The sequence below is a fragment of the Pseudorca crassidens genome, chromosome 3, assembly GCF_039906515.1.
Source record: "Pseudorca crassidens isolate mPseCra1 chromosome 3, mPseCra1.hap1, whole genome shotgun sequence".
Classification (NCBI taxonomy): Eukaryota; Metazoa; Chordata; class Mammalia; order Artiodactyla; family Delphinidae; genus Pseudorca; species Pseudorca crassidens.
Window position 1 is genome coordinate 106,757,563 of NC_090298.1, and position 144,179 is coordinate 106,901,741.

Here is a 144,179-nt window from a genome sequence, read left to right on the forward strand (position 1 = left end):
ACAAGATGCATTTCAAGAAATGAGAAATGGTCAGTATAGCAGCTGTATAAGTAGGGAGAGGGAGAATGGTTCAAAATTAGTAGACAGGGACCAAACCATTCAGAGCTTTGGGTCAAATTCAGAATTTTTTTCTTTCTCTTAGGAGAGATGATGATAAAATATTTTAAGCAGAAGTTTTAATAAAAACAATGTTTGCTGAAGTGTGTAGAATGGATCAAAGAGGAATAAAAGTGGCAGAGAGGAGATCAGTTAAGGATCTACTGCAGGAAGCAAAACAGAGATGATAGTAGCCTGGATTAGGATAGTAGTCATGGAGATGGAAAAATATGGATAATTTTGTTAACTATTTAGATAGTGAATGAAACAGTATTTGATGATAGATTTTATATTAGGACTTAATGGAAAGTGATGTGTCAATAATGGTTGTGTAATAGGATGATTGAAATGGCATTCTTGGGAAAAGGATTCCATGTAAAGAGAAATATATTTTGGTTTTAGATATGCTGAGTTTGAGGGCCCTTGAAATAGCAAAGACAGAATGTTAAGTGGCAGAAAGATATCTGGATTTGGAGGTAAATGATTATGTTTGGGATGACTGCAGCTGCTTAACACTTCTTGCCCCATCTGTAAGAAGAAAGAGATATGCTGAAGTTAGGAGCCCCCCTGAGCCAGGTCAACTTCACCTTCTGATTATGCAGAGACTTCAATCAATGTATCTATTGAATTCTATTTTGCAGATCCCCCACGTTAGCATCTGCAAGCCTTGTGTATCACATATAATAAGCTTCATAAATGACTTCTCTTTTAATTTTCTCTAAACACAGCATTTAAAACTCAGTTTCTGAAATTTTCATAGTGTTTTTGACTGAAAAGAAAATAACCAGCTTCCACTGACAGATTCATAGAAAAAGATGATCAGTTATTTTGACCATTCATTCAACAAAATATTTATTGGGCATCTACTATGGGCAAGCCTTATCTACTATGGGCAAGACTTTTCTAGGTGCTAGAGATACACCAGTGAATAAAACAGGGAAAAAAACCCTACCCTGACAGAGCTTATGATGTAATGCACTAAATTTGTTTCTATACAACATAATACATACATTAAGCAAAATGAATAAATTTAATATATAGTATTTTAGATAATGATAAGTACGGGAGAGAAAACATCAAACAGGAAATGAAGTTAGGAAATGTATGTGTTAGAAATGCTCTAATTTTAAACAGGCCAGCCAGGAATGACATAACTGAGAAGCTGATATTTGAGAAAAGACCATAAAGACTTGAGGGAGTGAAATTTGTGGATACCTGAGGGAAAAGCATTCCAGATATATAGAAAATAAATATAGTATCAAAATGGTAGACATAATGCCTACCTTATTAGTAAGTACATTAAATGCAAGTGGACCAAATTCTTCAGTTGAAGGGCAGATATTGGAAGAATTGTTATAAAAACATAATCCAACTATATGCTATCTCCAAAAGACAGCATTATTCAAATGGCCAAAAAGTGGAAACAATCCAAATTGTATCAGTGTATCCAACTGATGAATGGATAAACAAAATGTGGCATATCCATACAATGGATATGTTCAATGGATATTATTCAATCATAAAATATAAAGAAGCACTTATACATGCTATATAACATGGATGAACATTAAAAACATTATATTAACTGAAAGAAACCATACATAAAAAATGGATATTGTATGATTGTGTTCTATAAAACATGAGGAATAAGTAAATCCATAAAAAGAGAATGTAATTTAGGGTTTGGCGGGAATTGAGTGGAAATGTAATGGGGGTACTGTTTATGATATGGGGTTTCTTTTTGGAGTGATAAAAATGTTATGGAATTAGATAGTAGTGATGATTGCACAACCTTGTGAATATACTAAAAACACTGTATTGTATACTGTAAAATAGTGAATTTTGTGGTATGCAAAATAAATAATTACCACTGTTGAAGAGGACAAATGACATAGTAGATTAGAAAGAACAAAATAGAAATTCTGAAAAGAATAATAATTAAAATCAAAACTAATGGATGGTGGGAGGTGGGGGTGGCTCAAGATGGTGGAGTAGGAAGACCCTGAGCTCACCTCTCCCCATGATCACATCAAAACTACAACTACATATAGACAAACTCTCTCTGAAAGAGAACCAAAGGCTAGCAGAGCAGCTCTTCTACAAACAGGGCTGTAAAGAAAGAACCACATAGAGTCTGGTAGGAGGGGAGGAGAAGGTATCTGCACCCCTAGTGGTGACCCAGAAGAGGAGGGAGATGTCACAGGCTTGGGGATCCTCCCTGGAGAGGAAGGGGCTTGAACCACACATTAGGCACGCCAGTCCTGGGGTCTGGCACCAGGAATACAAGTCCTCTTGGCTGATTTGAAAATCACTGGGGCTTACCAGAGGGCTGTAAGAGATGGACAACAGTTTTATGTCATTTGCTCTATTTGCTTCTTAAATTTTGTTGTCAATATTTAAGCATACATAAAAGCTCCTGATAAACAAATTAAATCCAAACAATTTTCTATTGTTTGTATTATCAGCAGTTCTATCTTTTTTGACTAAACAAATTCTCATATCTTTCTTCAGTGAGTCATAATTAAAAGCATTTGACTAAAGATGGTTATATTTGTATATTCTGAGACATAGAAAATAAACTTATAGGTACTAAAGGGGAAAGGAGGGGGAGGGATAAATTAGGAGTTTAGGATTAACATATACACACTACTCTATATAGAATAGATAACCAACAAGGACCTACTGTATAGCACAGGGAACTATACTCAATATTTTGTAATAACCTATAAGGGAAAAGAATCTGAAAAAAAAAGATATATATGTATGTATAACTGAATCACTTTGTTGTACACCTAAAACTAACACAACATTGTAAATCAACTATTCTTCAATTTAAAAAATGAAAAAAAATTAAAGAAAAATAATTCAGATTGGAAATAAGCAAAGTGACCACATAATTTATCCTTCAAACTGGGATGCTTTTGAGAGCAAACATGGGCACTAAAATCATTAAAATATTATAACTTTTAGAAATATTTATGAGCCAGCAAATTAGTTTTATCTTTTTTATGGACCTATAAAATTGTTCTATTTAATATCCATTTTCAAAAATAGACTATGCCCGTATACATTAAAGTAAAATATTGATTAGCTGAAAATTAAAAATAGAAGCAAAATAATTGTTTTTGTTATATATATTCACATACTTTTATCAGTTTTATAGCTATTTCTGCTTTTAATACATTGTTGTTAATATTTTCTAGAGAATATATGTTCAATATAAATTATTATTTTTAATTTTTCATAAAATTGTCTGCTATCTTCTCGAAAATTGTCTTTTATGGTACTGAATTTGAAGTGAGCTTGACTGTAGACTATGATAATTTTACTTGATAAAGTGCTCTCACTACACATGCTGACATGCTTTCTAAATTCAGAACAAGTTCTGCTAAATAGAAGACTTTCTCAATTTTAAACTTTGTATTAAACTGTTAACTCTAACTCTAACCTTAACCCTAATTTTAGCTTAATATTTTGGGTCTTTTTTGCCTCCATTCAAGAAGCCGTCTCTGAGAAATATTACTCCAGGATAACATTTATCAAAAAATCCTCTCTATGTATGATTCTTTTCAATGTTTTGCAAGTTTAAATTTGGAAAACTGTAGGCCTTCTCAATTTTATTCCACTCCAGTACAAAATTTAAATTTATTAAAAAACGAGCTCCATTAAAGATTCTCCACACAAATAGAGACATTTCAAATTTCAATTATAGAACATCTATCTAAAATAATGTACATCCTTTGAGTTCATGTTATCTAATTTGTTCAGTTTCTCTTTAGCTTTGTAAGGGGGATTTTTCATTGTCTTCCATTTTGTAAGCAGTGCTTTCAGTCGGTGCAATATGCAAGTGTTTAAAAGATTTTTAATGCTCAACTCGTGCAACATTTTGATTAAAATTTTCCAACTAATTTTAAAGAAAATTCTCCTAAACGCTAAAGGACTAATTTACTGAAATGTTCAATGCCATTGTAGAACACTTAGGTTGATTTACAAGGCAGGCTCAAATCTAATTTTCAGTTAATATTCAAGTAGTGAAGTGCCTGCAGCTATGCTGAAGTGATTTTTAAAATATTAAATATCAGTTTCACCACCAAAAAATTTTAGACCCATTACTCAAACTATATATATGTAATAATATTTACAAATTGCAAATTTGGACAATTAACACATTCCATTTCAATTGGTAGAATCTTGAAGCTGGCTTGAACTCAGTTATGAGCTATGTGTGTACTACCACCAATTCCAAGTGAACGATTCTCTCTATTTTTTTTAAGACTATTGATTTTATCATAAACTTTGTTCTAAATTTGTCATCATATTTTTACTACAAATTATTCTATCTTCAGTGTTGAACTTTTAAACACATTTTACAATATAATCCACTCCATCAGCTGTTTTATTGTGCAAAATGAACTAAACACTTCTCTTTGATTCCAATAATTGAATGAAAGATATTTGAATGATTACTTATATGAATGAATTGATTTTCTATTTGAAGTACCCAATGACATTGATGACAAACAGAATTAATTATTTACCAAGTTTTTCTTTTGCCAATAATGGATGCATTAACAGATATTGCTTCACTTTTACATATGGACAAGAAATCTTGGAATTGAAAATGAACACATTTAACTTAGAAAAAAATGAAAGTGATACTTCACAGGTTGATATGTAAGCACATTTTCTGCAAATGCACGTACTAAATTGTTTTCTCCAGGCACCATCTTCTTAAAACAAATAATTTTTGAAGTAGCTACTAATGCTTCTTTAGGAGATTTATGTCTTCTGGTTTTCATGTGTTAGTGATACAGTACTACAGGTATCATGGTGTATGGGAAATGATGAACATTTTGTGCAAGTTACTTTTTATCACCTACTTTCTTAAGAAATGAAAATTCAATACTAATTTTCCTTAAATAGGCACTTTTATTTTAGCTCATTGCTTCTATTGCAAAATTTAAAAATTTGATAGACAATAAATATTATACATTGTATGATACAATAATGACAATACCACTACATCAAGAATTCAGACTACTCCCTCTTCACTCCATAAAAGGACAGCTTCAGATCTATTTCCTACACAGTAATCGCCTACAGGAAACCTATAATTTCTCATGTTTCCCCTGACCTCACTCCCATCTATCATGAACAGAGTCTTCATGCAGGACTGGTCGCCTGGCAGATTTATCTGTCTCATAGACTAAGGCAGGATGAAAGCACCACTGGATGGTTTGCCCAGTGGCTGGCTAGAGCAGAGTGTACAGTGTTCCTCCACCCCTATCCAAGACCAGGAGATGGCTGTCTCTTGCATTTTATGTCCTAGGAACATCACTTTGTCAGCAAGCATCCTGCATACTGACCTTGAAAGGAAAATGTTAGTTTTCTTCAATCTGAAGGTTTCTGGAAAAGAGAAGGAGTTATGTTGGTTGTCTTTCAGTTTAAATTAGGTAACAAGTCAAAACTATTCATTCCACATAATTCTCACACTCTTCTACATGAGACCATGAAAGAAACTACCAGACCTACCTTGGTGTATTTTAACACAAATATTAATAATACTTTGTGAAAAATGAAGAACCTTGAACAAATGTAGATCATGACAGAATGCCTGGACAACTGGCAGAAATTGAGACAGTCCTGGGCAAACCATAATGTGGAATGTTGTGGTTATTGATTGCAGTGTATGAAACTACCCCAAAAAGCAATGGCCTAAAACCATCCTTTCCTTACACCTCATGATTTTGTGAGTCAGGAATTCAGGAATTCAGGCAGAATTAAACTGGATAATTTTCCTGTTTTATGTGTCATCAGCTGAGGTCACTGGATGGTATTCAGCTGGTAGCTGGTCTGGTTTGGAGGCTCCAAGATGGATTCATTCACATGCGTGACACTTTGGCAAGAACAGCTGTCACTCCTTCTTCTTCTCCACTGTAATCTCAGGGCTTCTCCGTTAGTTCTGTCCCTCAGGCTAGCCAGACTTCTTACATGGTGGCCTGGGCCTCGTAGAAACCAAGATGAAAGTTGTCAATCATTTTTAGTCTAGACTTGGAACTAGTATATTGTCATTTCTGCAATACTCCATTGGCCACAGCGGTCAAAGTTTAACTTGCATTCAAAGGGAAGGGACCCAGTTCAAATGGATGAAGTGTCAAAGAGCTTGTGGCCATCTTTAATAAGCCACATACAGTCACAATGGGCTCAGGATAACATTGGAATATCTGTGCACACCCATTCACTTGCTGTTAAACCAAATAGTATCAACTGTTGTCCTTACTCAAAGCTAGCAACACAAATTTCTATAGTCAGTCTCATGATAATATTAACCTTTGCCTATCAGACAAATAACTATTAGCACCATCTGTACACAAGACAAGGGTACTTGTGCTAACTGCTATGGAGTAAAAACATGAACCCCAAATTCCAACCTTTAAAGAGCCAAGAATCTATTAAGAAGGTAACCATTCTCAAACAAGCATCAAAAAGAAAGGGGTGTGATTTCATAGGGAAGTTGATTCCGGTGCCCATTTAAGAGTCCATGCAGGCTTACTTATGATTGCAGAAAAACTGTTTATTAAAATTATATAATATTAATGCATAATTATCAAGCCCATTTAACATTTTATAGTCTTTATTCTTAATATTCCAAGGCATTTAGCTGTGGTAATATACTTTAATAATTGACCACACAATGTTAGGATAGGTAATAGTTTTATTTTAAAACATTTTAGCTACACTTAAAATTAAAGCCTTTAGAAGAAAAAAGATGTAATTTGTAAAATGTGGCATTAATATAGGTGGACTTACAAATCTGGATGTGTAAATGTGTTATCTTAAGAGATAGAGACACTTGTGTGTCAGGCCCATGAAGTCCTAGAGAGGTCTAGGAGTCAAACACACACACACACACACACACACACACACACACCGCAAATTGTGGGCATTTCAACTGTAACTTTGACTTATGATTATCACTATATGAAAAAAAAAATAGACCTCAAAAATAAGTGGTGTAAAAAGCCAATGTTATCTATACTGAGAAACAATTGCTCTAAGTCTGTAGCTAATAGCTCCAGAGAAAGAAATGCACCCTCTCCAAATAAACATTAGGTCTAACTCTGTAAAGGATCATGAGTTTTCCCCCATAAGAAGTGCAACAAAAATTGGAAAACTGGGGCTTCCCTGGTGGCGCAGTGGTTGAGAGTCCGCCTGCCGATGCTAGGGGACACAGGTTCGTGCCCCGGTCCGGGAAGATCCCACATGCCGCGGAGCGGCTGGGCCCGTGAGCCATGGCCGCTGAGCCTGCGCGTCCGGAACCTGTGCTCCGCAACGGGAGAGGCCACAACAGTGAGAGGCCCGCGTACCGCCAAAAAAAATTGGAAAACTGCATGGGATGGGACTAGAAGGAAAAAGAAAGGAAAGCCAACCACATACTTCAAGAGAGTTAAGGTTGTAAGCCAGGATCTCAAAAAGTCAGCAAAAAGTAACTATCCATTCTGAAATTTCTAATAATTTCTAATACCACCAGAAATCCCTCCTCTCCGATAAATCCTCAAACATCATCCATGTTGATTAACCTAGACAAATCTAAGCAAATGTGTTATAATGTTGGTCTCACTGCACACATTTATAATGCTTATCCTCTACTTGACTCAAAGCAGATTGCAGCAGAAACATCACTTGACAGAGACCGCAGAAATATCTCCTTGTTTTTTATTCTTTTCGAGTGTTGAAATATTCCTATTCAGAGCTACAAAGTTTATCTCTACTCAACTTGAAATGCAGAAAAAGGGATAGACTTGGGATAATTTCTGTGCCTATCAGTCACTACAAGCAGGGTTTGTATGATGAATTCCATCTGATTTATTTGGTATATTTGGTATTCCTGTTTGGTTGTTATTATTATTAGATGGGATGGTTTTTTACTTTATCTTAAAAAAATTTTGTTATAAAAATAATAAATTTTCTTTTTAGGAAAAATTCACTAAGAAATGATTAATAAAAGTTATCTGCAACCTAGAGATAATTCTATATACATTTTGTGACCTTTGTTCAGTATTTTAAAAATCTGCACATGTATGTATGTATAGGATCACGTTGTATATTGTGTATAACCGTATGTACTACACCTAAATGGATAAGAGGGGCTTCAAGTTCGGTGTTAAATACACTTAACATCAGACCCTATGTGGTTCAGAAGAATGTGTAAATCAGATAGGTCTGAGCGGAGATAGGGTAGACACTAGAAGGTGTCTTAGGTTGGGTTTCCTGGAAAAGCACTAAGAAAAAGGACTATGTGTGCAGGAGTTTAATTAAGGGGAGGTGGGGTGATACTCCTCTCTTGTCACATATAAGGAAGTGGGAAAATCAGGATTGGGTAGACAGGGAAATTGCAACAGAGGTCTCAGTCAATCTAACGGGGAGTTTAGAGCTTGGATGGTTCTTCACCAAGGGGGCCAGGCATTGAGAAGTGATCATTTGTCTTTTATTTTGGAGGGGATGTCTTGGCACACCCCATACTATTGGGCTCATAAAATCTTAACTGATGTGCTGCGTCCCTGAAATTTTGTGCGATTTATTTTCCATCTTATAGAATGTGTCTAAAGTCCCCCAACATACATACTTCTTCTTGAAATTGATTTTTTAAAAAATTAATGTATAGAACACTAGCTGCCTTTTAGAAAAGATTCCTGGAGTCACTCAGCACTTATGCTTCCTTCTCATGGGCTAGAACTTAGTCCAATAGCCCTGTCTAGGTTGGGAAATGGAGGTTTTCATTCTGGGCAACCAAGTGTGCAGGTAAAAATTGAGATTTCTGTTATAGACAATGGACAAGGAGGAGGGCCACTGACCATCTCTGCCATAAACGTCAAATACATTTAAACATGGAACATTTTAAACATGGTTATTATTATCATTTAAACATACATTTAAACAAGGTTAAACAACTGTAGGAGTTACTGCTATAGAACCAAATGTAAATGCCACACCTTTTGACAATATAAAAACACCAAGTGAAATAAGTGAATAACAAGTGAAATAAGTCACACAGAGAAAAACAAATACCATATGATATCACTTATATGTGGAATCTTAAAAAGTAAAACAAACCTCATAGATACAGAGAGAATAGGCAGGAGGGTGGTGGGGGGCAATGGATGAAAGGGGAAACAAGGTACAAACTTTCAGTTGTAAAATAAATAAGTCCTGGTGAGGTAATGTATGGCAGGGTGACTATAGTTAATAATATTTTATTGCATATTTGAAAGTTGCTAAGAGAATAGATCTAAAATTCTCACCACAAGAAAAAGTTTCTGTAACTATCTATGGTGATGGATGTTTACTAGACTTATTGTGGTGACCACTTCACAATACATACAAATATCAAATCGTTATATTGTATACCTGAAACCAATATACTGTTTTGTGTAAATTATACCTCAATGAAAAGTATAGTAGGGGAGGTGAAATAGGTCTGTGAGACCCACCAAGCAGCAATCCATTTTAAGGTAAAAGTGATGGATCTGGGATCAGGTGTGAGCAGGGCCACAGCACACTGTATGGACAAGTACTGTTTGGAGGCAACCGTCAAACCTGTGACTCGTTACGGTAGGGTGATCTCTCACACGTTTGCTCTCAAGGCAAATGAGGTTAGAATAACATTGGTGATGTCCCATGTTCTTTAACCTTCCAGGAGACAGGGAGTTACTCTCCATGACAGGTTAATTCACTTCCTCAGGCAGCTCCCCATCGGGAATCCTATTCCTTCCCACACAGTGCTCATAAATACTCAGGCAACTGATTTGTTCAGGTCACTTATAGCTAAAAAGTATGAAAGTCATGGACATGGGGGGAGAATGAAAGTTACCCCTGTATGTGTTATCTAGCATATGTAGAAAACAATTCATCAAAGATTGAATGACAAGATCTGCTTACGTTTAGAAAAAGGTTGACTTGGGGATTACAGAATAGTGAAATTAATCTTAAATGTATGTATTGTGTATTGAGAAGAAACTTTACGTGTGGTGAAGTAATTTAACAAAGCAATTAATTATTTTTAAGGGAAGTTGATAGTCTCAGTTTTTATAAGTTTTACTTTTTCAGTTGTTTTATTCAATGTTAATTTAACTCAAAGGTATTTAATTTCAAAGATCAGTTATAAAGCATACTTTTCTCTCTTGGGACATGTATTTGGTCAACTAAGTGATCCAGTAGTAGCATAAATGTAGTCATTAATGTAGTCATTTAGGAACACTTTTCTATTGTGCCACAAGATGGCAGCACATGCAAGGGTGCCTATTTACAGTAACGTATTAGTGTACAGTTAACGTATCTTTTGGTTTGGGGACATGTAAAGAATGATTCAAAGGTGAACTTCCACCTTCTATAATGTAACCAGTTTACGTTATTGCTTATTTTATTGTTCATATTCTTAAGTTCTAGAGCAATGTGTATTTATCACCCCATGATGCAGAATCTAAATTTGTTCTTTTATAAATTAAACTACTTGGTGAAAAATCTATTTACTTTTAGGCCAGAAGACGATATCCTTAATCACAAATCTTATTTGACCTCTCTTCTGACTTACTGACTTAGAGGGGGAAACATCTCAAACTGCTATTCCCTCTGAAAAGTTGTTCCGCCAGTTTCCACACGGCTCTCTAATTTCCGTTGGTCTATGCTCAATTTAGTTCAATGAGGTTTTCCATGACTCTCCTGTAAAAAATAATGACACCATAAAGCCCCTTCCTCCTGTAGTACGCCTTTCCCCCCATCCTGATTTATTGTTAAAATTTACATTTATCATCATCCAATTTATAATACATTTACTTGAGTATTTGCTTGTTTGTGTCCCCCCTAATAAGATGTAAGCTCCACACGGACAGATTTTGTTGCTTTGTTCATTGTTGTATCTGCAGTCCCAAGAATAGTTCCTGCACATGGTGGGTGTTCAGGAAATAGGCACTGAAGGGGTTTCCATGGAGGCTGGAACAAATAAGTATAGCAAGATGGTAGGTGTGTTTAAACAGGACAAGTGTTGTAAATGGAAGAGTCCTAATCTAAGACTACAGAGGTAGAAGTTTCATTTCTGTTCTGCCCCGCTGACAAGGCACCTTGTGCTGTTTTTCAAACTTTGTGGGTTTCTATTTAGTCAATACAGATGATAAAACCATTTTTATTCACATTTCAACATAGGTTTGGATCTTCAAACATGTGATGACTTCCAGATTTGTATCTCCAGCCAGGACTTCTCTCCACTCCAGACCTCAGTGCCCACTCCATGTCTCTATTTGAAGGTCTCATGGACTCCTCACATCTAAAAACTGAACTCTTGGCAATTCTGTCTTTCTGGTGACTCAGGTCCTAACCCTTGGGTTTGTTCTTGCCTCCTTCTTTCTCCCACATCCTAACTTCTAATTTATCTGTATACACTTTTAGCTTCATTGTTTTAAGAGATCCAAACTCTGACCACTTTTCTCCATCTTCACAATTGTCAGCCATGTCTAAGATACTCTCATTCCTGGAGTAGATGAGTGCAATAGCTTCCTAACTGGTCTCCTGGTTCTGCTCTGTCCCATCAGTTTATTTTTAACCCAACATCCACGGTGACTTTATTAAAATGTGTGATCATATTACTCTTCTGCTCCCAAACACCAATAGCTTCCCATCTCACTCAAGAATGGTTCAATCAGTGATACCGAGCATCGATGCCCTCTGACACATGCACCTCGTCCTTACTTCTCTGATCTCACCTCATATCAGTTCTCCACTCCCCGCCCCCGCCACTGCCCCCTCTCCTTGTTTGCACACTGGCTCCTCTTCTCTCACACAACAGGCTCTTTGCCCTTCCTTAAACGGTCCAACCAGACTTCTCCAGCAGGCTCTTTGCACCTGCCTGGAACATTCTTTCTCTAAATACCTGCTGTGACTATACCCTTACCTCCTTCAAGCTGATGCTCAACTTTTACATTTTCACAAAGGCCTCTCTGGTCACCCTATTACATTTTAATCTCCCCCGATACCACCATCCCCATTTCCTGCTTCATTTTTCTGTAATTCATGCTACTATTATCTAACGTGGTGTATTTGCTTGTTAGTTTTGATCATTGTCTTCCTTTCTCTACTAGAACGTAAGCTCCATAAAGGGAAATTGTCACTTGTGTTTTAACAGAGCACTTGTGATAACGGAAAAGGCTTACGTTCCTCGACTTCCCTCATCTGCCAAGAGTAACCACAAAACGAACATTTGAGATGCCCAGGTACAGTTACATATGATACTTTGTTATAATTAATCATATATGTATATGTCTTCCTCATTAGATATGAGCCACTTGAGGTATTTTATTTCTATTTCTATCCCCAGCAAGGTGCCTGGATGATGAAAGATAGTCAGTAAATGTATTAACTGAAAGGAACCATATAAAAACACATACACATTCATAGCGTATGGCTAGAATGTAACAGTATATTAACAAACACACCAGAACTTATACATATAATAGAATATTTCTTTTCTTATTTATCTTCAAAGAAGAACTATGTTGCCTGAGTTAGAATTCAGGCTTCTTTTATACTGAAAGGGGAGGGAGTAAAGTCAAACATTTTTGGGTTCTGGTCAGCCTCTGGAGGGAATGTGTTAATTTCTTCCTCCCAGCAGTCATTCACAGGTGGGTCTGGTCAGGATGTTCCTGGTGACCTAAACAAAGGTATTTTAGCTTACTGTTCATTACCTGGAAGGAAGGGTTCCCAGAGATGGGCCATTATGTGAAAATTAAGCTTATAGGCAACATTCCTTTAGTGATTAACTTGTAATAGAATACAAAGGTTCTTCCTTATTCCAACGTGGGAGTTAAAAAGATACTCAAAATTTGCCTTTTTGGGGGGAACATTTCCTTTGTAATTGCCTTCAATGTATGAACCAGTTTTTTAAAAATATTATCAATAATGTCAAATCATCATTTGAAGGTAGATATATTTTAGGGGCAACTCAATCTGGAGCTAAATTTAGTGAATACAGTGCATGTTGTCTGGGGTCCAAAACAAGTTGTGGTGATAATGTAAAATTTATCTTGTCTCATGTAACTTGTAAACTGTCTATGACTATAAATTTTAAAAATATATTTCAATGATGATGACTAGATAATCCTAGTCTTTCAAAGAAACCATGTGACAAACCAACCAACTAAACTTACTTGGAAGTATAATATCTATTTTTGCTTTTTTGAAAAGTTGGGAACAGAATTTCAGGCACATCTTGAAACAACCTTATTTTTTCTGAGAAGTGAAATATTTCCTGCCATATCAGTAAACAAATGATGTCACAGTCATCAGTGCTAGCAGCCCTCCAATGTGAGCTGGTGAGCCCTGGGGGAACTCAGGAAGGAAAGAATACCTGCCATCTAGCAGCCATCAGACTGCAGCCACTCCCTACAGTAAGCCCTGAGGAAACTCAGGATGTTGAAAATACAGGATACTGGCCCCAGAGAGCTGAGTTGCATAGCAAAGGAATGATTTCAGTGAGCCCAGACTCCTGCATCTTCCCATACATAGAAAAGCACTAAATTCCTTAACTTAGGATATCTGGTTTTCTTTAATTTACAATAATCTTTTGATAATCCCGACTACCTGCCCTTTGTTGCAAAACTTCTATATAACCTGGCTCCCCGCCTTGCCTTCTTGGAACAGTTCTCTCACGGTTACTTGAGATGCTGCCTCCCAGGCTTGGAGTCCTAAAAATTCCTGCCAAATAAAACATAACTCTCAACTTTTAGATTGTGAATAATTTTTTAAGTCCACATTTCCAAAGAGTCAAAGTGAGATGGTAGCAGGCACTATTAGATATTCTTCAATATCAGGGGAAGACATACTGAAAATAATACAGACTAGAAAAAAATAGTCTTGTCAGAATCTTTATTGAGATCTAGAAGATGTGTCTTGACCACATATCCAAGTCATTTCCTGCTGGTAGACCTTTCCTGATGTGGTCACAGATGAGAAATTAGTTGCTATTATATATTGCATATTTTTTGGACATATGTAACCAGGAGACCTCACATTACTTTTGGTTTTGCTAGATCACTATACTTGAACTTCCTCTCTCGACACTCATTCATTCAACAGGTAAAAAGGGTCTGATAGGAGCAAAACATTTTGTTAGCTGGAGAACAGTAAGGTCTCTCTCATATACAACAGTGATTATTATTTAAATACCTAATCATAGAAACCTGATTGAAGTGTAAAATAATAATTAACGAGATGCAGAAGTATATAATTAGACGCTAAAATAAGCAGTTGAGAAAATAAGTGCTACAGGAATTCAGATACATGAGTGTTAAAGATACTGAGATATTTTGAAAAGAAATTGGGCTTGAACTACATAGCTGACCGTTTGAGAAGGGGCAGGTGGCATGTAAAGCACAAGGTAAGACTTAAAGTTGGAACTGGACAATTTGGGGCAAAGAGCAGTACTAGGTATTCATGGAAGACATAGGTGAATAGTTGAGGGAAAGGTGTATTTAGAAAGCATGTTATAAGCAGGATAGGAGATTTGAGTGCTGTCTTACAAGATAGCTGAGCGTTTTTGCGAAAGAGAATGACCTAGAATTGGTGTTTTAAACATACTAATATGGTTGTTGAATGAGAAAAAGATTGGAGCAGAGAGAAATTATTTTAAAAAAATAAAAATTCCAAATAAGAGGCTGTTGCTGAAATCATCAAATGCCCTTGCCTGACTCAAGCAACCAAACCTCTATAGCTCTGACTATGCATGTTTAGGCTTTGTGTCATCATTAGTCAAAGCATACACATATGTCTCCTGGATCTATATGAAATGTTTCTAGCACAGTTTTTTAAAAAAGTGTGAATTCTGACCATCCTCTGAATCTTAGGTCTACACCATAACTAATTCTGTCTACTACTTGCCTATTAAAAATGTAAATTTTAAAAAGACTCATCTCTATTCATGAACATAATTTATTAAAAAGAGCCCATAGTTATACATATCCAAAGAAATTAATGTACTTATTTTTAGTAAGAATATTTTATAAAATTCTTAGACTTACCATTACCTTCTTGGTACAAAATGTATTCGTTAAACCTGATCATTATTTTTATAATTTGAGATTCATGATTCAGTTAAAAATGATACTTTTTGGTAAGCAATGAAAAAAAGAAAAAGATGGGAGGTACAGCAGTGCTCATTAGAAAAACTGTCAGACAATCATTCAATTTGTTACCAAGTCCCAGCTTGCTCTGTGCACCCACGACAGGCCAAGAAATCGGAGACGAGGTGTTGAGGCAAGGAATACGACTGCATTCGGAAAGCAGGCAGACCAAGAAGATGGCAGACTAATGCCTCAACATCTTATCGGGGTTTGGATGCCAGTTTCTTTTATAGCACAGAGTGGGGGGAGGAGATGAGGAAGTAAAGTAAAAAGACCATAAGTTTTGCAAATATCTCCTGGAATGACCCGCCTCTGGGAGGGGATGTGTTAATTTCTTCTTTCTTGCAGCCATCCACAGGTGGACAGGGTCTGGATGTTTCCCTGAACAATGGCACTTTGGTTTAACATTCAGGCAGAGGGGCAGGGCTCCCCGAGGCAGGCCATTATGTAGAGACAGTATCCTTTTAGTGAACAAGAGCAATGGGAAGCAAAGGTTAAAGTAAAAGAAACAGATCCAACATTTGGATTTGGCTCTTCCCTGTTACAAAATCAGGGATTTTTCTGATTCGCAGAATTATTCCCATGTTCTTTGAAAAATATCATGGTAACAATTATAATTGAACACATTTAGAATTGATTTTCTTGTAGGTTTCCTTTTGTTGAGGGAAGGTTGGATTTCCAAGTACTAGAGTGGTCCAGAGACATCTGGGTTAAATCCTTTTGTTGTTAGAGCTCCCTTCATACACTTGAAATTTGGTGTTGTCTTCACATGTTCTAAAAAGTCCAGTTAATAAAATTTAAAAATTATGCAGTATCTCCTTCAATACTGCTTTTCTAACCTAGTGAATATTTTTTTAGCCTCCTTTTATAGTCTTTACCAAACAAAATGCTGGAGAAATGTGTTATCTCCAGTCATCTAACATGGGCTGGACAGGTCTGGAGCCTGCCTGCCAACATGAGGTGCAAGAGTAATGGAGAATCTCCATCCGGAGACAGTGGGACTGAATTGTTAGACATTCTTTAGAAAACAGGAGACTGATTATGTTGTTAAAGCATCCAGGGTTCCATGTCTGCCTTTTAAAACCCTGGGCTTACCCAGTTCAGTTGGGAGATCAAGCACACCTTAGGGCAACCATATTGGGTTGCATGGCAAGTAAGCTAACTTTATAAGCACATTATTTTATATGAAGAAAGGCTGACAATCATAGGCCATGCTTGCAAGGATGGATTGTTGGAAGTGAGAATATGGGGAACAAGAGAAGTTTGAAATTACTGTTATTAATAATTGATATTAACATAATATATAATTTTCTGAAGGAGCATAACATAATTTTTTCTGTAAGTTATTTCTCATCATTTCTTTAGTGTCTGAGCCTCATCTCTGTACTTTTGCAGAAAATGAATTACCTGAGTTTATCCCCCCTGGATTCCTGAGTATAGAAACCTTCTTGGGCCATCAAGAGTGGGGCCCCAAATTACCACACTGATCTACTTTCATGAATACGTTGTGTAGGAGTTTGCTTTTAGTAGCCTTTTCACTTCTATCACAGCTTAGGAGGGGGTTGTTTGAAATCACTTGGGATATAAAAAAGCAACTTTTTCTAAAAGATAAGAGAAAGGAAAAATTATATTTGCCCTCATTCATCGGTGACATGTGCATCTATATATTGACAGTTTGAAAATGCATTTCTCACACTTTTCTTAAAGGATTCATTGTCAGTATTTATTGGTAGTAAATATCCCTTGTTTAAATTGCACAAAAATGTAGGATTATAAGTAATCTAAGGTTAATTAAGGAGATTGTCATAGACGGAAAACCAGATATTTCACACAGCTTCAGTGCAACTTCACGTGATCCATCAGGGATAGACTCATCACAGTGGAAGCATCTCCTTTAGAAAATGGGTCATATCTAAGCACTGTAACTTGAATAGGACATCTGACATGGAGGTGGAAAGCATTCTGAAAGCAAAAGACAGGATAATAGAATTCTCAAGGTCTTCTTACCGTATAATTTTTAACTCATGATAATATCCTCCAGGAAAAATTGCTGAACCAGGGCACTGTCTCAGTTTGGGCTGCTATAACAAAAATACCATAGACTAGGTTGCTTAAACAGCAAACATTTATTTCTTACAGTTCTGGAGGCTGGAAATCTGAGATCACAGTGCTAGTCTGGTTGGGTTCTTCCTGAAGGCGCTTTTCCTGGTTTACATTATGGCCATCATCTGATGGCAGGGGGAGAGAGAGAGGAAGCAAGCTCTCTCATGTCTTTTTTTATAAGGACACTAATCCCATTCATGAGGACTCTACCCTCATGACCTATACACCTCCTAAAAGCCCCACCTACTAATACCATCACACTGGAGGTTAGGATTTCAACATACAAGTTTTGGGGGGATACACACATTCAGACCATAACTGACACCGGGGGATATTTGCCAAATATGGCAGAACATTTCAAGTTTTTAAGAGTTGTTTAATGGAAGTTATATAATAAATATACTGATTATGAATATATACACATGAGCACACATATGTTTAATACATCCATATACACATAGTATTGTGTACACATGTGCATACATATAACACACATGTACCTGTGTGTATGCATAATCATGTGTATGTGTGTATGTATACACGTGTGTGTGTGTGTGTGTGTGTGTCTCTCTCTCTCTTTCTCTCTCTCTCTCTCTCTCTCTCTCTATATATATATATCACCAGAATCCAAAATTAAGGTGTTGGCAGAACCTTACTCCCTACAGAGTCTCGCTTAGAGACTCTGGCTAATCCAGCTTCTGGCTAATCATTACCTCACTTCAATCTCTGCCAGTGTCTTCACATTGCCTTCTCCCCTGCATGTCTGGCTTCTCTTCTGTGTGTTTTTTATAAAGACACTTGTCATTGGATTTAGGGCCCACCCAGATAATCTAGGATGATCTCCTCACCTCAAGTTCCTTAATTTAATTACATTGTAAAGACCATTTTTCCAAATAAGGTAACATTCACAGGTTCCAAGAACTAGGGCGTAGACATTTCTTTGGGGGGACACTGTTCAGCTCACTTCAGAAAGGAAGGTGTTGCACTTTTTTGGGCTTTTTTTTGTTTGTCTGGTATTAATCTTTTTACTGTATATTTTGGCTTTGTGTTTATGTCATCATTATCATCACAATGCTGTAGTATTATTTTTTTCATCTCAGGCTATCAACAATGGGGTACTGGAAACAAAGCCATCTTATAGCCAATTTGGCCTTGATATACCATCCATGATTTTCTCCAAATTGTTCATTCTTCTTTATATCCATATCAAGAGGGTGAAAGGACCGTCAAACCAAATGAAAAGCACCATTTGGCAAACTTATGGTTATTTTGGCAAACACTAAAGGAAGTCTGAATCAAGCTTGTAGTTCTCCAGAGGTAGGGCTTGGCAACCTTTCTACACAGAAGCAGGTAACATTTACCTCAGAGAAGACACTGTGATTCCCACAGCCCCAGGGCCGTTGGTGTAGGTGAAGACAAATATATTTCCCTCTGTGGATCTATGCACCTCAAACATTTAAATTAGACTAAACCATTCAGGAAATTCCTTTCAAGTCTCAGGCCTTATTCCATTTCCCACTGCCAGGCTGGCTCGGTGATCTCTCTTTTTTTTTTTTCCTAAAAATGTTACATATAACATTTTTACATTGGATATAATCAAACAACGTTAAAAAATAAAAAAAGGAATAGAAGGAACACAAGTAAGGCCAAAATACCGGAAGTACAGTCTGTGTTGAGGACTTTATAAAAACTATAAATTATTTCAATTATTAGGTTATGAATGAGACACAGACTTGTGCTGACTTCTACTGTCTTCCATGGTCTTAAAATTACATATTTAATGATTCTATTGCAGAAAATGTGAGTCTTTCTTGGGGTGAATTTTTACTTTAGCCTGTGTGTGGCTATGGTAAACAGAATACTTTGTTTCATATTTGTTACTTTCCTGTGGAGAACTCTGTCCCTTGGTGATAGTGGAGGACAAGTCAAGGACTGTCTCAGAACATCGTGACTTTGTATGTCTTATAGTTACTCTCAGACTTTGAAAAGAGGATCTTAAAGATGTGGTCAGATAGCCTCAAGACAGGATGTGCCATTCTTCAATACTCTTTGGCCCCTGGTGGCTCAGGGACCAAACTTACTCTTTCCCACTTAGCAAGGAGGCATGTATGAAGCCGTATGGGTTGATAATCATGATATTCAATTCATTTCGTAAAATCTTTTATTTAGAACAATTGTACAAACATCTAATTGATTGGTAAAAATGGGAATATAGCATGATTCTCATTTTATGGCCCACCTTTTTAACAAAATGCATGTTGTAAAGCAATATAACTTCAGTGTTTCTTAGCTTCAGATGTGCGTGGCTTGAGCTAGAAGGAGCCCTTCATTCTCAGCACCTCAGAAAATTTCCATCCATATTTCTTTCTCTAGGTTGGTTTTCTAACTTGAGCTTTCCTTTTAACAAACCACTAAAAATGTTCGCATATTTTCCTTGTCCTTCTCCTACTTTTACCTTTTCCCCTGCTTGTGATGGTTATTTGTTTCCCCAGAATTACTTAGATTTTGGTTCATGGTATAAATAAATATATTTATGGGTTCTTTAAACAAAAATGTCAATTTAAAACTTTTCACAGATGAAAAATAATTGTGGGAAATGGCACAGAATGGATGACACAAAACAAATTATTTTTGTGTATTTGCTGTTGTGTATAATTAGAAATTGTTTGGGGTACATAGAAATAGGCACTAGTCAGAAAGAAGGGCAATTAGGCAACCAGAAGAAATATCCATGTCCAACCTAAATAAAAAGCATTAAATATCACTTATTAGATGAATTTGAAATATCTTTGCTCACAGGAAAAGATTCATATTTTTTATTTGAAAATTATAGATGCTTAGGCAATAATTAAATATAAACAGAAGACTTTTCCTAAATGTTGGACTAAATTTCTATTTGCCTTACAGCAAAACCAAGGCTATTTGATGGAGTAAATTGAAGATGGTCTTGACATAGTGAGAGGTGGGAGGGCTTGAGGATAAAATTAATAATGAAGATTTCTAATTATTTTCATGGTTATTATTTTATTCCATATTAGTCAATTCCCTATTCTCTTCTTGATCTTATTTTTTTGTGTTGTTCATATTAGTTTTGCATATTAATGCATAAGAAGATAATCACAAGAAAGATGTCTCCTGAAACAGACCAACTGAGAGACCTCAATGACAGTCTTCCCACAAATAGATGCTGATGGGTTGAAGAGGAGGAATCACATGAAATTCAGGTTAGATGAAAATGTTCAAGTAGAGATTAAAAAGAGTGGTATATTTTCTTCTTATCCTTACAACTTAAGATAATAATTTACCATTAATATGTAGGTGATGTTTCATTAAAACATGGACCAAGATTGCTTGATTTTATTAGAGCAATGTTTCAAACATCGTGCATATTTGGATTCTTAATGAATTTGAATCACTTGTTAACGGTGTATTCTGGCCGTTATCCAATATTCTTCCTTCCTAACACCCTATTTTTATACCAAACTAACGAAAAATTAACCAAAAATTAACTTGCCTATGATGTGTCTCAGCTCCATGTCTCCTCCATTATGAGCTTGCTCATTTCAAGAGGTAGAATTCTAGAACCTTATTCCCCATCTATACCAACTTCTAAGAAAAGTGAAAGAAAACCACTTCTGGAATAACCTAGATCATGCTTAAAAGCAAATGGATATGTCCCTTTCATTCGCCACATCAACAAAGCAGTCACTAGCAATTTTTACTGTGTGGTCCACAGAGCAGGTGTATTTTCATTTTTATGGACATCTAAAATATGGTAAAGCCGTATACAACTACTGGGACTCATGAGGGGAAATGCTGTGTAGAGCATTATCACATCTGAATCTATAAACTTAGTAGGTAGCGTGAAATGGAAATCTGTGTTAGGTGATTAATCATACTATAAATAATTTCTTTAAATGTGTGAAAATTCTAAAAGCATATGTCAAATTGAACACCGTTTTATGACTCTAACAGTAGAGAAATTCATGAATCATTCAAGTCCATTTAGCAGAGAAAATTGGAGAGAAGTATTAGTCTTTCACATCTTAGTGTGTTCTCTTAAATTTCTAACTCAAAATGACAAACTTACAATGGCAATGGTTTGGTGAGTAAGGGCTGTTTTCTACATCCAATTAGATTACAATTGAATTCCTATGTTTCTTTCCAATTTTCTAAGTTGTGCTATCTAGAAACACGTGACTTAATTAGTTGAGCATTGTGGCCATAGGCCAGCAGAGAAGCCGTAGAATGTAATAAAACTAGCGGAAACTTTGGGAGTCAGTCTGGATTTGGGTCCATATCCAGGTTTGGTCTCTTTCTAGTTCTACAAACTTAGGAAAATTATTTAATTACCCTGAAAAACATCTACGTTGCATAAATAATGAAAGGGTGAGTCTAGGTGATAGATCCAGGGTTAAAAGAGAAAATGATTCAATGTCAAAGACCTAGGACGCTTCCTGGAATTCAATAGAAAATGACCTTTACTACTTAGAAGCAGAAGAAGCAGAATATTTGGATAGAGCAGTTTCTTTTCTGTCTGCATCAGAGTTTCTCAGCTCAGACACTGTTGACATTTTGGGCCAGATAATTGTTTGTTGTGGAGGATTGTTCTGTGCATTGTAGTGTGTTTAGTAACATGCCTGACAGCTAGGGGCTAGCAGTGCATCTCACTGTCAATTCTCCCCACCCGTCTCTGCCACCTGGAGCCACCTGGAGCCTTAGTTGTGACAATCAAAAATGTTGCGAAGACATTGCCAAATATGCCTCAGGGCAAAATTCCCCTGGTTAGAACCACCGGTGTTCATGAAGAGCAGGGTCAATTGCCCCATCACCTGGGCCCAGCCCTGGGACCCTGTCCTTCAACTTCACTCTTGGCTGGTTATACAATTCATGTAAGAACTCACTCAACATATAGGAACATGGTCACTATAATTTTGGTAATCATCCCAGAACTTACTGGAGGAAAATTTCTTTAGGAACAACACAAGTTGTTCCTAAATTAGAATAAAATGTCAGAAACAGAAATGAAACAAGATATAGTATTTAATTACTTAGTTAGTGCTAAGTAAATTCCATGTGAATTTGAAAAGAAAGGACCACTTCAGGCAAATAATTCATACTTAACAATTACCCTTGTTTAATACAGAATGTCTTAAGACAGTTGTTTGATTTCTAAGATTCAAGAATAATCAAAATGAAGTGAAATACGTACTTGAGGTAGCAAAATATTCTGCTTTGTCTATTAATAACTCTATTTTCTTAAGTGATCTTTAACAGACACCGTGTAGAAGAATTTTTAAAAAACTGTTGTTCTATAAAACACTTGTTTTCACAGACAAATAATTATTTTATTATATTATTTTTGTTTGTGGGGAAATAAAACTTTAAAAAATTAGTATAAACAAAAAGTTTACAGTTTTAAGTAATAAAAGCTATTCTGCCTGTTTTAGGGGACTGTAAAATGAAAATAAGATTTCAAAATGTGCCGTTTAGTGGTTTAGTGCATGTCAGATGCATATATTGGAGCAGATTACATTTGCAGTTACTTTGTCTTCATGAAAATGTAAGTGATATAAAAGTTGGGGGTGGCGAAGGAAAATTTGTGATGTGATCATGAGGAAGGTCAAAATATTCTCTATTCTATACAAACAACTTGTAAACTAGGTCAATACAGTTCTTGGCTTAATTATTTCTTTATTTATACTCAACTTTGACTCCAAATAAATTGAGTTAGCTAATATAAAATATAGAAAGATTACTCAAATGCTTTAAGTAGAAGCAGAAAGAAAAAACATGATCCTAGGCACATAAAGTTAAGTCAGTAAAAGCCTTTTTTAAAAAATAGAGCTGGGCTTCCCTGGTGGCTCAGTGGTTGAGAGTCCGCCTGCCGATGCTAGGGAACACAGGTTCGTGCCCCGGTCCGGGAAGATCCCACATGCCGAGGAGCGGCTGGGCCCGTGAGCCATGGCCGCTGAGCCTATGCGTCCGGAGCCTGTGCTCCGCAACGGGAGAGCCCACAACAGTGAGAGGCCCGCATACAGCAAAAAAAAAAAAAAAAAAAAAATAGAGCTATAAAATTAACTTGATTATGGTAATCATTTCACAGTGTATACATTTATCAAATCACCACATTTTACACTTTAAACATATGAAATTTCATTTGTTAATTATATCCCAAGAAGACTGGAAAAATAAATAATTAAAGCTGCAATACTTTATTGTATATACAAAAAATAAACAGGCAAAAGATCTAAATAGATATTTCTTCAAAGAAGATATACAAATACCAATAGCACATGTTCAATCTAATTACTCATCATGGGAATGTAAATCAAAACCACAAGGAGATACCACTTCACACCTATTAGGATGGCTATAATCAAAGACAATAATATTAACAAACTTTAGTGAGGATGTGGAGAAACTGGAACCCTCATACACTGAGGGTGAGAATATGAAATTTGGAAGATATTTTGGAGAACAATCTGGCATTTCCTCAAAATGTTAAACAGAGTTACCAAATGATCCAGGAATTCCAAGAAGACATTTGGAGAGTGAGGTGAAAATTATCATTAGTGTGTTCTTTTTTGAAGAAATGACTGGATCAGGCTTTCATAGAGTATTTGCTTCTCTCCCCATACTCTAAACAACATCACTCTTGTTAGCATGGATATTATCAGAAAGATAAGAAATGACAAGTGTTGGTAAGGATGTGGAAAAGAGAACCCTTGTGCACTGTTGGTGGGAATGTAAATTGGTACAGCCAATGGGAAACAGAATGGTGGTCCCTCAAAAAATTAAAATTACAACTACCATATGACCCGGCATTTCTACTTCTGGGTTTTTATCTGAAAGAAACAAAAACAAGAACTCAGAAAGATATCTGCAGCCCCATGTTAATTGCAGCATTATTTACAATAACCAAGGCATGGAAACAACCTAAGCACCCCCGATGGATGAATGGATAAAGAAAATATGGTATATAATACACAGTGGAATATTATTCAGCCATAAAAGAATGAAATCTTGCCATTTGTGACAATACAAATGAACCTTGAGGACATTATGCTAAGTAAAATAAGTCAGAGAAAGAGAAATATTGCATAATCTCACTTATATGTGAATCCAAAAAAAAAAAAAAAGGACCACAGACTCAGAGATACAAAGAACAGTTTGGTGATTGCCAGAGGTGGGGAGTGGCAGTGGGGTGAAATGGGCAAAGGTGGTCAAAAAGTACAAACTTAGAGTTATAAAATAAATAAGTACTGGGATGTAATGTACAGTATGGTGACTATAGGTAATAATATTGTATATGTGAAAGTTGCTAAGAGAGTAGATCTTAAAAGTTCTCATTACAAGAAAAATTATTATTCCCACATGTGGGAATGGACTTATCGTGGTGATCATTTTGCTATATATACATATATCAAATCATTATGTATTATATATAAAACTAACACAGTGTTGTACATCAATTACATCTCAGAGTTCCGAGTTCACACAGAACTCTCTAGCAGTTCACAGTCTTGTGCTCTTTGAGAGAAAATGTGTTTGCTTCCTTGGAAATGAATCTCTTTGTAGTTCCGTGTCCTGTACCTCACCACACCAAGCAAGGAGAGTTACAGAACAATGTTTAATCAGCAGATAGATTATGCAATTCAGTGCATCCTCCATTGCCAGGAATAGATGCCCTGGTGTCGTACACAGGGAGATCAACATGATAGTATCATAAGATTTCCCCTCCCGTCCCCAGAAAAAGAAAAAAAGTCTGGCTCTCAATACATTCAAGTTAATAACTCAGTTTTAGGGAGACCAGAAAATGAGTAATGACAGTATATGATATTAAAAATGTCTAGTATTACTGTAATTTACACAAATGCCAAATTATAAGCTTGTACCCTCTATGCTTTTGGAAAAGAATTTTTGCACTATGAAAAAAATAGCAAAGCAATTTCTACATGGCTTCTACCGCCTGTTCATGTGTTTAAACTGAGAGACACTTCCTCCACTATCTTAATGATTTTTCACCAGCCCCCATTTCTATTTAAAGCTATTAGAGGAAGTTACCAAATCATTAGAAAGTTGAGTCAGTTCTTTAGAAACCGAACTGATTTCCTGCAAAAACAATATACTTGTAGCCTACCTAACTCATGCCCAAATATAGCAGTAAAAACGCTGTAGACTCCAGCATCGTACTCCGAGCCCTCTCAGGGGACATTCAAAATGGATTCTAACTTGGGATGACAGGAACCATGTCCTACTGCTGTAACCCTTTCAATACTGTCTCCTCAACAGAATAATTATTAGGACCTGGATAAAGAGTTGCAGCCATCTGAGGCTTGGGTGAAGGACAATGGAGAGAGAGCACAGAGTCCTCTGAGGTCCTTTCTGCTACATCAGCTTCTAATTACATTTCTCATACGGCCCTGAGAGTTGCCCACATATTCCCAGTTCTCCTACCTTGACCTGTCCGTTCTGCCAACAGTTTGTCTCCTCTCCCAGGCCACTAACATGAAAAACTAGAGTTACTCTCTAGTCCCCAAGTCTGTGGAAAGTACAGTCCTTTGCAGCAGCGGTTTTCAATTTTTTGTGTGTGTGACTAAGACTCATAGTAATAAAAGTATTTTACACCATAATTAAATAAATATATACATAACTGAAACAAAAGTTTTATGGAACAAAACTCAACATACTATGTGATATGCTCAATGATAATTTCTGTTCCATTCTAGTGTATTAAAAGATGTTAGTCACAGCTCACTAAATTGATTTCATGACTGTTTTACAGGTTACATCCCATTGTTTGAAGAACTCAGTTTAAGGTTTTTAAAAAAGATTCCAATAATAAAATTAAAAAAAATTTTAAACTAACGAATAAAGGAAAATTCACAAAATTTCTAAAAGTCTCACTCTACTGGACATTTAGTTTGCTTTGCCTCTTTAGGTGTTGAAACTCATTCGTACATTTGGAAAATTCTCCACCTTATAATACCTGAGGAGGCAGGGCCCTTCTCCTATTGCAAAACACTCCCATTCCACTATCCAAACCCCCTCTTTCTCTGCCCCCTGGAAGTGAGGATTTAGTACAACCTTACAGGCCCTTGGTCTGGAGCAAGAGTTCATCTGGCAGCATAACTTACTCTTGACCGCAGACACCATGGTACAACGGTGTACACTGTCTAGTGCCAGAGGCTGCATCCAGTGTCATCTGCAAGGACAGCAGTGTCTGCACCCACATGGTGTTTGGTGGTGGGATTTTAGCCACGTCATTGTGCCCAGGTTCCTTCGATTCTTGCTTTGTCTGTGTCTTATTCTCCAGCTAAAAGCAATTCTCCTCCTGTTTAAATCTGCATAGTGTAAGTTGATTTCTCTTGTTTGCAATCAGTTGCAATCCATTTCCCTAAGGTTTAATTAAACATTAGGGATTTTAGCTCTGCTTTATGCAAAAAAAAATTTATCTTGGCAATTCTCTGAAAAATCTGCATTAGAAGTCCAGGGAAGAGAAGGTTGGGGAATTCTGAGAAGTGAAAGTTTAATTGGGAGATTGAGAATGTGGCTTGCTGGTGAGACATTAAGTTGAGGGAGAACCCATCTTGGAATTTCTCACTTTTCTTTTCCAACTAGCTTCCTCATTATTTCCCTTCTTATTGTCAAAAACTCGGGGGGTACTAAAATACCAAGATTCAGAGTGGAGGAAAGGAAAGGCAGTCATAGGCAAAGAAAGGAAAGGGAACCCAAGTTGCCCATTAGGGAATAAAAGCAAGCTGTTATGGTCACTCCTGGAGATAGACTTTCACATGCAAGAGGGCAGTCCTGGGTATGTATGAGTAGAGAACTATACAGGAAGCTAAAATACATTATTACCCATGAGCATTTATCTGAGTATAATTTATTATTATTAAATAACATAAATAATTAAAATTATTATTACAGTATTTTGTCAACACACTGTGATATCCAGTTTAATGCTTCCCAATCAAGAGCTAGATTAACAGTATAAATTCTCCTGGTTGATTCATCCAGATGGTACTCAATTTCTATACCCCAAGTACAAAGATGCAGGTTTGTTAGGGCAAACACTCATTAAATTCCATTGTTGCTTTCTTCTTTGAAACATTATGTTTTGACACTTCAACTGTCCTCGTTTCACAAGAGATTTCAGACTAAATGTTTTGTGTATAAATCTAGTGCAATATGTTGAAAACTTTAATTCACACCCCAAATATCACTGGGCTACCAAATCTGCACTGGATTAATGCACATGTGTAAATGTGATGACTCTTTATGCTTGCTTCTAAGCTAAATGAGCACAAATATGTTCTTGTAGCAAATAAGTGCTTTTGAAATATCTAATGAAACAAACATGAAATACCAATAAATTCACAAAAAAGCAGAAAAAAAAGATGCTGTAACAAATAATTTCATTTCAACTTTGACTAATTTATCTCAGGCAGTGGACATATAGGTACAATTAATATAAATATTGTTTTAATATCTAAATATCAATTTTAATATTTAAAAAATTTGGAAAGGTAATATTTACTGGCATTCATCTCATGAGTTTCTATTTAAGAAAAATACAGTCTTAGAAATACTTATTTTCTTAGAAAATTTTCTTTTCCTAAGACTTTTCTTCACCTGCATTGTTATAATGAGATATAGATGTAAGGCACAGATTTTGTTCATGTGGATTTTCATGCAGTAGAGATTTTGAACAGTATGAATAAATTATCAAAAAGTATCACCTGTCGTTTCGGACTTGAGTATAATTAAGGCTGTTCTGCCTATGTTTGCCGCTGTTCTGAGATGTGAAGAGACAGAATTCTTGGGGACATCATCTAGTTTATTCAGTAAAGTATTAAAGTTTGGAAAGAATAATTCTTGCTCATGAACCAAATGCTAAAGGTAGCTCCCAGAAACTGACAGATAAACTTATCTTCACAAATAGTCACATAATCAAAAACGAGAAGGAAAATACTTAAAAATTTTAAAGTAAGAACAAATAGTTTTAATCTTTGATCCAACTGATAAAAAATAATTAAGCATTTGTCACATTTAAAGATCTTCATAGGTTTTTGAGTGCTACCTGTTTTAGGAATGGTAAGCGCAGAATCTAAGCCTGTTTAGAGTTAAGAAAAATGAAAATGAAGTAAATTCTGTATCTAGAAGAGTCATAAATTAACTTTGGAAATTATTTCAGGAGATTAATTACCTGTGTGGCTATGGCTAACCAGCTTCTCTGGGTCTGCTTTTCCTCATTTGTGAGTCCTGAGCCAGTTGGTGTTACCCTAATACCTGATAAGACTAAACAATACCTGATAATATAATGCAAAGAAAGAAAGAATGGATCATATTTACTAGAAACTTAGGATGTGCTACACAGTGTTGTTCTTTATGTTGTCTCATTTAAGGTCCATAGTAGTCTTGGTGGTAGGTGTCTAATGTAAAACACAAAGAAGCCAAGTAACTTTGCCATGTGACACGAAGCCTAGGTGAAACCCAGGTTGTATCCCCTACGCTTTGGTATGAGAAAGTTCAGAAAAGCTCACTTCAAATATTACTTCCTTTAAAAAGATTCCTCTGACTCTCCCAAGCAGCTCAAGAAATCTTTCCTTTTGCCCCTCAATACACTTTATTATTTCATCCATTATATAAACCATCATACTAGTTGCTTCCTTCCTGTCCATCTCTCTTTCCTGAGAGGGGACTGTGATATTTCATGTTGTATCCCCAGAAACTATCAATATATGCTACACAGTAGGTACTAAATGTATATCCATTTAAATAAATGAATGGCATATTTAACATTTTTCTATGGAAATAAAAGGTAGTAGGCTGACCATCAATTTAAATAAAATAAGACAGTCACCCAATACCAATAACTTGGCTCTGCTTTGATGAGCAGAGCAGACAGGAGTTCGATTGAGCACTGGCATGAGGAGTGCTGCTACATAGTCCAACTTGGCCAGTCCAAACCATACATGAGTGAAATCAACAGCAGAGCAATGTGTTTCTCTTCTTAAGAGCTGCCTAGTATAGTAAGACATAGCTAACCTGAGTGCTCCTGTGTCTGCATCCTGACAGGCGTGGACTTCTTTCTCAAGATGAAAGGTTTGTTTGGAAATGTCTTCACTTGCTGAGCAAAATGGTCCACCAATGTCAAGTGTCCCTTATTAATTCTCTTAGAATTTATACTTTCTTGTAAATGCATCTTCTTCAAGAAGAGCCAATCTTCCCTCAGTAGATGAAATGCATTTGAGTGAAGCATGCAATTTTGCTGCTCCAGCTAAAGTTGCTTGTACTCACAGAATTACCATTAGGGTGGATAAAATAATAATGTTTAATTAAATTACTTTATAATGATAATATATTTATAATTATACATATTAAGAATAATCATATTTAGGTGAGAAGTTAAACAATACATAAGAAACAAATTGCTTAATAGCTTGGTAATTTATCTTACTTATTAATGTATTTGGAATATACAGGAAAGAAAAAAAGATAATATAATGGCAAACCTACAGCTTTCATTGACTCAAGGCTTTCATTGTTTCATATTGTCATATTTCAACAATATGAAAAAGATAATGGACTTTAGTTTCATTAATAACATTTCTGATCCTTCACTGAATAGTTTACATTTTACAAAGTAGGTTCTGATACATTAACTCCTTAAAACTTTACAGCTGCCTCCTATGGAAGTTTTATTCTTAGTTACAGGAAAAAAAAAAAAAAGAAAATCCATTGAATAATGGAGTCAGCATATATGATACAGCATTATGTTAATATTCTTAAAAGCTTTAAAAAAGTAAAGAGCAGGATTTTCATAAAATAGTTAGTTTTTCAAAGAAAGTGAAAAGAAAAATAAATTTTACCATAGATGCTAAATAATTATATAGCAAAAAGGAGCAGGACTAAGTGTAGGTAGTTATGAAAGTAATTTTGTTATATAACACTCAATAATAACATTTGCATTGGAATAGTTTTTAAATAGATTTCCTATTCATTCAAAGCTAATTCCTTTATATAATAGTCTCTTTATTCTGGAAAAAAGGAAAACTGACAATCTTTTGGAATTACAATATAATATAAGTACTAATCTCTCTGTACATCAAAAATTTAACAGCTAGTACACAGAGTTGTGGGTACTTCTTGAAAGCAATAAAAATGGTTTTGAGAGGGAAAAGTAAGAGTATATCTAATTTTTAGTGATAAGGAAATCCTGTGAAGAAGACTTCTGCTTCTGGTTAAGATAGACTAATATGATTGGATTAAATCTCACATCTGAAACAACTTAAAAACTGGACAAAGTATATCAAAAAATGATTTTCAAGACATTGGACATCCAGCAATGAAGAACAGTAATCCTTGAGTTATAAGGAGTAAATGAGATGAGCCCAATAGTTGTGCCAGCTTATTGACTGGAAAGAGTTCCAGGGCACAGAATGAGAAGGGAGAGCAAGGTGGAATCTGGCAGTCTCTCTGAGTTGAAGAGATGGAGCTCAGAATCCTGGGAGACCAACATGGTTAGAGGTTGCAAGGCATAGTATCAGGGAGGAGAAAGATGCCAAGAGTAACTCTGAATCTGTAGAGGGTAGTACTTAAAATTTCAGCTGAGTTCAGATCAGTGAATGCATGTGAATAAAGTATTGAGGTTGGGGAATGAGCCAATCAAAAGGATATGAGGGAGCAATATGCAAAGCTTACTCAGGGCCAGGAATACTTCCTATTTTGACTATCCAGAGTGGAAAATCTCATTATTCACAGGGCATTGGGTAGAGAAAGTGTTTTATCTCAGTAGTGGGGCAAACTTAGCACTAAAATAATCTTTGCTCTAGTTCTGCCTAACAAGGCTTAAAACAGGTTTCCAAAAAATCAAACTTTATTTGTGTTTCCTAACTGCATCCCAGAAAATAGGTTAATACTTAAAGAAATACAAAAATATTCAGCACTAAATAAGTTAAACTCACAATGTCTAGCATCCAATCAAAAATTACCAGGTATGCAAAGAAAAAGGAAAATATGACTGATTTTCAAGAGATAAATCAATCCATTGAAATTGATACAGAAATTACATAAGTGATGGAATTAATAAGGATGAGTTAAACAATAACTATAATTGCATTCCATATATTCAAGAAATTAAAAGACAGGCTGAGTATGTTAAGTAAAAACATAGACTATATAAACATTATTAATGTTTATATTAATATCAAAGTAGATTTAAGAGGAAAGAATATTATCAAGGTCATTTAATATGATAAAAGTATTGATGCATTGAGAGGACATAACAGTGCTCAATGTTTATTCATCTACTAACAGAGTTTTAAAACACATGAAGTGCAAATTGATAGAATCACAAGGAGATATAGATAAATGCACAAATATAAAGATTTCAACACCCATCTTCAATAAATTGTAGGACAATTAGTCAGAAGATCCGTTATGCCATAGAAGATGTGAATAACACTGTCAATCAACTTGACCTAATTGACATTTATAGAACTCTCCATCTACCAATAACAGAGGATACATTATTTTCAAGTGTCCTTGGAACATTCATAGATCATATTCTGGGTCATAAATCGAGTCTTAGTAAATTTAAAATCATACTAAGTGTGTTCTCTAACCACAATGGAATTAAATTTGAAATCAGTAAGAGAAAGGTATCTGGAAAATCTCCAAATATGTAGAAACTAAACAACAACTTTATAAAATACCCATGAGTCAAAGAATAAAAAGGGATCAGAAAGTATTTTAAATAGGAGGAAACTAAAAACACAACATTTCAAAATTTGTGAGATGCGCTAAAGCAGTACTTAGTAGAAAATCAAGGCCCTGAGTTCCACCTTAAGAAACTAATAAAGAAGACCAAATCAAACTTCAAAGAAACGGAATAAAGAAAATAATAAACATCAGATAGGAATTCATATATAGGCTCATCTGGATAATCCAGGATAATCTCCCCCATATCAAGATCCTTAACTTAATGACATCTGCAAAATCCCTTTACCATGTAAGGTAGCATAGTCACAGGTCCTGGGTATTGGGAACTTGGACATCTTTGGTGGGCCATAATTGTGTCTACCACAATATGTAATACTATGAACAACTTTATACCAACAAATTAGGCAATTTAGATGAAATGGACACATTCATTTAAAAAACAATCTACAAAGGCATAATGAATAAAAATAGATAATCTAAGTAAACCTATATCTACTAAAGACATTGAGTAGTTGTAGTTATGAAACTTCTCATAAAGAAACTTCCAGGGCAATATCACTTTACTGAAGAATTCTATCAAACATGTAAGAACAATAACCAGAAAACTGAAAAAAAAAAATACTTCCTAACTCATCCCATGAGGAAGGTATTACCCTGATACCAAAACTGATAAAGAAACTATAAGGAAAGAAAGGAAGGTAGAGACCACTATTGCTCATGGACAAAGGTGAAGAAATTTCTTACAAAACATTAGAAAATCAAATTCAGAAATACATACAAAGGAAAATATATCATGACTAAGTGAAGCTTATCCTAGGAATGCAGTGTTGGTTTTTACGTAAGAAAATCAATGAAAGTAGATTTAAAAACAAATGCCATAAGATCATCTCAATACATGCAAAAAAGCACTTGACAAAATCTTTTTTTTTTTACTGAATTACCATTTTATACCTATCATATTGGCAAAACAATTTTTCATATATAAATCAGGTTCTTATTAGTCATCAATTTTATACACATCAGTGTATACACGTCAATCCCAATCGTCCAATTCATCACACCACCACCCCCAGCTCCCTATCGCTTTCCCCTCTTGGTGTCCATACATTTCTTCTCTACATCTGTGTCTCAATTTCTGCCATGCAAACCGGTACATCTGTACCATTATTCTAGGTTCCACATACGCATTAATATATGATATTTGTTTTTCTCTTTTTGACTTACTTCACTCTGTATGACAGTCTCTAGATCCATCCACATCTCAACAAATAACCCAATTTCATTCCTATTTATAGCTGAGTAATATTCCATTGTATATATGTACCACAACTTCTTTATCCATTTGTCTGGCAATGGGCATTTAGGTTGCTTCCATGACCTGGCTATTGTAAATAGTGCTGCAATGAACACTGGGGTGCAAGTATCTTTTTTAATTATGGTGTTCTCTGGGTATATGCCCAGTAATGGGATTGCTGGATCATATGGTAATTCTATTTTTAGTTTTTTAAGGAACCTCCATACTGTTCTCCATAGTGGCTGTATCAATTTACATTCCCACCAACAGTGCAAGAGGGTTCCCTTTTCTCCACACCCTCTCCAGCATTTGTTGTTTGTAGATGTTCTGATGATGCCCATTCTAACTGGTGTGAGGTAATACCTCATTGTAGTTTTGATTTGCATTTCTCTAATAATTAGTGATGTTGAGCATCTTTTCATGTGCTTCTTGGCCATCTGTATGTCTTCTTTGGAAAAATGTCTATTTAGGTCTTCTGCCCATTTTTGGATTGGGTTGTTTGTATTTTTGATATTCAGCTGCACGAGCTGTTGATATATTTTGGAGATTAATCCTTTTTACGTTGATTCGTTTGCAAATATTTTCTCCCATTCTGAGGGTAGTCTTTTCATTTTGTTTATGGTTTCCTTTGCTGTGCAAAAGCTTTGAAGTTTCATTAGGTCCCATTTGTTTATTTTTGTTTTTATTTCCATTACACTAGGAGGTGGATAAAAAAAGATCTTGCTGTGATTTATGTCAAAGAGTGTTCTTCCTATGTTTTCCTCTAAGAATTTTATAATGCCTGGTCTTACATTTAGGTCTGTAATCCATTTTGAGTTTATTTTTGTGTATGGTGTTAAGGAGTGTTCTACTTTCATTCTTTTACATGTAGCTGTCCAGTTTTCCCAGCACCACCTATTGAGGAGACTGTCTTCATTACTGTAGCTTTGTAGTATAGTCTGAACTCAGGGATTCCTCCAGCTCCGTTTTTCCCCTCAAGACTGCTTTGGCTATTCGGGGTCCTTTGTGTCTCCATACAAATTTTAAGATTTTTTGTTCTAGTTCCGTAAAAAATGCCATTATGATTTCATAGGGATTGCATTGAATCTATAGATTGCTTTGGGTAGTATGGTCATTTTCACAATATTGATTGTTCCAATCCAAGAACATGATATATCTCTCCATCTGTTGGTATCATCTTTAATTTCTTTCATCAGTGTCTTATAGTTTTCTGCATACAGGTCTTTTGTCTCCCTAGGTAGGTTTATTCCTAGGTATTTTATTCTTTTTGTTGCAGTGGTAAATGGGAGTGTTTCCTTAATTTCTCTTTCACACTTTTCATCATTAGTGTATAGGAATGCAAGAGATTTTTATGCATTAATTTTGTATCCTGCAACTTTACCAAATTCATTGATTAGCTCTAGTAGTTTTCTGGTGGCTTCTTTAGGATTCTCTATGTATAATATCATGTCATCTGCAAACAGTGACAGTTTTACTTCTTCTTTTCCAATTTGTATTCCTTTTATTTCTTTTTCTTCTCTGATTGCCGTGGTTAGGACTTCCAAAACTATGTTGAATAATAGTGGTGAGAGTGGGCATCCTTGTCTTGTTCCTGACCTTAGAGGAAATGCTTCCGGTTTTTCACCATTGAGAATGATGTTTGCTGTGGGTTTGTTGTATATGGCCTTTATTATGTTGAGGTAGGTTCCCTCTATGCCCACTTTCTGGAGAGTTTTTATCATAAATTTGTGTTGAATTTTGTCAAAAGCTTTTTCTGCATCTATTGAGATGATCATATGCTTTTTATTCTTCAATTTGTTAATATGGTGTATCACATTGATTGATTTGCGTATATTGATGAATCCTTGCATCCCTGGGATAAGTCTCACTTGATCATGGTGTATGATCCTTTTAATGTGTTGTTGGATTCTGTTTGCTAGTATTTTGTTGAGGAGTTTTGCATCTATGTTCATCGATGATATTGGTCTGTAATTTTCTTTTTTTCTAGTATCTTTGTCTGGTTTTGTTATCAGGGTGATGGTGGCCTCTAGAATGAGTTTGGGAGTGTTGCTTCCTCTTCAATTTTTTGGAAGAGTTTGAGAAGGATGGGTGTTAGCTCTTGTCTAAATGTTTGATAGAATTCACCTGTGAAGCCATCTGATCCTGGACTTTTGTTTGTTGGAAGATTTTTAATCACATTTTCAATTTCATTACTTGTGATTGGTCTGTTCATATTTTTTATTTGTTCCTGGTTCAGTCTTGGAAGGTTATAACTTTCTAAGAATTTGTCCATTTCTTCCAGGTTGTCCATTTTGTTGGCCCAGAGTTGCTTGTAGTAGTCTCTTAGGATGCTTTGTATTTGTGTGGTGTCTGTTGTAACTTCTCCTTTTTCATTTCTAATTTTATTGATTTCAGTCCTCTCCCTCTCTTTCTTGATGAGTCTGGCTAGTGGTTTATCAATTTTGTTTATCTTCTCAAAGAACCAGCTGTTAGTTTTATTGATCTTTGCTACTGTTTTCTTTGTTTCTATTTCATTTATTTCTGCTCTGATCTTTATGATTTCTTTCGTCCTGCTATCTTTGGGTTTTCTTTGTTCTTCTTTCTTAGTTCCTTTAGGTGTAAGTTTAGATTGTTTATTTGAGATTTTCCTTGTTTCTTGAGGTAGGCTTGTATAGCTATAAACTTCCCTCTTAGAACTGCTTTTGCTGCACCTATAGGTTTTGGATCGTCATGTTTTCATTGTCATTTGTCTCTAGGTGTTTTTTGATTTCCTGTTTGATTTCTTCAGTGATCTCTTGGTTATTTAGTAACATATTGTTTAGCCTCCATGTATTTGTGTTTTTTATGTTTTTTTCCCTGTAATTCATTTCTAATCTCATAGCGTTGTGGTCAGAAAAGATACTTGATATGATTTCAGTTTTCTTAAATTTACTGAGGCTTGATTTGTGACCCAAAATGTGATCTATCCTGGGGAATGTTCCATGAGCACTTGAGAAGAAGATGTAATCTGCTGTTTTTGGATGGAATGTCCTATAAATATCAATTAAATCTATCTGTCTATTGCATCATTTAAAGCTTGTGTTTCCTTATTAATTTTCTGTTTGGATGATCTGTCCATTGGTGTAAGTGAGGTGTTAAAGTTCCCCACTATTATTGTGTTACTGTCGATTTCCTCTTTTATAGTTGTTCGCAGTTGCCTTATGTATTGAGGTGCTCCTATGTTGGGTGCATATATATTTACAATTGTTATATCTTCTTGTTGGATTGATCCCTTGATCATTGTGTAGTGTCCTTCCTTGTCTCTTGTAACATACTTTATTTTAAAGTCTATTTTATCTGATATGAGTATTGCTACTCCAGCTTTCTTTTGATTTCCATTTGCATGGAATATCTTTTTCCATCCCCTGACTTTCAGTCTGTATGTGTCCCTAGGTCTGAAGTGGGTCTCTTTTAGACAGCGTATATATGGGTCTTGTTTTTGTATCCATTCAGTAAGCCTGTGTCTTTTGGTTGGAACACTTAATTTATTCACGTTTAAGGTAATTATTGATATGTATGTTCCTATGACCATTTTCTTAATTGTTTTGTTTTTGTTTTTGTAGATCCTTTTCTTCTCTTGTGTTTCCCACTTAGAGAAGTTCCTTTAGCATTTGTTGTAGAGCTGCTTTGGTGGTGCTGAATTCTCTTAGCTTTTGCTTGTCTGTAAAGCTTTTGATTTCTCCATCGAATCTGAATGAGATCCTTGCTGGGTAGAGTAATCTTGGTTTTAGTTTCTTCCCTTTCATCACTTTAAGTATATCATGCCACTCCCTTCTGGCTTGTAGAGTTTCTGCTGAGAAATCAGCTGTTATCCTTATGGGAGTTCCCTTGTATGTTATATGTTTTTCCCTTGCTTCTTTGCCATTTAATTACTATGTGTCTCAGCATGTTTCTCCTTGGGTTTATCCTGTATGGGACTCTCTGCACTTCCTGGTCTTGGGTGGCTATTTCCTTTCCCATGTTAAGGAAGTTTTCAACTATAATCTCTTCAAATATTTTCTCGGGTCCTTTCTCTCTCTCTTCTCCTTCTGGGACCCCTATAATGTGAATGTTGGTGCATTTAATGTTGTCCCAGAGGTCTCTTAGGCTGTCTTCATTTCTTTTCATTCTTTTTTTCTTTATTCTGTTCCACAGCAGTGAATTCCACCATTCTGTCTTCCAGGTCACTTATCCGTTCTTCTGCCTCAGTTATTCTGCTATTGATTCCTTCTACTGTAGTTTTCATTTCAGTTATTGTATTGTTCATCTCTGTTTGTTTGCTCTTTAATTCTTTAGGTCTTTGTTAAACATTTCTTGCATCTTCTCGATCTTTGCCTCCATTCTTTTTCCGAGGTCCTGAATCACCTTCACTATCATTATTCTGAATTGTTTTTTTGGAAGGTTGCCTATCTGCACTTCATTTAGTTGTTTTCCTGGGGTTTTATCCTGTTCCTTCAGCTGGTACATAGCCCTCTGCCATTTCATCTAGTCTATCTTTCTGTGAATGTGGTTTTTGTTCCACAGGCTGCAGGATTGTAGTTCTTCTTGCTTCTGCTGTCTGCCCTCAGGTGTATGAGGCATCTAAGAGGCTTGAGCAAGTTTTCAGATAGGAGGGACTGGTAGTGGGTAGAGCTGACTGTTGCTCTGGTGGGCAGAGCTCAGTAAAACTTTAATCTGCTTGTCTGCTGATGTGTGGGGCTGGGTTCCCTCCCTGTTGGTTGTTTGGCCTGAGACAACCCAACACTGGAGCCTACCTGGGCTCTTTGGTGGAGCTAATGACAGACTCTGGGAGGGCTCATGCCAAGGAGTACTTCCAAGAACTTCTGCTGCCAGTGTCCTTGTCCCCATGGTGAGCCACAGCCACCCCCACCTCTGCAGGAGACCCTCCAACACTAGCAGGTAGGTCTGTTTCAGTTTCCCCTGGGGTCACTGCTCCTTCCCCTGGGTCCCGATGCACACGTTACTTTGTGTGTGTCCTCCAAGAGTGGAGTCTCTTTTCCCCCCAATCCTGTCGAAGTTGTGCAATCAAATCCCACTAGGCTTCAAAGTCTGATTCTCTAGGAGTTCCTCCTCCCATTGCCATGCCCCCAAGTTGGGAAGCCTGACGTGGGGCTCAGAATCTTTACTCCAGTGGGTGGACTTCTGTGGTGTAAGTGTTCTCCAGTTTGTGAGTCACCCACCCCGCTGTATGAGATTTGATTTTATTGTGATTGCACCCCTCCTACCACCTCATTGTGACTTCTCCCTTGTCTTTGGACGTTGGGTATCTTTTTTGGTGAGTTCCAGTGTCTTCCTGTTGATGATTGTTCAGCAGTTAGTTGTGATTCTGGTGTTCTTGCAAGAGGGAGTGAGAGCACGTCCTTCTACTCCACCATCTTGGTTCTCCTCCCACTTGACAAAATCTAACATCCCTCTGGATAAAAGCTTGCGCTGAACTAGATGTAGATGAGAATTTCCTCAACTTGGTGAAAGGTAGCAATCAAAAATCTACAGTTAACATCACACTTAATGGTGAAAGACTTAAATGTTATCTTCCTAATATCAGAAATGAGACAGAGTTGTCCTCTCACCACTTCTATCAAATATTGTACTTCAAATTCTTGGTAGCACAGCAAAGTAAAACCAAAGAAATAATAAAGGCATCCAAACTGGAAAAGAAGAAGTAAATCTATGTTTATTCATTGATGACATGATTATCTGTACGGAAAACCCAGTGGAATGTGCAAAAAAGTTATTGTAACTAATAAATGAGTTTAGCAACAGTTCCAGGGTATTAGATTAACATATGCAAATTGATGGTATTTCTTTATACCAGCAAAGAAAAGTCAGATATTGAAAAATTTTATAAATACTGTATATAGTAATATCAAGATTATCAAATGCTTATATAAATCTGACAAAAGCTGAGCTGTAACTGTGCAACAAAAACTACCAACATAATGTTGACAGATGTTAAAGAAGACTGAATAAATGGAGAGATATATTGTGTTACTGGATTCAAAGATCAGTATTGTTAAGATGTCTATTCTCTCCAAATTATTCTATAGATCCAGTGCATTTGAATAAAAATCTCACAGTCTTTATTTGTAGAAACTGACAGACTTATTCTAAATTTCAAATGGAAATGCAAATGATATAGAAAAGCCAAAGCAACTTTGAAAACGAAAATTAATGTTTGAGGATTAATGATGTATTTTAAGATTATAGCTAGAGTAATGAAGATACTGAAAAAATTCTGTACCGGTACACAAATAGATCAATGGAACATAATAGAGATTACAAAAATAGAACCATTCATATATAGACAACTGATTTTCAACAAAGTTGCAAAAGAAATTCAGTGTAGAAAGAAGTCTTTTTAACAAATGGTGCTGGAATAGATATCAGTATACCCAAAAAATGAAGTTAAATCCATACCCTGCACTGTATAAATTATTAACTCAAATGGATCATAAATATAAAACCTAAAATTCGTATTTGTCAAGTAGAAAGTATAGGAGGAAACTTTTTTTGTGAAACCTCAGGCAAAAGACTTTTAAATGGGGTGTAAAAGGCATGAACCATAAAAGAAAAAAATGGTAAATAAGACTTAAACAGAATAAAGTACTTTGAAAGACATTCTTAAGAAATCTGAGGGGGAAAAGCAGACAAACTGAAGCCCAGGAGAAAATATTTGCAAAGCACATATTGATAAGGACCTTTTGTCCAGAATATATATAAAAAGAGCTCTCAAAACTCTATAAGAAAACAAAAAAAATCCATGCAAAATAGGCAAATGATTTGGATAGACATTTAAGCTGTATGAAGGCAAATTAGCACTTGAAAAGTAGCTCATTATTACTCATTAGGGATATAAAGTCAAAACCACAGTGAGATATTTCTACACAGATATTAGAATGTCTAAAATGAAAATGTTTTAGCTTACTAAGTGTTGATCAGGCTGTAGAGCAACTGAAACTCTCATTCACTGTTAATGAGAATGAAAAGTTGTCCTAGCACTTTGGAAAACGTTTTGGGAGTTTCTTTGAAAGTTAGATAGATCCTTACCCTATGACTCAGCTATTCTACCCCCAGCTATTTATTCAAGAAAATTGAAAGAATATGTCCAGGCAAATATTTGTACAATAATGTTCATAGCAGCTTTACTTATAATGACCAAACACTGGGAAAACACTAAAATTTCATTAAAAGGTGTATGGATAAACAAGTTGTAGTATATCCATTCAATGTAGTACTACTTATCAATATAAAGAAATAAACCACTTCTTTTTGTTTTTAATTGGGGTATAGTTCTTTTACAATGTTGTGTTAGTTTCTACTGTACAGCGAAGTGGAGTTCCCTGTGCTATACACCAGGTTCTCATTAGTTATCTATTTTATACATATTAGTGTATATATGTCAATCCCAAGCCATTTCTACTTGTAGCAAAATAAGTTAATCTAAAAATAATTATGCTGAGTGAAAGAAAACAGACCAAACAAAAGTGCACATTATATGATTCATTTACATGGAATTCTAGAAAATGCAAATTAATATATAATGATAGAAGGAACTGTCAGGATTTGCTTGGGGACAGGGGTAGGGCAGGTGTGGTGGGGAGTGGCAGGAAGGAGGGATTCAAAGGAGGACACTTTGAGGGTTGATGATGTGTTCATTATCTTGACTGTGGTGATGATTTCTTAGGCATATACATATGTCAAGACATTAAATTTTACACTTTGAGTTTGTACTGTTTCTAATTATTATATATTATACTTCAGTAAAGTTGTTTGAAAAATAAGATATTCTCAAGAAACTCTCTGAGTCACCTAAAGAGCATTTAAATTTGAATAATAATAATATTTATTATTGATATTAGACAGTGAAAGAATATACATACATGCACACACATATATATGTATACACACATAAGCTAATTCTGAATTATTTACCTTGTCATGAAGTTAGAAGAAACAAAAAGAACCCATATATTACTTGTGAATGCCTCAGTTGTAGATACTTCTGTATATGCATGTTGATGAACCTCTATTTTTAGTCTAGTGAATAAGCATGCTTTTACTTATTTTTCCAAAATCTTTTGCAACCAAGTCTGAGCAGGTGTCAAACAGTTCATTAAAGCACATCAGAAAACAATCTACTGGCTTTGCTTAAAGCAGAAGAGGAGCTGCTGAAGCAAGTAGGATAGTAAATGGGTGGGTTAGCCTTCGACCGGTGGTTTAAATAAACCCTAGCAAGAAAATAATTTGTATTTTCTAGTCCTTTTATTCTATCTTCTAAAATCTGTTGAACCAGTCTTTTAACCCTCAAATGCATTTTTAAATAATTAAGTTGCTTTAAGAAAAAAATCCTCATTCATATTTCCTAATCCCTTCCTCATTCTGGCTCCATAATGAAGCTCCAGTAATCCCTATATTTACTCCACTCTTCTCCTAATCTAGTGTGAGGAAATATACCAAGCGTTGAGCCTGGGAAGAAAAATGTTGGACTCTTTGAAAAGTTTCCATTTTGCTAAATGAGGTCCCTGCCTCCTCCTGCACCTTCCCCTGCTCCACTTGACCCTGTGCTAATGCTCCTGTTTTATATTAAAAGGATAGATTGACCTTTAAATTCTATTTGCAGCTTAATGTTGCCCTGCTCCCACAATTGGGTCTGCCCCTTCCCTGCCTCTGGCAGCAATACTGCTGGATTAATTGTCTTACACACATTCTAGTATTTGTCTGACAGCCTCTGGAAGGTACAAGGGCAAGCTTGAGGTATTGGTAGCAATACAGGGAGACGCAAAAGGCAAAACAAAACAAAACAAAAACAAAAAGCTGAAACATTAAAGAACTTCTCAATAGCTCAGCAAATCATCTTTTAGTAAATTAAATATTGGTGAATGTGTCACTCATCAAATTGACCTTTAGCACAGTGGTAGTTTAAGGATCCATCAAATGTAAGAGTCAGTGGGGGATGGCCAGTTGCAGGAGTTGAAAGACCCACCTACCAACCTGCTGATGTTAGAGCCTGAGGACTTCTAGGGGAGAGGCCCAGCAGTGAGTGCCAGCAGTGACATTTCTGTCACATGTGGGCTGAGGGCCCCTCAGATATGAGGCAGAATCACTCATCAGTCTTCCAGTAGGTGCTCTCTGTTAAAGGAGGGCAGGCTGGTCCCCTTGGTGTTCTGCTGATTAAATGAAGCCAAGGAACTACTCAAGTTTCTTATATGCTTGAGGTGGGCCTACATCCCTCCCATTCCACCTGATACTACAATTGACCATTGTGGTTATGTGAATACAGGATTATCACATCATATATCCTAATCCTTTAGTCTTAATATTGAGGCTGGTGAAGGAGAGGTGCAACCAGTTAGGACTCTGTGGGGTAGTGATGGGAGGGAATGGTGCAGGCCAGGGTTCAGTCTTGGGAGAAAGGAAAAGAAGGCAGAAGTTTTCCTGGGGTATTAGCTTGGTCTCTAAACATCACCCAAGGAAACTCTTCTTTATTTAATGGAAGGTCCAGGTAGGATGGTTATGGAGATGTGAGAGCTATTGCTTATGCCTACCAAGACTCCTTGATGTGTATGGACCTGGAGAATGTATGCCTTATTGGCTATGGTTATCTATTTCTGATTTACCTACTTTGAGCCCTTTTATTTGCCATGCAGCTTCTCTAAATCTTGGCCTGCTATTAGAATAGCCTCAATGACATTGAAAAGGATAAAAAAATATTACGATGAAGAATATGTACTTAGTAAATGCCTGGAGAGAATTAGACTATGCTAACTTTGTCCCACTAGGTGATACAGCACTGAGGTACCCCTCAGTTTACAATTTTCTCTGCATTTGTTATTGGCATAGGAGGGGGTACCACTTAGAGCTGTATAAGTACATGGAATTTTTGAAAAGGGCCCACCAAGAGAAGAATATGAATTAGAATTCTTTAGTTTTATCATGTGATCTTGGAAGCCAGAGGACATAAAGACCTGAGTGTGACAATCTGAGGATTTTTCATATCAGGGGGCTGAATTGGGCAACCTTTGCTAATATGAGTGTAAAGACTTACATGTAAGACTGCTGAGACCAAATTCCAGTGTACTTGGCGTTGAAGAGCAGGTAAGAAAACTATTTAGTTCACCTGGTCTAGATGACAGGGTCAGGTGGGTATCACCAGGTGACCCTGAAGCCCAGATTGTATGCTTAATTTCACTGGTGATCTACCAGTATTATGCCAGGGCGCAGGGAGAGCGCCATTCATAAGCTTCCCTGGTGAGAAATGACTTAATTAACATTCCCTGTAGAGCCTTGTCAAAGATGGTCCTGAGTTGCATGAGGCACTCCTGTGCCTAAGCTTTGACAAATTATGTGGTCAGATGGCAGCAGCGAGAGCTAACCATGCTTCTGCCCTCCCCTGGGTAAATCCTCTAGCCAGAGGTTCTGTCAGCGTGTCATTGCCAGAACTCGTGTCTCTTGTATTCTGATCTTTAAACAAGGGTGTCAGTCACTGTGTTTATTCTGGTTCTCATTTTGTTGAACCTGAGCCACAGAAACTGGCATTGACTGTCTGTTGGAAACTCACAGCTGTGATGGAGTAGCAGGCTTTCTACATCTGTTATTGGGTATCTTTCATTAACAGTAAAATACATAATCAAATCTGTATTCTATTCATGAAATTTCCACATTGAGAAAGGTCCATATTAGGCCTTTTGTAATCTTTCTAAGGGTTCAAAAGCTGATTTAAAAAGTCGACAGGTTTTTCCTGTTGGCATGCATCAGAAATTCCTTGTCTGTAATCTTTAGGTTTTCATTTGGTATTATATTATGCAGTTCATGGATATCAACTATTAAACAAGGCAAAATTTGTATGTACCTCCTGTAGCAAATAAGAACACACATTCTTATAATAATTTGGAGAACAGTATCTCTTTGGAGTGTGGCCTGGATTTAGAGGCCACATTGCTGCCATATTTCTCAACTCTGAAAAGGTCTGTTAATTTAATTTAGCTTTTGTTTTAAATATGTTTTTCTAATTTACTGTATGATATAGGCTGGAAATTCAGTATCATCAAAATCATAAAACATATGAATTTTGAATTAAATAGTATCATGTAAAGTAAAAGAAAAGTTTACATTTGATAGGCATGAAACACTTCCATAATAGCGTTACAAGACAGAACAAAAACCTTTACAATATATAACATGAACTAGTACGTATTTGTGTAAATATCATATGTATTCCCTGATATTTCCAATTTAATGAAAGCCATTAGTAACTGCTTTTGTACTTCCCAGATAATTTCATACACTGATGGTGAACATGCCAATGATACAGCTGATATGGAGGGTAAATTGGCAATATCTAGAAAAATCACAGATATGTTTACTCTTTCACTCAGCAATCTCATTTCTAGGAAGCTATCCCAAAGTTACACTGGCAAAAGTATATACTATGTGCACATGCTCATTAACTGTAACAATATTTGTAATGGCAAAAGACTGAAAACAAACCCATCAGCAGAGAGTGAGTTGAGTAGGTTGTGATAATAGCACACAATGGAGTATATGCAACCACACACACAAAAAATGAGGATTTCTGCATAATGACAGACTGTAATCACAGGGACACATTAGGTGGAGGAAGCAAGGTGCCGATCAGTGTATACGGTAAGCTACATTTCATCATCAATAGTGATGTGCTATTTCAGGACAACTAGGTATTATGTTTATCTTGATGTACTACAACCTAAAGTACATAGAATCACCTATAGTCTCCCCCAGAATGTTTAACCTGAGCCTCATCAAGCCCTTAGGTCTAATTCCCAGTTTATTTGGAATACAGGGGACAAAGGAACATGTTAAAGGAGACATGGGGAAGCATCAGACCAGTGCAGAAGTTGGGACACTCTGCAAGACCACTGGCCTTTAACTAGAAAATGTCTTGGGAAAAGATACAGTGGTTGTGATAAGGTCTATTCAGATTAAAAGAGAAAGAGCTTGAGTTGATTCTGGTTTAGACCAACCAACTCTAAAAAACATTTTGGAAGGAATCAACTATGGACTAAGTATTAGATAGTACTAAAGAATTATTGTTAATTTTATCTGATGTAATTATTGTATAGCGAGTAGGTAGGGAAACATCCTTTTTTCAGAGGTACCCAGAGGTATTTAGGGTAGAAATACTCTGTGTTGTCTGTAATTTAAATACTTCAGGAAAAAAATAGTTGAAAAAATTGGGCAGAATGTTAACAATCATGAAACCTAGATGATGAGTATATTGGGGAGGATATTGTGAAACCAAGTCCCCTAAAACCAAGTTGCCTTGCCAAGTCTGTGATGAACCTTTCAATCAAAAACTTTATTTTCGGGCTCCCCTGGTGATGCAGTGGTTGAGAGTCCGCCTGCTGATGCAGGGGACACGGGTTCATGCCCCGGTCCGGGAAGATCCCACATGCCGAGGAGCGGCTGGGCCCGTGAGCCATGGCCGCTGAGCCTGTGCGTCCGGAGCCTGTGCTCCGCAACGGGAGAGGCCACAACAGTGAGAGGCCCGCGTACCACAAACAAAACAAAACAAAACTTTATTTTCTTTCTTGCCCTGCCCTTGTTCCTCTCAGGATTGAGGAGTAGCAAAGAAAAGGGAGGATTGAAACTAAGTAGAACCCTGCAGGGCCTTCCTGGGTACAAAAGCCCCTCCATGTCCCCTCTATATTTGTAGAAAAAGGCTTTGGTCTTCTAGGCCTTCCCCAAGTTCCAAAGAGCAGACTCAAGCAGTTACTAATTAGAGAAGTGGGGGAATGCAGAAACACAGGAAAAGCAGTTAAGCAAGAAAAGTATGATAGCTTGAAAAATAGTTCAGCAATGAAAGAGTCCTAGTTCCTCCTGAAGGGATATGTATAATAATCTGATACATATCTTTGAGTTGTTCTGTAGAACCTAAGACCCTCACCCAGGTAGAGGATGGGGACTACACACTCACCACGGGCAGTAGACGCCAGACTGATCGGAATCAGAAGGCTGATAATTGAGATTTGCAAAACATCACCCTGTTACCTCACCACCAGCCCATCAAAGAAAGTCCATGAGCTGATCAGGTACCCTACAACCCTTACCCCTAAGGTCGACATTAAAAACCCTTCCCTGAAAGTCATCAGGGAGTTTGGGTCTTTTGAGCATGTTCTCCTTGCTTGGCGTCCTGCAATAAATACTGAAATTTCTCTCACCTCAACCAGGTGTCAGTAGATTGGCTTTGCTGCATTTGGGCAAGTGGACCCGAGTTTGGTTTGGAAGCAATATTTGTATTATTTCTATCTTTATGTATGTTTGAAACTTTTCACTTAATAAAAAGCTAAAAAATGAAACCTAAACAAAGAAACACCAACTGAGGTGTTGCCTGGTCCCATCCTCTCTTGGTCGATGACTGGGTACAGGCAAGAGCTGCAGCAGCTGCCTTGCTTTTCTAAGTGGAAGGCACAGGTTGAAGTCTGCAGAGTCATGCCAACTCTGGACCACCTACCTGTCCAGGGAGAAATGATTATTATAATTAAGGCTTTGGTGGAAATTTTTAATTTTAAGTGTTATAAATTTGCAGGATGTGTCAAGAAATAAGATATACACTCTGAATCTCAGAAGTCCCACTCTCCCTGCCCATACCTTCTAGACTAAATCTTAGACCTTATCAGATATGCAAAAATAGGGGCCCATGGAACAACTCACTGCAATATTCAGTACATTGTTAATTCCTAATAAAAGCTGCCAAAGACTTTCTTCGATTTATCTCATTAATGATCAGATGACCTGCCTCCACATAGGTGGCTTATAAAATAGAAATGAGGCTTACGCTGAGGACTCAGAGTCAGTGATAAAACTTTATATAAACATCTTTTCCAAATAGTACATGTCACCAGCACTGAGGAAGGGGAAGTTATCATAAACAGAAGTATCCAGATGTATGCAAACTGTTTTTAAAAGCCATGAATAAAATATGAGTGTAAAATGTCTTGGCAGAATTCTGACTGGCATGACTTTCTAGGCATAGTTTGTATTCTGTGGCAAAAATGATAATTATATATTTAATTTGTTTGGGAATTGTTCCCCAGACCATTATTACTGAATCACTTATTTGGTGCTATAAAAATTTTCTATTTCAGGAAGTGTTTGGTGTATCTAAGACATATGGTAATGTTAATACCACCCAACTCTCTAACAGGAAGCTTCATCTTTAATGTTGAGTTCGCTTCATGAGTCCTTGTGAGGAATACTATCGTGGGCAATAATTGTTCATTAATACAAACAAACAGATTGTAGGATGAGTAAGCTTCCCATTAAAAACCGAACTCAGATCAGAGAGTAAAACAGTAATTAAAACCTGAACAAAACCCTGTTCTTGGACAGAATTTTAAAGTGGGTGAGTCTTACTTACAGTCAGCATTTCTCACTCTCATTTCACCATCTCTCTTCCTCATATACTCCACTCCACCCCAACCGTTTCCCCAAGTGCCAGCTGCAGTGTAGGAACTCAGTGCTTCTTGGCCCAGTGCAAACACCTGTTATGGTATTTTGGTGCCAATGTAGCATCATCTGGGGCCTTTCTAAACCTCTACCTTCTTCCCCAAACCTCCCATAATCCAAAATGTGACTGCGGTAGGATTTCATCAGAAAACATATGGACACAAGTAACTGATCTTCACAAAGTAAAAATTTTCAACTTACAGTGCTAAAATCCTATGGGCATAAGTCATGGCTCATCATATGATGCTTTGTTTCAGTTTTACTTTGATCTACTCGCTAAACAATTCATCCCCAATGTAACTGAGGGTCAAGAGTGGGGTGGGAGTGGGTTAGAGAGGAAAGTCAAATCGGAAATGGGAAAGGGGTAGAGTAGAGCATATTTGGACTGAAAATAAAGCAAGATTTTTCTTTTACATGGGGCTAATGTAGGAATACACACAATACTTCTAGCTGTCCCAAGATGATCATTGATTCCTTCTTTGTGGTGAGATTTCAGGCATGGAATTGGCCTTAGCCAATATAAATTTTGGCAACATATGTTTTTAGTTCTCCTAATAAATCAAACTGTCTCACATTTATGGTGCCAAATATTTTCTCAGCTCACTTATGTCAATAGTTGCTAAAAATTTTGTTCCATGACCTGGGATGATGTTAGGAGGTCCGTGATATGAAAAATCAGTGTAACACATGAGTTTTTCATGAAGTTAATTTTATTTATTCTCAAAGACTGTCTTTTATTTTAATGGTATTCCCTTCCTTCTTTAATGCTGAAATAAATTCTTCCCTTTATGAAATAGTGGTGACAGTAGATGGTAATTGTTTTAATGTGCTTAATGTTTTTAATTTTACACATTAAAAAGATGGCAAACCTATGTTTGTTACTCATTTTCCAGTAGAGGTGGACAGATTTTACTTGTATTGGAATTCAAAAGTCTGAGACCAACTGCTCCATATTATATTCTCTGCTTCAAATATTGTTTTCTTGGAGGTGACTGATTCAGACTAGATCTAGGAGAGAAAAGCACAGAATGTCAAAGATGCTTTTCAAGCTGTAAACTAACTTCTCAGTTGTAAACTACTGGGTACTAATACTTTTCTTTAAATGGAAAGGTGTTTCTGAATTGAAAAGTCCAGAGTTTCCAAATAAATTTAGAAAGCATTTTCTTGATCTACACAAAAGGGTTTTAAGGGCTTGTCTTTCTTTTGGGCTCTTCACTGTGACTTCAAAGTAATCATTTTCAGATTATTAAACCAGTCTGCCTTGGAGTTATCAGTTTTTTCTTTATGAGGAAATCTGAGGTTAGCTAGAACCCAGTTGCAGAACATAAGACTGAAGGAGGAAAAGCTGACAAAGTGAGGCAATGCTTAATCATTTCAATATGTGCAATTAACCATTTATACACTTCTTAAAAGCAGAGAGCTGGGATGGTGGTATGTGAAAGAAAAAAATGTGTAATTAAACACCCCTCAGTTTATCTTCAGTAAAATTTCACCATTGTCTAAAATTTATTGTTATTTGCAATTACCTGTTTCGGCTCCTCTTTGCCCTCCCCCCTTTTGGAATCCTTAGTTTGAAGTTCTGTTCATTTTTTAAATTATTTCAATGGAAAAAAATTATTTTATGCTTTTAAAAAATATATGGTTGTGGGTATGGACTTAAGCTCCCACATCAATCAGTACTGGAAAATTTTATAAAAAGCACTATCAGGGCTTCCCTGGTGGCGCAGTGGTTGCGAGTCCGCCTGCTGATGCAGGGGACACGGGTTCGTGCCCCGGTCCGGGAAGATCCCACAAGCCGCGGAGCGGCTGGGCCCGTGAGCCATGGCCGCTGAGCCGGCGCGTCCAGAGCCTGTGCTCCGCAACGGGAGAGGCCACAGCAGTGAGAGGCCCTCGTACCGGGAAAAAAAAAAAAGCACTATGAAGGCACTCTAAGGATAGAATTCTAGTATAAATGTCAATACCAACCTACTGATACAAGTTTTCACAAATACTTTTTGTAGAACGGCAAACCAACTTTGTGATGTTTCATGAACAAAGAGTTCAAATATTCCTTGATCTGTCCAATTCATAAATATCTTTTTTGTTGTTGCCTGTCTCCCTGTTCCCTGCCTCCCCCCTGACCCCTACGGCAGTTTTGGGGTTTTTTCTTTAATTCTTCCCCTCGCCTCTCTAGCCTAGTTTCCTTTATTGACTATTTATTGAATGAATGAACTCCCCGACCCTGTTCCAGCAGCCTGGTTCCCCTCGACCCCATGCCATGCGACTTTCCCTCCTGGGAGTCCGATCGCAGCACACTCGCCGGGGGGCTGGACATGACGTGCGCCAAGGGAGGAGCCGGCGAGGGGGCCAGAGTCGCTCAAGCGGCCGCGGTCTGAGCAGGGGTTGGCTGGGAGCCTGGAGGCGGGCGGGAGGCGGGCAACAGCTCCGCCGTGGCTCGGAGGAGAGCTACACCGGCTTCAGAACTCTCGGAGCGGAGCCGCGGCCGGCGTAGAAGGCAAGTCTTCCAGCGGGCGCGGCGGTCACCTGGGAGCCCCGCGGGGACCAAACGTGCCCGAGGGGAGCTCCCGGGCGCTGGGCTGCGGCTGCGGCGCGGGGCGGCGCTGCGGGGCCCGGATCCCACGAGACCTGGGACACCCGGGACGGAGGTGTGGCCGCGTCACCCTGCGCGGTTTGTGGTTGATCAAGCCGGGAAGCCGGTGCGTTTCTAAGCAGTCGCCACCCCAGCTTCTCTCAGCTCGAATTCAGCCTCCAAGTTGCAGGCACCGGAAAGACTACCTCGACGAGGAGGGCATCTGCCCCTGACTGTGGTGGGGTTTGCTCAGGGGCTTAGAAGGCACCGGGGACTGATCCAACCAGCCCGGGGAGGGCTGGCAGGCGCCTGAGAAAGCCGCAGGGCGTGGGCGGCCGTCGGGGTTCGGAGGCGAGGGGGCTGTGCTTGATTCATAGATCCCGAGGCCCTGAGCTTATCTCATGGGCTGTCTGCTCATCCACCAGGTGTCCCACGCCTGATCCCCGGCACTCCTTGGGGCGACTTCTGTGCAAACTTCTGATTCTGTTTCTCAAGATTCCCTTCTTCCCGGAAAGGTTGGGACGAGCTGCAGGTGCTAGCCTTGCACGTTGCGGACCAGGTGTCTCCGAGGAGAGGTGCACCTAGAAGAGGACAATGGCAGGGCCGGGATCAGAGCTGCCTTCTGGCCCTATGGCCCCCATGCTCTTGTCATGGCTAACAGGACTAGGGGCTGGAATGGTCTTCCTGAGCTTCATGCAGAAACTCCTGTACCCTTACTTCTGGGACGACTTCTGGTACTTGCTGAAGGTGGTACACTGTGGACTTCGGTTGGAGATGTACAGACTGAAAGGGGAGCTGGTCACTGTCCTGGATAAATTCCTGATGCATGTCAGGAAGCAGCCTCAGAAACCTTTCATCATCTATGAGGGAGACATCTACACCTATCAGGATGTGGACAAGAGGAGTAGTAGAGTGGCCCATGTCTTCCTGAACCATTCCACGCTGAAAAGGGGCGATACCGTGGCTCTGCTGATGAGCAATGAGCCCGATTTCATTCACGTGTGGTTCGGCCTGGCCAAGCTGGGCTGCGTGGTGGCCTTCCTCAACTCCAACATTCGCTACGTCTCCCTCCTGCATTGCATCCGCAGCTGTGAGCCCAGGGCCCTCGTGGTGGGTGCAGGTAGAGTATGGGGTGTGGTCGGCTTGTGCAGAATGGCAACCCTGCCTCCTACCCCTACCCCCTCATTTTTTTGTTAGAACCAATTCACAACTAATATTCTGGGTGTGTGATGAAGTGTGCATGTTAAGGGTACAAAATAGTTTCATAATTCTATGCGAATGGTTTAATTCCCCCTCTCCCACTTCAATCACTTACTCTGTTGTAAATTACTAATTATTAGCACAGCTTTTGAAGACTTCTGAAATCTCTGCTGCTTATTATTTTAGCGAAGGCGGGGGGGGCAGGGGGGAGGGGTAGGGGCGCGCATTTTACCTTTCTTGATACCTTCAGTGAGTGCAAGAACGCAGAGATATAGAGTTTGGTAAGTTCTAAATTTTGTCAGATCTGACAAGATTATTTGACGAGGAGGAAAGTGATCCTGATTTCATTGTGGAACACCTACTGCCTCGAATAGTAACATTATCCGGGTTGACTGCCTTTGCAGAAAAACATGTTTAATCGCAAGTGCATGAATGCCAGTCTTCATGTCTGCTCTTATTCTGCACTGCCTGCAAGCTAGGATTTGCCTGGCAAGGTTGGGCTCCCACCTCACAGCCAGTGGCGGGCTCTTGGCAGACTCTCAGCTTCTCTCTCTCCCTTCTCCCACCCCAACCTGTGCATCATTTTCTTTATTTCAGTAAGTGCTAACCTTCTTCCCGCTCCCCTTCGATTTAGGCTTTGCATAAATATACTGACAGTGAACTACAAAGAAAAGTCTTTGGTTGAGTGCCTAACTAATGAAGGACCTAGTAAGATGGGTTGCATAACAAAGTGGAAGTGCAGTATGAAAACTGATGCTTTGGTATAATCTAAGTCGTTTATGCTTATGCTTCTTGCATGGGGGTAGGAAGGTGGAGCATGAGGAGGATCATGGCAAGGACCTCAGTGAAAATAGTTTAAGTATTTTAGGTTAATAGATATATACTGACATCTCATATAGAAGTTTTAGATTCACAGAGAAGTATGGGGGGAAAAATCTACATTTCTACACCAGTGGTGTCTAAAGTACAGTACCTTCCGTGTAACCTTTATTATATAATAATTGCACATCACATGAAAATGAATTAGGCAGTATATAGTAGAAAGGTTAGTTATTCAAGGCTTTCGCTTTTGCTTGTTCCAGTTGTCCTTCCAGCTCAGTTTGTGACATGATGAAATAGCTAAAATGCTTACTCTTTTTATTTTATGATGATATTTTTTTCATAGAAAGGCATTTTATTTTAAATATAGCAGTGTGTACATGTCAATCCCAAACTCCCAATCTATCCCTTATTACTCTTAAGCACTGATTTTATCTTATGTTATAGGAGTGGAGAAGCCAGAAGGCCTCTATTGTGTATTTTTGTTCTTTTTCTTTTTTCCATTCAACAGTAATATCCTCCAAGATTGATACTCAGCTCCTCTTCACCTTGGAAGGAAGTTAACTAGTATGATAAAATTTCTCTGAACTGTAGCAATAAGTAGGATAAAGGAGTCACGCAGAATTTTGATAACATGGTGAAGCAATATTTACCTCTAGTGCAGGGGCAGTGATAATATGAATGCAGCAGGGAAAACTATCACAGTGCATCTCTGGATATATTCTGACATTTTAGTTGCTCATTCTAATTTAGATTGCAGTTTCTGGAGCAAATCTAAACTTTAAATTGTGCAAAAAATTAGTAAAGCCATAAAGTCCCTTTAGAAGAGCAAACTAGAAGGGCCACGATATCTCTGAAAAGATTTCTGTGGCCGTGATGTTGAGGCCAACCTGAGAAGCGTCCCATATCCTGTCTCCTGAGGGACTCGGCTTGAAGTGCATAGGGCTGGTTACCTCTCAAAACAGAGTTTTCAAACTTTTCTCTTGACCATGTTTTTGCCTAATTAGGACCAATTAATTTTGCAGTTTTACTTGCACCAGTTTTTGCTTTGCTTGCCAATAACTAATTGCATAGTTTCCTTGTTTTTACCACTACCAGTCAGGTTTTGTTGGAATTTTAAGCCAAAAACATTTAATTGCTCTGCTCAGTAAGTAGGTACCTGGAGAAATCAACCTTAAATCCTAGTAACAGTTCTTTTTAGCATGCCTCCAAAATACATAAACTGCTTATGTTTTTCAAAGGTAGGACAGTTCTATTTTTATTAATTACTAGTTTTGTTTTGTTTTGTAAAACAGCACGGCTTAGATCACGGTCACTTTTTTGTATTTGAAGCTCTTACCCTGAAAACTGTATTCTTGGCATCTTGCGTCTCATCCATGAACAATTTATATATATAGCTTTTAGAACTTTCCATTTCAGAGGTCTTAAATTCTCACTGGATGTTTCTAATGGAGATGTATTATGAAATCATTATATCCCCAGGGAGAGTGTATCAGGTGGAAAGACCAGTCAAGTGGTTTAGATCAAGATAAGCCAGACAGTCCCAGGTTTCACTTATGATCTGCCACTTCTTAGCTGTGTGATTGAAGATAAGTTTATCAGCTGCCCTGAGTCTCGCTTTTCTCAGCTGTAAAATGGTGATAATACCATCTCCTTCACAGTGTAATTCTGAGGATTAAATGACAACTTTTGTAAAGTGACTAGCTGAGTGCCTAGTATGTACAAAGTAAATCCTTGGTGAATTAACGTAATTGCTGTTATCATTATAGATTCATCGGGGGCTTTTACTAAGGGATCTCATTTGGATTTTGCTGCTACATTCTAATTTGGTGTTAGCTGTAAGAAAGACTAGTAAGTCGGCCTATCTGTTTGGGATAGGACCTTTAACGTTTCACTTTGCTGTGTTTTAGCAAAATGTTGTTTTTCATAAATTATATAAAAACAGTGTCAAACAGGTTTTATAGGCAGGCCAGATATTGTCCAAGGTGGTCCATGGTGATAGGTGACGTTTTAATCATGGCAGGTGTCTGATAGTTCTGTCTGTATCAACTAAGCCACCAGGGAAATAGATGTTATTCTTGCTCTAATTGTCATTAACAGAAATACGAATGTTGCCATTTACTCAAGGCTGACTGTGTAAAAGGTACTCCCAGTGATTCTGAGAGGCAGGCACAGAGCTATATTTTGGAAACTGAAAGGGAAAGAAATTCATCTAGGGTGTCTAGGATGACACAGCTTAGTAGGTACAGAGCAGACTCAAAACCTGGTATCTGATGTTAAGACTCTGCTGTATTATACACTATAGCCCAATGGTTTCTGGCTCTGTTAATCCCCTTTTGATATAACCATGAAAAAAATTGCATTCCAGTTATATAAAAATAGTAAAATTAAAGTTGCCAATATTAAGACATCAGGTTTTTCATGCACAGATAACTAGAAAAAATTTAAATGTTTATAAAACTATTATTCCTATTTCTCATTCTGAAGATTCAAAAATAGTTGCAAAAAAGCTTTATATCTGTATAGTTTCATTTAGAAGATGTATCAGGTGGCATCCCAACATTCCCTGGAAAATTTCAGCACTTACTGAAAATTAAATAGTCTTGTATTAAACCTAGTTCTTTACCCCCAATATTTCAACACTGATATTGCAAATAGTGCCTGCTGCCAAGATTATCATCCACCTAGATATGCTCTTCTCTTTACTTGGAACAAACAGAAAAATGTTGAGATGTTTGTGTATGGCTTTTAAAAGTGTTTGTAATTATATCCTTTGACATATTTAGCAATAATAAGAATAATGATAATAATAAATAATAATCTCTTCCATTTTTAAAGTACTGTGTAAATAACAAGCTGTTTTTAGACACATTATCTTATGTCATCCTCACCACAGCCATAGCCTGGTTTTAAAGATGAGGGAAGCATGGTTGGGAGTAGGCAAGTAATCTTGTTAAGCTCCTACTTCTAGGAGAGGCAGTATGGGAACTGGAGCCTGGATTTTCTGATGCTAAATCTCAAAACCTGTTGGGTATACCTTTGTCTTTGTCCTCATTTCTGCTCCTGCCCATTCCCTCATCTCCATCTTTTCCTTTCCTCTTCCCTTCACGTTCCACCCCTCCCTCTGCCCTGCTCCTTTTCCTTCTCTCTCTGTCATCTTCCATCCATTCGTTTACTTTGTTTCATCACTTTCCCACCAATCCTCTTGCCTCAGTCACTGTATGCTGTGGCTATCCCAGTGACTCAATGGAATGGTAAAGATCTGTTTGCCAATTCACGTATAGATATTTGTGTGGCTCTGAGGAATAGGCCAAGAACTCAGATGTAAGCTCTTAGAGAAGGAAGTTTGTTTTGTTTGCTGCTAAATTCTCAGAACTTAGTGTAAAGGAGATGCTCAATAAATATTTACTGCCTGGATGAATGAATAGGTGATTGAATGACCTAATGAAAAACTGTAAGGTACATCTGGGCATTCACTAACTGTTTACTTACTTGCCTATTTTTGCCCATGAATTGTCCCTCTGCTGTTCTTTTGATAGCTGATTTTGGCAGTAGATATATCAATGGAATTTCTGGTTGTGTTATTTTATATCAATGTCGCTAAATGTTAGAATCATGACTCCCCAAAAGTCAAAGCATTTTAGACTTTGTAGTCTTTAGTGTTTAGACTAAACATCCACAGAATCTCAGATTTACTTGCACGTGTGTATTTTGCACTCTCTCCTTTCTCAATATATCACATATTAAATCATTATAATTATAAGTGGATAACTAAAAAATATATATTGATATTATCCAGAACCTTTTTACTTTATATTCAGTAGTAGTTTGTGTCTCCACATTCTCAGAAGGGTTTTGTGTTTTTGTTCACAAGAAGTACAATCCTATGTCAGCTCTCTAAACTTACAGTAATGCATGCAGCATTGCCCTGTTCGTTTTTATGATCTGTTGCATTCAGACTGTGCAGGGCAAATATTCCAGTTAACAATCAAGCCATTGTAATTCTCCAAATGACTTTCAACCATAAAGGCATCTTCTTTTCAAAGACCAAAAGGAAGAGGTAGAGGAAAAATAAGACCCTTTAAATTCTGTAGAAAGTTCTATAGAAAGTAATACATATTCAGATAGATAAGACACGGCTCGTGTGAACCTGTAGTATTGTATCCATGTATTATGATAGCCTCACATATCTATTTTAATTTTTATGTGTAGTAGAATGAATGGCTGTTTTGCAATTTTTTTTCCCGTTTTAGACTCAGCTCTGTCAAGGATTACCTCCATTACAAAAGAAAATAACTGATTTTGATTGGAAGTTTAAGTGGCTTCCTGGTTTACTAGTTGGAAACGGTAGTGTTCTAAGCATGTGTTATTTTCTTCAGTGATCATGAGGATACCAACCCTGGGATTCTTATGTACAGTATATGTTGAACATGTGCTTGCTGTAAGGGAATGGTGCTTGAATACTGACAGGAGCAAAAACAATTTAAAGAGGGATTGTGCCTCCTCAGAGAAGTGGCAAGGCTGAATGGGAGAAACATACATCTGAGTAATAATTATTTACTGGCAATAGGAGATGTGTTGGAAATAATGTCAAATGAAGTATTCTACTTTTTATTTTCTTGCACAATTTTGCCAATAATAAATACACTGTCTACTCCCCAAAAGATGTGGGGACAGCTGAAAGTGAAAACCCATAAACCCATTTACAAACTTGTGTGCTCGTATTCAGGGCAGTTAATAAAGGTGCTTCAGGGAAGAATATGTTATCACAGTTGAAAGGCTTATGCCCCAGTGTACTTCCTAGGGTTATGATTATCAGTAAACTAATATTTGTAAAAATAGCTGGCACATTGGTGATGATGAAATTAGTTTCTGGCCTGATAAGAAGTATTGTTATCTACATCATGATATACGTTGCTTTAGGACATTGCTTACTTAAGCATCAGTTTTCTTAGACACCATAGCTTACCCATGTGTTCTTTGAGAAACCTGTTGAGCTGCTGTTAAGCAGTAGGATGGTAATTATGAGCATGTGATGAGACCTACAACTTCACTTTGGTTTCTGTGTGAATATTGCTTTGCATTATGGAAAGCTCAAGTTAACCCTGTGCAGATGAATTTCATATTAGTTGTATTAACACATAAAAGTTTAAAGTTAAATGTTTGCCAGTGTTTTAAGAGCTACAAGCAATACATTTGAGATGCCTATTAGTTTGTTTTATGTAGAATAAGATAATTTAAAAATAATTTTTGTAAGTCAGAAACACAAACATCATATGATATTACTTATATGTGGAATCTAACAAAATAATACAAATGGACTTATTTACAAAACAGAAACAGACTCACAGACATAGAAAACAAACTTATGGTTACCAAAGGGGAAAGGGGGGAGGGATATATTAGGAGTTTTGGATTAGCAGATACACACTACTATATATAAAATAGCTAAACAACAAGGTCACAGGAAACTACATTCAATGTCTTATAATAACCTATAATGAGAAAGGATATATAGGTATGTATAACTGAATCAGTTCTCTGTACACCAGAAACTAACACAACATTGTAAATCAACTATACCTGAATTTTTTTAAAAAGTTGGTGTTTTTTTTTTTTGCGGTACACGGGCCTCTCACTGTTGTGGCCTCTCCCGTTATGGAGCACAGGCTCCGGACGTGCAGGCTCAGTGGCCATGGCTCATGGGCGTAGCCACTCCGCGGCATGTGGGATCCTCCCGGACCGGGGCACGAACCCGTGTCCCCTGCATCGGCAGGTGGACTCTCAACCACTGTGCCACCAGGGAAGCCCAAAAAAAAGAGTTTTTAATGCAGAATGAATAACATAATTCACACTAATGGCATATTAGAGGAATATATTACATTTTTACTCATTGATTTCATAGTCTTAGAAATGTGAATAAGAGGCATAATAATGATGTAGAAACAAGAAATTAATTTGTACAAACAGTACTAAAGGATTGTAAGCAGAGATCATAATTTACCTCTTTTTATGCTTGCAACTCCTCCTAACACAGTACCTTGCATATGCATATTTCCTGGAAGAATCTGTTGCTTTGAAAAGAGAGATTCAGTCTTCTCCTGTAGTGCAGACTTTGTTAAATCTCGTAGAATTGTCGTCTGTCTCATTTTCTTATGGTAATTTACTGATAAGACCTGCACCTACAGTGGATCCCATGGACAGAGCTCCATTCCATATCCAGCACCTATGGTGTGTGTGCCAGGCACAGTCAGTGAAAGGATGGAGTAGGACAGGCATCATTTTGAGGTGCTTACAGTTCTATGGGTTTCAATGGTAGGACACTTCACTAAAGAGTAAATCTTCATGAAACACAAACAAGTTTCCATGAAGTATTTAAACACATGCTATGTTGTGGTGGGACTTAATATTTAAAATTTACTTGCAAAATGACACTAAAACTTTCCATTTGATTAAGAAAGATTGACAGTGATAAGTAAATAATGATTCTTTATCCCGTACAAGACTTTTCAAATTTTTATTTCAATTTTCACTATCCTCATCCACACTTCCTACCACTATTGAAGAAATAATTAGGTTAGATAAAATTCTATTTGATAATTCTAAATGTCTCAGCTAAGTCAATTTAATTGTAATGTATGAAGGAGATTAAATTGTATCTCCTCTGATTCCTAGGAAATCCACTCACTTCCTTTTTCTTGTAAAAGTCATCACTCTGTAAGTACTCTGATTTTTTGGACTCTACAATTCTAACAAAGATTTAGGACCACAGTTAATCATATTGTAACTTTCTTTGTACTTATTTTGCCAATTTAGACACACATATTATTAAGAACACATAAAGTTTGTGCTGTGAATTTACAATTTCAGGTGAGAAATTTGAAATTAAGGTAATGAAATGGGTCAAGTCAGAGACTTAACCTTATATGTTCAGAATGCCCAGGAGAATCATTTAAACAAAATCTAGTGCTAAAAATTAAAAGAAGATACAAAATGCAGATGATGTGCTTGTCCTGCTTTTTCATTTATTTATGACTCGTCCTTCCCCTGGCATTCCTTGTAATTTTTCACTTCTCCTTCTCACCAAAGCAATCTGTATACAGCAGCATGCTGTGTATGCTCAGTACAAGTAGATTTTTCTCTGGAATCTTACAGGTTATTTTATTTGGATTTGTTAAAGAAATAAAAATTAACTCAGAAAATTTCAAGCCCCAGTTTGCCTCCCCAACCCTGATATTTCAACTCCTTATCATTTTTCTGTGTTTTCGCAGTTTTCTTGCAGGTTTTATTGTGAATTTCCTAGTCCTATTTGATGTATTTCTCTTGCTGCTTCTTTGTGAACAATTTGGGTTATAGATTTTGAGGTGGTAAATCATGAGTTTTTTTCAAATGTTTTGTATTATAGTAGAACTAAGGGCTGACAGATGGCTTTTTGAAATAACGAGACAGTGATTTACATTTCGGGGAAGATGTTTAATGCATCACCCTGAATTCAGCTTCAAAATAGAATATATCTGGCGATTATTTTTTATTTTTTGTTTAAAAATTATTTAAAAATGTAATTATTTAGATGGACAGGTTTTATTTACATGGACCTTATCATTCTGACCAGGGTATGTTTTACATTTAATAATATTTTTTATCATTGATTTCTTTAATGAGGTAATATATAGATTTTAGAGTTAGGTTAGACTAACAGTTCTGTCCACCAACTTGTGACCTTGGTTGAATTAGTTTCCTAGGGCTGGTGTAATAAAATAACACAAACTGGGTAGCTTAAAATGACAGAAATTCATCCCCTCACAGATTTGGGGGCTAAAAGTACAAAATCAAAGTATCTGCAGGGCCATGCTCCCTCTGAAGGGTCTAAGAAAGTATCTTTCCTCACCTCTTCCTAGCTTCTGGTGGTTGCTGGTAATCTTTGGCATTCCTTACATTAACTCTAAAAGGCCACTGCTTAATATCCCCGTGGATGTTAATGTAGATTTTAAGATAAATAATATAGCACTCAGAAATCGCTTTTATCTTAGAAAAGTGTGATGTATTATAATACGAAAATAAAACTGGAGCACCCATGTAGAACATGAAAGTGGATCTTCACTGTTAAAGATCCATGTTGAAGGAAAGGAGTGTCACATTTTAAAAGAATTTAAAGAATATAAATACCTGTTTGTCTCTCTACTCTGGAAAAAAAAGTGATGCCTCGCTCGCTTCCACCTCATCCAAGGAATGCCGATGCTCTGCTTCTTTTGTACCCCATAGAGTGCTAGATACCTTCACGCTGAATATTTCCTTCTCCAGGACCTGCACCCACTCTCCATCTCCCTCCTTCTCTACCACTACCCTCCTCCTGGACAGATGACAGTTTCTCCTATATTAAAGATCAAATTAAGAAGGTCTAATTCAATCTCCCAGAGTGACTCAACACAGTCTCCCTTCCACAGTTGCTCGTTTGTTAATGTGTACAGTAGATGCTTCCCGAGAGAAGTATCCCTTTTCCTTTCTCCAGTCTGAATTTCAACCCAGACCCTTGACCTTGTGAGGACCCCTAAGCTCTTCAGGCCTGAAGACACCCGTGTTTCTGGCTTTTCTACTCCTCTGCCTTCTTTTTTGCTTGACGTGTGTTCTAGCCAGGCCTCGGATCCCACTGCTGCTGACACAGGCTCTGCTTTCAGCAGCCCGCTCTCACCTGCCATTGTCATAGCCTGCTGTGCACCGTGGATCCTACTGCCTTTTCTGGAAGGTGTTCTTTTTCTCCTTTTGCTTTCAAAGACCTTTTACCTTTAATTATTCTAATCCAGAGGAAAGAGCATCTCTGAATCTCCTCATTTAACTTTTCACTCTGAAATGGTCTCTAAGCCATAATCTTGTGAATCCAGTCAGGTGTTTCTCCTGGATCATTACATTATAGTAGAACTAAACAGTGACAGACAGATGGCTTTTTGGAATAATGAGCTACTGAGTTGTATTTCAAGGAGAATGTTTAGTGCAGTGTCCTGAATTTAAATGTAAAGCAAAGTACGAAAATAGAGTTTTATTTAAAAATTGGGAAAAAAACACAATCCGGATAATGGAATCTCCAAAGTTCAATTTGAATTGGGCTATTTGCATTGATTAAATCAGGTAATAACTAGATTTTCCTTTCTGCTGGTCATGTTGAAACATACTCATGAAATGGCTGGGATGTTACTTATCCAACATGAAAAGGAAGTAAGCGTTGTATTTACATATCATCCCTGTTCCAACATGCAAAAGAACACACAAGGTGAGTGCTTTGAGATTTATGTCTTATTTACTTACTCCTAACCCTTTGGCTTTCAGATTTGCTTGAAACTATAGAAGAGATCCTTCCGAGCCTCCCAGCAGATATCAGTGTTTGGGCAATGAAAGAGTCTGTTCCACAAGGCATAATTTCACTCAAAGAAAAACTGAGCACAGCATCTGACAGTCAGGTGCCACATAGCCACCATGCTGCCTCAAACCTCAAGACTCCTTATCTTTATATTTTCACTTCTGGAACAACAGGTAAGATCCATCTGTTCTTGAAACTTAAGAAGAATGCAGCGTATTTGCAAAGCAGCAGTTTCAGGCAAATCTCTGCCATTTGTAGTTGTAGCTGAGCAAAGAACTCATGTGCCCTTGACACAGAAAGCCAAACTCTGACAGTGGGAGTCTGCAGCCCAGTAAGGATTTATTGCAGGGTGCCCAGCCTCAGATCCACTCCAACTTGATCTTTGAGTTAGGGGTTTCTTAAAGGGGAAGAACAAAGAAGCTAGGGTTAATCATCAGCTTGTGACATTTCTGTGACAGTTTCCGGGGAGTCAGGCTGTCTCTGGTTTACAACTCTCTGACCAGGTGGTTCATGGCTTGAGGGTCTGTGAGCTCATCTCACCCTGGAGAAACAACACATTAATGATATCTATAATAGCTCCTTTAGTACATTAACAATGTTATCCGCAAGAGCAATTTTAGTCATCTGACTCTGGTTGATTATTGTTCAGTTAGCCCAGAATTGAGGTCAGAGGGGACAAGAAAGGGAATGAAGCTTTGGATGTAGAGAGATTAATCATAAAGTTGGTAAGAGAACTTGGTTTTAGGGGGGCTCGGTTTCATAGTCACCAGACATCTCAGCAAGCATGCATCCAAGAAGGCCTGGGGTTCTTGGATCTTTGAACTCCCAAACTTGGATGAAAAAGGTAATTGTTTTAACTTTAACTTGACAAGTCACCATGTTCACTTGGCCATTGTCTCATGTGGAAAGATTTTCTTCAAGTTTGGTAGTACAAATGGCACAGGAAGGTGTGAAGACTTGACCCAACCCGGTTGCTCAGAGTGTGGAATTTGGCCAGCTTCTTTGGCAGGATCTTTGCTAGCTTCCCTTAGTTGCCTAATATATAAAATGAAAAGATTAGTTTAAATAGTTTCTAATTATCCTGCTGCATTAAAAAATCCATTAGTCTACTTTAAAACCATTTTCTTAATTCTTGTATAAAATGTTAAATCCTAAGCACAGTCCAAGCGTAGCTGCAATTTAAGCACCTGTAGCTGGCTCTCCTCGTTTTGCATAAGTTGATTGGAACATGTGAGAAACAGGAAATCTTGAAGGCGTTGCAGGTTTGAGGAAGGATACAAAATAGAATCAAGTCACTAAACTTTCCCTTTTTTAGGTAAACAACAACACACACACACACAAAGAATGTGAAACTACCTGAGAATTCGAAAGAAATGTTAAACTTAATTGATTCTTAAGAAAAATTGAATGATATCTTTGGTAGTCTAAGTAAGCTTTTGTAATTAATTTGAAGATGACTGGGAGTTTGAATTAGAGGCATATTAAAAATATTGGTACTAATTTCTTATGCACAGGTAGTATTGTAAGCAAAACTACTGTTGCATTAGTAAAATTTTCTTACTTTTTTCTTTTCCTTTTTCCTATTTGGAGGCTAACAATGATCTCCTCTATACTGGAGAGTAGACTATGGTTTTCTTTTTGACTTTGTTTGCAGCAGCTTTGATAAATGAACTAGGAAATGCTAATATGTATCAAGTCGCCAGCATAAATTCAGACTGACTTTGGACTTTGAAAGAGACAATAAAATTTTGGAAATTATATGCTTTGAAAACTTCCAACGGAAGGTACTTGACAAATTTGTTTTTATTGTGTTTTCTTGTAAAAATAGAAAGTGACTCTGGTCTTCAAAACAATCTTTACCTCTCCCTGCTCCCTCCGACCCCCCTCCCCACCCCAAAAGAGAATAGTGTGGAGCAGACTATTAACATCTTTTGTTCTTGAAGATTAAAACCAGAGTGTTTGATACATTTGCACAACAGGCTGAAAGCAAAAGTGCTATTAATTTTTTCTGTTTGATATTTATTTGTATTAAAGTTATACAACACAGAGATGAAAAATTCTAATAGTTTTAAAAATTTTAGAGAAAAGTATCCTGCTTACCCCTCTATTTCTCCATCCTGAAACCAATTACATTCAGTATTTTTTAGATCTTTCCTTCTGTAATCACCTCCATTTATCTAAATAGATTTATGAATAGTATTTTACTGGATACTTAATAGGTACCTACTAAAAAGTATGTACTGCTTTTCCACAATGGAAGATGAGGATTTTATCTTCTTTCTTTACCACTCTCTCCCTCCACTCATTTCTTTCTCTCTGGTGCAGATACTTTCTCTCCCCAATATCACCCTAATATTGTTTCATCATAAATTTTTGTTTGATTGGTATCAGTATCATAACTTAGTAAGTACTATTTCTTGCTGAGCTCTATAGTATAACAAAATTATATTTATTTCCTTTCATGTAAAACTCTCCCCAACCTTGGATTAATCATTTGGTTTTGTTTGTTTGCTTGCTTAGTTTTCTATACACCTATAAATGGTTCGTACCCATCCCTTTATTAAAAAGTAACTCACCTTTAGATGTTGCAAAGCTAGTCTGTATTCTGTCAAGCCCACGTCTTGGCTGCAGCCTTCCCAGAGCTTTCCTCCCTATGATTCCAGTCTTGACATGTTGCTCTCTTACTGTCCTGGGTTCATTCCTCACCATCACCCTGAGAATTCCCTTCAACTCTTTTCTTTTTTTCTGATCCCCTGATTCTTAGATTCTAAATTCATTTCCTTAGTTTGCTTTTCATTTTATCACTGCACTGCTTTCATTAGCTGCTTGATAAAGAGTATTTAGCAGGTATGTTTTAAGTCCTTATATGCCTGAAAGTGTCTTTTTCTACCCTTACACTGGTTTGTATAGAATTCTAGATTAGAAATGATGTTGATGCAGGGGCTTGAAGGCATTGCTTTTTTATCTTCTGTCTTCCAGTACACATATTGAGAAGTCTTTTGCTTTCTGATTTCTAATCCTTTACTTGCAACCTGGTATTGTTTTTCTTTCTTTCTTTTTGGGGATTTTTAGAATCTTTTATTAGCCTTCAGTAGTCTATGATATCATGATTATTTGTACTGGAACCAGTCTTACTTATCCATTTTGCTGGTAAATTTGTAAGCCTTTTAAATCTAGAAACTCATGTCTTGCAAGTCTAGGTACTTGAAAATTTTTTTTTAAAGGTGTCTACATATTCTTCTTTTTCCTTCTTTATTTCTATTCTTTCTGCCCATTCCCTCCTTCTATTATATTTGTTTGCTTGTTTGTTCTTTTATCTTTGGAACTCTAACTTTTTAAAGATTGGCCTCCTTGCACTTAGTTATTAATTTTCTAATCTTTTATATCCTATTTTCCTTCTCTTACCTTTTGATTGACTTTTTTTTAAGTGCAAAACAATAAATTTTTATTTGTTCACAGTTAAACACAAGCAACTGCCTTGACATTTTAGAGCATTCTAGGAAGGACAGCAAACCCTTTTGATTCCAATTCCCATTCACTAAGATTGTACCATTTCCTCTTGCTGTTCACGTTTATGGCATCTGATGTGGATTGTTTGACATGCTTTTAAAATCAAGATGGGAAGGTGTAAACCTTTCGACAAGAGATGACTTTCTATAATTTAGCTTTTAGCAGTCAGCCAAAAAAAAAATCTGTTTTTCACTGATGGGACCCCTTGATTTACTTTTTGAGAGATTTATCTTTTAACCCTTGTGTTCTCTTACTATTTCTCATTTTGTAGCATGTTATTTTTGTATTATTGATACTTCATTGTCTCATATCTCTCAGAATATTAATATTTTTTGAAAATTTCTCCTCTCTACCTTGTCTCTATTTTCTCTGTCATCCTTTTATCTTTTGTTTTATGTTGCTCTCTGTCCTTTACCCTAGAGGATTTTCTCAAATATCTGGTGACCTTTGGCTGTGCATATTTAAAATGCAGCCACCAAAACACACACCCACAAAAACAAACCAAATCCTAACTAGAAGCTCTGTGTGATTGAGTGGGATTGTGGGCTGGTTAGTTTCATTGCTCACGACATTTTGTTGGGAGATTCGTGACTGTCAGTTTTTACTTCTGGGTGCCTTAGATTCCTCAGATAAAAATCTTGAAGGGAAAACTAGTCAAGTGTGAAAAGGGAGCTGAAGAAGGATGCAGACTTTCTTTTATTCTCCCTACTTGTTCAACCTCTCTTCTTCCTGGTGTTTCCAGAGGCTCATCTTTCTCCAGAGAATACACATCAGATCTTATAGCAGTGTGGAGGAAGCAGTCTGGGGCTGTAATTTTATTTTATTTTTTGCATTTTAAAATATCAAAAGCATTTATTGACATTCTTCCAAATTTGGATTGTGAATGATCTTATACAGGGAAAGTTATACAGATAGCATCTCCTGTTAGCTTGAAGTTCTGAGCAACATGGGGTCTTGTAGAGATCAGAGCAGAGCAACATACAGAATTAGGCATATAGTAGATGTCATGCTTTAGAAATACAAAGCTATCAAAGAATGTAACAAAATCATACTTTTTACTGACTAGGGCCCTTGGACTCTTTAATCAATAGAAATTAAGTTCTGCTCAATAGAAATTGATAAGAGGTCAGATGAGGGATTCATGCTAGGCTTTATCGGGACTTGTGCTGCACATGAGGAAGTGAAAACAAGTAACAGGTGCCCTTACTCCCTGAGGAGGGACTGGTTCCTTAAATGGGGTGAGGGTGGGGGTGGATTGGTGGGTTGGGCTGGAGGGTGGCTTAGGTGTTCTGCCCACCCCCTGGGTGGTACTTTGTGCAGGGATCACGTGCAGTGCCCTGCTTTTGCTCTGGGCACCTCGGAAATAGCAGTTGAGCTGTGGCCTTTTTGTATTTTATTGTTCATAATTGCCTCAACTGTGCATGCGTGCAGTTATTTTTAGTCCCTTATAGTTTCTTTGTATTCTGTTGCTCAAGGTGAAGCCACTCCAATAAAGGATCCCAGGCGCCAGCTCCCAGCCTGTCTCACGTTGAGCCTTGTTAGAGGCTTCATTGACATTTTTTATTAAAAGCATCTCTCTTGTTCTCTCTCTCTAATATAAGCTGATGTTTTGCAACTCAAAACCCAGAGCTGAATTAAGTGATGATAATTGTAATGAACATGAGAATTAATATTAGTATGTCACCTATTATCATAAAAATCACTTGATTCTCACATAAAAATCTTATAATGTTGATAACGATGAAGGTGTTGGTGCAAGTTACGAAGTGATGTAAAGAAATGAGACTTGGAAAAGTTAGATGACGGCAGTAGAGTTTGCTCATAGGCCCTTTCAGGCAGGTTATAAGGGAGCATTTTGGATTATATTGAATCTTTCCTAATCATTTTACTACTATGAAGTTCTGTTTGCCCAAGCTCACCAAAATATTATATCCATGGACCCAGGAACAGACTTAGAATGTCTCTGAGTAAGGAAAGGATTGAGGTCAGTTTTTATACCATTCACATGTCTTTGACCTGGGAGATTCTGTGAGATCTTGATGAACAAGGGGTGATTCCCTTATCTATGACTCTGATGGAATTGCTTCTTAAACATAACTCCCACTTAGCTCCCTCTTTATAGTTCCATATTGATATTCCACCTGGGGGGGTACCTGGTCATCAAGTTTCTGAGCCTCGCTGGGGTTCTGTGGGAGCAAACCAACTTTCTTCAAGGCTTCAGCTTCGGTTTCATCTTCTTGGGTCTGCTGTGTCAGTCACCAGTTGTCCATCTGCCTTTCTTTTTTTCCTTCCTTCCTTCCTTCCTTCCTTCCTTCCTCCCTCTCTCCCTCCCTCCCTCCCTCCCTCCCTCCCTGCGCCGGGTCTTCGTTGTGGCATGTGAATTCTTAGTTGCGGTATGCATGTGGGATCTAGTTCCCCGACGAACCTGGACCCCCTGCATTGGGAGTGCAGAGTCTTACCCACGGGACCACCAGGGAAGTCCCCATCTACCTTTCTAAAATTGTGTTGCTGTCATCTCCAATTCCATTCTTTTGGCCTATGTATGTGTTCAGTCTGCCAGCTTCTGGTTCTGTTGTTGCTCACTGAAATTGGTTAGGTGCCTGAAGATCTCTAGGAAAGGCTATTTAAGCCTGGTCAGAGCAGCCTTGCCTTCAGCCACTCCGGTAAGTAGTGGGAGGGGGAAAAAGACAGAACTGCCTTCCACGCTGCGCCTGGGGCCAGTTGCTATCACCATCTATGTCTCTATTTACTTTTGTCCCTCCTTCTCCTTAATCCTATGGATTCTTTCCTTTTTCCAAAATTATCCCCGAATTCCCCAGATTTTTTCATCCCTGCCCCTAAATTGGTTTTCTCTTGATAGCATCTGTTCCTCCTTCTTCCTGCTAATCCCCAATTCACTGGACACAGCCTCACTCCCACCTTTATGCCTGGACCTTATCCCAGTGGTCTCCTCACATCTGCGGACATGTGGGGAGTTTCAATGCTAGGGATTCATAGAAGGTTAGAAGAACAAAGGACTTCAGAGACCATCTAAGGTAGCATTTCTCCAAGCATGTGGCACAGCATGTCCCTTCATGTCTACAAAGAAGGGAAATAAAAGTTGTAAAGGGGCTTTATGACCACATGAGCTTGAGGAACATCATTGAAAAAATAGTAACATTTCTGTACTGTTGGGCTTGTCGAAAGCTTTAATATGTTAATATGCTTTCTAACTCTTCCAAGAAGGGACTCTAACTTGCAGTTTTAACACACTTCATTTATTCTGTTGGTTCTTCTTTCCGTCTTTAAAACTTTAAACTCCATGAACCTTTGATCACTTTCATTTGTTGGATAAGCTCCTATCTGTTGTCTCATTTATCAAAAAGTCTGAGTACCTTGAATCGTTTAATAATAAATTAATGAGATCATTATTCACTTAAAGCTAACCAAATTAGGAACGAAAACATGACTAATTCGCTCACTAAAGTGCTTTACAGGAGTGACATTAAGCACACAGGTGGAAAATAACTAGATAAAGCATCCTTCTTTTTTCGACATACCTCCAACTGAAAAGTTATTTTTAAGGCTGGGTTGCCATGAGGTCAGGAACAATATGGAAAGTAGGGAATATGGTGACTGAAGAACAGTAGGTGGGAACTTCTCGGAAGCAGAAAATGCATAAATATTTGATTCTCTCAATGAAGAAGAGAAAGGCATTGCATTATCAAGAATCAAGGATGCTAGTCTCACTCAAAATCTTTATACATGGCTTTGAGAAGAAATTTTGGAGGGATTCCCAGTACATGTGGATGACAATAAACTCTTTTAGGGTGTGAGATGCCAACCTATCAGGAAAAGCCACAGAAACTTCTTTTGAAAAAATGTAATAAATGAATTTTGGTTAGGATGGTAGGCAAGATCATGCCAATTTTGTGTATGAGATCTTCCAGTTAATGGAAATGGAGCACAAAGCCTGTCAGAAAATATCAAAGCAGGTGCAGCAGCAAGGCGGACTTGAGGCTCACCCTGGTGAGTGTCTGGAAGTCACCGTAGACTGGGGTTCATAGCTACATGTGCTGTCACCAAAAACCCATGACAACTTGGGCTTTATTCGGTAAATATGTTGAACCAGAGAAAGAATGATATATTTTTGGCATCTTTATAGCAGATATGGCTCTTTGAACCTTACAAGATCTCAGACTCTATGTAATTTTATAGTTTTAATCCTTCTGGGTAGATCTAAGATTCTAGAGATTAATTACAGTTGTAGCTGACATTTGTATGGCCCCTTTTACCAAGGATATAGACCATTTTGATGTATTTTTGTCTCAACTGCTGTTGTAGTTGATACCAGCATAGTATCTATTCTATTCTTTCTTTCTTTCTTTCTTTTCTTCTAGGTCTCCCAAAAGCAGCTGTGATTTGTCAGCTGCAGGCTATGAAGAGTTCTGCTGGATTATGGGCTTTTGGTTGTACTTCCAATGACATCATTTATATATCCCTTCCTCTGTATCATAGCGCAGGATCTCTCCTGGGAATTGGTGGATGTATTGAGTTAGGTAAGCTTTTATTTTCTGTTTCATAAGTTCTCAAAATGCCTAATGATTGGAACTTGCCTTCATTAAAGTGCAAAACTCTATCAGTAGAATTCAGAGTGATCGTGTGCATGTTATACAATTATAAAAAAAAATTTATTAAAAGGACACAATTTCATCACATACTTCAGCATATGCCTGAAGTGGCAAGAGCAGTAATTTGGCCTTGTGGTTGGATCTGGCTGTAGACAGGGCTTCCCTCTCCATGTGGTTGCTCACCCTTGAGTGGTTGCCGCCCCTGCCCTTAAATGGTGGTAGGAGCCTTCCCAGAGGGTGAACTCAGAAGCTGTGTAGCTCTTAAGTCTTAGCCTCCTCGGAAGTAACATGGATCATTTCACCTGCACTTTGTTGATCAAAGCAAGTCAAAAGCCAGTTTAAATTCAAGATTTGAAGAATTGGGAAAGAGACCCCACTTCTTGAAGGGAAGGGTGGCAAATTCACACTGCAAAGGTAAGGGCGTAGGAGAAATTGTTGAGGCTATCTTTGCAAACAGTGTACCCCAGATACCCAAGAGTCAGTTGGTAGAGCTGGTGACTCAGTAGATTCCATTCATAACCATGCTGAGATTATGTGTCTGTTACTAGTTAGCCCAGAAATAATATACAGAGATAATTCACCATTATTTATGTTTGTCTAAAATACTATAAAGTAATCTTATAGAATAGTATATTTCAAATATGATCAATGTCCACAATAAATAAAGACGAGAGTCAAGACATTAGTATTTTCCTTGGAACATATTCATATGACTTACATTGTTATTAAAATTAGGATGTTACAATTAGCAGTCATCAATGAACCTTTTTTGTTGGTGCTTTCATACTAACTCTACCTTACCAGCTCTCAATCTCAAACTATATTGAGACTGCTTAAAAGTTTTTAAAAATGAATACTATGTATATATTCAACGTTGAAAGCAAGTGAATATTCTTGGTTTCTGTGAAGAAGGATGACCTTATCTATATTCATGCTCTAATACTTGTAATTCTCCTACATATTTTGACTGCTTCTTTCATCCCATATATTGCAAAAAGTGTATCTACAGTCAGAATATAAAATTACAAGATGAATATTTTTTAAAGACTTATTGGACTGTAAGATTAATGTTTTCAAATGAGCTTGATATAAATGGCCACTGATGGATTATAAAAGCCTTGAAAGTGAGCAAAAGTGTTCTAGACAGAGCAACATCATTTGTGTTTTACGTTAATTCTGCCCTTGAATTTTTTTCCCTTTTGCCTTTTTATACCTTTTCTTGTAGGTGCTACTTGTGTGTTAAAGAAGAAATTTTCAGCAAGCCAATTTTGGAACGACTGCAAAAAGTATAATGTGACTGTGTTTCAGTACATTGGAGAACTTTGTCGCTACCTTTGCAAACAACCTAAGGTAAGAGTAATCGTTGTCAGAGAGAAAATGTAACTTCAGAAAGAAAAAGAAAATAATTGAGAGAAAATAGTTTTTGTTTGCTTATACTCCATTTTCTTCCAGAACATAGTTTAAGTGACTTACAAAGATGTATGCAAAACCCCAAGATAAAATGAGTATAAAACAAGTCAGAGAAAATAAAAGGAGGATATCAGGAATGTACTAATGTGTTTTATATTGAGGCAGGAGAAGACAGACTCGCAATCCAGTCCACTTCATGTTTAGACAGATTAAAATTTCTGTAAACATAGCATGCATCTGATTATGAAATTTTTTTGTGTTTACAGAAAGCAGTTATTCCAAGGGTTGAATTAGATCATCTTTTAAAATGTTGGTCTTTAAATAACACACAAAAACTAATAACAATGATTATACTTGTTTTTCTATTTGTTTTCTTTTGAATAAGTGATTACATCAGAATATCTTTTTGTTTGGTTTTGCTGTAAACTTAAAAAGAAACTTTGCTTTGATTTGCACTTGTCTCCCCGCCACCTCAAGCAATCATTTCCATGAACTTTTGATAAATTGCCCCCTTCTGAAAATAGACCCGCAGAGACAGTTGCATTAGCCTAAAGCTTGTCTTTATTAGTTCGTTTGCTTTTTTGCCCTCAGAAGTTGTTGTCCTTTTCCTGGTCTCATTTGTATTTTGAGATGCTTATTTTTTCACTGTCTGATTGTCTAAGCATTCTTGAGGCTACAAGGAAGTTTCTCAGCCTGTAATCAAATCAAAACCAGCCGCCCTTGAAGGATGGTGACAGAGGTTGCCTTTCTTTACCCACAGCACAACTGAGACAAGGCTGGAGGCATTTAAATAAGACTTTATTAAAGATATGGAATTACACAGGAGAGATAACACAGAGAAGAATCTGAAACTGGATAATCTTATTTACAAAATGCCTGTAAATTTAAGCTTGGAGTTTGCCATGGAGAGACCTTCCATCTAACTCCTGACCTGCCTCCTTGTGGGAGAAGCCATCCTTCCTCTTTCTTTGGTCAGGAGTACTTCAAATAGCTAAAGATTCCCCACATCCTTAGCTAAGACAAGGAGTCCCAGAAAAGTGTTTTAGCTTTTTGACCTTTATTTTCCTCCAGGAGATTTTGCCAATATCAGAGTTGTGGTCTTACCTGAGGATTCCCAGTAGAATAATTATAATACCACAAGCTACATATTTTCTCTTATAGTTTTCATTGTATTCTTTGATGATATGATATCTGGACTATGTAATTTAAGGAATTAATGCCCTCCAGTAAAATGAAAGCCTCCTTCAGTATAGGACATAGTAAGCACTACCTAATGAACTTCTTCATGGCTTTTCTAGACCATGCCCCCAGCCATTCTTATTTCCTCTCATCCTTTATTAGCAACATTAACTTTTGCAAGATCATTTGCTCTGTAAGTATCTATTGAGTGGTTGGATTCATGCATTAATTTTTTTCTGAAGTTTTACCACCTTAAACGATGCTGTACTTAGTAGCTTCATGTAGGGCCTCAGAAGTGAAGGTAGTCAAAGGGCATGGGTATTTTGGTGATTTTTTTATGGCATATTTCCAGACTGCTGTTCAGAGTGGTGGATGTGATTTAGAATCTCATCAACAATGTGGGAGTATGCTCACTGCACAGTCTCTTATCGATACTGAGTGGTATTAAAAATAGTGGTCTTCCAGTGTCCTTCATGGAAAACTAGACACTAGTTGTTTTTGTTTGTTTGTTTGTTTGTTTTGCCGTACGCGGGCCTTTCACTGTTGTGGCATCTCCCGTTGCGGAGCACAGGCTCCGGACGCGCAGGCTCAGCGGCCATGGCTCACGGGCCCAGACGCTCCGCGGCGTGTGGGATCTTCCCGGACCAGGGCACGAACCCGTGTCCCCTGCATCGGCAGGCGGACTCTCAACCACTGCGCCACCAGGGAAGCCCGACACTAGTTGTTTTTGTTGTTGTTGTTGTCAGTCAATAACGCTTACATTTTACTTACGTGGGTAACACCTAAAACACGTTATGCTTTTTAAGCTTCCTCAAAAGTCCCTGTAGGATGGAGAACAGGGAGAATAGGCCAGTTTCCATGGCCCACCCTGTCAAATACGGTTGATGAAACCCAACTTGCTTGGGCTTCGTAGTGATATTCTGTTTGAACAAAGAATGTCCTATTTAAAAAAAAAAAAAACGAGGAAAAGATTTCTAATTTTATTTATAATTTTATAGACTAGAAACAAACATTTTTAATTTCTTTGTTAAGATTACTGGCAAGGTGGGATAGTTTTCTAGCTGTATTTCCCTTTTAAAATACCTCTTCTGAGTCTTTTACTCATTTATCTCTTTGGCACATAATGTTTTATCTTATTCATTTGAGCTCTCATTTCATATAAAAAAGGAATTAACAGTTTGTCATATTTGCTACAAGTCTTTTTTCAAGGTGTTTTCCTTTGACATTTTTAAATGAAATGAAATAGTCTTTTCACCTCTCTGAATTTGTAATGCACTGATTTGGGGGAAATACTATAGCTGCAGAGAATTTGAGAGAACTGAGAATTGAAAGCAGAACTCCTGGTTGCTTTTAGTTATTAAGTATTCTAACTCTTAATTAAAGTTCTTTGAGGAAAGACTAGTGTTTGTGTAATAATCTCTAACCACTTACCTGAAGACAAGTTGAGGAGGAGAGAGAGAAATAAATATAGATTTGCCAAAGGAAAACTGAATGATTTTTTTTAGCAGAGATACGTTGTATTACCTAATCGTCCTTGTTGATTTCTCACAGAAAGAGTACAAACAGTTCTTGGCATTAAAGATTGGGAAAGGGAGAAAGTCATTTTGTTATGACATCTTATCCCTTCAAGGAGATCTTGCTTTCTTGCTGTCCAGTGTTCATTCCTTTCAGTGAACTTCCCCTGAAAGGAAGTGTCAGTGTCTGCTGTGCAGCCAACATAGCAGGGGGTTCAAGTAGGGCCACAGAGTGAACAAGTGACATGGTCCACATCCTCAGAGAAATTAAATTGCGTGTCTCATGAGTCGTGGTTTGAAGCCCCATAGATATTTAATATAAATCTTTAAAAGAAAGCGAAACCACATATTCCCTAAGTATATCCAGAGTTGTTGTCAATCTCAGGTAAGTAATATATTCCAAAGGACATTTACCTGCAGGAAGAAGCCACAGTCTGAGTTGAGTGTTTGTATATAGCTGTATAAAAACATCCTAGGGTTGGTTTTCCCTGGCTGGAAGCACTTAGCACCCCCACCCAACCCCATCTTTTTTCTCTTTTTAAAAACTCCAGTTACAAAATTTCCTTTCGCATAAACACTGGATGTGCCTCAAACTGCTGGCAGCCACACTGTCCTTAAAAAAAAAAAAGCTGAGGTACTGGCTTCTCTTAGTCATGGAGTGTTGGGGTAATTATCCTCTTCCCCTGAGACTAGGAAGGCAGCTCTTTCCCCACTTTCCAATCTTCTATATTTTCTACATTACTGAAGACCATCCTACATTTTATGATTGGGTCTAGCTCTATATTTTCTTAATATTAATGCTGCATTTAATATCAATCGGTGAGGAATGTGGTGGAACTCTAGACATCAGTGATCCTCTGGGGGACTCTTGCTGCACAGTTTATCTTATTTAAATAGCTCTGCCGTACCTAGGGATTTACCTAGGAATAGGATCATGTCACTCATTCATTCATGCAAGTAATGTAGGTTTGAGTTGAAAGGGGCACAGAAGACAATCAAGACCCCTTTTCTCATGTAACTTACACTCTGGTTTGAGGAGAGAGAAAATAAGCCAGCAAACACATGAAGAAAAGTGATTACAGATAATGATAAATATTATGAAGAAACAAAACCAGCTGAGGTGATGGAGACCAATGAGTGGCGAGAGTGGGGCATTGCTAATTATAATAGATTGAATGGTCAGGGAAGACTTCATTGACATGGTGACCTGTGAGCTGAGGAATCGTTATGACAGGTGGGATCCAGCCGTGGAAAAGCTGGGGGACTGCAGTCTGGATGGAATAAACTGAAAACGGAGCAGCCCACAGAGGACATAGCCTGAGTGTTTAAAGAGAAGGAGCTGGGTCATCCATAGACCAGATCTTATGGGGCTCAGTAGACCCTGGAGGAGAAATTTGATTTTGTTCCCATCAGAATATTTGGAAAAAGATGAAGGCAAACTGGAAAATACTATACCAATTTGGGATCTATTTTGAAGGAAAGATAACAAGACTTGTTAGTTCAAGAATAGGGAGTGAAGAGTGAAGAAATGGATAGAATCAAGGATGCATCCCAGGTTTCTGGTTCAAATGTCTAGGCAAATTGCAAACCATTTGCTGAGATAAGGAAAACTGAGATTTGGGGAATGAAAATTAAATTTCTTTTGGACCTGTTAAGTTTGGTGTGTTAATTAGACATCCAGGGTAAGAAGTAAAATAGGCAGTTGGATGCAAGAATCTGGAGCCCAAAGAGTGCAAGGGATGGGACCTAATTAGCAAAGACCTATGTTATAATGCATAAGTATGATGCCTGTTTTTCAAGTTAACATTATAGTTTATCATTTACACTATATAGTTTGTCTATAGCTCTCAATGTGGAACACCCACGTTTTGACACTCAAGGCATAGCTTATATTCTTTAGTATATATTTGTATATATGTTTTCTATTAATTATATCCTGTTTCTTTATTCTATTTTCTTAAAATCTAAGATATTTATTGGGAGCCGGAAAGTATACTTATGATTCTGTATACTGTAGTGAAAATATATTAAAACTTCGACAAAACGGATTATGCTCAACTCCCATCATGAAAAGAGACATTTTTAAACACCTGAATGTTTGATGAATATTTATTAAATATTTTTCATTAAATATTATTCATTAAATTCCATATGGATTGTACTAAATTTGTCACTAGTAATGTTTAGACAGTCCTGCAGTGAACCCCTAAGTGTTTTTTGAGGGTAAAAAAATGAAAATGTTGAAATTGGTGACGTGAGATTTTTTTCAGACTTCAACATGAAAGGACACCTACTTTATTTTCTCCAAAGAAAGTCTATCATTTCTTTCAAGCTTTAAGAGGTTTCCTTGTTATATTTAGATAAGATGTAAGGATAAAGACAATGCAACAGTACCAGAGAATAAAATTCCAGTAGGGGAGACTAAATGATGCTGACTTAACCTAAATCTCTTGAATTTGTTGTTTATTTGTTTTACCAGTTATATTTTGAATGGGTCTGAAGACAGGTAAAGGCTAAGTGCATTGGCATTACCTTGTCCCTGATTCAGGGCATTACCATTTATTCTTTTCTTTTCTAATTGAAAATGGATATTTTTAAAGCATTTGTTCTTTTTATCGTGTTTTCATTTGCTTAGTTTCTATATAACTTCAAGTGTTTTACCATTATGTTTTCCCCATTTCACATCTTGCGAAAGATGTAGTTTCTCAAAGCATTAAGCTGTGGAAACTTTTTCATCACACATAGTAACCTCTAAGGAATGCCGTTTTAAAACTATTGTGAATTTTAGTTGTTATTAAGATGTTCTGATTTAGTTTCATTACCATTGTTTTCTCGACAACACTCAAAACAATTGATTTTACCTCCAAGACCTAGTCGTTTAAAGATATTTTAAAATTTTTTCTTTTCCCCAAATATTTAAAGCATATTATTACATGGTTGAGAAAATCAACTCTCTTTTAAAACCCAGTTTTTCTTAAATAAATCAAAGATGTGTTTACTATTCTCACACTAAATATGAAAGCATTTAGAAAAGTCAGCAAGGCACCAGAACTTTCTTTTCTGCTTAGAAACTACAAATATAGAAATATGAGGGATGACAGAGGAGAAGGCCATGTGAAGACAGAGGCAGAGGTTGGAGTGATGCAGCCACAAGCCAAGGTCGCCTGGAGCTACCAGAAGCTGGAAGAGGCAAGCAAGGATTCTCCACTAGGACCTTCAGAGGGAAGATGGCCCTGCCAACAACCTTGACTTAAGATTCTGGCCTTCAGAACTTTGCTGATCATCTGAGCTGTGATCCTCAAACATGGTTCTTTGTCCCTCCTAACATCAAACAGTGAATTTCCTTGCTGCAGAGGGGAAATTGCACCTTTAAAGAGAAAATATCACAGGCTGCTTTCCACAATGCAGTTGCTGTGGTTATCTACAATAATAAATCCAAAGAGGAGCCAGTCACCATGACTCATCCAGGCACTTGACATATTATTGCTGTCATGATTACAGAATTGAGGGGTAAGGATATTTTGAGTTACCTGGAGAAAAACATCTCTACAAATGACAATAGCGGTTGGAACTCGAACGCTGCCAAAGAACTTCAGCTGTGGCTCTCTAGTCTTCATGTCAATATCCTTCATTATTTTGATGATTATTTCTTCAGCATGGCTTATATTCTACTTCATTCAGAATATCAGGTACACAAATGACCGGGACAGGAACCAGAAGAATTCCAACTAATAAATGATGAAGGGGACTTCCCTGGTGGTGCAGTGGTTAAGGATCAGCCTGCCAATGCAGGGGACACAGGTTCATTCCCTGGTCCAGTAAGATCCCACATGCCATGGAACAGCTAAGGCTGTGTACCACAACTAGTGAGCCTGTGCTCTAGAGCCCGTGAGCCACAACTACTGAGCCTCCTCACCACAACTCCTGAAACCTGTGCGCTCTAGGGCCGGTGTGCCACAACTACTGAGCCTGCGTGCTGCAACTACTGAAGCCTGTGTGCCTAGAGCCCGTCTTCCTCCACCACAAGAGAATCCACTGCAACGAGAAGCCCACGCACTGCACCCACTCGCTGCAGCTAGAGAAAGCCTGAGCGCAGCAACAAAGACCCAACGCAGCCAAATAAATAAATAAAGACAGAAGGAAAAAACAAAAAGAAATATGAGGGAGTAAGATAAAAAAAAAAAAGCTATTAGCAACCTAAATGTCAGTAGAATTAGGAGGGAATTAATGTTTTGGAAAGTTTTAGAACTGCGTATATATTAAAGACTTTTTATAAGTGCCGATTTTAATACTTAATGATTCGTAGTTCGTGGGTAGTGGTACATATAAAGTATACATATCTTTTTCTGTCTATCTGCTTATACCTTTCCTGCTGTCATTTCCATTAAGAATACATATATCCTTTATTTATTAAATTTCCCTACAAATTTAGCTTTATGTGGAAAGCCATCAGATAGTGTGTTGGCTGTGGAATCAAAAGACAGGCTCAGTTTCAAGCTCTTGTTGTATGACTGCTGATCTTTTCTCTTTGAGCCATAGTTCCTGTCTTTATATAAATACCTACCTCTCCTAATTCGGCCTTTGATTCTCACCATCTGGTTATGAGATATATGTGAAAAAATGTAAACTGGTAAGCCAATACAAATGGAAGGATTTTATTTTTATGCAGAACATGGTAATGTTTTCCATGAATGTCATTATAAAATTAGAGTAATTTTTGTGGCGTTAAAAAATAATTGGCCTTTGACTAACAAAAATCATATAACGTTGATTGTAAAAGTCAATTTAGATCATGATTATTTTAAAATAAAACTTTTTAATAATGTTAAAATATTAACAATTTTATATTATACTTGTCACACAAAAACATTAGAAATAAGAATAAAATAAGAAACCCTGAAAACATTATACCTGTTTCCCCTTGGGGTATATCCTGCTGTTACTGTAAATGTGGTATGTTAGTAAGGTTTTCCTACATTGCAGACTGATTTAACATTTTAAAATATACCTTCAAGATTATTTATTTTACTGTTTATTTGCTGTTTTTCACATTGCCTATTCCTTTAATTGTGTGTTCCTGATACTCATGCTACAGACATAGGAAGTCAAGGTCAGAAATGGTTGATCTTTGCCCTTCCAGTAAGGCTTACCAGCAAATACAAGAATCTTTAGCAAATTATTACCAACTAGAATTTTCCAAAAGATGATTTTATTCCCAATGAAAAAAAGTAACAATGAATTTAAAGATGAGGGTTTTTTTTTCCAGTACCCGGGCCTCTCACTGTTGCAGCCTCTCCTGTTGCGGAGCACAGGCTCCGGATGTGCAGGCCCAGTGGCCATGGCTCACGGGCCCAGCCACTCCGCAGCATGTGGGATCTTCCTGGACTGGGGCACGAACCAGTGTCCCCTGCATCGGCAGGCAGACTCTCAACCACTGCGCCACCAGGGAAGCCCAAGATGAGGGTTTTAATTCCATCTTTTCCATTAATTCATCATGTGACATCAGGCAAAGCATTTAATTTCTTTGCCCCCTAGAGTTGGGGAGCTTGAAGTTCAAGCCTGTCTTTCCTGTCTTACAAGCTCTCTGATCTTGGACAAATTTTTGCTTTTCTTAGCAGCCTCCACCCCAGTTTTCTCATCTATAAAATGAGTGTAATAACAATTACATCCAGAGCTGACATAAGGATGAATGAGTTAAGTACTGAAGTACAAATGAAAACAGATTGACCGTAATGCTGGGGGCTCTCTGGAAGAGGAGACAGCCTTCTCCCAAGAGGCCTTGCAAAACAGTTTTGTTATCATAGCAGATGTGCCAAAATTGTTCTAGCCTCCAGCCTGAAAGGTTCAGAACTGCATTTATCAGTACCTGTCTTTACATTAGACTCATATAAACCAGGTTCAGGAATGCCAGTTTATAGCTTTAAGTTGTCTCCATTGCTGGATCTTCCTCAATCTTCCTGACCTCTAATTGTTAGTGTGTCCAGGACTCTCAATCACGCTTTTCCCTTTTCTCTCTGGACATGTTCCCAGCTGCAAATACCATCTACAACTTAACTCTCAAATTTATATCTGTAGCCCTGTCTTCTCCCTTGATGTCAACTTTTATGTGTCTAGATTCCTACTTGGCATCTCCACTTAGAAATCTGATTGACATCTCGTCTCAAAAGTGGCGAACTTTGGGCTTCCCTGGTGGTGCAGTGGTTGAGAGTCTGCCTGCCGATGCAGGGGACACAGGTTCGTGCCCCGGTCCAGGAAGATCCCACGTGCCGCGGAGCAGCTGGGCCCGTGAGCCATGGCTGCTGAGCCTGCTCGTCCGGAGCCTGTGCTCCGCAACGGGAGATGCCACAACAGTGAGAGGCCCGCGTACCGCAAAAAAAAAAAAAAAAAAGTGGCGAACTTTGTCAGCACCTCCCGCCTCAGCATGTACTCCTTGCTTCCATCTTGACTGTCTCAGTTAATGACAACTCCATTCTTCCAGGTACGCAGTCACAAACACTCTAGAATGTCCCTTGCAGCTTCTCTTTTTCTCACACCTCCTGTCCAGTCCATGAGCACATCCTGCAGTTTCAACCTTTAAATATATCCAGACTCAAACCTCCTCTTACCACCTGACCTGCTGCTGTCATCTCCATCAGCACTACTTCTCCCCTGAAATTCCAGCAATGGCCTCTTCTTAACTCCATTTTGCCCCCCTAACTTCAATTCTTACGTAGCAATTGGAATGATTCTGTTAAAATGTAAGTCAGATTTTGTTACTTCACTACTCAAATCCTTCTGATAGTTTACTTGGAGGAAAAGTCCAGATTCCCTTGGCATGGGTCACATAGCTCTATGTGATCTGCTTCCCCTGCTGGGACCTCCTCCCCTATCCGCTCCCTCACCCCACCAGACTACTTGTTTACTCCACCCCAGCCTCACTGACCTCCTCTCTTTTTCTTCAATGCGCCAGGGTTCTCAGTTTCCTCGCACTGAGTGTTCCCCCGTATATTTGTATGCCTCACTCCCTGATCCATTGAAATCCCCTCCTCCTCCTGTTTGGAGAGCATTTCTCTGGCGACAACCCCTATAAACGTCTGGTATGGTCACCTTCCCAACTCCAGTGGACCCCGTACCCAAAATCTAGTTCAAATGTGGAGACTGATGACGATGCCACACATGCAGTAAGAGAATATGAACATGTTTATCACTCCTATGATGGGGCTTTCTGGGGAGAGTAGGACAGGGGCCCAAGCAGGCCAAAAACTGGCTTGAGAAAGCAGGGGAAAGAGACAGGTTCAGCTTTTATTGTGGTAAGAGGCAAGCACTAGGCTGAGGGACCTTGTGCATGCAGGATTGCTCATGCGCTTTGAATTTCCTGTTGCTGCCAAAGGAAGGAGCCCTGGGCTTTCTCAAGAGCTTGCCCAGATATAGGGCAGAAGAGGAAAGGGGATTGGGGGTGGTTTGAAAGCTCTCAGCAGTCAAACATCAAGAATGGAGTCAGCTCTTTATTACGGTGTTTGTCTCTGAGTCCTCTTTCCCTGCTCTATTTTCCTCATAGAACTTATTACCCCATTACATATTTTATAGATAATTTTTATTTGTTGTCACTTAATCTCCCCACCCTATTATATAAGTTCCAGGAAAGCAGGGAGTTTATCATTTTTATCTCTAGTTATATCCTCAGTACTCAGAATGGTGCCTGCCATATTAGTGCTCAATAAAAATTTGTTGAATTATTTAAAAAAATAAAGTAACAAATGTAATGAGACGAGTTGCTGGGACACCTATGTGTTCATGATGGGCACAATCTTTGCCTAGTCCAGACCTGAAAGGAAAGCTCAATTGTAATGAGAAAGTCAGAGTTCCTGGGGAGGACAGAGTTCAGGGAGAGACTTTGGAAAAATCAAAGTCAGCATCATTGCGGGAAGGGTGTCAGGCCATTGCTGCTTCCAGCTCACAGCAGAAATTATCCTGCACTTTTAATGGGCCCCTGAACTTTTCAGAACATTCATTGGTGACTTGTGGTAGCTGTGGCTCAGGTGACCTCTTTCTGGGTTTCCCGGGAAGATCATCCTCCCTTTACATCTGCACAGCCTTTTTCTAGGTGAGTGAAAACAGTCATTTGGGTCAGAGGTGAGTCCTGCAGACTCCTGGAGCTGGTCTTTCTCTACAAGGCAACTGTGCAATGCCTCTGGTCTGAAGCATTGATTTCCTCCCATTTTCAGTTCTCACCAGTGCTGCCAGGATAGAAAGCACCTGTGCAGAGTGAGTGCTCTGCAAATGGTAATCTCAATTACTTATTATTTCTAGAAAATGAATTGGAAATAAGCCCACTATGTGGTACATCTTTCTGCTGTAACATTTGCAATCACAGAGGTCTTTTCTAGCTGTTATTTGTGACTTAAAATGGTTTGTTGAACTGATGATTGTTATCTCTGAAACCGTGGCCTGCCCGTAACCAGACTGGAAAGGCAGCTACACCAAGACTCGGGCAGCTGAGCCCACGCTATCTTAGCCTTGGGGGCCTCTCCTTTTAAATCCTCTTATGTCCTTTCTCAAAAGAGTCCCCTGCCCTCTCCCCTCCACCATGCCTTTCCTGCTTCAGTATAAGAAACTGCTGTTTTGTGCCTATTTTCTTGTTAACAGGATTCTCTCATATCCTGTTTGCATTTAAGGTTTCTTTGTCCCTGCTCTGTGATACCCACTGGGCTTGCTGCCTTTATTTTTCCAGTGTGTAGTAGTAGAGTGTCCATGAAAGAAGCAAACTGTTGGAATGTATAGTTATTCTTCTTATTACAGAGTTGTGTGGTTGTGATACATGTGCGTATGTGATTATCAGTGGGTGTTAGGGAAAAGAGGTCTTCTGTTAAATAGAATCATGATGGAAGAATCATAATCCCTAACACATGTTGTTAATATGTTTTAGTAAAGGAATTAGACCATACTTTTGTTTTGTGCATTAAGCTGCTAATTATCCAGGGCTGAAGGCAGAAATGATTTGTCCCTTTTTTTCCACTTTGAGTTTATGTTTCTCTTCTGTCTCTCCATGAGTTTATGTTTCTTTTCTGTCTCTCCATCTATCAGCCATCTTTGTTTCCTGAGAAATCAGGGTTGATACACAAAATTACCTGTATTGAAACAGAGCCTCCAGAGTTTCACTTTTCACAGGCATACAAAGAGCCTCTTCAGCCTGGGTGTGTTATAGATTCACTGAGTAGGATTAAGCACATGGTCTGGAAGAAAGAGGTTTTGTTTCTAAGAGGTGTTGTTAGAGACCTGCATATTTGGCTAGTGAATAAATCTGTGACTGGGTAGGAGGTAACTGTAGTTCAACCACTGCCTCAAATATAGCAGCTCAACAGACACTCCTGGAAAACAGCTCTCAAAGGATGTTTTGAAGAAACAAGAGCCTTGGTACAAAATAACGTGACTCCTTCACTGCTATCCGCACACCATTGTGATGCGTGGTACTGAAAGCCAGAGGGACTGTCTACTGAAATCTATAACCCTGGGGTCACTACATTAAAAGCTCTGACCCATTCAGCAAATTCTCTCTTAAATTTCAAATGGGATTTTAAAGGGCTGACAATAAAATGAGTCCTTTCTGTGTACTGTAAAATGGCTTACTGTGTGTGTGTGCCAGTGTATAAACATTTAAGCACTTACTGCTGAATTAGAAACCCAGGTTTCAATTGCTTCCTATTACTGAAATCACACGGAAAGGCTTGGAAAAATAGAGCAGGGGCTGTTAAGGGTTTTTGAGCTGGTTTTCTCCCTCCGCCCCTTTTTCCTTCTTTCCTTCTTTCCTCTCATCCCTCGTTCCTTCCCACCCTCTCTGCCCACAGAGCACTTACACTTTGATGAGTTCAAATTCTATCTTTGTTTATCTGGTGTATGACTTTGGACCTGAACTTCATTATCCCCATGTGCAAAACGGGGATAATGCTTCTTATTTCATGAGGTTGTCATGGTGATTAAAATGAGATAATATAATAACCTGGTCATGGAGGTACAGACATATTTCACTCCCTTGCTTCTTCTGATACGGCTGCAGACGTGTCTTTTGTTCCCGTCCCACTCTCTCTGGATTTCTGCTTTTCCCCCTTTCTTGGACTCTGTTTGCCTTGATTTCTGTTTGTAAGTCTCTTTATTTGCATGTATCCCTTTCCGTGTGTCTCAATACTGATGTCTCTGTGAGCAGCTGTGTGTCTTTATGTGTGTGCCTCTCTGCCTTCTGGTATATGTGTCTAGTTTATTTATTTATTTATTTTTTTTTGCTGTGTGTGTTTGTGTATGTGTGTGTTTGTGTGTGTGTGAGAGAGAGAGTGACAGAGAATATCCCTCTGTGTGCATGCTTCTTTGTCACTGTCTTTCACTTTGTGTGTGTTGTGGATCTCTGTGCTGTGTGAATGTGTCTCACTTTGCATCTCTGTGTGTGTGTGTGTCCAGCTCTCTGAGTGTCTCTGTGTTTCTCTCACATGCGGTGGGTCTCTCTCTGCCTCTGCATATGTCACTCTGTTTCTATGTTTCTGTGTATCTCTATTTCACTCTGTCCCTTTCTGTTTTGTTCATATTCTCTCTCTCTCTCTTTCACTTTCACTCTCTGCCTTTCCTGCTTTCTATCTGTCTTTTTGTCTCTCATGCACTCTCTCAGACTCTCCATCTCTGTCTCTCTGTGTCTTAGTCTCTGCCACTCTTGTGTTTCACTTTTCACAGGCATACAAAGAGCCTGTGACTTTCTCTTGTGTGTGTACATATGAAGGTGCTATGTGTTCATTAGTTCATTTAATCGTACATGTATTTATGCATGCTCTTCTCATTCTGTCCCCAACACAGCTTAGATATCCAGTGGCAGTTAGGTAGTAACTTCATAACTCAGGAAGAAGTGAAAGGAATAGGAATTTGTTCTAAAGAAGCCTTCAGGGACTTTCCTCGTGGCACAGTGGTTAAGAATCCACCTGCCAATGCAGGGGACATGGGTTCGAGCCCTGGTCCGGGAAGATCCCACATGCCGCGGAGCAACTAAGCCCATGCGCCACAACTACTGAGCCCATGCACCACAACTACTGAAGCCTGTATGCCTAGAGCCTGTGCTCCACAACAAGAGGAGACAACGCAGTGAGAAACCCACACACTGCAACAAAGGATAGCCCCCGGTCGCCGCAACTAGAGAAAGCCCGCATGCAGTAACGAAGACCCAACACAGCCAAAAATAAATAAATAAATTTATTTAAAAAATTAAATTAAAGAAGCCTTCAGGAGACTTATGGACAGAGAGGAGATTCTTTAAATTATAGATGGGCATTAGGAAGATTTGGTTGTATTTTAGATGATTTACCACTAATTTCACAAATCACCTTCAAAATGGACGCATATAAGACCAAATATAATTAGCAACCTCAGACCCTCCTCTTAATTTCCATAAACTCCAGGGTGACGTTTGAAGGCTCCCTTTGCCAATCTTGATGATTTTTTTCTTCCATACATTTGTCGTTCTGCTGACCCTCCTTTTCCATTTCCCTGACCATAATCTGGGTTCCTCCTCTAATCATCTTTTATCTGGACCACTTTAGCTGCTATCTCTGACTCCTGCCAACCTCCCAGTCCATCGTGCCAGTTGATGCTGGGTTAATGTTGCTATTACTTCAGGCTCTGCTTGATCCCTTCCCTTGGCTTCCAGTCATCTTCCAGGGTTACCAAGAGAGCTTCACAACATCACTACCTGGGTAGGATTTTTTAAAAGGCTCATCTGAACAATATTTTACCCTCCTACCAATATGCTCAATGAGTATAAGAAACTCTACACCTGCTTTACAAATAAAACCAACTCGCATTTATTTCCAATGAGATAAAGCATTTCTTAAGAAGACATAGAATGAACTTAAATGGGAATCTGGATGAGGAAGCTTCACCAATTTGTAGCACCAGTGTGTTGTCCAGTTTACCTGGTGGTGCTTAACGCATGTAAATATTAAGTTGATTTTTTTTTTTTACTTTTTTTTTTTTTATAATTTAGGGCAGAGGTCAGCAAGCTTTTTCTGTAAAGCACTAGATTAGTAAATATTTTAGGCTTTGTGGATCATGCTGTCTCTGTTACAACTACTTAATTCTACCTCTGTATTGCAAAAGCAGGGTAGACAATCCATATAAATGGGTGTGACTGTGTCCTAATAAAACTTTATTTACAAAAACAGGAAGTAGGGACTTCCCTGGTGGCGCAATGAGTAAGACTCTGCACTCCCAATGCAGGGGGCCTGGGTTCGATCCCCGGTCAGGGAACTGGATCCCACATGCATGCTGCAACTAAGAGTTCACATGCCACAGCTAAGAAGCCAGTGAGCTGCAACTAAGAAGCCCGTGAGCCGCAGCTAAGGAGCCCACCTGCCACAACTAAGACCCAGTGCAACCAAAAAAAAAAAAAAAAAAAAAAAACAGGAAGTAGGCTGGATTTAGCCCCTGCTAACCCTTGATAACATTTATGATAACACCTTATTGTGTATTATATATCTTTTAGGTAAAGTTTCCATTCCTGGGCAAACTAGTTTTTTTAAAACTTCTGTTTATCTCTCTCTCTGTCCATTATGTATATACATGTGATTGTGTGTGTGCCAAAAATAACTATAGGCATGTACTGTATGTGGAGCAGTGTACAGTGAAGCGGAGGCAGAGCGGCTCCGCGAGCTCCTCTCTCTCCACTTTGCCATAGAGAACCCCTGACTGGCCGCTGAGGGCGAGCCACACATACGCCATCACGCCCGGCAAACCCGTGAGGTCACTATCATATGACAAAGGCTTTGCTGCAGTTCATCTTCCTCCCTGTGTACTTTCCTTTTGCCTTCCTGGAATTCTGCTGCATCACAGAAGCTGGAAGTTCTGATGTTCCATTGAAATCACAATGGAAAGTCTTGACTTGACCGGCTCTTCGTACTGCAGCCAGGAGTCAGTGTTGTGCCTCTGAGGTGGGAGAGCCAACTTCAGGACATGCTCCACAAGAGACCTCCCAGTTCCATGTAATATCAAATGGTGAAAATCTCCCAGAGATCTCCATCTCAACACCAGCACCCAGGTTCACTCAATGACCAGCAAGCTACAGTGCTGGACACCCTGTGCCAAGCAACTAGCAAGACAGGAACATAACCCCACCCATTAGCAGAGAGGCTGCCTAAAATCATAATAAGTCCACAGACACCCCAAAACACACCACCAGACATGGACCTGCCCACCAGAAAGACAAGATCCAGCCTCATCCACCAGAACACAGGCACTAGTCCCCTCCACCAGGAAGCCTACACAACCCACTGAACCAACCTCAGCCACTGGGGACAGACACCAAAAACAATGGGAATTACGAACCTGCAGCCTATAAAAAGGAGACCCCAAACACAGTACGATAAGCAAAATGAGAAGACAGAAAAACAGAAGAAGAAGGAGCAAGATAAAAACCCACCAGACCTAACAAATGAAGAGGAAATAGGCAGTCTACCTGAAAAAGAATTCAGAATAATGGTAGTAAAGATGATCCAAAATCTTGGAAATAGAATAGACAAAATGCAAGAAACATTTAACAAGGACCTAGAAGAACTACAGATGAAACAAGCAATGATGAACAACACAATAAATGAAATTAAAAATACTCTAAAAGGGATCAATAGCAGAATAACTGTGGCAGAAGAACGGATAAGTGACCTGGAAGATAAAATAGTGGAAATAACTACTGCAGAGCAGAATAAAGAAAAAAGAATGAAAAGAACTGAGGACAGTCTCAGAGACCTCTGGGACAACATTAAACGCACCAACATTCGAATTATAGGGGTTCCAGAAAAAGAAGAGGAAAAGAAAGGGACTGAGAAAATACTTGAAGAGATTATAGTTGAAAACTTCCCTAATATGGGAAAGGAAATAGTTAATCAAGTCCAGGAAGCACAGAGACTCCCATACAGGATAAAACCAAGGAGAAACATGCCAAGACACATATGAATCAAACTGTCAAAAATTAAATACAAAGAAAACATATTAAAAGCAGCAAGGGAAAAACAACAAATAACACACAAGGGAATCCCCATAAGGTTAACAGCTGATCTTTCAGCAGAAACTCTGCAAGCCAGAGTGATGAAGGAGAAAAAGCTGCAACCAAGATTACTCTACCCAGCAAGGATCTCATTTAGATTTCATGGAGAAATTAAAACCTTTACAGACAAGCAAAAACTAACAGAGTTCAGCACCACCAAACCAGCTTTACAACAAATGCTAAAGGAACTTCTCTAGGCAAGACACACAAGAGAAGGAAAGACCTACAATAACGAAGCCAAAACAATTAAGAAAATGGAAATAGGAACATACATATCGATAATTACCTTAAATGTAAATGGACTAAATGCTCCCACCAAAAGACACAGGTTGGCTGAATGGATACAAAAACAAGACCCATATATATGCTATCTACAGGATACCCACTTCAGACCTAGAGACACATACAGACTGAAAGTAAAGGGATGGAAAAAGATATTCCATGCAAATGGAAACCAAAAGAAAGCTGGAGTACCAATTCTCATGTCAGACAAAATAGACTTTAAAATAAAGACTATTAGAAGAAACAAAGAAGGACACTACATAATGATCAAGGGATCGATCCAAGGAGAAGATATAACAATTGTAAATATTTATGCACCCAACATAGGAGCACCTCAATACATAAGGCAAATACTAACAGCCATAAAAGGGGAAATCGACAGTAACACATTCATAGTAGGGGACTTTAACACCCCACTTTTACCAATGGACAGATCATCCAAAATGAAAATAAATAAGGAAACACAAGCTTTAAATGATACATTAAACAAGATGGACTTAATTGATATTTATAGGACATTCCATCCAAAAACAACAGAATACACATTCTTCTCAAGTGCTCATGGAACATTCTCCAGGATAGATCATATCTTGGGTCACAAATCAAGCCTTGGTAAATTTAAGAAAATTGAAATTGTATCAAGTATCTTTTCCAACCACAATGCCATGAGACTAGATATCAATTACAGGAAAAGATCTGTAAAAAATACAAACACATGGAGGTTAAACAATACACTACTTAATAACGAAGTGATCACTGAAGAAAGCAAAGAGGAAATCAAAAAATACCTAGAAAGAAATAACAATGGAGACACGATGACCCAAAACCCATTGGATGCAGCAAAAGCAGTTCTAAGAGGGAAGTTTATAGCAATACAATCCTACCTTAAGAAACAGGAAACATCTCGAATAAACAACCTAACCGTGCACCTAAAGCAATTAGAGAAAGAAGAACAAAAAAACCCTAAAGTTAGCAGAAGGAAAGAAGTCATAAAAATCAGATCAGAAATAAATGAAAAAGAAATGAAGGAAACAATAGCAAAGATCAATAAAACTAAAAGCTGGTTCTTTGAGAAGATAAACAAAATTGATAAACCATTAGCCAGACTCAACAAGAAAAAAAGGGAGAAGGCTCAAATCAATAGAATTAGAAATGAAAAAGGAGAAGTAACAACTGACACTGCAGAAATACAAAAGATCATGAGAGATTACTACAAGCAAATCTATGCCCATAAAATGAACAGCCTGGAAGAAATGGACAAATTCTTAGATATGCACAATCTGCCAAGACTGAATCAGGAAGAAATAGAAAATATGAACAGACCAATCACAAGCACTGAAATTGAAACTGTGATTAAAAATCTTCTAAAAAACAAAAGCCCAGGACCAGATGGCTTCACAGGCGAATTCTTTCAAACATTTAGAGAAGAGCTAACATCTCTCCTTCTCAAACTCTTCCAAAATATAGCAGAGGGAGGAACACTCCCAAACTCATTCTACGAGGCCACCATCACCCTGATACCAAAACCAGACAAGGATGTCACAAAGAAAGAAAACTACAGGCCAATATCACTGATGAACATAGATGCAAAAATCCTCAACAGAATACTAGCAAACAGAATCCAACAGCACATTAAAAGGATCATACACCATGATGAAGTGGGGTTTATTCCAGGAATGCAAGGATTCTTCAATATATACAAATCAATCAACGTGATACAACATATTAACAAATTGAAAAAGAAAAACCATATGATCATCTCAATAGATGCAGGGAAAGCTTTCGACAAAATTCAACACACATTTATGATAAAAAGCCTGCAGAAAGTAGGCATAGAGGGAACTTTCCTCAACATAATAAAGGCCATATATGACAAACCCACAGCCAACATCGTCCTCAATGGTGAAAAACTGAAAGCATTTTCACTAAGTCAGGAACAAGACAAGGTTGCCCACTCTCACCACTGTTGTTCTACATAGTTTGGAAGTTTTAGCCACAGCAATCAGAGAAGAAAAGGAAATAAAAGGAATCCAAATCGGAAAAGAAGAAGTAAAGCTGTCACTGTTTGCAGATGACATGATACTATACATAGAGAACCCTAAAGATGCTACCAGAAAACTACTAGAGCTAATCAGTGAATTTGGTAAAGTAGCAGGATACAAAATTAATGCACAGAAATCTCTGGCATTCCTACACACTAATGATGAAAAATCTGAAAGTGAAATCAAGAAAACATTCCCATTTACCATTGCAACAAAAAGAATAAAATATCTAGGAATAAACATACATAAGGAGACAAAAGACCTGTATGCAGGAAATTATAAGACACTGATGAGAGAAATTAAAAATGATACAAATAGATGGAGAGATATACCATGTTCTTTGATTGGAAGAATCAACATTGTGAAAATGACTGTACTACCCATAGCAATCTACAGATTCAGTGCAATCCCTATCAAACTACCACTGGCATTTTTCACAGAACTAGAACAAAAAATTTCACAATTTGTATGGAAACACAAAAGATCCCGAATAGCCAAAGCAATCTCAAGAAAGAAAAACGGAGCTGGAGGATCAGGTTCCCTCACTTCAAACTATACTACAAAGCTACAGTAATCAAGACAGTATGGTACTGTCACAAAAACAGAAAGATAGATCAATGGAACAGGATAGAAAGCCCAGATATAAACCCATGCACATATGGTCACCTTATCTTTGATAAAGGAGGCAGAGATGTACAGTGGAGAAAGGACAGCCTCTTCAATATGTGGTGCTGGGAAAGCTGGACAGGTACATGTAAAAGTATGAGATTAGATCACTCCCTGACACCATACACAAAAATAAGCTCAGAATGGATTAAAGACCTAAATGTAAGGCCAGACACTATCAGTCTCTTAGAGGAAAACATGGGCAGAACACTGTATGACATAAATCATAGCAGGATCCTTTTTGACCCACCTCCTAGAGAAATGGAAATAAAAACGAAAATAAACAAATGGGACCCAATGAAACTTCAAAGCTTTTGCACAGCAAAGGAAACCATAAACAAGACCAAAAGACAACCTCAGAATGGGAGAAAATATTTGCAAATGAAGCAACTGACAAATGATTAATCTCCAACATTTATAAGCAGCTCATGCAGCTCAATAACAAAAAAACAAACAACCCAATCCAAAAATGGGCAGAAGACCTAAATAGACATTTCTCCAAGAAAGATATACAGACTTCCAACAAATACATGAAAGAATGCTCAGCATTATTAATCATTAGAGAAATGCAAATCAAAACTATAGTGAGATATTATCTCACACCAGTCAGAATGGCCATCATCAAAAAATCTAGAAACAATAAATGCTGGAGAGGGTGTGGAGAAAAGGGAATACTCTTGCACTGCTGGTGGGAATGTGAATTGGTACAACCACTATGGAGAACAATATGCAGGTTCCTTAAAAAATTACACATAGAACTACCATACGACCCAGCAATCCCACTACTGGGCATATACCCTGAGGAAACCATAATTCAAAAAGAGTCATGTACCAAAATATTCATTGCAGCTCTATTTACAATAGCCTGGAGATGGAAACAACCTAAGTGTCCATCATCAGATGAATGGATAAAGAAGATGTGGCACATATATACAATGGAATATTACTCAGCCATAAAAAGAAACAAAATTGAGCTATTTGTAATGAGGTGGATGGACCTAGAGTCTGTCATACAGAGTGAAGTAAGTCCGAAAGAGAAAGACAAATACTGTATGCTAACACATATATATGGAATTTAAGAAAAAAAATATGTCATGAAGAACCTAGGGGTAAGACAGGAATAAAGACACAGACCTAGTAGAGAATGGACTTGAGGATATGGGCAGGGGGAAGAGTAAGCTGTGACAAAGCGAGAGAGTGGCATGGACATATATACACTACCAAACATAAAATAGATAGCTAGTGGGAAGCAGCTGCATAGCACAGGGAGATCAGCTCGTTGCTTTGTGACCACTTAGAGCGGTGGGATAGGGAGGGTGGGAGGGAGGGAGATGCAAGACGGATGAGATATGGGAACATATGTATATGTTTAACTGATTCACTTTGTTATAAAGCAGAAACTAACACACCATTGTAAAGCAATTATACTCCTTAAAAATGTAAAAAAAAATAAAAAATAACTATATCTGTATATTTTGATCTTGCTACAGAGCTTCATATAATTTTTATATCATTATTATAGATAAAGGAATCATTATTTTCATATATATATATGTATATATATATTTCCATGCTCATGATTTTAATCTGGTAAACAAAAATCTGAATAATGTCACTGAAACTAGATTATATCTCAATAAACTGAAAATAACTAATTTATATCCCTTATATCAATTGTCATTTGTATTTTACTGTTTTAGGAGTGCATGCATATCAACAACAGAAGAAATATGCATTTTCTTTTTTCCCACAACACTAAGTAATGAATCTGTTGATCTTTCTTCATACTCCTCAAAGCATGATATTCTGGGCTTTCTTTTAAATGAAAGGAAAATAGAATAAATATTTAAATACTGTAAATAAATACATATCTTGAGAGTTAAATACATGACTTTGAAATTTCTAGACAAAAGCCTTATCCTAGTTTTGATGATTTTATTTTCTATATCAGTTGAATGACTTTGGATGAATATTATTATTTAGTAAGCTTGTATAGCTATATATCCCACACAGGTTAAAGTCTATGGAATTTGGTGTGTCAACCACCTTCTTATTGGTTTTCCAGAGTGTGCCAATTCAGTTTATAAATAATACTTGCTAAAACTCATCTCTAACCTGAAAAGCATCCAAGAATCATGCCATATAAAAGATTGTTCTTTGGACTTCCCTGGTGGTGCAGTGGTTAAGAATCTTCCTGCCAATGCAGGGTTTGATCCCTGGTCCAGGTAGATCCCACATGCTGCGGAGCAACTAAGCCTGTGCACCACAACTACTGAGTCTGTGCTCTAGAGCCAATGAGCCACAACTACTGAGCCCATGTGCTGCAACTACTGAAGCCAACACTCCTAGAGCCCATGCTCAGCAACAAGAGGAGCCACCACAATGAGAAATGAGAAGCCGCAACAAAGAGTAGCCCCCGCTTGCCACAGCTAGAGAAAGTCCACGTGCAGCATTGAAGACCCAACGCAGCCAAAAAAAATTAATTAAAAAAATAATAAATAAAAATAAAAGATTGTTCTCTGTTAAAGCAGAATAAATCCTTAGATTTTCAACACTATTGTTTTATATATGAAAATGGCAGTGAAAAATCCAAGAGCTAGTTCCATGCCAGGTCAGCAATACTGGGCATGCCCGTGGGAGTTGGAACCAGGACAGAACTGCTCCTGGTAGTATTTAGTGGTAGAAAATAATCCTCTGTTTTAGAAGTAGCTACTTTGATTGAGTGAGGTTTTTTGTTTGTTTGTTTTGTTTGTTTGTTTTTTTCTATCAATGGAATATTTACCTTAAACCCTTAAGGGTTTAAGGGCCTAATGAAATCCACAAGTCAGATTCTGATGTATCCACACCTCGGCTCTTATTTTATTTTTTTAATTTAATTTTTATTTTATTAAATTAGTACTTTTACAATTCTGAAAAATCAAATAGTACTCTCAAGAAAACAATACCCCCTCCTATCAATACTTGACCTCTAGAGGTAAACATATTTAATTATTTTAAGATATTTTGGGTTTTATTTACTTCCATATTTCTTAATAAAACATGTATGTTACTGTTTCTTGATTTTTCAGTCTTAACTATCCTCTACCTGGCTTCTTACTCACATATTCACACACATATGTTTCTTCTCCCTCTATGGCACCAATCTAATTATGATAATTTTAAAATACTTTGATAATAAGTTTTTTCATTATAAAAATTATATATATATTATTCATAGCTGACACATAATGTATTTAAAATATAATAACAATTTTAACTTTTTATTACTGAAAATAATTGACTTTTTAAATTTTGCCTTCTAAATGCCTGTTACTAATTCATCTCTCCATCGTAGCCCAAATTTCTGAATATGATTTAACAACACTTCAAGTATTTTTAATCAATTTTATTTATTTTCTTCTTGAAGATATTCCCCCTGGTTGTCATAAAAAAAAATCAGTCATTGTCCTACCAAATGTGAACAATATTCTGATTTCTACCTCTGTAGATTAGTTTGGCTCTGAGATCTCACCATTTAGTATTCAGGCTTGCATTGAACTTACTGTTTTCAGTAGATTCCTGCATCTGAAATGGTATCTGGTTGGGCTTCTCCAGAGAGTGTCTCCAGTGTTTGACCAGTGTGCAGAGGTCAGACTCCCAGATGTATTATCTGAATCAGGGTGTCTAGGGGTGCAGATGCTTCTTAAACAAATTTCCAACCAAGTCTTCTGCCTTCCTCATTTTTTTGTTGTTTCCTTGACACTCTTAGGAGCATGTGTTGCGTTCCCAACTGTGGGCTTAGATTTCAGAATTAACTACTCTGCTTAATCTCATACCTTTTATCTATTCACCTTTCAGTTTGTGAAATTACCTTTCTTTCACATTCTCTTTTTTCTTGAGAGTTAATAGATTAAAATCTCCTTTAAGACGGAGAAGGAACTAAGGTAAAGAATGTGTTCATTGGACCATTTTTAACTGTGTCAGGGACAATTGATTTCTCTATTATTGTTGTCTATTTATTGTTATTTCTTGTTATTTTGTATTACTTTTGTAAGGTTGGAGGTACTTCAGAAGGAATCATGGATTTACCATGACTAAGCTGATATTATATTCTTACTCTAATTTTTTAATTGAGGTATAACTGACATAAAACATATAGTTTCAGGTGTAAAATGTAATGATTCAATATACTGTATATATTGCAAATTGATCACCAGTATAAGTCTAATTAACATTCAACACCATACATAGTTGCAAATTTTCTTTTTCTTGTGATGAGAACTTTAAGATTTACAGTTGACCCTTGAATAGCATGGGTTTGAGCTGTGCATGTCCACTTAATATGCAGATTTTTTTTCAGTAGTAAATATCACAGTACTGCATGATCTGCAGTTGGTTGCATCTGTGGATGTGAAACCAGTGATACTGAGAACCAACTAGAAATTACATTTGGATTTTCTACTTCATCTCCATGTCCCTAATCCCTGGTTGTTCAAGGGTCAACTCTACTCTCTTAGCAACTTTCAGATATGCAATTCAGTATTGTTAATTATAGTCACCACGCTGTACAGTACATCCCCAGGACTTATTTATTTTATAACTAGAAATTTGTACCTTTTGACCCCCTTTACCCATTTTTGCCCACTCCTCACCCTGCCCCTGGCAACCACCAATCTGTTCTCTGCTCAGGGTTTTGGGTTTTTGTTTTGGCTGTTGTTTGTTTTATTTAGATGCCACATATATGTGAGATCATACAGAATTTGTCTTTCTTTGTCTGACTTATTTCACTTAGCATAATGCCCTTAAGGTCCATCCATGTTGTCACAAATGGTAAGATTTCATTCTTCTTTATGACTGAATAATATTCCATTGTGTATATACCACATTTTCTTCATTCATCTATTGATGGGCATTTAGGTTGCTTCCATGTCTTGGCTATTGTAAATAATGCTGCAATGAACATGGGGTGCAGTATCTTTTTGAATTAGAGATTTTGTTTTCTTCAGATAAATACCCAGGAGTGGAATTGTTGGATCATATGGTAGTTCTACTTTTAATTTTTTGAGGAGCCTCCATTCTGGTAAGGAAGAAAGCATATTTCAGGAAAAATAAGACTTCAGCATCTCAAATTTAGGAAGCGATTTTGCCAGATATAGGGAAATAAAGCTCTATTACTCTGGACCAGTGTTAGTTTCATTAGCTATTGGACTTAGTTCTGCCATGGACTTACATGATACTTTTTTTACTCCTTTGCATTATTGCACACATGCAACTTACTTCTGGATGGTTGCTATTTAAGTAATAGCAATGAAAGAAAAAATTGGGAACTGGAAATAATAAATTACTAGTAAAATCTTTTCTTCTAACAGAGAGAAGGAGAAAAGGATCATCGGGTACGTTTGGCAGTTGGAAATGGCATACGGAGTGACGTATGGAGAGAATTTTTAGACAGATTTGGAAATATTAAGATGTGTGAGCTTTATGGAGCTACTGAAGGAAACATTTTTTTCATGAATCACACTGGGAAAATTGGATCAGTTGGGAGAGCGAATTTCCTTCACAAAGTAAGTAAAATATTTTCTTTACAAAAGAAATATATTGAGATCTGCTAACCTCTCCTCTAGACTTTGTGCTTGTAAATTATGCTAAATGTTATCACCTTTTTTTTAATTTGAGAACTTCTATAAATAACATAGTGGCCTCTAGATGAACTGTGGTGCCATAGACTGTGAAAACCTCAATTATCTCCCATCTTTTCCCACTGTCATATGGGAATAATGATAGTTCTTTTGTTCAGTTTTCAAATTTAATGATATAATGTATAAACAAGCATAGGTCCCAATATATATTAATTTGACTCCATTTTCTGTTTTTAATCCACTATTTCTACTTTCCATTCATTTTTATATCACTCAAAAATTATATGTAGGCTTCTAATATATGGTTTCCTTAAAAACTATGTCAAGATATCACTAAAATTTTTAAACTAGCCAAAAAATTACCTTCTTAGGAGTAAAAGACAGCTAATTTCTCAATAGCAACCATGGAAGACAAAATATAGTGGACAGATATCTTCAACTTGTTTGGAGGAAATAATTATCAAAATAGAATTTATATTCAACAATAATATTTTTAAATAATAAAAATGAAAATTTTAAAAAAGTATCAAAATTTATATAACCTCAAGGGGAGATAAACAAATCCAGAATCATAGTAGAATATTTTATTTTAGCTCTTTACTATTTGATAGAACATGCAAAAAGTTTTTTCAATGACATAGTGTATTAGAATAATAAATAACTAAACTATTTGAACTAATGAACATATATAGGACACTGCATTTAAAAACTGCAGAATATCCATTATTTTTAAGCGTTTATCACACATTCACAAATATTACAGGACTGCATAGGGAATTCCAGCAAATTTCATAGGCTTGAGTATATATGGATTATGTTCTCTGACCACAGTTTAATTAAGATAGAAATGTTTAAAATAACAGCTAGATCATCTCCTATATATTTGGAAATGAAACATCTCTAAATTTCTGAGTCAAAGAAAAAAATCATAATAGAAAAATAGAAATAGAAAATAATTTAAGCTGAATCATAATGAAAATGTTACATTTCAAAGCTCAGATAAGAATAGCTGAAAATTAGTGAGCTAAATATCCATTTCTGTAAGTTAATTTTAAAAAACAACTAAAATAAACTCAAAGAGTATAAAAGGAAGGAAGTAATAAAAAGCATAATTTAAAAAAGTAAAAAGAAACATTTAGTGAGGATTATCAAAAGTGATAAAAGTATAATTTTTAAAGAGTAAAGAAATAGATTCAAAGCTGGTATAAATTGCCCTAATGTTTGAAACTTAGAGAAGGTACAAACTATTTTTATAATGCGTTTTATGGGACTGTGAGGGTCTTGTTGACATTTCAGAAATACATGTGTGTTGCGAACAAAAATAATTGGGGGAAAGTAAGTGCTGATATTACCGAGTATTATTACAGTCTTTACAGTTAATTTTCTCAATGGATTGCACTGGTTCCGTTAAAAATTTGGTATTCATAATTAAAGCTTTTTGGTAAAGCTGAGTCATTCCTAAGTAATCATGTAATAGGAATACAATGAAGATTTATATTTTGTATTACTGGCTTGACCTCATTATAATTTTCTAATATCTTAAAGTCCCTGTCAGACTGTTATAATGTTCATAATGCAGGAAGTTATGATTGTCTCCAGTTTATTTGGGCAACTTCTGATTTTTTTTTCTGGTTTTTTTTTTTTCAGTTTGAAAATGAAAAAATAGTACGCAATGTCATATGAATTCTAGTCTTTTATCATTTCATTTGCATGTTGTTTCATCACATAGCAGGTAATCAGAAAAAGATTGGACCAATAACTGTTTCATAACTATGTGAGGAGATTTAAGTGCGTCTCTCAAAAATTTAAACTTATTGGAGGCTTACACTTACCATCTGAGAGAGGAATCAGCCTCTAAATGGAGATAGGATGTTAAAACTGAAAGAAAAAGATGAAGCAGCAACAGAGTTCCTCTAACCCAAATGTCCTTCTTCTGTGCTATGCTTACTATTTATATGCATGAAACTGAAGGGAGGTGTGTCCCATATACGCCCCCAAAGCAAAAAATATAAAAAATTTAGTGACGGTGCATTTGAGAGACAAATCCAAGTAAAAATTGGGGACTGCCGTCTCCTTTTCTATGCCCAGTAATAATAATTGGGAAGGAACAAACATGAAATCCATAGAGGAAATAAAACTTGAAAGAAAGGGAGAAAATGAATCTAAATAAAAAACAGCTAAAAATATATGGATGAATATCAAAATAATAAGTCCCCCCAAATGGCCAGAAAATGTTTAGAAAAACAATTTCCCATAGGTTCAAAAAATTGTAATAATATTCTCTTTAAACATAAGAGCTCAAAGGAAAATGCAAGGAAATCATAGATCAACAAATGGAGTTGGAAAGTAGGCATGCTCAACCCAAAGGAAAAAGAATAAAAGGGAAAAATGAAAATATTACAGAGTTGAACACCACACTGAAGGACTTAAAAATAAACAGGACTGAAAACATTGTTAGCAAGATGGATGGGATTAAGGAGTCACACAGATGTAAAGAATAAGCAAATAATAATATAAAATAAATGAGAAAGGTAAATTTTGAAAGCATAGACAATGATCTGACATGTGCTTCATTCATGTTCTGGTAGAAGAAAACAAATCAAAGTGAAAAAAACTATTTGAAACCTAATAGAAGAAAACTTCCTGAAAATAAAGATTTGAATCTTTAGCAAAAGAGCACATTATGTTCCAGGGGGAAAAAATATGGTACAGAATGATCATCAGGAAATATATATATTCTGGCGAAATTACTGAACGTAAATTAAAGAACCATAAGAAAATGCTAAGGCAGAAAAAGCAAAAGATGTACAAAGTATATGGTGAAGATGGGAAATGTCTCAGGCATCTTTCAAAACAAAAACATTACACTCGGTGCCCCCCCAAAAAGAGCATAATGTTTTCACCTAAGAATTTTAGTTCTAACAAACTTGTCCTACAAGTCCAAAGGCAACAAAGTAGTGTTCTCAAACTTTTAAGAAATCAGAGAATATAATTCCCATGTACTTACAGGAATATACTACTTCTTTATATTCACTGAATGAAAAATTCTAGTGAACCTGAAGATAAAGCAGTTTAGAAATTGAAGGAACCACCTTCAGTTGAAAGGTTTGCTTGAATCCACTTAAATATAGAGGATTGAAAAGCTCTGAATTATGTTTATAGATCGAATGGAAGTATAAATCCTGACTATAAAAATACTTATAACTAAAAAAAATGAGAATTGTGTGGGAGGAGAGAAGAAGGTATAAGTATTGATTATCTCATCTTTTATGGTGGTAAATCCATAGATACAAAGTAAAGATAAAGTATGAGACTTATTAAAAAGGTTCCTTTTGCTCACATTTGTATAAACTTTTTTTATTGTCTTAAAGTAGGCATCTTTTAGAGACTAAGAAATTTAGCCAACTGTGAAGTTAGAAAACAGTTCACGTGGGACCACCTTCACATCTAACATCAGTTGCAGCTTGGGAGTCCCTAAGACCACCTTTAAGTTTGATAATTCACTGGAAGGAACACAAAACTCACCAAAAGCCATATAATAGTTACAGTTTATTACACCTAAAGGATATAGATTAACATCAGTCAAGGGAAGGAACATCAGTCAAGGGAAGGCCAGGGTAGAATCCAGGAGGGTACCAAATACAAGGCTTCCAGTCGTCCTCTCCTGTGAAGTCAGGAGGATATTGCTCTCCTGGAATTGATGTGTGACAATACATGGAGTATTGCCAACTCAGGAAGCTCACCCAGGCTTGATGTCCAGAGTCTTTTGCGGGGGCTCAATCTTTTAAATCTAGTTGGCTGCCTCTGTGGTCAACCTCCACCTCCAGTCCCTCAGGAGGTCAAGCTGGGTGACGCAAAGCCCCAACCCTGCATAACATTATTGGCACGGCTCAGAGACCCACTCTCAATCATAGAGTTACTATCTGGTTGCCCAAGGTCCTTAGGCAAATAAAAAGTCCTGTCCCTCATGACATTGTGAGAAATTATCTCCCAGAAGCTGAGAGCAAAGGCCAGGCCTCTAATTAAATTTGTGGTTAAAGTTAAATTCTTTGACCCCATAGGGACTGGTATCTGTTATGCTAAACACACATTTTAGTTTAACTTTGGTTCCATTTTCTTTTGTTAAATTCAAGAAAATTTAAATTGATTGCATTTACTAGAATGGTGTGGTTTCATTTTTCATAAATTATTTTACTAATCAGTTTCATACCTTTCCCTCTATTGATTTAAATGCATTTGTAATGATTGTTCATCAAATGACTTTCTTTATATATATTTATAATGTTTCCAGTATGCCTGACACAAGTGAGCACAGTGAACAAAACGCACATAAATTCCTGCCCACGTGCAGGTCATGCTCTATTGAGGAAGACAGAAAACAGACGAGATCAATAAATAAAATACAATCTATAGCACATACTCATTAGTGCAAAAGAGGAAAATTAAACAGGGAAAGGAGATTGTGTGTATGTGCATGTGTATTGGGAGGCGTTTTTTGAAATTTTAGATAGAATGGCCAGGGATCACTTTGTATTGAGAATATATTACACCATGTTAAGAATGGTTTACTTTTGGTTAAAATTTGGGGAAATTTAACTTTTTCTTCTTATTTTTCTGTTTTACTTGATTTTTAAAAAATGATTATTTTTTAAATACAAGTCTGCAAACCATTCAGAAAACTATTCTGTTGCATAATAGTGCATCCTAGAAATGAGTATTCATAATGTCCCAAGTCTATATAATATTACATGTTACTATAGGTATATAAATGTATATTTATGATAGAGAGAGAGATGATAAGTTTATGAGTGTGTGTGTTTATATATTTTAAGGGTCTTCTGTTTAAGGAAACAGAGAAACCACCCTTTACCTATGGTGAGGGATAAATGAGCCTGTACTGTATAGGTCAAAGCAATGTAGTATAACGCTGAGGCAAAAAAATCCTGAATTCGAATCACTGTACCTAGGGCTCTAGTTCCAGCTCTGCCACTACTTGACTTTTTGACTTTGACAAGTCACTTTCTTCTGGATTCAAAGTCTACTCATTTATTTATAGAGGAAATAATTTTTGTGTTCCCTTTCTAACTTCTAAATTTACAAATCTGAATATGCAAAAGCATACAGGTATGTGTGGGAACTCCAAGGGCCAGTGTGCACAGTCACATAGATGTATGCTGTACAGTTCTGGGGACCCATTTGTCTAGACTGTTACAAATGAGAACCCCTGCAGCTGTTTTCTGGCCATGTATACCTCTTCCTATACCTATACCTGTACGTGTATGTATACTATACATTTAGGAGATATTGAAGTGTGGCATCTGTTTCTTTATTTGTGTTATTATAACATAACCGTTTTTGTAACCTCATGGGTCCTCTTGAAGGCAGGAAAAAAAACAGAAATTCTTCTAGCTGAGACTTAATGCTCTGATCCAGGCTACTTCTAGAAGGTGCTGTGATATATTTAAATTTCATTTGTACTATAAAATTACTCAATTTCTGACCATGAAGTCCCCTGTATCTGATAACAGGCGCACTGAACAGTGATTTGGTGTGGAATGAATCTTATCCATGCGTGTGGTTGCCAAATTAATGTAAAAGAAATAATGTTAAAGATGATATTACCAGTTGCTGGGCAAATTTTTCAAAATATAAAGCATGTTAAAACACGAGAGAGTAATAAACAGGACTCTGTTCTAGTTTGGCTGAAATGATAAATGCAGTTCTGGAACCTCTGGAATCTTTCTTTTGACCAGTCATTAGGCAAGTAGCCAATATCCTATTAGCCCAATTACAGACAAAGACCAACAAGATGCAAGCTTGCATTTTAATAAGAATCTTTATGTCAAGAGTAACAATTTTTTTGTTTTGCTGTCTCTTTCATTGGCCCTCATCTTAAAATAGGATAATATTAATTTCTACCTTATAGGGTTTTTGATGATTAAATTAAAAGCTCTTAGCACAGTGACTGAGACAAAGTAAGTACTCAATCAATATTAGTTGCTCTCAGACTTCCCTGGTGGCACAGTGGTTAAGAATCTGCCCGTGAATGCAGGGGATACGGGTTCAATCCCTGATCCGGGAAGATCCCACATGCTGCAGAGCAACTAAGCCCGTGTGCCACAACTACTGAGCCTGTGCTCTAGAGCCCACGAGCCACAACTACTGAAGCCTGAGCGCCTAGAGCCTGTGCTCCACGGCAAGAGAAGCCATCTCAATGAGAAGCCCGCACACCGCAACAAAGAGTAGCCCCCATTGCCCCAACTAGAGAAAGCCTACACGCAGCAATGAAGACCCAATACAGCCAAAAGTAATAAATAAATAAGTAAATAAATAAATTTATAATATATATATATATAAGTTGCTCTCATTTGTATTTTAATTCAAACAATGAATTGTGATTGTGGTTACATGTTGACTTTCCTGAGATGTTTGTTTAGTCTTTGATAATAAATTATACTATTACATTTATCTCATTAATTTTATTCATATTTTCCCATTTGTTCTTTATTTGTTTCTCTCCTCCTCATGCTCCTCCTTCTCTCTTTCTCTCTTTTGTTTGTCCTTCCTAATTATTTTTTCTCACTTCATTTTATCACCTCCATTTTAGTTTAGTACGTGCTGGTTCAGCTTAATAAGATTGCTTGTTTAATTGATTGGGAAAACCTCAATTTTCTTATGCATGAAATGAGGGAGTTGGATTGAACCAATCTGCAGTTCTCTCCCAGGGTCAGATTTTGAGGATCTGTGAATCTGCATGACATGGTAATACGAACGTTACAAGAGCAGAGGAGCTGGAAATATTGGGGGTCAAGGAGAGATGTCCAATTAGCTTGTTTCCTGATGTGATGAGGATGTTCCAACAAATTTCCATCTTACACCACAACTGTGTACAGAAGTACTGAGGGTTAGTTTAAGGACATTAAATTGAAAGGCCTGGGGAAAAGGTCTAAGTAAGTGACAAAAACAAGTACTTTTGAGGCATCTAGTCCCTTTACAAGGGATGGTAAGTTAAAATACACAACACAATCCTTGCATTCACATAGTTGACATTTTAGTTCTATTAAAACTTTCCATTTCAAGGGATGTTTGAAAGATTGCAAAAAAGAGAAGGCAAGAAAGTGTCCTCTTAACTATAGTTAGCAGAGTATGTGATTTCGTGCAGGGATTGCTTCCTGGTACTCAAATTAGGGGAGTTCCCTGGCTGTCCAGTGGTTAAGATTTTGATCCCTGGTCGGGGAGCTAAGATCCCACATGCCTCGGGGCCAGAAAACCAAAACATAAAACAGAAGCAATATTGTAACAGATTCAATAAAGACTTTAAAAAATGGTCCACATCAAAAAAAAGAAAAAACTTAAAAAGAAAAGATTAGAATTAGTAAGGCTTTTCTAAGGTAAGGTGCAACATAAAAGAAGTGAAAGTAAATGCCAGTACATGAGCGCTGGTTACTAACACCTTCAGTTTTGATTTTTAAACATTTATTTAACTTTTTACCAGGAAAGCTCACTTGTTTTAATAAATCCACATTCTAATTCTGTATTTCAATTGACTGAGATTTAAATCTACTACCAGGAGATGTCATTGCACAAATAAATAACTAAATCTTGTTTTTGTTTCATTCTGTTTTTTGCAGCTTTTTTTCGCTTTTGACTTGATAAAGTATGATTTTCAGAAAGATGAACCCATTAGAAATGAACACAGCTGGTGTAGTCGTGTGAAAAAAGGTAAGATTCTTGTATTTGAAGATGTCTCCTCAGGCAAAGTTCTTGAATTTCTCTTTAATTACTGAATTTAGAAGAGAAAGAGTGGTTATTTCTAATATGTGACTTATTTGGAATTTTAATGCAGGTAGAATGGTTTAATTATTAGAAGTTAGAGGCCCCACGTGGGTCACTCAGATGGTAATTACGAAAATTTAAAAGTGATTACTGTGGGCTTATAGTTCTCTTAATCCACCACTCTTACAGTGGCATATGTCTGATGTCCTGTACCACCAAGATATAATATAAAAATGCATGGTAATTTATGATGCTACGTATAGTGGAAAGTGAGACAGACTTTGATTCAAATCTGGGCTCTCACACTTAGAAACTGTCCAACTTTGTCAACCTGTCTGAGTCTCATTTTCTTCATATGCAGAGTAGAGGTAGCAGTGTTTCTTTCGGGCGGTGATTGTTGATACTTTAATGAGATGATGTATGCAGAGCCCTCTGGAGGGCCTGTCATGTGGCCAGTTACCTCCCTCCCTTTCTCTTCTTGCTCCCACTCCCCCTCCACCAGGCTAGTCTTTCTCATAGTTTTGGGTTAGAAATTTTAAGGAAAGCGAGTGCCCCAGTTAACATGCGGCTGCGTATAATCAATCTAGAAAATTAAATGTAGAGATGTGCCCTTAGAATTGGTTTGAGATCCAGTCTGAAAGAATCAGGCCCAAGTTACTGTTTACTGCCTCAGAATATGTTTAAACTACATTTCAGAGATGACTTCAAATATGGAGATAAAGGTCACAGACCCGGGTTTCTTTGTTTTGGTTTTGGGGTTTTGGTTGTTTTCCTGGTAGCTGAAAGATTGGACAAAAATATAAGCCATGTCTTTTAAAAAGCAAATTTCCCAATCCTCTGAATTTCAAGAGCATTTATCAAATATCTTTCTCTAATTCAACTCTATAGACAGCATCTAAGAAAAAAGTCACTTCTAAGGAGATTGCAAAGAACTTTATTTAAGCACTCTTTTCTAGTGTGTTTTATTTATTACAATTACAATAATATCTGATATTGGAACTTGAATCCCAGAACTGCTTATGCAACCTCAGGGTTTTTCAAAAACAGATTGTCCCCAAATACCTGCTTTACAATTTTGTAATTCTCATTATGGATTGCTCAATTTTATTTTACATTAAAGCATTGTGTCTTTCATAAAGTATGCCTGGGAGGGAAAGATCAGTATACACTCTGACCTTTTTAAGCATTTGCAATAATTAATTTGTCAGTGAAGAAACTATCACCTGTGTCCTGAAGAAGAAAAATAAAGAACATAAATTTTAAGGGAAATATAAGAGGCTTAGAAAATTCTGAAATGTATATAGGGGATGTAGATGGATGGGATATGCGAGGCAGGACAGCCTTTGGAGTCAGATGGACCTGGTTAAAAACATTCCAACTTCAACATTTGGCAGCTGTGTAATATTGGGCAAATTACTTTTTCTTCCCAATTTCACTTGTAAAATGAATACAGTATGAGGCCCTGTCTTACAGGTGTGTGATGAGGATGAGATGGGATACATATGTAAAGTGCTCAGAATAGTGACGGGTACCCAGAGAGTGCTCAATAAGTGTAACAATGGCAGTGATTATGCTAATGATGGTGTCCCTGACGACAGTGACAGTGAGGGGTCCCTGCTGAGTCAGGGCAGGCTAGTTTTGGCCAGTGGTATGTGGGCCCTTGGAACCCATAGTGTCCAGAGGAGTGGGAGCAATAAGAATTGAAAAGAGAGTGTTAAAATGACATAAATCGCTTTAGAGTTTGCGGGAATACAGCCTCATCTAACCCATCACATAGATGTTAGTTTTCTTCACAGTGGCCAAAACAAGTCAGCAATGGCCTTGAAATCTTCTGGGGAAGTGATTGCTGGTCCCCTTTGTCTTCTACTCTTAGTAGTTTTTTACCTTGTTGATGGCTGGGCAGTATCTTGATTAACTTGAATAAGTCCGATTAAAAATTATTTTAAATAATGTGTCTAAATGTAATTAAAACTAATAAATTTCGTGGCTTATCTCCTGTCCATTGAGGATTTCCAGAGTAACATTCTAGAGGAATAAAACTTATTCTTAAGCTTCTAATAACATATGTATTAAATCAGAGATAATATTGTACAGAAAAATCATAGGGACTTGAATTTGAGTTCTAGGTCCATTCCTTTTTATCTGTTGGACTTTGCTAACATACTTCCTTCTTCTGGACCCTAGTGCCTTCCCTGTGAAATAGGGATTATAATGATCAATTTCAAAGGATTTCTTTGAAAAATTAATAAGGTGACAGTTGCATTTCTCTTGGGGCTTGCTCCATAGTAAGTGCCCAATAAATAAATATTGCTACCATCATAATCTTATTTAAAATTATTATTGTAGTTGTTATTTATATAATTGTCATTATTATCAGTGTTAGAATCTACATGATCAAAAAAAGTAGCCATTGCTGTATCCACCCAGGATGTAAAATAAATTTAATATTCCTTTCTTTATATTCAAGTTCCTTTTTGTTAGTTTTTCCAAAGTGATTTGTGCTTTGGCAGTCCGTGAAACGGTGTTAGATTTAGGCACCCAGAGTAATTGATGTCAAATATAATAAAAATAAGTTCAGAGGAAAGTAATATAAGCTACACTGGATGTGTTGGTCATATGTAACTTAGGTACATGCATGGTGTGTGTAATAATAGTTTTAATCAAATCACTGAAAATACCTCTCTCCCAGGGGAACCTGGACTTCTCATTTCTCCAGTGAATGCAAAGAATCCCTTCTTTGGCTATGCTGGAAATAGGAAGCAAACAGAAAAGAAATTGCTTTGTGATGTTTTTAAGAAGGGAGATGTTTACTTTAACACTGGAGATTTAATGGTCCAAGACCAGGAGAATTTCCTTTATTTTTGGGACCGTATTGGAGACACTTTCAGGTATGAAATAGCGTCGGTTGCAAAGCTTGCTCCATGATAGTGAACCCTGCTCTGAGTGAGGCTCTGTGGAAACATTATACACTACCTGCTGCCTACCTTCAGGGAACGGAGAGCTTTTATCTCAATAATGTCTCCCAGTTTAAAAATTCACTGCCCATCTGTTTCTAGATTGAAATATAAGTTACATTTTGATGTCATTTTTGTAATTATCTTAACGAATCTTTTGGGTCCAAATCAGTGAGCTCCTTTTTTTTTAGCATATGATACAGGCAGGCTGATGTGAAGTCTAAATGGTAGGGTAAAAACAGAAAACCAATTTAGTCAAATATGGTCTAATTCTTGACCTAATGGCAAAAATAGTGAAACAGCAAAATTTCCCTTTCTTATATTTGCTTTTTTAATTCCTTAGGGTTATTTTAGGCTTATGAATTTATTTTGCTTTACTAATCAATGACCATAGAACAGTAGAGGACAGACAGTAGACAGTCCAAAAACGTTGAATGAATAAATGAATTATATTTCCTCACCTTCTTTGTGTCATGTTAGGAGGTCACCTTATGTAAAATCTTTTTTTTTTTTTTTATGGTACGCGGGCCTTTCACTGTTGTGGCCTCTCCCGTTGCGGAGCACAGGCTCTGGACGCGCAGGCTCAGCGGCCATGGCTCACGGGCCCAGCCGCTCCGCGGCATGTGGGATCTTCCCGGACCGGGGCATGAACCCGTGTCCCCTGCATAGGCAGGCAGACTCTCAACCACTGCGCCACGAGGGAAGCCCGTCAATTCATTTTAATTAAAACATTCATATGCATTAAAAGAGCCAAAGGGGTTAATTCCTAGAAATTAAAGGGGGTCAGTACACCAAAAGACAACTATAGCTTTCCTTTCAGTTTTTTCTATCATTAGAGATAGAGAATGCTTTCTTTGTACTTCACTGTTGTTATATTACAAAACAAAGAGGGATTTATTGTTATCTTATTTTTTATGACATATTAAAAAAAAACCTTTTACAGTAGCAGTTGGTACCAATGAGACACAGATAATGTAATTTTAAATAAAAAACAGATACTGATGTAATTTTAAATAAAAAATAGATACCGACTTTGTTGACTTCTCAAAAAAGTTCTTCCTTAGAAATGTTTTTCATTTTGAAAACTGCCATTATTTTTTATTATTAGGTGCTTGCACAGAGCCAAATGCAAGACACTAAAACTTAAAGCTGGGCACCTCATTCTTCAAGTATAGGTAACTAACTGGAACTTGTTTTTTTGTTTAGATGGAAAGGGGAAAATATTGCAACCACAGAGGTTGCCGATATTGTTGGAATGTTGGATTTCATACAGGACACAAATGTCTATGGTGTGTCTGTACCAGGTATGAATATGTTTCAGGTTTGGAAATGGTTCTCAGAATGTGCCACTTTCCTTTCACTTTGCAACAATTTTATTAACTCAGCATTTCATTTTTCACATATTAAAATAAATATCTTAGTTTTGGGTTGGCAAGTAATGTCCTAGACCAAGCTAGCAAACTTCATGGTCACACCAGGGGAAAGGTACCCACTGCATTTTAATGTATGTGTGTATTTCTAAGCAGATCTTGAAAACTCTGATCAGTGACTCACTGCTAGAATATTTACAGCTTTTCAATGGTCTATTATTTTTCTCTTGAAGACTAGAGTTTATACATACCACTAAATAGGAACATGTTCTAATTTAAATGTTTAATAACACTGACTTGTAGTTAAGTTGAATCTTTTTCAGAAATTATTTTAAAATGTGGTTGGCCTCATTTATCGTTATAAATATGCCTATGAGGATTGTCTCCCGTTGGTGAAAATGGCAAAGAAAAGTGACCAACTTGAAATCACAGGACAGCTATTCCCCTTTACTACCTTTTTTTTTTTTTTAAACAAATGACAGTATTTTCCAATTAATGTTTGTAGGTGCAGGGGACACTGAGTGTGGGAATGTTTGGATAGGGGGGCAAAGAAAGAGGATATTAACTCTAATAGACAGGCACTGGGTGCTGGCAAAATGCTACAAGAGATTCCAAAGCCCTGGAAAAAAGGTGGCATGATAAACAGTAAGCAATCTGTGGAATTAGTTGTGGAAATACCTGCCTCTAGTTTCTTAACTTGAATAATACCCTTTATTTTTTGCATTGATGCTTAACATGGACATTTCTCTAAAATATATTTGCCTTTAAAAAAATGTTTCCTCTTAATATTTTATAATAGTGGCAGGATGCATATTATGGGTCACTTATGGTGTTTTCTATTCCATCTATTTTGTTTCTGTAGTTTAAACAATTAAACATAGACTCTGTACTTCCTTTCTCCTAATTCATTTCTAGGGAGTAAATCATATGCCCGGAAAGACCCACTCATTTATGCTACTGTTGCATTGTTATTGCTGCAATAGATGTAATGTCTATATTTGTAACAATTAGTGTGTAATTAACTGGATTTTTTAAAAAGTTCACCTACCACTTGTAAAACTGATGCTATTACAAACTTTTTTTTTCAGATTATGAAGGAAAAGCAGGAATGGCTTCTATAACTTTAAAACCAAATATGTCTTTAGACTTGGAAAAAGTTTATGAACAAGTTGTAACATTTTTACCGGCTTATGCCTGCCCACAATTTTTAAGAATTCAGGTAATTTTACCTACCCATAAAATTTAAGACCAGGAATCTGGAGATGGTTTAGTTATAAAATAATACTTACCGCTTAGATAATAGGTGCATTTTATTTTTATTAGAAAATTTCAAGAACAATGAAAAACATTGGGATGCTAAAATATGCTATATTTGAAGCCTAATTATAGAAGGGAGGACAATAAAATGCTAGGAAGTCTTTGTCGTTGTCCTACTTGTTGCTCTCCTCCTCTTCAATCAGATAGATGAGGGTCCCAGTGATGGTGGCAAGCCAAACCCAAATCTTACACATGCCTTCATGCTTTGTGAAGACATTTGGTGCTGTGTACCTAAAATTAGGTTCCACCAAGCTGACATCAAAGTGTCTGCAGGATGTGTTTAGACCCTCAGGGCAATTGGCTTTAAGCAATTTTGCCTTTAATTTTTTGTTTGTTTGTTTTTGTGGTACGCAGGCCTCTCACTGTTGTGGCCTTTCCCGTTGCGGAGCACAGGCTCCGGACATGCAGGCTCAGCAGCCATGGCTCACGGGCCCAGCCGCTCCGTGGCATGTGGGATCTTCCCAGACCGGAGCACGAACCCCGTGTCCCCTGCATCAGCAGGCGGACTCTCAACCACTGCACCACCAGGGAAGCCCCTGCCTTTAATTTTTTAGCTTCATTCTGTCCAGTCTCCTTCGGGGACCTTATATTTTGCAGGAATTCTGAACTCACTGGTTTTGAGAGGTGGGCTTTCTCTTGTTAGGCTGCTGGAGTAAAGTCCAATAAAAAGGAAACAAAATTTCTCAGCTCCTGGGTAACTCTGCCTGCTCATTTATCCAGCCAGTTATTCATTTAATATTGTGCTCAAATATAATTTCCCAAAGCCAGTCCTCATCATCTCTTAACATCCAATCACATAGAACTTTTCTGGATATGTTTGTCATATCACTGTTACATCCCTGATAGAGCAATAGCTGACTTAATATACTTTTTTAAAGCATTTGCTGGGTAATCCTTGTGGCCAAGTCACTGCTTGGCCAATGAGACACATCATCTAAACTGTCATAAATACATATTCCATTTACATAATATTTTAAGAGCTTTTACATATATTGTCTCATTATTTTCATAGCAGTCCTCTGAAATAATAAAGGTAGCTAAATATGAAAAAGAAGTAACATGGTTTTAATTGAAATTTTTGAAATAATTGTAGATTCACATGCATTTGTAAGAAATAATACAGAGAGATCCTGTGTAAATGATTACAAACAGGATATTGACACTGATACAATCCACTCCATCTTATTAAAATTTCCTCTGTTTTACTTGTACTCATTTGTGTGTATGTGTGTATTAAGCTCTATACATTTTTATTACGTGTGTAGCTTCATGTATCAATGACCATAGTCAAGATATGGACAATTCCACCACCACAAGGCTCCCTCACGTTACCCTTTTATAACCACACCCAGCTCCCTCCTGCCCCTCCCATCTTGCCCCAGAAAGAATGGATTTTAATTCTTAGTAGAGTAGAAAGTTGATGGATCAAATAATATTTTAAACATTTTCCTCCAAGGGCAACTTAAAATTCACTGTCGTTAAGCAGAAGAAATATTTTGTCACAGGACTCCTCTGTAAGATTAAATCAGTCTTGTACAAATTTAGAAAATATTTTAGGATCATTAAACACCTAAAAGAACTTGGCCCATGAGTGTTACGTTTACTACAGTATTTACTATAGTTAGCACTATGAATGACACTTAGTTGGCACTAAAAGTATTATTATTATTATTATTATTTTTTAGAAGATGTTGGGGGTAGGAGTTTATTAATTAATTTATTTTTGCTGTGTTGGGTCTTCATTTCTGTGCGAGGGCTTTCTCTAGTTGTGGCAAGTGGGGGCCACTCTTCATCGCAGTGCGCGGGCCTCTCACTATCGCGGCCTCTCTTGTTGTAGACCACAGGCTCCAGATGCGCAGGCTCAGCAGTTGTGGCTCATGGGCCTAGCTGCTCCACAGCATGTGGGATCCTCCCAGACCAGGGCTCGAACCCGTGTCCCCTGCATTAGCAGGCAGATTCTCAACCACTGCGCCACCAGGGAAGCCCCGGCACTAAAATTATTTAATGAATTATAATAAATGATCTGATATAAGCAATGCAAACATATAAGTTACTTCTGACAAAATGAATAAGACAACTATCTTATTAAAGATCTGTTTAGCACAAATTTAAAAAGGATTCTTTTTAGCAATAAATTTACAAAAAATTTTTAAATGTGATATTACTCAGTATGGCTGAGATGAAATTAAACTGGTCCTTTCATTTTGCTTCTGGGAACACAAATTGTTATCATCTCTCTTGAAAATAAGTTGGTAAATATGTGATCGTGCTCTTAGAATTTGCGTATATTTTGATTTAGTAATTTCATTTCCAGAAATTTACCCTTAGGACATAATTAAAGATGTACAAGTGTTATATATAAAATGTTATTATTTATGTAGTAAAATTTTTTAATATTCTCTATATAAGTTCAAGAATAAGAGTAAGGTTAATTAACATATATAATTAGATGAGATCCTATGAAACCATTAAAAAGTGCCATTTTGATGAAAATTACCTAACCTGGAGAAACATACCAGGTTAATTTTTTTTTTTTAAAGAAGGCAGACTGTCAAATTGTATAATGTGAACTAATTTTTTTAAAAAGAGAAAAGAATATGTGATTTTACACAGTTACATCTCATTCTGTGATGACAGTGTTGGGTAGAGGATGAGAGCAGGGAAGAAGGTTCAAAGAGAGGTTGACTTAGTTGCATTCGTTCAGAAGGATGCATATAAATGGCCAAACTATTCATAGAACCTTGTATGGACCCTGCATGTCATCTGACTTAAAACAAGGTTGCTTCCCTATGCCTGAAACTACCACAGAGATAATATCCTTGTCTCCTTTAAATTTCTTAAAGCAAAAATTCTTAAACTTTCTTGATTCATAACGTCTTTAGTGTCTTAGTAATTAATTCATGGCACTCTTGGGCCAAAACAAATACCTAAACATTCATTTATTCAGTACTTAGGGCAAAGCAAAATAACTATTTAGGTCTAATAAATTAGTTGCTGTTTGAAAAAATAATGCATATAAATGGAAAGAAAAATGCTTTTATTTCATATTTAAATAACCACATGTATTAAGGAGATGTAAGTTGGGCATTGCACAGCTCCTCAAATGTTGGAATGAGATTGTGCTGAACAGGGCCAGACTAATTCCATAGTCCACCTTGACTTTTGGTTATACTTGCTTTTTATCATAGCAACCACCAAAAACCCTGTTTCTCAAAGATATGACATCATTGAAAACAATGTATCATAAACTAATATTGAAACTGAACTACCTTGACCAAGTAGTTGGTAGTGTGACAACAGATGTCACTGGGTTTACCTTGAAAAATTTAAATATCCTATGGGGACTCTGGCAATTCACTGAGGTACTATGAGGCACCTCAGTGCATAGTTTGGGAACCCAAGTTTTAGATCATTCCTTACCCCCTCTGGTTCTTGCAGTATTCTGCCTTATGGAATAGATTGCTGTCTTTTATAGCTTTTATCTTCTTGCCGTCTAGTAGCATTCTTAGTACATAATATTGCCTTGACATTGGATTGAAGAGATAAACCTATATGTTTTAGACATATTTGTAATCAGTTATTAACTATGTTCATAATTCTTATATGTTGAATGAAGCTCACAGGAGAATCAAGGTAAAGATTTAAATGTTCTAAAGAGCATTTTAAAATTTCTAATATTAAATTATTAGTAGTGAAAATAGAGATGGTCACTGGATATAAAAATGCTTTCATTAAATATTACAGTCTATATTGTTGAATATTTTATTTGTATATTATACATAATATTGAGTGACTCCACTAATCCTGGTCACTGTTTTATAGGAAAAGATGGAAACAACAGGAACATTCAAACTACAGAAGTTTCGGTTGGTGGAGGAAGGATTTAGTCCATTGAAAATTTCTGATCCACTTTACTTCATGGATAAGTTGAAAAAATCATACATTCCATTGACCAAAGAAATTTATGATCAGATAGTATTAGGGGAGATTAAACTTTAAGCTTTTTTATATATGGGATTTTCCTATGCTGCTTAGGAGAAGTGAAAGGGAGAGTATGTGATTCTTTAATATGAAATGGGGAGAGGGAGCTGACATTAAGCATGTGCTATATTTCCTTAACATGCAACAAGTTTTCTTTAATTAAGTACTAACTTTAATTTGTTTTAATTGATAACAAACTTTGGGTGATTATTCTTTTTACCTATTTGGGATTCAGTGCATAAGTAAATATCTGCCTTAAAGTTTTTAAATAATTAATAAGTGGTTAACAATTTAGACATCGGCTAAAAACTTACTTATTAATATTTAAAATTTCTAGTTTTGAGTAAAGGGTTAAATTTTAATCAAATATTTGATTTTTATGTGCCCTGTCCTATAACTCAATAAAACCATCTTTATTAATATGAGTTTTGAAGTTTTGTTTTGATGTTTTTAATTGTAAATATTCATTCAAAGGAAGGTAACTAACTAAATGTATGCACTCCTGTCTCCCTTATCCTAAAATCACATTAAGATGCTAGAAGAAATGTAAAAGTATGAAACAAAAAAGCACAAAAACTGGTAAGCCCAAAGCATTTAGGAATTTGGGGAAGATATATAAATGGGATCAAATTGATGCTAAAATCCAACAGAGCTGTAGGAACCACTAATAATACAGGGAAAGAATAGACTAGACTAGGACCCATGAGTTAACACTAAGATCAGAGGCATAAAGGCTTTGAGTGTGAACAGGTTTTTGAGTAGTTAACTGGGAAGTGTATCATAAAGATAGTGTAATAAGCACAATGGTACTTATCTCCATGTAGAAGCACCAGCCTCCAGTGTTTGCCTCAAGCCAAAAACATATAAGAGACTCTCTTACCAAAGTGAGCTAACTTCCATGGGAGGGGGTGGTGGAGTTGGACTAAGAAGCAGAGTAGGGGACAATGGCGACTGCATCAGCCTAAGTGGGCCTCCATTTTCAAGTGGTTTCTGGACGTTGCCGTGGGAGCCGCAGTTGTCTCAGACCCGATAGGTGGCGGCAGCTCGTGTGTGCACTCCTGCCATGTTCTGGTTCGAGCGGCGGCGGCAAGACCTGGCAGGGTGAACCAGTGTCAGCTTGGCCTCTTCGCTCGCCTGGACCCTGCCCCTGGGCTAAGTCGTCAACATGAGCGGCAACAACTTGGATGCGAATGACGAGTTTGATGAGCAGTTGTGAATGCAAGAATTGTACGGAGACACCAAGGACTGTGATACCCAGAAAGATCCCAGTGGAGAAACCAATTCTTTCAGGCAGCAGCCGAATGACACCCCGTATGAATGGGACCTGGACAAGAAGACTTGGTTCCGCAAGATCACTGAAGATTTTATTGCTACATATCAGGCCAATTATGGATTTTCTAATGATGGTGCATCTAGTTCTACTGCGAGCGTCCAAGATGTCAGTGCTAGGACTACAAAAGAACCTCTGCAAAGAAAAACTCCCAAACCCAGTTATCCCAAAAAGAGGGGAGAAAAGAGAAAGGTTGAATCAGGATGGTTTCATGTTGAAGACAGAAATACAAATGTATATGTGTCTGATATGCCTCCAGACATTACAGTGGATGAATTTATACAGCTCATATCCAAGTTGTGCATTATTATGAGAGATCTTCAAACAAGAATTTAAGGTCAAGCTTTACAAAGATAATCAAGGAAATCTTAAAGGAGATGGACTTTGCTGTTATTTGAAGAGAGAATCTGTGGATCTCGCATTAAAACTTTTGGATGAAGATGAAATTAGAGACTACAAATTACATATGGAGGTGGCAAAGTTTCAACTGAAAGGGGAATACGACACCTCAAAGAAGAAGAAGAAGTGCAAAGACTACAAGAAAAAGTTGTCTGCAACAAAAGCAGTTGGATTGGAGACCTGAGAGAAGAGCTGGCCCAGCCTGAATACACCACGAGCAAGTTGTCATCATCAAAAATACGTTTCATCGTATGGATTTTGAGGATGATCCACTGGTGCCAAACGAGATCAGAGAAGACCTTCAAGTAGAGTGTTCAAAGTTTGGACAAATTAGGAAGCTCCTTCTCTTTGATAGGCATCCTCATGGTGTGGCCTCTGTGTCCTATAGGGACCCGGAGGAAGCTGGTTATTATATTCAAACCCTCAATGGAATGTGGTTTGGTGGCCATCAAATCACTGCCCAAGTATGTGATGGGACTACAGATTATCAGGTGGAGGAGACCACAAGAGAAAGGGAGGAAAGGCTGAGAGGATGGGAGGCTTTCCTCAACACTCCTGAGGCCAACAGAGGCCTTCAGCTTTCAAATTCCTTCTGTGCTCCAGAAGGGTGGGGCCTTCTAGAGTTAGGCATTTTTCAGAGCACCCTGGCACATCTCAAATGAATGTTCAAGAAGCCGCAACTGAAATGGCATTTGAAGAACTTATAGATGAAAAGAAGTTTGAAAAAACAGAAGATAGGGGAGAGGATGAAGAAGCTGCTTCTGAAAAAGATGCTAAAAGAAGTGGCCCTGAAAAAGAGGCTGAAGAAGGCTGTCCCCAAAAAGAATCTGAAGAGAGCTGCCTCGAAAGAGACTTTGAGGAAGGCTGTCCCAAAAGAGAGCATGAAGAAGACTTCTCCAACGGAGAGTCCAGAGAAGGCAGCCCCGAGATGTAGCATGAAGAGCGTAGTCCTAAAAAAGAGTCGAAAGAGAATGGCCCTGAATGAGAGTCCAAAAAGAAGAGACCCAAAACGGATCCTGATGAGAATGGCCTTGAGCAGGAGTCTGAGGAGGAGGCCAGCCCCCAAAAGGCAGCTGAAGACAGCAGCTCAGAACAAGGGTCTGAAGAGTGCTCAGAAAAGCAATTTGAAGATGACTCTGAAAAAGAGTTAAAAGAGAACGGCCTTGAGAAAGGTTTTGAGGAAGAGGGCTCTGAAAAGGAATTTAATGAAAACGTTTCTGAAGAAGAGTTAGAAGAAAATGACTCTGAAAAATCAGAATTCAAAGATGACAGCTCCAGGAAAGTGTTTGATGAAGAAGGCTCTGAGAAGGAATTTGACGAAGAGTCAGATGAGAAGGAAGAAACATATGAAAAAGTATTTGACGATGAGTCGGATGAAAAAGAGGACAAAGAAGATACATAAGAAAAGGGGCTGGTAGATGCAAATGAAAAGAACGAAGAAGATGATGCAGATGAAAAGGTGTTTGAAGATTCAGATGGAAAAGAAGATGAGGAAGATGTAGATGTAAAGGAAGATGAAGACGTAGATGAAAAGATGTTCAAAGATGAAGATTCCAACGAGAAGTTGTTTGATGACAATTCCAGTGACAAGTTGTTTGAAGATTCTGATGAGAGAGGGACTGCAGGTGGTTTAGGGAATGTTAAGGAGGAAGGGCCTCTGTCCACAGGCAGCAGCTTTGTCCTCAGTAGTGATGACGATGATGACAACGCTGTTTAATTCCTTAAACTTGCTTTGTAGGGCAATTCCTCCATCTCCATTTTGCCTCTGCTCCAGGGTAATTAATAGTAGTGTTACATGAACGTGTGCCTAGAGGTAGGATGCCATCAGATTAATGCAGTGAAGTGTTCATGGCTACCTGTACTTAACAATTTTAAATATATGTGAATTGGCTGTTCAATTCAAACTTCATAGCATAATACAAGTCAACTGGATCCTTGCCCTTTGTCAAATTTGTTAAGCGCATGCAGAATAATATTTTTTAAAGTATTCTGATTGAAGTTTGTGATATTCAAAAATAAAAAATAAGTTGTTAATATGAAAAAAAAAAGGAAGAAGTAGAGTAGGACCCAGCAGCAAACTCCTTTGCCCATAAACCTAATTCTCTGTACAACCAGAAGGAAAGTTGACTTTGCCATGTTGCCTCCACATGCTAAAAAGTTTATTTTGGTGGGAAGAGAAGTTGCAGATAGTTCCTTTTTGTCATTGTTAGGAAAACATGTGTTATAAAGTTAAAACATTTTTTAAATGTAAAGATTAACCATAAGTAGCATAGAAATAAAAGGTCACACTTTCAAATGAAAAAAAAAATGAAAGAGAAATAATATCAGTTTTGCAAAAATCTGTAATTTTAAGAGAAAGAAATTTTTTAAATGAATAGAAATAGAAAAAGTTAAATAAATCTAAGGATATCCATGTTACCACTATATAAATGAGGATGGATTAATTGTCTTTATTTAAAAGTATTAAGTAAATGAAGAAATTGGCATTTAATTTTTATATTGATGATCTGGCTGTTCTTTACCTTTCCCATTAAAAAACTGTTTTGCCTTTATATTTTTAACTTAGATTAAAATGCTATAAATCTGAATGAACTTTTTTTACTAATTCATAGCTCTTTAAAATCTCTGGAGACTAGATTGGGAGACAAGGTTGTGGAGTAGAAGGACACAAGCTCACCTCTTCTTGCAGAAACACCAAAATCAAAATTAAATGCTGAAAACCATCAACAAAAAACACTGGAGCCTACCAAAAAAAGGTACCATACATCCAAAGACAAGGAAGAAACCACAATGAGACTGTAAGAGGGGTGCAATCATGATAAAATCAAATTCCATACATGCCAGGTGGATGATCACAAACTGGAAAATAATTATACCACAGAAGTTCTCCCACAGGAGTAAAAGTTCTGAGCCACATGTCAGGCTCCCCAGCCTGGGGGTCTGGCAATTGGAGGAGGAACCCCCAGAGAATCTGGCTTTGAAGTCCAGCAGGGTTAGATCACAGGAATTCCACAGTACTGTGGGAAACAGAAACTCCACTCTTGGAGCGTCCACACAGGGTCTCATATGTACCAAAACCTAGGGATAAAAGCAGTGAACTCATAAGAGACAGGGCCAGACCTAACTGGTAGTACTGGAGGGTCTCCTGTGGAGGTGGGGGGGTGGCTGTGGTTAGCTGCAGGGACAAGGACACTGGCAGCAGTAATTCTGGGGAATATTCACTGGTGTGAGCCCTCTCGGAGGCCACCATTTTCTCAACAAGACCTAGCCCAACACAATAGCCTGTAGGCTCCAGTGTTGGGACACCTCAGGCCAAACAACCAAAAGGGCAAGAACACAGCCCCACCCATCAGCAGACAGGCTGCTTAAAGTGTTCCTGAGCACACAGCTGCCTGATAAACACACTCCATGACTTGGCCCTGCCCACCAGAGGGATAAGACCCAACTCCACCTACCAGTGGGCAGGAACCAGTCCCTCCCAAATGGAAGCCTGCACAAGCCTCTTAGACAGCCTCATCCACTAGGGGAAGACAAACTACAACCTTGCAGCCTGCATAACGGAAACCACAATCACAGAAAGCCAGACAAAATGAGACAGCAGAGGAATATATCCCAGATGAAGGAACAAGATAAAACTCCAGAAGAACAACTAAGTGAAGTGGAGATAGGCAATCTACTGGAAAAAGAATACAAAGTAATGATACTGAAGATGACCCAAGATCTCAGAAAAAGATAGAGGCACAGATAGAGAAAATACAAGAAATGTTTAACAAAGACCTAAAACAACTAAAGAACAAACAGATGAACAATACAATAACTGAAATGAAAACTGCACTAGAAGGAATCAAAAGCAGAGTAACTGAGGCAGAAGAACGGATAAGTGAGCTGGAAGACAGAATGGGGGAATTCACTCCACGGAACAGAATAAAGCAAAAAGAATGAAAAGAAATGGAGACAGTCTAAGAGATATCTGGGATAAACACACCAACAATTGCATGATAGGGGTCCCAGAAGGAGAAGAGTGGGAGGAAGGACGTGAGAAAATATTTGAAGAGATAATAACTGAAAACTTCCTTAACATGGGAAAGGAAACAGTCACCCAAGTCCAGAGAGAGTCCCAGGCAGAATAAACCCAAGGAGGAACACACTGAAACACATAGTAATCGAACTGACAAAAAATAAAGATAAAGAAAAAGTATTGAAAGCAATAAGGGAAAAGCAAAAATAACATACAAGGAACTCCCATAAGGTTATTGGCTAATTTCTCAGCAGAAACTTTGCACGCCAGAAGGGAACAGCACAATATAAAGTGATGAAGGGGTAGAATCTACAGCCAAGAATACTCTACCCAGCAAGGCTCTCATTCAGATTTGACAGAGAAATCAAAAGCTTGACAGACAAGCAAAAGCTAACAGAATTCAGCACCACCAGACCAGTTTTGCAACAAATACTAAAGGAAATTCTCTATGTGAAAAAGAAAAGGCCACAACTAGAAACAAGAAAATTATGAATAGAAAAGCTCACTGGTAAAGCCAACTACACAATAAAGGTAGGAAATCATTCACACACAAATATATCAAAACAAGCAATTGTGAGATGAGGAAAGCACAACACAGGATATTGGAAATGCACTTGAAATTAAAAGACCAGCAACTGAAAACAATCTTGTTTATATATAGATGGCCACATCAAAACGTCATGGTAACTGCAAACCGAAAATCTGTAATGGATGCACACACACAAAATAAAAGGGAATCCAAACACAACACTAAAGTTAGTCATCAGATCACAAGAGAAGAGAACAAAAGAGGAAGGGAAGAAAAAAGACCTATAAAAACACATCCAAAACAATTAACAAAATGGCAATAAGAACATACATATCGATAATTACCTTAAATACACATGGATTAAATGCTCCAACCAAGAGACGTAGACTGGCTGAATGGATACAAAATATAAGACCTGTCTTATTTTGTACACTGTCTACAAGAGACCCACTTTAGATCTAGGGACACATACAAACTGAAAGTGAGGGGATGGAGAAAGGTCTTCCATGCAAATGGAAACCAAAAGAAAGCTGGAATAGCAATACTCATATCAGACAAAATAGATTTGAAAATAAAGACTGTTACAAGAGACAAAGAAGGAAATTACATAATGATCAAGGGATCAATCCAAGAAGAAGATATAACAATTGTTAATATATAGGCACCCAACATAAGAGTGCCTCAATACATAAGGCAGATACTAACAGCCATAAAAGGACAAAGTGACAGTAACACAATAATAGTGGGGGAGTATTAACACCCCAGTTAAATCAGTGGACATCTCATCCAGGCAGAAAATCAATAAGGAAACACAGGCCTTAAATGACACTTTAGACCAAATGGAATTAATTGATATTTAAAGAGCATTCCATCCAAAAGCAGAATACATATTCTGCTCAAGTGCATATGGAACATTATCCAGGATATATCAAGTGCTGGTCCACAAAGCAAGCCTCAGTAAATTTAAGAAAATTGAAATCATATCAAGCATCTTTTCCTACCATAACACTATGAGATTAGAAATCAACTACAAGAAAAAAAAAAACTGTAAAAAACACAAACACGTGGAGGCTAAACAATATGCTACTAAACAACCAATGGATCACTGAAAAAATCAAAGAGGAAATCAGAAAATACCTAGAGACAGATGAAAATGAAGGCACAATGATCAAAAACCTATGAGATGCAGCAAATCAGTTCTAAGAGGGAAGTTTATAGCAATATAGTCTTACCTCAGGAAACAAGAAAAATCTCAAATAAACAACCTAACCTTACACCTAAAGCAAATAGAGAAAGAAGAACAAACAAAAGCCATAGCTAGTAGAAGGAAAGAAATCATAAAGATCAGAGCAGAAATAAATGAAATAGAGATGAAGAAAATAATAGAAAAGAAAAATGAAACTAAAAGCTTGTTCTTTGAAAAGATAAACAAAATTGATAATCCTTTAGCCAGACTCATCAAGAGGATTATAAGAGACTACTACAAGCAACTATATGCCAATAAAATGGACAACCTAGAAGAAATGGACAAATTCTTAGAAAGGTACAATCTTCCAAGATTGAACCATGTAGAAATAGAAAATGTGAACAGGCCAATCACAAGTACTGAAATTGAAACTGTGATTAAAAAACTTGCAACAAAAAAAAGTCCAGGACCAGATGGCTTCACAGGCAAATTCTATCAAACAATCAGAGAAGAGTCAACACATAGACTTCTGAAACTATTCCAAAAAATTGCAGAGGAGCACTCTCAAACTCGTTCTATGAGGCCACCATCACCCTGATACCAAAACCAGAAAAAGATATCACAAAAAATGAAAATTATAGACCAATATCACTGATGAACATAGATACAGAAACTCTGAACAAAATACTAGCAAACAGAATCCAACAACATATTAAAAGGATCATACACCATGATCAAGTGGGATGTATCCCAGGAATGCAAGGATTCTTTAATATACACAAATCAATCAATGTGATACACCATATTAACAAACTGAAGAATAAAAACCATATGATCATCTCAATAAATGCAGAAAAAGCTTTTGACAAAATTCAACACCCATTTATGGTAAAAACTCTCCTGAAAGTGGGCATAGAGGGAACCTACCTCAACATAATAAAGGCCACATACGACAAGCCCACAGCAAACATCATACTCAGTGGTGAAAAACTGAAAGCATTTCCACTAAGATCAGGAACAAGACAAGGATGTCCACTCTCGCCGCTCTTATTCAACATAGTTTTGGAAGTCCTAGCCACGGCAATCAGAGAAGGAAAAGAAATAAAAGGAATCCAAATCAGAAAAGAAGAAGTAAAACTGTCATTGTTTGCAGATGACCTGATACTATACATAGAAAATCCTAAAGATGCTACCAGAAAAGTAATAGAGCTCATGAATGAATACAGTAAAGTTGCAGGATACAAAATAAATACACAGAAATCTGTTGCATTTCTATACACTAACAACAAAAGATCAGAAAGAGAAATTAAAGAAACAATCCCATTTATTATCACATCAAAAAAATAAAATACCTAGGAATAAACCTACCTAAGGAGGCAAAAGACCTGTACTCTGAAAACTGTAAGATGCTGATGAAAGAAATAGAAGATGACACAAACAGATGGAAAGAAATACCATGTTCTTGGATTGGAAGAATCAATATTATGAAAGTGACTATACTACCCAAAGCAATCTACAGATGCAATGCAATCCCTATCAAATTACCAATGGCATTTTTCACAGAACTAGAACAACAACAACAACATAAAATCTTAAAACCTGTATGGCAACACAAAAGACCCCAAATAGCCAAAGCAATCTTGAGAAAGAAAAACAGCTGGAGGAATCAGGCTCCCTGACTTCAGACTATACTACAAAGCTACCATCATCAAAATAGTATGGTACTGGCACAAAAACAGATATACAGCTCAATGGAACAGGATAGAAAGCCCAAAAATAAACCCACGCACCTATGGTCAATTAATCTACAACAAAGGAGGCAAGACTATAAAATGGAGAAAAGACAGTCTCTTCAATAAATGGTGCTGGAAAAACTGGACAGCTACATATTAAAAAATTAGAACATTCTTTAACACCATACACAAAAAATAAACACAAAGTAGATTAAAGACCTAAATGTAAGACTGAACACTCTAAAACTCTTAGAGGAAAACATAGGAATAACACTCTGACATAAATCACAGCAAGATCTTTTTTGATCCACCTCCTAGGGTAATGGAAATAAAAACAAAAATATACAAATGGGACCTAATTAAACTCAAAATCTTTTGCACAGCAAAGGAAACCATAAACAAAACGAAAATACAACCCACAGAATGGGAGGAAATATTTGCAAACAATCCGACCAACAAGGAAATAATCTCCAAAATTTACAAATAACTCATGTGGCTCAATATCACAAAAAAAACTTTGCAGAAGATCTAAATAGACTTTTCTCCAAAGATGACATACAGATGGCCAAGAGGCACATGAAAAGATGCTCAACATCCCTAATTGTTAGAGAAATGCAAACCAAAATGACAATGAGATACTCCAATAAAGATGTTTAAAAAAATAAATAAGACAATGAGATATCACCTCACACCAGTCAGAATGACCATCATCAAAAAGTATGCAAACAGGGCTTCCCTGGTGGCGCAGTGGTTGGGAGTCCACCTGCCGATGCTGGGTACATGGGTTCGTGCCCCAGTTCGGGAGGATCCCACATGCTGCGGAGTGGCTGGGCCCGTGAGCCATGGCCTCTGAGCCTGCGCGTCCGGAGCCTGTGCTCTGCGACAGGAGAGGCCACGGCAGTGAGAGGCCTGCATACCGCAAAAAAAAAAAAAAAAAGTCTGCAAACAATAAATGCTGGAGAGGGTGTGGAGAAAGGGACCCCTCCTACACTGTTGGTGGGAATGTAAAGTGATACAGCCACTATGGAGAACAGTATGGGGGTTCCTTAAGAAACTAAAATAGAGCTACCATATGATCCAGCAATCCCACTCCTGGGTATATATCCAGAGAAAACCATTGTTCAAAAGTATACACGCACCCCAATGTTCATTGCAGCGTTTTTTACAATAGCCAAGACATGGAAGCAACCTAAATGTCCATCAACAGATGAATCAATAAAGAAGATGTGGTACTTATATACAACGGAATATTAGCCATTAAGAAGAATGAAATAGTGCCATTTGCAGCAACATGGATGAACCTGGAGATTATCATACTAAGTTAAGTATATCAGACAGAGAAAGACAAATATCATATGATACCATTTATATGCGGAATCTAAAAAGAAAAGATACAAATTGAACTTATTTACAAAACAGAAACAGACTCACAAATTTAGACAACAAATTTATGGTTATGGGAGGGGAGATTGGGCATTTTGGGTTGACTTTTACACACTGCTATGTTTAAAATAGATAACCAGCAGGGACCTACTGTACAGCACAGGTTTGAGGGTTTGAGGGTTATTTTTGAAAGCAATCTTGGCAATAGACATAAAATTTTTTCAGTATACCAGAAGCCCAGCAAACCTCAAACTGGAAAAATACAAAGAAAACCATACCTAGGCACATTATGATCACACTGCTGGAAACTACAGATAAAGAGAAATTCTTGACAGTAGTTAGAGGATAAAACAGCATGTTACATTAAAAATAATAATAAAGGACTTCGCTGGTGGCACAGTGGTTAAGAATTCTCCTGCCAATGCAGGGGACATGGGTTTGATCCCTGGTCTGGGAAGATCCCACATGTCATGGAGCAACGAAACCCGTGCACCACAGCTACTGAGACTGCACTCTAGAGCCTGTGAGCCACAACTACTGAGCCCATGTGCCACAACTACTAAAGCCCACGCACCTAGAGCCCGTACTCCACAACAAGAGAAGTCACTGAAATGAGCAGTCACCACAATGAGAAGCTTGTGCACCACAACGAAGAGTAGCCCCCTCTCTCTGCACCTAGAGAAAGCCCACGCGCAACAGCGAAGACTCAACACAGCCAAAACTAAAGAAATAAAAATTAAAAAAAAAAATAGAATAAACCACCAGTTTGAATTATGACTGACTTCTCATTGAAACTATGAAAGACAGAAGAAAATGGAATAATATTTTTAAAATGATAAATAACTGAAGCCAGAATTCTATATGCTGGAAATGTATTCTTTAAGGATGAAAATGAAATAAAAGAAGTGTCAGATAAAAAAATTTATAGCCAGGAATCATGTATTAGAAGAAATACGACGGTAGCTTCTATAGACCAAGGAAAAATAAGAGCAAGTAGAAACTCCTGTCCTCAGGAAGGAATGAAGAATATTGAAAATGGTTAATATGTGGGTAAATATAAAAGGTTATGTTATTTCTTTGTTTAAAAAATATTATTTCTTTGTTTAAAGCGTAATTTGTAATACTGTTTTGGAGGCTTATACTCTGTGCAGATGTAATGCAAATAATAATTATAGCATAGAGAATGTGAAATTCAATGGAAAAATTATAGATGTCTATGAAGCACTGGGGAAAGAAATCTTAAGATTCATTACAAATTAGGAAACTGTAACTTAAAATAAGGATGAGATACTTTTTACCAATGAGATTTGAACAATTAAGAAGATTGGATCTGTCTAGCTCTGGCAACATACTAAAAATAGAAGTCTTATAGGCGTTGTTGGTGGACCTATAAGTGGGTTCAACTTTCTGGAGGATAGTACCTATCAGAATATAAAATGCATGTAACTTTGACCCAACAATTCTACTTCTAGGAATAAAAAAATATTGATAGTGAGCCAGTATTTATGTCAGATTATATTCAGTTCAGGGCAACATTATTAATTGAAGAATTGAAGACAACCTAAAATATAGAAAAGTAAAATAAATATTGGTAGAATCCATATTTTGTGTTGCTCTGCAATGATTACAAAGAGTGACTGAAAAGTCAGCATGTGCTGACATGGAATAATTTCCATGTTATATCAGTAAGAATGGAGGTTATTTATTTAAAGGGTATTTATCATTCGTTAAAAATACATTGAGAAGTAAAATATTTACAAGGACAGTTTCAAATAGTTTAATTAATTAAGTATAGAATTGGATGGGGAATGGGTGGGTTTTTACTCTTTACCCTCTGTGTCATTTGAAGTGAAAACTGCCATACACTGCTTATGTATGCTTTTAAGACAATTTTAAAGTTAAGTGTCTTGGCATCTTTAAGGAAAGCATAAGACAGATAGCAGAGAATTGAATTAGGTGTTATTACAGGGGGGAATTTAAGATACTCAACCTTTCTCAGTAGAAATAATTTTTAGGTTGTCATTTTCTCTCTCAATAAAATTCACTTCTCTGTAGATTGTACCACTTCTTGACATATTTAAGATGAATTAAGACAGTTCAAGAGAAGAGGAAAAGCATCTGATATTTTTTATAAACTTCATACATGAGTGTTATCTTCTTGAGGAAGAACACTGGCTGTTAATTCTGTCTACATATCAGTAAATTTGTAAGTAAAATTTTTAATGTGTAACAAAAATCAAGTTTGAACCACATTCTTGATGATCTTTCATAGTTTGTTACATCTGCATTTTTACTAGTGAAAGGATTTATTATCGAGACTGTGGTTTTCAGACCAGAAAGCTCTGAGCAATGTCTTCACCAAATTAAAAGTCAAAGTTAAAGTGCAGTACTAAAACTGTCTGTGGAGTTTACTAACCTCTTGCAGTGCTTTCATTGTCTTTTCCTTAGTCAGAATTTTGGTCTCTTGATTTAATCTGACATTTAGTCTATGTAAACTATTTGACTCACATCCTTCTGGAGACAGGGGCATAGCTGTACGATTACCATACAGCTGTGTACTCTGTCACATTTCAACAGTGAGGTGAGAGAGTGAAAGTATGATTGCGTTTCTCAGTCAACACAACCTGACCTTGTGAAGAGTGATGCTTCCTCCTCTTCATCAGACTACTGCAGGAAGCTCTTATTGCCACAGTCCCCAGCCTCCAACAAGAGACATGGTTCTCAAGGCCAGAGTGAGTAACAATCATTTTTACATCTTTTAATATGCAGATTCTCAGGTGCTACCCAACTCTACTGAATCAGAAACTCTGTTGGATATAGGTCCTGGGAACTTGCATTTTAACAACTCCCCTAAGATTCTGAGCTCTGGCTATGTATTGTGTTCCATTTCTTTATTCTCATTCTCTAGCTCTCCCTGCTGCCCAGAGTTTCCTCTAGGCCCTCTTAGAACCCAGATCTGTGCATACCAAATCCCCTGTAAACGCTCAGTGTCTTATCAAACCCATCCATCCAACTATTTGCCTTATTGGAAATGTAGCTTTCCCTGGAGGGTACCATTTTCCCTTTGGTCCACTAAAGTGGAGGTTGTAAATACTCATATACCCCAAATGTTGTGGTCCAGAGGTTATGCTCTGTGTACCTCATGGTCCCTTCTGGACTATTATGATTCCTGGTCCTGTGAGGACCCTGAAATCTTGCTATAACATCCTCATGTTTTGGTACAGCCACCTCATCCTCTGAAAACTTCATCAAAGGGCTCACAGCCTTCTTCTCTCTCTAATTCGTGTCATCAGTCAATCCCAATCTTCATTAAACCAATTTGTTTCTCATGTTTTCTTCACCATATAATACTTCCTCATGCTTTCCCAATCTTCCATTCCTCATCCACACCACTCCATTCAGCTGATAGCTCCCCTCACACTTAATTGAGAATACATAAGTCACCATATGGGAACACCATCATTTTCATAGCATTCAAAAAATGTAAGTCTATATGCCAATTACTTTCATTTTTCTAGCCATGAAATGAATGTTCCTTTTACTATCAAAAGCCATTCTTATTATATATGTTCTGGAACTCATCTTCTCTGCCCCACTTAAGAATTCTTCCTGATTATCTCCCTTTCTCCTCTGAATTTAACCTCTCCTCTCTATTTGATTATTTTCCTCAGTGTATAAGTATATTCTGTTATTTTCCATATTTAAAAAGACTTCCCTTTTCTAGAACTAGACAAGGTGATTTTAAAGTATGTGTGGAAAAATATCTAAGATAATTTTGAAAAAAGAAGAGCCATGAGGGCTAATGAGTCATATCTCATATTAAAACATATTATAAGGGCTTCCCTGGTGGCGCAGTGGTTAAGAATCTGCCTACCAATGCAGGGGACATGGGTTCAATCCCTTGTCCAGGAAGATCCCACATGCCATGGAGCAACTAAGCCCATGTGCCACAATTACTGAGCCTGTGCTCTAGAGCCCGTGAGCCACAACTACTGAAGCCAGTGAGCCACACCTACTGAAGCCAATGAGCCACAACTACTGAAGCCCACACACCTAGAGCCCGTGCTCCACAACGAGAGAAGCCACCACAATGAGAAGCCCTCGTGCAGCAACAAAGACCCAATGCAGCCAAAAATAAATAAATTAATTTTAAAAATAAATAAATAAAAGATATTATAAACTCTCAGCAATTAAAGCAGTGTGTCCCTGGTTCATGAATAGACAGGTAGGCCAATGGAAAATGATCAAAAGTTTGAAACAAAGACAAGAATTTAGTACACAGTATGACAGCAATAGGACAAAGATGAAATTTTAAATAAATCTTCTTGAAACAACAAGATTGCCATCTGGAAAAGATAAATTCATACCACACACTGTATATGAGGATAACCTCTAAGCACTTAAAATATTTAAATGTGAAACACTGAAAGAAAATATGGGACCAATTCCTTTATAACACTGGAGAGGCAAAGGCCTTTCCAACTATAACTCAAAATTTGCAAATCAAAATGGAAAGATAAAGATATTTGACTATATAAAAGGAAGGACAGGAAAGAGAAGAGACTGAAAGGGGTGGGAGAGAGTGGGGAGGAAACATGAAAGAGAGAGAAGAAGAGAAGGAGGAGAAAGAGGAGGCGGAGAAAGAAAGAAAAAAAAAAGAAAACGAGAAATTTCTGCTTGGGAAAAAAACACCACAAAATCAAATGACAAATGAAAAACTGGGGGAATATCTGCAACTTGTATCACAGATACGAGATAATCTCTTAAATAAAGATCTCTTAGAAAAGATAAGTAACACAGTAAAAAAACCAAAAAACAAAAACAAAGGTTATGAACATAAGCAGTTCAGAGAAAATAAGTGTGTAAAAAATGTTCAACCTTATTCATAATAAGGGAAACATGTACTGGAAATACACTTTGCTTCTATTTTTCACTTATCACATTGGCAAAATTCAAAAGTTTCACAACAGTTGGCAAGGGAATAAGGAAGCAGGCCCTCATATATTGCCAATGCAAGTGTAAAGTTATATAACCCCATAGAAATCAGTTTAGCAATATCTGTTAACATTTTAAAACATGTATCTTTGGTCTGGTGATCTCATTTCTGGGAATTTATTCAAACAGATGCACCTGGCTGTATGCAGAAAGAAATATTTACACGGTCATTGACTTGGGCATTGTCTGTAGTAACACGGTACTGGGAACAATCCAAGAGTGCATGTCCCCACCAGGCTAGAGCTCAGTGGGTGGTCTGAGTTACAGATAAAATTTTGGAATTGCCACATAAATGTAAATGTTAAGGAGCTCAAGGACACCTTCTAGTAGCAGAATGAAAGATGACCCAAGACCAAGCCCAGAGAGCCTAGGACCAACGTATAAGGAGAACCAACAGTTAGAGCTCAGATGGAAGTGGAAACACCAGAGTGATCAGAGAAGTAAGAGGTGAGTGAGTGCTACAGTGTCACAGACCAAACAAGGTAATAGTCAATAGTGTAGAATGATACAGATTGATCTAGAAAGACAGGGCTAGAAAGAAAACTGTTACATGGGTTTGGCAAAATACGTATCATTAATGACTTCAGCAAGAGTACTGGTGGGGGGGGCAATAAGACGGGTTCAAATAGGTTGAAGAGTGAATGGTAGGTGAGAAAGTGGAGATAATTTTATGAAATTTTGCATTAAATGGGGACAGAGAAATAAAGAGCTTGAAGTGTATGTGGCGTCAAGAGAGAATTTAAATATTTTATTTGTATTTTCTTTTAAATAGACCATCTGGATTTAAAGAAAACAATACATAAAACAAGATGAAAAGATACATTGATAAGTCTTGATTCCATCCTGACTTGTCTCCTGCCCTTAGTAGAGAACCATTTTTATTCATTTCTTGGGAAAACTTTCAGTGTGTCTTTATGAAGATATAATAAGTATAAATACATGTTCTTATTTCTGTGCCCATTTCAAGCATATAAAATACTATTCTGTACCTCAAGTTTTCCACTTAATAATGTATATGGGAGATCTTTCCAAATTAGTATACAAAGAGCTTTCTCACTTTTTACAGTAGTTTTTGATGCCTATATCATACTTTATTTAAGCAGCCCCAATGCCCCCCTCCTCCCCAAGTATCCTTAGCACACTCTCAAAAACTTAAGACCCAATGTCAAGAGAAATGATAGATGGAAGAGAAGCCAAAATTGCCTGAAATTAAGTGCTGCAATCTTGCCTTTTCAAATGGAAATTAGATTAATTCTGGCTTGAACTTAAATTCCCTAACTTTTAATTCTTGACAGAATTACAAAGAAGCCTCTCTACCGATAGATACTCAGAGGACTGTTCATTGACTGTGCTTCTTGGGGTCTTCTAGGATGATTCACAATTGACGGCTATTTTACTTCTTTCTAGTTGTTTGTGAATTACGTCTGGAATAGGAAGAGTAGCCAAGCAATTACTATGGCTTCAATGTGCACGATGAATGAGAACAAGGAATGCGTTATCAGTAATGGGTGGGTCAAAGATAAACTTGTGCTGACCCCCAGCTGCCAGATGTGGGAATGGAAATAGGTAACGCATTTGCTATCCTTTTATATTGTGGCTCTTTGTGCTATTTCTTGAATGTACTATTATCTCTAACTGGACATCTGGGACCCAAAAATACCATTTTCTATAGATATATGCTTTATAACTTGTCAATAACTTAATGGAAAATTAAAGCAATTCTCCATATATTAAGAGCTGCAGTATTGAGACCAGATATTATATTCTCATGAAGACAAGCTAAAAATATTGAAGATGATACATGAAAGCTTATGCCAAAAAGGCAATAACATAATGAATAAATTTCTGTCAGACTGAGGTAAGTAAACAAAAAGGCGATTCTTTTTTGATGGTGCCAAGAAAACCAGTAAGGGAGAAATATGAACTAATTGGTTTATATCAAAGCTAATGATCAAACCTATGCCTGTAAATCCTGTGTCAGTCAAATATTTTGGTGATTGGTAAGCAAGCCAAACTATTAAGCTTAAAGAGGAAGTCTATGAATGGTCAGTTGTCTTTGATCTGCATCAAAACACCTGATTTAACTATTTAATTACCTTCATAAACTATTTAAATCCAAAAAGAGAACGTTATTTGAAGCTATTATGATCTAATTTTGTGCTGTATGAAAACATGAAAGTTGTTTAGATCAAACGGAGTTTTGTAGTAAAATGAATCAGTTTTTTACAGGACATGTGGGAAAGTTCTCTATATGAGAAGAGCAAAGCAATAATACAGATTTCTCATATGCTTTCCTTAGATGTTATTTATTGACACTGGACTAAAAAAAGACAATATGTAGGCAATAACCTATAGACAACCCCAGTCTTACCATGAAAAAGAAATCAGACAAATCCCAGTTAAGAACATTCTACAAAATACCTGTCTTGTATTCTTTAAAGCTATCAAGTTCAGTAAAAACAAGGAGTTTAATTAAATAGCAATTAAATGAATGAATAGTATATAGTATATTTATTTACTTTTATTTAGCAAACCCCCAAGGAGAGAGAATGTGCTTGATGGGGAAGGTTTGCAGGAGGGGCATGAGAAGGAAAGATTTGGATATAAGAAATTTAGAAAAAGCCTGCTTGAAGCTGCATGCTTAGGGAATAGGTCCCTAGAGTGTAACTGTAAAGATGCAGGAGTGGGGGTCTCTAGTAGAAAAAATAAGTCCATAAATGACCAATATGTTTAATTTCCTAAACCTATCTGAAACGCTGATTATAGTGATGGTGATGATAATGATGATGATGATTTTCTCCTTCCATTTGTAAGATTTGTGTAATGATTTCATGGGCTAGAAGTGGTTGGTCTTGCTATTGCCTTTACCAGTGACTTGTTAAGAATAGAAATGAGCCTCATATTCTAATTAATGAGACACCAGGGCAGATTTTCTGAGAAAGTTCTTCCTTACTTTTTTTCTTTTTTTTCTTTTTTTTTTTGTGGTACGCGGGCCTCTCACTGTTGTGGCCTCCCCCGTTGCAGAGCACAGGCTCCGGACGCGCAGGCTCAGCGGCCATGGCTCACGGGCCCAGCCGCTCCGCGGCATGTGGGATCCTCCCGGACGGGGCACGAACCCGTGTCCCCTGCATCGGCAGGCGGACTTCTCAACCACTGCACCACCAGGGAAGCCCCCTTCCTTACTTTTAATGGACAGCAGTGGAAAGCCAGACTTTCCAGCCAGATGTGAATGAGGACGCAGGTTGCCATAATTGTTGATGGCAGTTCTGTTACAATCATAAGGGGAATCAAGCTAAAAAAAAAAAAAAACCCAAAAAAACAAACAAAAAAAAACCCTGACACATACATACGGAAGCGCAGAGTTGACAACTGCAGAGAAATGGAGCAAAGGCCCTAATTGGACCACTCTACAATTTGTTCTTCATCTGGACTTTTATTTATGGGAGGCAATAAAGTCCCTTTAGTTAGCTGTCATTGAAAATATCCTGAGAGGGGCTTCCCTGGTGGTGCAGTGGTTAAGAAGCTGCCTGCTAATGCAGGGGACACGGGTTTGAGCCCTGATCTGGGAAGATCCCGCATGCCGCCGAGCAACTAAGCCCGTGCGCCACAACTACTGAGCCTGTGTTCTAGAGCCTACATGCCACAACTACTGAGCCCATGTGCCTGGAGCCTGTGCTCCGTGGAAAGAAGCCACCGCAATGAGAAAGCCCGCACACAGCAATGAAGACCCAATGCAACCAAAAATAAATAAATAAAATAAATGAATTTTTTTAAAAAAGCATCCTGAGAACCCTTCTATACTGCTGGTGGGAATGTAAATTGGTGCAGCCACTATGGAGAACAGTATGGAGGATCCTTAAGAAAATAAAAATAGACCTACCATATGATCCTGCAATCCCGCTCCTGGGCATGTACCTGGAGAAAAATATGGTCCGAAAGGATACATGCACCCCAATGTTCATTGGAGGGCTGTTTACAATAGCTGAGACATGGAAGCAACCTAAATGTCCATCAGCAGAAGAATGGATAAAGAAGATATGGTATGATAAAGAAGATATACAATGGAATATTCCTCAGCCATTAAAAAGAATGAAATAGGGGCTTCCCTGGTGGTGCAGTGGTTGAGAGTCCGCCTGCTGATGCAGGGGACACGGGTTCGTGCCCCGGCCCAGGAAGATCCCACATGCCATGGAGTGGCTGGGCCCGTGAGCCATGTCCGTTGAGCCTGCGCATCCGGAGCCTGTGCTCCACAACGGGAGAGGCCACAACAGTGAGAGGCCCACATACCGCAAAAAAAAGAATGAAATAATGCCATTTGCAGCAACATGGATGGACCTAGAGATTGTCATACTGAGTGAAGTAAGTCAGACAGAGAAACAGAAATATTGTATGATATCACTTGTATGCAGAATCTAAAAACATGATACAAATAAACTTATTTACAAAACAGAAACAGACTCACAGACTTAGAGAACAAACTTATGATTACCAGGGTGGGAAGGGTGTGGGGAGGGATAGTTAGGCAGTTTGGGATCGACTTGTTCACACTGCTATGTTTAAAATGGATAACCAACAAGGACCTACTGTATAGCACAGGGAACTCCGCTCAATATTCTATAACAACCTAATGGGGAAAAGAATTTGAAAAAGAATAGATACATGTATACGTATAACTGAATCACTTTGTGGTACACCTGAAACTAACACCACATTATTAATCAACTATGCTCCAATATAAAATAAAAAGTTAAAAAAAGAAAATATCCTGAGGTGCTCACTATCTATCAATACTAGGAAACACATCAGGGACTTTCAGGAGAGCAGCTAAGTCAGGTTCACATGTAAGTCAAGCAGAAAGTCTGACAGTATTAGCAGCAGTAATAAACCATAACCAGAAGGAAAAAAGGGGAATGAAATTAGAAGTGGCCGTTATTGTGCAAAAATCACTTATAAGAACATATTTTGCCACATAGTACCTTGCATAAATGGTACTTTCAAAGATGGATGAAATAAACTTTCAAATGCCAAAATAGATAACCTGAGTAAAGATATCGGTATACTGCTTTGCTGCTCCCTGGTATCAGTAGCTGGCACCCTAGTTTCTGAGTGCCCAGTAACGGCTGGGGTTGGCCTGTGTGGCCCAGGCAAGCATACCTAGGTTGCCAGTTTCAGACTGTTCCCTTTATGGAATTGTAGCTTTACATTCTCCATAGAACTAAGCAGATTGTGTACTTATACCAGGAGACTATAATGCTTTCATGGGCTGGTGTCTGAATTCTTTTCCCATTCCTGTGTAAAATAAAATTTACATTGTCATTTGAAAAATACAATCATCTAGCAAGAACACAAGTATTACTTTAGTAACAATACAAAAATATACATTTAAGAAAAAGAGAGAAAGAGAACTCCATCCCATAATATTTGGTAGCATCTGAGATTTAGGATTGAATGTCTTCATTCAATAAGAAGGGGAAAGGATGTTGAGGATGAGATCTCTGTATTTTATTTTTCAATTTTTCCTGAGTTAAATTTTGTTATCACCATGTGACCAGAAGACAACAGGCTATAAAAATGAGTGAATTTTCTGCCCCAGCACAATTCCATTTCTCATAGCATTTAAAAAACTTAAATTTTAACTTATTTCAAGAAAAATTACAATTAGTAAAATTATACACACATTTAAAAACTAACTAATTAACTAGCACTTTTCTCTCTCTTCCCTGAACAGATAAAATTCTTTCCTAGCCTGGATTTAACTCTAATCCCATTCCCTTTCAAGTAGAGCCATTTACACTTCACAACTCTTCTAATATCAATAATTCCACATAATTGAAGAGCTTCCTCTCCAAACATCCACTCTCATAGTTGTCCTTTTCCTAGTCTATATGAGTTTGAGACTAAGACTGCACTATGAATCCACCTCTTCGTTATCCAAGAACCACCCTTTCACCCCTCTCCCTTCCCTCCTCACCACCCTCTTAAAGAGCTAGGGCAAGAGGCACCTGTTCCATCAAAGTGGGCCTATTAATTATAGCAGAACACAGAACAAAGAAGTCAGAACTTAGCTTCTGTGCTTCAGAATTGCAAGCTGCAAATTCAGTCAGAGCCACTGTTTCTTGTCTCTGGAGATAATATTCGAGTTTGCTAGACTGGAAAGGGGATGGGCAGTTACAAAAGGGTTGGATATTGGTGTGATTCCCAGAGAATGGACTCTGTGCCTTGGCTGATGTCTGAGGCCAAGTACCAGGGAAGTGAAGAACAATAGAAACCCTAATTAGAACAGTGGGGCATCTGAACCCCAGTTCAAGTAAAGCCCCTGGAGGCAGCAAGACATCAAGGGCCCCTTTATCCAAACTGGTGTGGTGTGGGTAGGAATTACCTGTTGCACGTTTAGGCAAAAATGGTCTGAGATAGCATGGGAGAATTTCTTCTTGTGCCAGCATGGCTTGGGAGCACAGCAAAGTATTTTCCCAAGCTTTTAAGAGGGGCATGATAGTAATGAAAGAATTGGAATAAAAAGCTATAAAGTTGGGGAGAAGGACAACTCAGCTGCCACTGATGTGCCACAGGTCTGATCTGCAGATCAGATGGGCTAATGGAATTATGGACAACTCAGCAGGTGAAGTGAAGTGCAGTGATCAAAAGTTAACCAGAACTAGTTTCACTTCCTGTGCACCTGAGTTTGTGACCTGATTCACCAGTCACTGCTCATGTTTTCCCATCTTCTTCTGTGTTTACTTTACTGAAGGAGAGGAATTAATTACTTCTTGGTCATAAAACTTTTAACACAAATAGCATCTGCTCACTTACGTATCAATTTGGAATTTTAAGAATATGTGTATATCTGAAATATAATAATAAAACAGAGATTTGAGTCTCTGGAAAAAGTTGAGACAATTTAGAGTGTCACCTACATAATCATTTGCTTAAAAATTATCTTTTATTTTAAAATATCTCCTTTACTACTCTTATTGCAGCATAAAATTGCAATATATTACAAGTTTAGTTAAAAATAATAGAATTAGGGCTTCCCTGGTGGCGCAGTGGTTGAGAGTCCGCCTGCCGATGCAGGGGACGCAGGTTCGTGCCCCGGTCCGGGAAGATCCCACATGCCGCGGAGCGGCTAGGCCCGTGAGCCACGGCCACTGAGCCTGCGCGTCTGGAGCCTGTGCTCCGCAAAGGGAGAGGCCACAACAGTGAGAGGCCCGCGTACTGCAAAAAAAAATAAAATAAAATAATAGAATTAAAATTCTATAAATGATTACAGTTCATGGTGAGAGATATTTGGGAGGAATATAAGCAAAACTAAAACAAAAAGGAAACAATTTTCAAACTTGATGATGTTTGAACATTTTGAAAAACAGATGGTTTAAAATCATAATGTTGCATTATGTAGATGATAATAAACATTGTAAAGTGCATTTTTGCTAATAAATCTTTATGATCAGTTGTAATAATTCAGAAAAATTGTTGCACAAAGATTTTATTGAGTTTAAAGTTTAAGTGTTTTCCTATAACAGTAATGTCATTTTTTTATCCAGGTTATATTAACCTAACTTTTTCTTTTTTTTTTAATGAAGACAGAGTAGCAGTACAAAGTGGAGAGTATCTCCATTGTCTAGCATAGTACTTGGCACATAGATGCTTTCAAAATGATCTTTTATGAATGAATGAATGTTATCCCCTTTTCTAAATATAGCACTATTAATGCAGCTTAAAATTGCATTATCTTAAAAAAACTCGTATTCATCATGGAGTCAGCCAAAAAAACTATAACAGTTTATTTTTGACAATATTTCTGTGAAGTCATGTCTTTCTCATTGCATGTTCATGGTGTTTTTTATGCATTAAGTGCAAGAGCTTTGATTGATTACATTGTACTTTTAAGATAAGCTGCCCACTACTTTGTTCTTTTTCTTTTTTAAAAAATAAATTTATTTATTTAAATAAATTTTTATTTATTTTATTTTATTTTTGGCTGCCTTGGGTCTTCGTTGCTGCATGTGGGCTTTTCTCTGGTTGCAGTGAGTGGGGGCTACTCTTCGTTGTGGTGTGCAGGCTTCTCATTGTGGTGGCTTCTCTTGTTGGGAGCACGGGCTCTAGGTGTGTAGGCTTCAGTAGTTGTGGCACATGGGCTCTAGAGCACAGGCTCAGTAGTTGTGGCTCACAGGGTTAGTTGCTCCGCGGCATGTGGTCTCTTCCTGGACCAGGGATTGAACCCATGTCTCCTGCATTGGCAGGCAGATTCTTAACCACTGTGCCACCAGGGAAGCCCCTACTTTGTTCTTTTTCTATATTTTCTCAATTGATCTCAAAATATAGCATCATTAGACCATGTTTCCATAGTGTACAGGTTTTACATTAGAGAATTGGAAGCAAAATTATTAACTTGTGGCTACCAGCATATAATTTTAGAAGTTTTTCACAATTCATTGGAGAGGCTGTTGTTAGAAGTAATAACTTCTACTAAGTACTGTTAGAACTTCTAACTTCTACCAAATGTTAGAAGTAAGTTTAAGATATTAGCTGAAATCCACAGTTATTATTCATTTTATTTGACTGGTCTTGAAAGTAAAGGTAATCAAACAAGAGCTAGTGCATGTTAGAAAGATGTAAATGAAATGAATCCTGGGGCGGAGAGAATAATGTCTCCCCCACATACACCCTAAGATTTCTATGTCCTAATTTCTACAACCTGTGAATATGCTACCTTAAGTACAAAAGGGACTTTACAGATACAATTTAGTTAAAGATATTGAGATGGGAGGTGTAGCCTAGCTTATCCGGGTGGGCCCAGTGTAATCACAGGAGGCCTTATAAAGGAAGAGAGGAAAACAGAGGAATCAGAATCAAAGCCAGAGGCAGGAAGATGAAAGCAAAGAGATTTGAAGATGCTAAACTATTGTCTTTGAGGATGGAGGCCCATGCCATAGACCAAAGAATGCTAGTGGTGTCTAGCAAGAATCTGAAAAGGCAAGAAAACAGGCTCTCCGAGAACCTCCAGAAGGAAGGAAGCCCTGCCGACACTCTGATTTTAGGACTTCGGACTTCCAGAGGTATAAGATAAATCTGTGTTGTTTTAGGCCACAAAGTTCATGGTATTTTGTCCCAACAGCTGAAACTAATATAGATGCTGAGTTCTAGGACAAAAGAGGATTGAGTTAAAAACAGAGACTGTCTGGTCAGTAGGCGCCTGCCTTCTGATGTTGAAATCTTCTCAGATGTAGCCCGTAGGATTGCGAGACTGCTCGTTCATCAGGAAGGGATCAACCTGAAGCACTGAGAGCCAGAGGTTCTGAATTTGGAAAACATAGATCCTGCAGGAGGTCTCTGTTTCCCCAACGAATTGGATGCACCGACCTGGGAAAAGGGGCCATAGCTTTCCTCAGTTTCTCAAAGTAAGTCTGGAACCCCCCCAAAAATTTAAGAAGCACTAAATTAGAACGGTGGTTTACTGTTTAATTTTATTAAGTAGTCTTTAAAATCGCCAATTATCATTAAAATTGCAGTCCTACGAGGATGTGAAATAACTGTCGCTTCAGTGACTGCCCACAAGTTCTTTCTGGCCTGCTGAGATGTCCGAGCTGTGCACGCTTAACACAGGATGCTCTCATTTACGCTATTTGTCTCCTACAGGCATTGTGTTGGTAACAATGGACTTTTGGATTTGTGATCAGGCAGCTTGATAGCCATTTAACTTAACATGTTCTAATTTAATTCTTCCAAGAGCATCCTGAGGGTCACAAAGAGTCTCCTGAAGCACGTGGCTAATCGGGAGTGATCTGGGATTTCAATGCACACCTGAATTTTCATTGACTCTAAGAAGCCATGTGGTGGGGGGAAAATGAATGGGGATTTCTCAAGTACCACACAAGGAAGAGGGTATTTTGTGCAGCTACCTAGAACTAGGCAGTGGTTCTCAGGTGTGGTTCTGGGGCAGCAGCAGCAGCCCCTGGGAACTTTAGAAATGCAATTATCTGGCTCTTCTCCAAACCTATTGAATCAAACTCTGAAGGCAGGCCCAGCAATGTGTTTTAACAACCCTCCAGGTGTTTACAGTGTGAACGTTGGCAAATCATTGAGCTAAAGCATAAAATCCCTTACCTGCTTATTGAATATTTTGCATTGATTTTTGTATTCAAGAAACAATATTCAAATTATAAGTTAGTTTTCCAGGGTGGGGAGGGAGATGGGGAAGGAAAAGAAGGAAGGCAATGCAAGTTAACAGGAGAAGAGGAGAAGTTAATTTGATCTTTCTTTTCTTTCTTCCCCCCTTTTCTCTCCTTAAAAAAAAAATGTTAATACAATCCTTTCCTGATCACTTGTGGTGGCAAATAATTACTTCTATCTAGGGCACTGGCTCTTAACCTAGGAGGCCCTGAGAAAGCTTCCAGGGGTTTATGAGCCTCTTAGGCATTTTTCCTGAGATTAGATTTTTACCATCAGGTCAATAGTTCAGCCTTAGCTAATTTCCTATCGTCTGAGCAGCTAAATTTATAATACCAAGCATAACAAGGTCAAATTAGATTAAAGCAAACTGCATTGGTTAGGAGTGGCTTAGGACAAACTCCAACAGGCATGGCCATCTGATTTAAATTTCTTGGCTCTCCTAACTTGGCATATTCACTCAACTCCAGCGTGACCTTTCTTAGTTTTAACATTCAGCTAGGCGTGCCTAAATCTAGGCTCTCCATATGACAAATGCTGAATAGAAAAGGAGGCTGGGACAACACTTGTAGACCAGGCAAACAAGGATGTGTGATCTCTATCTAAATAGCAAAGGCTAATATAAATAAAAGATTACTAGGTGCAGTGAGTTGTAGTGAAAGCTTCAAAACGCCTTTTCTGAGCTCTTATGTTATATCCTATCTTTTAGGCGTGTCCTCTTCTTTGATTTCTGCCGTCTCATATATTCGCTGTATCCTGACAACTGGCATTTTCTTTAGTTGACAGACTGGATGTCCTTGAAGTCTCAGGGTAGCCTAACTGATGAGAATGTAACCTTTGTGGAACATTAGCAACTCCCTTATATCCCATAATGGTCGTTCAACTTCAGTCTTGCATGCAAGATTTTTATGAAAATCTATTATTGGATTTGTTCGCCGTATAATTTATCTTATTTAGAGACTTCATTATGTGGATGACTATTACAAATTGTCATTCCTCATAATTATAACATTTATATTAAAATCAACTGAGTTTTCAGAGTGCAGCTTAATCAATGTATCTTGCTTGGTTTAGCGTCTGATCATGCATCATCTACCCAACTAATCTTCTACAAACATGTTCACATCTTCATCTTCATTAAGCAGTTTCGCCTATCCTCAGTTGTTAAAAATGTCCTCTCCTTTTTATGGCCAACCACTTTCTATTACTTCCGATCAAGACTCCTCTTTCTCACTTGATATTTTCTCCATCAGTTATGAACTTTTTCTCTTATATTTATCCTGTCTCTCCCTTGGGTCTTTCTCAGTCTCTAAGTTTATTCCTTCTGGAGGAAAAAAAACAAACAAACCCTCTGTCAATCTTGCACCTCTTTATAGCTACCATCCCGTCTCACTATAACTAAGATAAAGTCTTGAAAGTCTACTCTGACCTTGTTATTTCCAGTTACTTACTTCCTTTGCATCTTAACTCTGTGATATCTTATTTTTGATGCCAAAATTGCTCTATAAAAGTACTTAATCAACTTATTATTAAATCCAATATTTATTTATTATTTATTGGGTAACAGTAAACAAAATTTATTGTTAATTTTTTTCTTTAGATATATAGGGTTTATTTGACATCTTTGAGTGCTTATTTCTTCTTGAAACTCTCGAATCTCTTGGCTTCTAATACACTACTTTCTCTGTTTTTTTTTGTTTTTGTTTTTGTTTTTGCGGTACACGGGCCTCTCAACTGTTGTGGCCTCTCCCGTTGCGGAGCACAGGCTCCGGATGCGCAGGCTGAGCGGCCATGGCTCACGGGCCCAGCCGCTCCACGGCATGTGGGATCTTCCCGGACCGGGGCACGAACCCGTGTCCCCTGCATCGGCAGGCGGACTGTCAACCACTGCGCCACCAGTGAAGCCCTCTCTGGGTTTTCTATGTTATCTTAAAGTGCTTTGCTTCTCTTTCTCAACTCAGTTCTTAAATATGGATGCATATCAGTATTTCAACCTACTGCATTTCTGATAACAGTAAACGGCACCCACCCAATTACTCAAGTCAGAAACTTTTGTCTTTTTAGAGTCAGAAATTGCTCCTTTGGTTCTCAAATAATGAGATCTTAAAATATATCTCTTAAATGTCTCCCCGCATCGATTGCCCTTCCCCCATGCCCTTTTCAACCTTTCTAATTCATACTCATTATTCAACAGTCATCAGAGACTTTGTCTTAACCAGGAAATCTTCCCTACTCCATAAGCAGTTTCTGAACAAATCTGCATTAAGCAAAACTTGAAGTATTAAAGTAACTGAGTCCATCTCTTGCCAACTGACTGCACATTGCTTATTCACACTAAGAAAAGCAACTGAAAGCCTTTGAGTTATTTAAGACTAACTTCTATTTATTTAAGTTCTGGTAGCTGTCTCATCCAGCCTGTTAACTGGCCATGCAATCTGGCCTTGTTTTCATTATCAAGAATAACCAAGCATAAAGCTGTGAAACTGAGATGGGAGAAGGATTCATATGAGTCCACAGTTCAACATTATTTGCATACTAGGAGAACTGCCAGCTATTCTAGAACAGCTTCAAAGAGCCATAGTAGATCCTAGGAAAACTGAGAGAAAGTGGAATTTGTCTTCTGCACATATCTACCTTTATTTCTATCCTTTCTTTCAGCTTCATGGTATTTCTATCTCTCGTGTGTCTTCTAAGCTATAAATATTTGGAGTCTACTTTTCCATATCCCTAATATTATATCTATGTTCACTATGTTTTTCCTTAGAGTTAGCTAAGGTAAAGGAAATTGATGTTAAATGTGCTTGAATGAAACTTATGCCCATTTTAATATTGATAGAATTGGGTATGGGGCATTGCATACCATGAATCTGTTAAACCCTTGGCTTATAAATATTAAATATAATATTAATGATTGAATTCTGAGATTCTGACTTTCAATGGATCTTATGCTATTCTATTAAAACTCTTATTTTTAATAAGTTTAAGAAATGAAGAAACCATTTTAACTAGATTAGAAAGAGATGAAATGACATGTAAAAAAAACAAAAGGGGAATTATCTTTACTGATAGTAGCAAACTAGGTAATTAAAACCACTCTTCTCACTGAGAACAGCTAGAAAACTTGCATAAAATTTGTTGTAAAACATTTACTTGAAGTGATCACTGTCCTAACAAGACAGTAAAAAATTAGTGGATGAGAAGACAGAAATGCAGAGAATTAAATCTTGACACAAATGCAGAGAAATGCAGCATCCCTTTGGGACTGCTTTGGCCCAGAGGTCTTTGGTCAGCCCTGAAGTGGTGGTAGAGAAGCTGAGCAACACTATTGAAGAAATTAGGGGATATGGAAACAAAAGTTATCCTCCAGAGCCCACCAATTGTGGGGACCCTTATAAACACCCAATGCCATAGATTAAGGATCAAAAAATTGCATTCTAGGAGTTAGCATAAACTGGGAATGAATCAGCTCTTGCAGAGACTATAGAACAGCTTTAAGGCATCTGAGACGTTCTGAAAAGTCCCAATCCTAGCACTTAGTAATTTACATTTAACGTAACTAGTACTTAAAATTATAACCAGTATCAATAGTATTTGAGTTAAAATTTACAATCTTGCTACTTGCTTTCTACATAGTCTATCTCTTTTCTTTTCCTTTCTCTACTTTTGTGACTTCTTTAACCATCTTCCTATTTATCTGTCACTAACTTAAATTTTATCTTGATTAGAATTTGAGTTTCTTGAATCTAACGATTGAAGTCTTCCATTAGTTTTAGGAAATTCTTAGTTGTTATCTCTTCAAATACTCCTTCTGTCCCATTCTTTCTTTCTCTCTTTTTTCTTTCTGTAACTTTAGCTAAATGTATGTTAGACATTCAGAAAAACACAACTTACTTAAAGTGATACAAAAGAAGATAGTAAATCTGAATATTCTATTAAGTAAATTCAATCTTTAATTAACGATCTATCATACAGTTAAAATACTTAATATATTATCATAGCATCACAAACAGAAAAATAAAAGAAAAAAGAAAATACAGAAACCATTAACATACCTGTGTACATATAGACATTTGAGTTATGAAAACAGTAGCACTAGAGAGTGGTGGGAAAATTACATTGATTTCAAAATATTGTGCTGTGAAAATTGGATATCCATGTGGGAAAATAATGAAGCCTGTTTCAGCATCATGCCACAAGCAAAAATCAATACAAATTGATTGCAAATCTCAATGTGAAAGCAAAAACAAGAAAGTTTTTAGATGATGAGAGAATATGAACTCGGGAGGTGAAAAATTTTAAACAGAACCAAAACAGTAGCTATGAAGAAGGCTAATATCTCTAATTCAATTCAA

General features: G+C 37.4%; 1 protein-coding gene and 1 pseudogene across 5 annotated transcripts; both read left to right on the forward strand.

The window, feature by feature from the left end:
* Positions 1–50,285: 50,285 nt before the first annotated feature.
* On the forward strand, positions 50,286–114,507 carry SLC27A6 (solute carrier family 27 member 6). 5 transcript variants are annotated; one of them, XM_067731633.1, is made up of 10 exons: positions 50,289–51,560; positions 61,781–61,984; positions 69,701–69,859; positions 71,157–71,281; positions 96,420–96,614; positions 104,321–104,411; positions 107,182–107,353; positions 108,626–108,723; positions 109,878–110,008; positions 113,929–114,507. In XM_067731633.1, exons 1-10 carry the CDS (start codon positions 51,035–51,037, stop codon positions 114,103–114,105), a joined length of 1,878 nt encoding a protein of 625 aa, XP_067587734.1. In that variant the 5' UTR covers positions 50,289–51,034; the 3' UTR covers positions 114,106–114,507. The 5 variants fall into 5 exon arrangements, with proteins under 5 accessions (XP_067587737.1, XP_067587734.1, XP_067587735.1 ...); XM_067731634.1 differs by having other exon boundaries at positions 50,289–51,530; positions 107,155–107,353; XM_067731632.1 differs by having other exon boundaries at positions 50,290–51,560; positions 107,155–107,353.
* A 120-nt stretch (positions 114,508–114,627) lies between these two features.
* LOC137221629 (17S U2 SnRNP complex component HTATSF1 pseudogene) lies at positions 114,628–118,215 on the forward strand (annotated as a pseudogene).
* The last annotated feature ends 25,964 nt before the right edge of the window (positions 118,216–144,179 follow it).

Excerpts from the sequence above, each read along its gene's own strand:
- SLC27A6 (XM_067731632.1), top strand. The coding sequence starts at position 51,035 with ATGGCAGGGCCGGGATCAGAGCTGCCTTCTGGCCCTATGGCCCCCATG. Across the intron at positions 96,615-104,320 it reads GAGCGAATTTCCTTCACAAA|CTTTTTTTCGCTTTTGACTT; the intron begins GTAAGTAAAATA and ends TGTTTTTTGCAG. Across the intron at positions 104,412-107,154 it reads GTGTAGTCGTGTGAAAAAAG|GGGAACCTGGACTTCTCATT; the intron begins GTAAGATTCTTG and ends CCTCTCTCCCAG.